Here is a 144,179-nt window from a genome sequence, read left to right as displayed (position 1 = left end):
CTAGAGAACATTATAGTATGAGGCGATAAACAGTCCAGGGAACCAATTGGTAATGAGAGATTCCATTGACTTAAGCATTATCAAATCAACCACGAAACAACCAAGAACAAAGCTCCCAATGATGTCATTTACGAAGGATACAAACACAATTTACAAATTCATGCTTTCTACGTCCACTCGTACATTGTGAACATAATAAGAAGGAGTGCCCAATGCATGAACTGATCCACAGTAAAAAATCCTTGTATGAGCATGCTACTAACCCAAATGCAAGACCCTTGACAGAGAAGAGACTCACAAATATTGAGTTATCTTATTTACAGCAAGGAAACTGTGCATCTCCCGAGTCGATGTTCGTATTAAGCAGAGTTATTATCCAATTTCTGACTTAAGCGAGCGCACTCTTTGACAATAACTATTCTTAATATCACAAGACCAAGGCAAAGCATGTTTCTGCATGTTCAAACAGATTCCGAATGGGTGACCAGATAGTTCGCATGTAATTGTTTCATCACATAATCCATGACACTCACAATGCTCTAGGTTAGAGACTTCAATTTCAATTTTCAAGTGATCTCTCTATTATAACTTCGATCAGTTCAAATCAGAAAGCAATTCATGTGAGCAATGCTCAACCACTGACTTCTATATCTTTGTCGATCCTCCCTTACCTCCTAAAAGAGCTAGAAACACAAATGACTTCTTGTCACAAATTATTTGGCTCTAATAATTCTTTTTAGTTGCACAAAAGTCTTTTTGTGGTTTAGAAATTTCAACTCTTTTTTGGCTTTAGTAATTCTTATTCTATTTTGGCTTTTACCTCATTTTTGGCTTCAGAAATACTTATTCACTCAGATGCTTTGTGATAATAAAGAGGTTTCGTACACATCCCACTTTAATGTAATTTGGTCCCATTTTGGCTATTCATGATTAGGCAAGTCAAATAGAAAGAAGTTAACTTTCACTTTGTTCAACCAACATAAAAATGTATCTACCTTATGGTTCTTCACACAGTTTTTATCAAAACTATGTGATCGTACAAGCAAACAATCTTATAAAATGCTCTCATATTTCACATGGGTAAAAATTTTAGGCTTTTACAACACTAGTTCGACAGTTGACTTAGTGATAAGTGTGTAATTGAATATTTTACCACTATGCAGATTTTTCTTTGAATATACTTCATATTAGAAATTAAAGGCCATACCCCAGTGAGGTCAAAAGTCCCCATATCTTTTCGGACTCCTTCCAACCATGTCCTTTTGGGCCTACCCCTTGCTCTTTTCAATTCTTCCACTTGAACTAACTCACACCTCCTAACATATGTTGTACTGGGTTGGTGCCATACATAGCCAACGCATCTAAGTTTGCTCTCTCTCATCTTATTACCTATTGGTGCCACATCTAAATTTTTCTAAATAGATTAATTTTGAATTCTATCCCTTCTTTTTGCCACTCATCCATCTCAACATCCTCATCTCCGCTACACTCATTCTACGGGTATATTGTTTTTCGTTCGCTCAATATTCCGTCATAGAGAAAAATTGGTCTCACAGCTGTCCTATAGAACTTGAACTTCAGCTTCATTGATATGCGGCGATCACATAAAATTCTATTTGCAAATCTCCACTTCACCCACCCAGCTCCAATTCTGTGTGCAAGGTTCAAAAAAGGCATATTCGAGCGCCTAGGTGTTTTGGGTGTTTGGCGGCCAAGCGCCCTCCTAGGAACAGGGTACCCCCACAATCCTCAAAAAAATTGAAACCCCTCCCCCCCTCCCCTTGACATGAGTTTTAAATGAACATATAAGATTTAAGATGTTACTATGTTAGTTTTACTATAAGACTTTACGCATTAAGATATCATATAATTGAGAATTTAATAATTAAGATATATGACATGATATCATTAAGAAGTTAGTTTCAAAACAATATCACTTAATATTACTTTACAATAAGACTTAAATGAATATGTAAGATCTTAGTTCACTTTAAGAATTAAGACTTAATTCATTAAGATATCACATAAATACATAATCAATTATTTATCAAATAAAAAAACAAAAATAATAGAATAATGAAACATGACACATTGTACAAAAACATAATCAACTATTCATAAAAGAATACAATATATGCTCAATTTCATCGTCTAAATGAGAAAAAAATTAATTAATCACAAAAAATCAATCTTTTTTACCTACAAACATGTAAATATATAGTAAGAGGAAAAAAAAGTAAGAGAAAATATACATTATTCACAACATAATATATTGTAGCAAAATAAAATCCAAACCCTCTTTCAAATATGATAATACTTTAAAGATAAAAAAATCAATTCGATGTCAATGCAAACTTCATCTATTGGGTCACCAAAAGTTCTCAAAATCAACTACTAGAAGCTCTAAATCATCCCACGAACTATTGTCTTTGTTTTGTGAAGAAATCGAAAAAATATAAAAAAATTATCGATCTTTCGTTAAATCACAAAAACGTGGTTTTTGGGGGATTTTCTCACCTTAAAAGCCACGGTATTTGTTTTAGGGGTTTAAACCCCCCCCCCCCCCCCCCCTCAAAAATTCTTTTCCCCCCTAAAAAGTTAAAAAAATTTACCCTCACCAAGGTTTTTTTTTCGCCCGTCCGCAACGTGCCACAGGGCGGTGCCTAGGAGGGCACCCAAACAGTAGTGCCTTGCCCGACTAGGCGGCCTCCTAGAGACAAAGCACATAATGACCCCACCCAGAGATCGAGCGGCCGAATTTTCAAACACTATCTGTGTGCGACATCTTCCTCGATCTCTCCATTTTTCTGAATTATCAACCCACGATATTGAAAGTGTGGTCTTTTTTGTACTTCCTCACCGTCAATCTTAACTACTTTCTCGTCTCTACTCCTATTATTATTAAACTTGCATTCCATATATTTTGTCTCAGTCCGGCTAATTTTAAAACCTTTAGATTCTACAGCATCCCCCTAATGAATTTGTTGATGATACTTTATATTTTTTAAGCTCTTGCAAATAAAATAAGTCAGATCTTCCCATGAAGAGGATGAATTTAAGATGCACTTCACAACCAAACTGAAGCAGATCCCAAAGCAGGCTTCAGAAAATTGACTTAAACATAACAAATCTTCACAGACAACTATCCAGCTCTACTAATACACTGGCTTAAGCAGCATTTGTATTCACTGAAGGTTAAATCCATGCCAAAGTTTATCTAAAACGCCAATGCATAGGATAGAAACACCAGGACATCCATTCCTAGTGACTGCCATATAGAAAATTACTCTAGACAAGCAAAGGCCCCTCGACAAGCAAAGGCTGCTCTTTACAAGCTATGACTCAAAGTTTTGCATAACGTCATGGTTGAAGTACAACTATATCTTATTTTATGACAGAACAGTGCAATCACAGATCATTTTTTAACTTGTTCTTGTTTTTATTAGAATGCTATCAGTTTAATCTGTCCAATTTTTCCAATATTCAGAACTTCTCTCTCTAGCTAGAGATACTACTGCAAACATGAATAAATGAATGAGTTGTGAAGCCTGAGATGTTTTAAAGATTTTTCACCATTTATGATTTATATATCCTCTACCCCATATGATAGGATGAAATCAGATGTATAATTTGTATACTTTGACACTAACAGGTAACAGCGAGAGGCAATCCATTTTATGAAACATGGCATTCCACGTCATTCGCAATGTCCATTCAATAGAACATACAACAATCCATGGATTTGAGACAATTCAAATTTTAATGAAATTCGGATCTGAATTATATTCCCTAATGCATCATACTACATTCTAGTGAAAGGAAACGTTTGCGGTAACTCAAGGATATGGCTGGTGAACCCAACTGAATATTACTAGTAAACATTACATAGAAGAGGCAGGCAAGAAATAATCCAAACCTTTCTACTTCTGAGACTGCAACGGGGTCCCTCTTGCACAATTTTGCTTCCTTCTTGCTGTAGAAGATGAAATGTAAATGAATAAAATCCAACTAAACAAATCACTTAAGAAATGATAAGGCCACTATCCTGAAGTAACAATGACTTCAGCTAATAATTACTTCTAGCAATGGACCATTACAGCATTGCCTTTTACAGTAAAATTTCAAGTCACACTAGGTCCATTTGATCATGCATGCTATCCAATTAGTAGAGGCAGTGACGTAGCATCCCCAACTTACATTGTAAAATTCTTATAAGACTACAGGACATAATAAAAGCTGCCAAAATCATTCTGCTCCAAAACTAACCATTGTATTTTGTTGGAAGTATTGATACATAAATGGGTTGATGAAAACCTCAATCTAGATACATCAACAGGAAGACTATAATATGCACCTTATAGTATTCCGACAAAAAAATGAGTTTTTGACAAATCTGAATAGCTCCTTTAGGAATGAAAATATAACCTTGGAACATTTGTATCATTATAATATAATGTTTTAGTCCTTAAATTTAAATAATAAAGACAGCATGACCCACATGCATCCCCTGAAAGCATGGATATATGCATACATTTGTATATTAATGTGTTCATATATGTATGTTTATATGCACATATTCATATGTATGTTTGTGTGTGTGTGTGTGCGTGTGTTATCTTTACGCCTAGATCCACCACCCATCAAATGGATGGCCAGTGTTCACTAGAAATGGGGGGACTCATTTTGGCCCCCTTTTTGTGCACGAGTTTTTTTTTTTTTTGTTGATCCCCTAGGTGAGATGAGATGAGCATGTATGCAACATCTGGAGTCTAACACATCCCTCTAGCCCCAACAGGCTTATGCTACAGTATAAGATCCTTGGTTTAGGATCTTTTCCCTATATGTATATGTGAGCATGTTTGAAGGACAAAGATTTGGTCTCCTCTAGAGCAGACTGTACAATGTCCACTCTACATCATTTTTGAGAGCTTTGGAGACATTTGTTTAGACTTTTATTTGGCACACACTCTCTTGCATCCGAAAAACCAAGATTATGAAAAGTTGACAGAAACAAAACCATAGAAAATGGTTTTTTGAGGAGAGAGAAACAGTATATAAAAGCCATGCAGTTCAGGTGTTCTAAAATAGTGTTAGATTGAAGCCTTATAGGTTTTTTGAACCCCAAATTTTGTAGACTGCCTCATCATCACCAAATTAATAATTTAGAAAGAAGAAAAAACTGAATTTGAGTTCTCTAAAATGTAGTTTTGACCATCCAAAAAATGGACATTGTGTGCTCGCTGCTGCTGCAGGTAATTTTGGCACTAATGGAGTTTTTTTTTCTCTTTCTTTTTTTAAAAAAAAAAAATATTGTGGCGTGGCCTCTAGGGCAAGTAGGGATTATCTCCCAAAATTTGAGGTCCAGAGGATCCCATTAGCAGAGGCTTTGAGCTAGGTGGAGCAAATATTTGTGTGTGTCTGCACGCATGTGTATGTACATAAGTGTCTATGCATGTATATGGATGCAAATAGAGCTACAAACACATCCATGGACAGACTTTGTACATATATAAATAAAGGCATTCAAAGAATACAACTGCACATGCCAATGCTTACTGTACAATTATCTAACATGCCAGCCATTCAAAATTCAAGTGTGCACACGATTTTTTGGAATGTATATGCACCTTCTCACACATACATATGTGTGTGTATCATTCATCCATATGTATACAATTGTAGAGAAACAGAGAAATCCATACGTAATATACATCCTGGGTGTCTAAAATGTCTACATAAAGATCCACGCCAACATTCATGTCCTCTCAGTTCTTGAAATCTTGGACATACAGAGAGCTATATTGACAGAAAATTAAACAAACAAACCAAAAAAAATCAAATGATACAGTATACTACAATTTAAAATGGACCAAATATTCAAGAAATTACAATCAAATCATACATCAAACAAAATTTATATAAGCCTAATGTTCTTCACAATTACATACTTTCAGTCGTAATTTTAGCTGATCAAATTCAGCATCACTCAAGATTGGCTTTCCAGCAACATAAGCCATTGAAGCTTCCAGAAGCTTCTGCTCATCTGAACCTGGGAAGCGTGCAAAACTTCCAAGGTTAATTAAGACCCAAAAAGAATAATAATGAAGTAATGCTGAAATAGTTTCACAAACTTGCTGGAAGAACAATATAATCTTAACAAATTTTACACAAACATGCGGAAGTTGTACACATACTGAGCATGACAACACTGCTTCCTTCCCACATCAATTCTTCTTTGAGGTTGTCGAATTCCTCATTTGTCATGATTGCCTTTTTATCATAATAGAATGACTGGATTCAAGGGAGTAATGGAGTTATACTTGCTTTCAAAATCCCATGGTCCAACACAATAATAACAAGAATACAAATTTATTACTTGATATGCGTTCAAATATAATATCAAACATTAGTTAAGTATCTTTTACTTGCAGTGCTTGAAGAAATTCGGTTTCAAGTTCCCAAATATAATATCAAACATTAGTTGAGTATCTTTTACTTGCAGTGCTTGAAGAAATTCGCTTTCAAGCTCCCCCAATGTCTTCTTTCTTTTGTTGTCTATGCTGCAATACGGTAAAATATTGTCATCAGAAGCTTCACCTTCTTTGACCTGGCCTGCAAAAAGAACTTAAACCCACCATAAGACATTTATTCATATCATGACCATGTCTAAGTTTCGTAAGGGCAGGCCAATAAGAAAAGCATGCAACTGAAGCTCAAAAGCCAAATATATCTATCAATTATTCTTGTCTAAAGATGTACACACATGAAAAGGCACAGTGCAATACAAGCTAGGTCAAACCAAGGAAGAATTTAAACAAGCAACAGAAGGGATAAAACAATAAAACCCTCTATGCTATGGAATCAACTTCTGAGTCTTAAGTGTTTACAAGGAATGATGGACTCTAACAGTTAAAGCAAAAGTATCAGATGTCATAACTCTTTATTCTCACCGTTATTTCATGTTCTTTTGTATCCTTTGGTTGGTGCCATCCTCTTGTTTTTTTCTTAAATTGTGAGGGCATTTCGATCAAAGTGAAGTTTATACATGGGAGATATTATATTCCGTAGTTTACGGTATTGAGAATGTTTTGAAGATACATATTCTTTGTTCATGCATTCCATGGCTTCTTAATCATTAGCATTGTGACAGAGCATGTTTTGCTCAAAGACTTTGATAATCATATCTGTATACCAATAACACTTTTTAGTGACTGTACCAAATTCTTCGGTAGTACCAATGGAAAAATATTTTACAATTATGAATTCTAAATTGCACCAGGTGTTGTGTTTTCAAATATTTTGTTTTTAAATGTTTGTTTTACCCTATAAGTTTTACCTAGAGTGATATTTAATTTGGATAAGAGTTTTCATTATTATGAATATGAAGTTTTTCCTAATTCCTATAAATCCTGGGGTTTTAGAAGTGTATCAAAAGATGTGCATCTTTGACCAGCTAGGAATCCAGTTATAAAAATAAGCAAGTTAAACATATATAGGTGATTCCGCAAGGAAGACAATTTGCACGAGGTTTCAATGTTCCCCAAGCTATGATGGAACCTGTCATCCAGGGTGACAAGCAATATTCAGGATTCATGTCATGTACTTCATTTTTCTTTCCATCTGAGCTCATGACCAAGTTCCTAAATCATTGAATTGGAGGAATAAACCCTATGACAGGTATCTCAACTAAATTCATCTGTCTCAATCAGGATTTAATTGGAGAAGCTGTTGTTTTGGAGGATGGCTCTTCAAACCATGTTCACAGAAAGAAGACTTTAGGATTTAGACATTTCCAGATATCAGGAAAAAAAAAAAGACGTCCTCATAAGAAAATGATGAGTAAATTTTTTCTGGACGCACATAATTGGAGTTGGTTAGGAACCTCTCTTTTTCTCCCTCTCTGTATCTCTCTGGGCCACAATGCATATAACAAATTCTGGAATTCATGGAAGAACAAAGTACAATGCACAATCCTTCACGAACCTGTTAACACTAACTCATGCAATTAAACTAGAAAATACATGCACAATCATTCACGAACCTGTTAACACTGAATCATGCAATTAAACTAGAAAGTACAGAGTTCACAACGTGCAATCCATGATGATCTACCTTTAGAGATATGAACAGAACACCTCAATTACCAAACCAAGTAACAATCATAGAACCTAAAACACACAATATTTTATTTTTAGCTGCCTACAGTCCGTAACTATTTCGTAGAACTGTAGAAGTGAACATAACACCTCAATTACCTAACTTCCATTCCAGCAAATAAAGGATCAGAAAAAACCATGACAATCAAAGTACTGACCTTCTTTCTGATCAGTGGCTCGTGCAATTATTGATCCTCTCAAGGAGAAGGAAGCAGGATCGCTTCCAATAAATCGAGAAGAGAATCGAAGACGTTCAGGTGAGCGCAAGAAGAGACAGAGGGGAGAGAGGAGATAAGACGATGAAGATGAAGGGAAGGGCCTGCAGAGCGGGGAGCCAGATAGACGAGAGGAAGTAGAACTGGATGCTCGAGACGAAGCCGACGAAGATGAGTGAGGAACAGGGAGAGGAGAAGTGCGAGACAAAAACCCTAATTCCGCCATGGCTGCCATGACTGGGGTTGCAGAGTTGCTGTCCAGTGGGGGGCAAGAGAGAGAGGAAGATAAGACGCGGATAACGTGTGGCGGGAAACTCGTAGTGTGAAATTGAGGCTTACGAATTTGAGGGCGAGATATTTGGCCCGTGTTAGTTTTGCCAACGGTCGACATACGTGACAATAGAGGGCACATTTTGAAACTGTTCATTGTGATACATGTAGCATATCTACATTGTGATACATGTCATCTTCACTGTCATTGCTAGAGATGGAGGGTACAGATAAACATTTTGTTTTGTACAAATTTGGTATTAGTACTGCTGTTGAGGACGAGGCCCCGTCTCAAACCGGATAACAAAGATGAGAATTATGTACCATGAAATTGGTATCATACATTTGTCTATAGAGTACAACTAACTTTTGTTTTTTATTCTTAAACGTTGACACCTGGCTTAGCTCATCTTCTAGATATTTACGGGCTTTCGTTTTGTTCTTTCTTTTTCGACTTTTTTTTTTTTTTTTAACGTGGGCTTCGTACTCTACAAAAATTTTGAAAATTTATGAAAACATGGGTTTAAACAAAGTTGAATTACTTCAGCAAAATAAGTTTCTTAAATTTATTAGTCACCCAAAAATACTTTACTCAATTTTTGCAATTATGATGTCATTTACAATGTTGGTAAGTTTGTACATTAATATTGTAAAGATTTTGTTGATCATTAAAATTTCATGTTTTTATGGTTTTTTAAAAAAAAAAACATGGATTGAGGATTCCTGAAATAACTTGTAAAAGTAAATCATATAATGGCTAGATAAAAAAGGTAGATCGACCATTTAAAAGTGGGTTGCATAAAAGTGGATTACATATAAAAGTGGGTTGCATAAAAGCCAAAGAAACTTAATCCTAATTAAGAAGGTAGATCGACGATCATGTAAATACAATAAGATTATCCCGAGAGTTTGACTATACAACATAGGCTTGTGGTTATGAATGTTTGTATAAAGCGAAAGAAGATAATGGGTGAAATTAATAGGTATCCAATAACTAAGTGGTGTGTGATTTAAAAAATGAGAAAATAGATTTAGGGATAAATTAGTTAAATAAATAAAATAAAACTCTGAACACAATATCAATGTTATTATGTGGAATGAGAAAGTGGAAAAAGAAGTTTTAAGATAAACTAGAGGGGAAAGATATTTCGATAAATAAACTTGGTGGTAGAGTGATGAGGTTCAAAAGGCCCCAAACTAAGAGAACCGCTAAACAAACAACAAATACGGCTAAACTTAAAGCATATGCTAATCAATATAGTAAACTAGGGACCAGAAACATGTATTTAAATTAGTAAAATTGAGAGAGAAAAAGTGTGAGGATCTAGACCATATTAAATGCATTAAGTGTAAGGGTCAAATGATCTTGGTGAAGGGTGAAGATGCCAATGAAAGATGGAGAGTTTATTTTCAAATTTTATTAAATGACGAACTTAATGGGAACCCAATAGTAGAATGAACCGTTGACATAAATAAGGGCAGAAGTCATAGATACAATCATAGTATTAGGATATTAGAAGTGAAAGAAGCTGTGAAGAGCATGAAGATAAAAAATGATTTTGGACCAAATGGTATCCCGATAGATGTTTAGAGTACTTAGGGAAGATTGACATTGAGTACTTGATTAAGATGTTAAACAAGGTGTTGACAACAAAGAAAATACAAGAGAAATAGAGAAAAAGTAATATGCTACCTATTTATAATAAGAAATGACACATACATAATTGTATGAACTATCGAGGGATCAAATTTATTAGCCACAATATGAAGTTGTGGGGAGAGTGATTAAGTAACGACTAAGGCATGAAACGAGTGCATCAGAAGACCAATATTGTGTTATGTCGGGGAGGTCAACAATTATGGCTATTTTCCTACTTAGGCAACTGATTGATAAGTTTAGAGCGAAGGGAAAAGACATCCACATAATCTTTATTAATTTAGAAAAAGATTATAATTGAGTATCGCAATATTTAATTTGGTGGGTAATAAAAAAGAAATGAGTCTCCAATACTATATGAACTTAGTGAGATATATATACAAGGAAGCTAACTAGTGTGCAACTAATGGAGAGACGAGTGGGTTTTCAATGACAATAGGTCAATATCAGGGGTTAGTGTTAAGCCCATACCTCTTTGTATTAATTATGGATAACTTAACTAAGCACTTACAATATGAGGTACCATGATGTATGTTGTTCGTGGACGACATGGGTTTGATCAATGAAACTCGAAGTGGCGTCAATACAAAGTTATGACTTTGAAAAGATGCTCTAGAATCTTAAGATTCTAAAATTAAGTGGGCTAAGATAGAGCATATGGACTACAAAGTAGTAATAATATAGTCCAAAGTAGTAATAATACAAGTAGAATTGAGGAAGTAGTTAAGATTGATGGCCAAATAATACAAAAAAGAACATACTTTTCAGTATCTTAGGTCGATAATCTTGAAAAATAGTGAAAATGAGGAAGATGTAATGCATAAAGTTATAGCTGGGTGGGCGAAGTATAGATGTGCAAACGGAGTTATGTAATTGCTACATACCAATGAAACTGAAGGGGGAGGGGAGTTCTATAGGACAGCTCTGAGACTAACTTTGCTTTTATGGAGTGGAATGTTGGGCGGTCAAGAAACAACAATGTAATTGAGATAATGATACGGATGAGTGACAAAACAAGAACTAATAGAATTGAAAAGAAGGGTTCGAATTCAAAATGAATACATTCTGGATAACTTAGGTGTGACTCCAATAGACGATAAGATGAAAGAAATTATACTTAGATAGCTTGGGCATGTGAAACGCACACCCAGTACAACACCTATTATGAAGTGTGAGTTGGTTCAAGAATAAGGCTAAAAAAGGGTAAAGATAGACTTAAAATGACATGGTTAAAAGTAGTGATAAAAGATACGAGGACTTATGGCTTCACTGAAGGTATGACCCTTGATAGAATAGAATGACGGATCATGATTCGTGTAGACGACCCATAATAATTGAAAAAAAGTTACGATGATGATTATCCCTAGAGAAAAATAATAATAAAAAGAGAGCAACAATATAATTTTTTTAAAATAGCTACTCAAAAGCAAATTATAGTCTTCAAATGAACGAAAGAATAGACATCGATAGAAAGGACAAGCGAAAAAAAAAATTAAATAGCATCTACGAAGAAAATATAATTTCCCAATGAATGAAAGGGGTAAAAAAGGTCATATGTTAGAAATAAAGAATACAAATCTCGTTGTCTTGAAAAGAGAGGTAAACATAAAAAGGTCATTGTGTGTACACAGAGTGACCCTCATTGTAATATGCCCACGCGAAAGTTACTTCCCTGTAAAAAGGGAATTGTTTCATGCGGCGAGGAACGCATTTCTACATTTGTAGTCTTCAAGGTGTAAAGTATCTATTTTAAAGATGAGTGCAAATGGGTGGTCTATTTAAAAATAATTTAAATCAACGGTCCAAATGTTTTTTTAATAAAATTATTATTTTTAATTTTTAAAAATTTATTTATTTATTCATATGCATGATCTCCATGTTAGAGATTACATGTCCTTAAAAATTAGGTCAAAAAATCCATATCAAACATAGATTATTAAGAGGTTATTTATACATGGGACTCATAAAAACCGTGTCCTTATAAATTTTTATAATAATAAGGTGGGTTCCCTGCATGAATCCGATTGTAAAAGAAATTAAAGACTATGTGTCACTTTATTCAATTTTTGCCCAAAGTATATAAAGAGACAATTTAATTTTAACACGAGGAGGTCACAATCATTCTTGTCTATTGAATTTAAAATCAGGTGGTTGTGAACATGTATGTCACTAATTAGACTCAAAGTTCAAGCAAAATTTTTTCAAGCTTTGAAACACATCCCAAGCTATCAAATTTGATGGCAATGGCTAGGAATAATTATGAAAATTAAAATTTGGGTTGGTGCTGGATACTCAAAAGGTACACAAACACCTTTTAATGGTTAAAACATCTTCATCCAAGGGCTAAACATATTTTGCTGTCATTTTTATTTTATTTAAAGTGATATTAATCCAAAATTTGCGTTATAGCCTCGTTTTTACGAGTAGAATTAAATGAAATAATTTAAAAATATTTTAAATAAAATTATTGATCGAAATATATTTACAAATATTTTAGTCATTTTTTATCTAAAATATTTTTAAATTATTTTTATTTATTTCTATTTATAAAAATAAACATACATCTTAAAATTAAAATAAATTATGAAATTAATTTTTGGCTATAAGATATAGCTTTTTTAAATCTCAACCATTGGAAAGGATATTGTGCAATCTTTGACCTGTCCACGTGATGTGAATTAATTCATTTTGTTGGGAGGGAGGGACGTCAATGGAAATCATCTTTTTGAAGAGACAATTTTGAAAAAATAAAAATATGACTTATTGACCAAAGTAATGATCACATGAAATATAAGAAGTCTTATGTGATTGATATGAGTAGATATATCATCCATCTATTACTTAAAAATGATATATAGATGAGCCACTTTTTAAGAAGTTAACCGATATCCTTTTCATATTCATCATTATCCCATTGACCCATTATAAAATGGATCACGTGAGGGGTTTTTGTGTTGTTCCTCGCCTCGTTTTCGGGCTTGCATCTCTCTTTGGTGGGCATACATTGAAAAATATATGATGTTTAGAGAAAAAGTTATTTCATAAAAAAAAAAAAAAAGAGAAAAAAAGAATTATCATTCTCTAAGAAAAAGAGTGAAAAAATTATCATTCTTTTAGAGAAAAGAAAAAAAAAGGGAGTTATTACTCTTTGAGAGAAAATAAGAAAATAGAGTTATATTTCTTCTTAGAGCAAATAAGAAGATGAAAGAGAGTACGTGATCATCTTCTTAAACATTTTCTTTGTATAAAAAGAAAAAAGTGAGAATAAGAGAAAAAAATAGAAAGATATAACATTTTTTTTAAAGAGAGAGAAAACATCTAGAAATAATAAAAGTCTCTAAGAGAGAAAATAATATTAGACAAGAAAACTTAGATAGAAATCTCTAAATCTCTAAATAGAAATCAGCGTACTAAAAAAAGTTTGTTTATTGGAAGACTATTGTAACCATTGAGTTAATAGTGGATTTGTCTCTTTTTCCCGTGGACGTGGCTTGAAAATAAATCAGCGTACCCAAAAAAATTTGTTTATTAGAAGACTATTGTAACCATTGAGTTAATAGTGGATTTGTCTCTTTTTCCCGTGGACGTAGCTTGAAAATATGAACCGTATAAAACTCTCAATCTCGGAGCCAGTAAGTTATTTGCATGTTTTCCCACTCACACACATATATATATATTGATTTTTGGTATAGTTTTTGTATCCCATATATCTGCATTCCGCTGCGTGCATCCGCATTTGTGTGAGAAGACTCTAATTGGGTAAGCCCAATACATATAAAATCAAAATTAGTTAGTTCAAAAACAAAATAATTTTTGCAAAATTGGGTTGTATCCACCACTCTTTGTATTATCATCAATATTTTGTCATTTTCTGTTATGGGATTGTTTACAAAAAGACCATTTATTTTTCGTACGTGGAGGTCAGAATCATTCTCACTCACTATATGTCAAACTGGATGGCTTGGAGTGAGTTACGAACTTCAAAAAAAAATAAAAAAATTAGAACTTTGTGTCTATTCAATAACACTTTTACAACCACCCATTTTTAAAATTTAAGAGACAATAATGATTGTGATCTCTTTTTACAAAAGATAAATAGTCTCTTTGTAGGTATTTTTGGTATATCATATACTAAATGATATTTAAGATGTTTATAATAATTATAAGAGTATTCTAGGGGGGAAAGTGGTTTATATTTATCTATTTGCATCCCCATAGGCTAAACCATCCATCTAAAGATGGATGTAAACGATGGTCCCTCAAAAAAAGCATAAAATCAATGGTTCTTTCCTTCTAAAAACTATAACTTTTAGTTTTAAAATTCTTTGCTTTTACATTTTAATGATGTCCATATGAGGGATTATATATTCCTTAAAAAGAAGGTCAAATTTTATTTCAAAAATAAATTACAAAAAAGTTTGATGTGAGTAGCAGACTTAAGAGCTTGCTGACCCACAAACATCAATCTTTCAAGTTATCTACAACTGCACGTCACGTTATTCCATGCGTACGGTGCAACAAAATCCCAATAAAATACATCTTAGTTTTTTTTTATAGGATTTTAAAGATCATAAATGCCTAGAATTTAGATAAAGAAACTATCTTTAATGTGGATTTTAAAAGGGGTCTGCATGTGTATATATGAGTTAGACAACACGTAGAAACCCGATTCATAAATTATCCGAGGACTCATAAAAATGAAGGAAAATTGTTTCATGCGGGCTGGATTGCATTTTTACTTATGCAGTCCAGAAGTATAAAGCATCCATTTTAAAGATGGGATGCAAATATGTGATTTAGTTTGAAACAATTGAAAGTATTTTTGCAAATGTTTTCTTAATAGAATTATTATTTTTAGTTTTTGAAATTTATTTTTTCATATTCATGATCTCTATGGTAGAGATTATATATCCTTAAAACTTAGAACAATTGTTTCCTGTGGGTTGGACCGCATTTATACAATATGCGGTCCTGAGGTATAAAGCATTAATTTCAAAAATAGATGTAAATAGTTGGTCCATCTAAAACCAATTGTAACTAACACTAATGTTTTTTTAATATAATTATTATTTCTAGTTTTTAATTATTTTTTATGATCTCCATGTTAAAGATTATATATTTTTTTAAAAATTAAAATCAAATTATATTTAAAAAATATATTTATTACAAAAGCTCATATTTCTACATATGTGGGATGGCAGCATGCTACCCGCGTCCTAAAAATTAAGTCCAAAAATCCATTTCAAAAATAAATTTATTAAAGGGCCCGCATTTCCACATTGCGGGCTTGGCCCGCATACTAACCGCGTTGAATTGGGACAGGCCGAGAGGGTAAGAAACGAAAGGTCACCAACGTCTCTCTCCTCCCTCTCTCTCAAACTCAAACCGGTATTCTTCCCTGCATGGCAAAGGAAACTTAGCAACTCATTCTGAGCACCCTCTGGTTTGATCTCCACAAGAAAAAACCAAATGCCATTTATCTTTGGAAGTTCTTTTACAGTTTACTCTCTCTCTTTCTCAACTTTTTCTAGTTTATGTTTAATACCGCTGATAAGCCTCAGTTTCTGCAAATTTTATATCATGTGTTCTCTTTTGAAATCTGAAAAATAATTCTATTGGTTAAAAGATCCCATGGCTCTTCTCTTATGTGAACTTCTTCAATTTCTTCATGAAATCCAACCATGGTAATTCTCTTCTACCTATCTTTGCCATTTATTTCGCATTTTACAGGAGCCCATTCTTTTTACACTCTAAAACACCTAACAAAATTTCATGCCCATCTCTCTAAGTATGAAGCCACCGCAACCATGCACCGGAAGGAGAGAATCCCTTCAAAGAAACATATGGAAAACCCTGCAAATTCCATGGACTTGGATGACGCTTACTATGTTCAACTCATACACCGGCTTTGTATGTCTGGTCGATATCGAGAAGCGCTAGAGTTTGTTCAGTACACAGTATCTATAGGCCACCCACCCAATGTCCCAGCTTGTACCAGGCTCATTCAGGGTCTCTGTAGAACTAAGCAGGTTGATAAGGCGATTAGGGTCATCAAACTCTTACTGGCTCATGGACTTAGGCCTCATCCGTCAGCTTCTTCAGCTATGATTGAGGGGCTCTGTAAAACCCATCAGTTGGAATTGGCTGTGAATATGGCAGAAGATGCAAGCTCCCTTGGTTTTCCCCTTGAATCTGTTACATATGACACAGTAATTAGAACACTTTGTGATAATGACCAAATAGACGAAGCATTACAGGTTCTTAATCAGTTATTGGAGAAAAACATTTGCCCTGAGCCTTTGACTTATAAAATTTTGATTGAAAAGGCTTGCGACGGGAGTGGCGTTGATAAGGCTATGGAGATTCTCCATTTGGTGTTGGCAGAAGGTCATGTCCCTGATCATTTTGTTTATAATTTTATCATTGAAAGGTTGTGCAAAGAGGAGAGGTTTGAGGAAGCAGACCAATTCCTCAAGAACAAGCCTGAATTGGATTCTTATAGTTACTGTATTTTGCTTGGTAGTTACTGTGATCTTCAGAGATGGGAGGATGCGGCAGGGGTTATATTGGAGATGACCCAATCTGGGCTTGATCTCGACTCTCTCACCTGCAACACCGTGATCAAATCATTTTGTAATGTTGGACTTTTGAGCCATTCTATTTTGGTTTTGGAAGAGATGATTGCTAGGGACATTCCTACCAATACAAAAACTTATGACCTGTTGATAAGGGCATTGTATAGAGAAGGCAGGATCGATATGGCCTTGGAATTGCTGGATTGCTTGTTTTCTAAGGATCCCATTTTCATTAGAAAGAGCTATAATTCATTGATATCCTTTCTAAGCAAAACTGGTAAAATTGAACAGGCTTTGGAAATTATTCTTAGACCTCGTAGAGAAGGCACCTGCTCTCCTGATGTTTCCTCTTACAATACTGTGATCACTGCCTTATGCACCGCTTGGAATATGGAGATGGCAGTGGAGCTCATGGATGCCATGACTAGAGAGGGACTTGCTCCTGATGTAGATACCTATAACAACTTGATGAAGGGATTTTGCAGAGATGGGAGGCTAAAAGATGCAATGAGGCTTATCAAGGAAATGGAATATGGGAAGTGTAAACCTATAATTGGGAACTATAATTCTTTGATAATTGCCCTTTGTAAACTACATGATATAGACATGGCCATTGATATCTTGGCTGATATGGTTAATAAGGGGTTTAAGCCCAATGAAACGATATACATGGCCATTATAAAGTGTATAGCTCAAAGTGGGGACAGGGATTTGGCCAAGAACTTGCTTTATGAGCTTGTTGTTAGAGATGCAGTTTCCCCTGGTACTCCGAAATGGTTGGCTTATCTCTTTTGTTCTCCCGGAAAGAGGAACCGGCGATAATGTTAATGGTTTTGTTGTGAGATATATACTGTTTATACTTGCTCTTATGTTTAACATGGTCAGCCATCATGACAGTAATGAAGTTTGAGAATAAGTTGATTTTTTACATGAGCTCGAGTGCTTCTGTGGAAATGGTTATGTGATGTGGGGCAACTACAAACATGCTTTCTCTTCTTGATTTAGGATATGTTATGAATTCCAAACTGTGCTTTCCTTTTGCTTTTTCTTGTTTGGATAATCGTGGGTAGAGAGCTGAAGATTAGTGCACAAACCTGGTAAATTATCGAACTACATTTTCAATGTCATTCTGCCTAGGTATTTAGGAAGGGTTTCTTTGCAAGGTCCTGTGGAAAAGGTTGCAGCTTATGGTTATTTTTAACCGATGCCTATGTCTATTGGCTATTTTCCAATTTGATTCCACAGATTTTTACAATCAAAGTACTTTTAAATCAGGATTCTTGAAAGATAAATGCATACTTTATTGTGTTGGAATTTCACTGTTTCCTTTTTTCCCAGGAATGTGATCATATTGCAGCAAGGACCTCTCTTTTTAGTACTACTTTTTAATAAGGATAATGTGGTTCCTATCATCAGGTGAGTTGTATAATCTCTTTTCATTTTCTTTATTAGTATCTGTTAGATTTTCACAACCTATGGGTCTTTAGTTATTCCATGAACGCTATTGGTTTTCCTCAGATGTTCTCATGCGGCCTCATAGGAAACATGTATTTGTTAGACTATAGAAAGAATATTACATAATAAGAAATTACATGCAATCAAATACTCACGGACATTCCGAGTTTTTAATTTTAACTCGCCCACCTGACCTGGCAAGTTGACTTGGATGAGATTTTCCAACTCAAAAGCTGAAAAGAAATTTTTATTCACTGCAGTGTTCATATGAGGTTTGCATTAGACTGCATAAGAACTCATTAGTTGTTGTCAGTGTACATATTCATGACCAGTTGTGTATATATGCATGCATCGATGTGCACAAATTCGCATTTGGGATGTGGATAACAACTGGATGTATATGGGAGAGCTGGGACGGCAATGTACAAGAGGTTCATGATTTAAAAAACGGATCGGTACCATGGATCGAGCACAAAAACCCATCAGGATCGGTGAATCCTACGTTTCGGATCGGGAATCGGCTGAATCAGTTGAATTCGGCCTTAAAAACAATTCAAAAAAATTATCAAAAATTATTATAAATGTTGTTTTATAGGAATCCAATAAGAAATGAGGGTACTACATTAATAGCTTTTATTTTTTTGCATCAATAAGCGAATATTGAGATATTCTTTCCCTGTATGAAGGTTCTCATCAAACATTTATTAAAACATAACTATATACAATATTATACATTGAAATTAGAATAATTGATTTGTATTTTATTATTTTATCATCATTTTATTATACACATAAAGTAAAATTAGTATCACATCAAAGTATCAAACATTTATTATTTCGTTTTACTCATCCAAAATATTTATAACCTAACTAAGTATAATAGTATATATTGAAATTGAAGTTGTTGGTTTATAACTTTATATTTTGTAATTATTTTATTATACAAATAAAAAAATCTAAAATATTTTATAATATCATCTAATTTAAAAAATCTTATTTACATTTATAAGAAAAAATAATAAATTACAAAATTTATAATATCAATAAATTGGCAAATCAAATACAAGATTTGGTTATCAATGTATAATTGTTAAGTATAATATAATAATAAGCTTGATTAAAAATTATTAGAAAATGCTTCCATATCATATGATTAAAAACAAAATAAAATCCCCTATAAATTTTAATGTGATCATATTCATATGATTATATTGACATAATTTTAACAAGTTATTAAGATAAATAAACAATACGACTTTCAATATAATTATACTAATTTTTTTAAATGAATTAAATAGAATTTCTTTATGTACTTATATGCAATTAAAACTTAACTATATGTACTTTTATTTTTTGTACATTATAAAAAAAGGAATAAATATTATTAAATAATTAAATAGAATTTATTCATTTATAGTATTAGAAATATTTATAATTACACAACAACACCTGGTGAAAACTACGCGTTATTTTGAAGACGCTTGGAGCGCTAAGGGATGGACTACGCGTTATTATACAACAGCACAATGTTTATTATACGCTTGGAGAGCGCTATTGGATGGACTATGCTTGGAGCACCTGGTGAAAACTACGCGTTATTATACAACAGCCGATGGAGCAAGTCCCACATCAGGGAATTTAGGAAGAGCAAGGCTTAATAAAAAGCCTTGGGCTTGCATGGTTGGTTGTCACATGCAACATGTGCTGAGAAAAACCGCTGCAGATGCGTTGTGCCACGTGGTTTGTGGATGAAGGCTGGGCAATTGTACTTTCCTAGCAAAAAGGTGAGGTGCTTGTAATTTTTTTTAAAAAAATGAAACAGAAGTACGAACGTGGCAGTCCATGACGTAAGCAGGAGACCCCGTGATGTCAGCACTCGGTTTAATGCGGAGAATCGGTCGATCCCGTTTTTTCGTTGGATCTGGCACAGGTTGGACGATACATGATCCGGATCGTCCAATTTTGGATCGGGTCACCAATTTTTAAAACACTGATTTCAAGTACCTTGGGAATGGGCATTCAAAATTGACTTTGTGTGTGTGCATATGTGTTTTCGCTTGTGTATTTGTATATGCACGCACCCAAATCCTAGGAACCAAGGCTTATACTTAACAAAATAAACACAAACATGCCTATGGTTCTCAGCACCATGCATTGTACTAATACCAAGGTGCTATGGTTTCCCCATCAACAATAGATTGGATTTCATCAGGTCCAACTTCTTCAAAATTTAGGGCCTTTAGGACCTCAGTTTGATAAGGAACTTAGGAATATCTTCTAGGCTCCGTCGTAGTCCTTCATATTAGGGTGTTGAGATGGCCATCCTTGCCAAAATTGGAGGAGATATTGCACATGTATAGCATTCACGCAAGTACTGTAGAGATTTCTTAGAGTACACCGTTGAACTTAGGGTGACTCGGGCTGACTTGCCCCAGTTCTACCATACTCATACTAGTCCAAGAACAATCATTGTTGCACAAAATGAAAGGGAGACAAAAATCTGCCCCCCTTTTTCATTTTTCTTGAATATGGGAGCCTTAAAACCTCATATTTCATCCCAATTTCAACCTAACTTAGATTTTCACTCGAAAGGTTTCACACAAAGCATTGTGAAGGCGATATAACCTCAAGAACTCAAGAATAAGAGCATTGAAGAAGGTAGAATTTTATGAGAGACATAAGCATGAAGGAAGATGATCAGGGGATGCTTAAGGAGGTTATTTGGCTAGAGAGCTTCCAGGGTTACTAAGTTTTCTAGGTTCTAGGACAAAAGAATAACCTGATATAGTTGGCAAAGTGAGGGTGTGATTTTGTACCAAGGTAGCGATTATTGGGTAGGTGATCCAAAATCAGCCCAGTGATATTTATCTCATTGTCAAGCGCATTTATGGTCATTGTAAAAACCATTTTAAGTGGGGGCATTACAAGTCAGTTTGTAGAGTTAAAAAGTAGATTTTATGAGGGAGAGCTCTTGTTGAGGTTGAGATTATGGGTTTTGGGAAAACCCTAGGTAGGTCAAACACTAGTTACCATTGTGCCCTATTAGGGTACATTTTTCAATGTTGATGAAGCGACAGTGATGGAGTCCACTCTGGAAGTTGGTTCAGTGGTTCTTTTGTGGTAGTGGAAAGGGGAAGCAATGGAGCTTTACCTATTATGGGATAATCTCGTACTTACGCAATCTTGTAAATCCTTTATGATAGTGAAATTATTTATTTGCCGGTTGCCCGTGGATGTAGCCCGATTAGGTGTGTGTGGATTGTAGTTTGTTATAAGTGGGTATGAGTTTTCGTATTTATTTCTCTTGGTTTCATATTATTTTCCCCAAACCTATTACACCATATATTGTTCTTAGGTGCTCGGATTTCTTTAAATTGATTTTGCGAGTGATAAGCAAGTTGGTTTCAAGGTATTAAATTTACTTTATGGAGGTTTCACCACAAGGGATAGTCAGGCAAGTCTCAGTTCCTAACATAATGTTCACATTTTTAAATATATTTTTTATATCTGAAATTGCAGAATCTAAGGTTTCTTTTCGTGATTACATGTGTGAAGTATTGAGCAACCTCAACAAATTTATCTGAAATATGGTATTAGCCCTTATAATCTCATTTCCTAGAGAGAGTGAGAATTTGTATGAAAAACCTTTGATGAAAACTTGGGAGGGATTATCAAGACAATTGAAGTGGAGTTGGCTTGACATCTGGGATTTTGGCATTGGAAAGCTTTCGCAGATATCGGGAGATTTTTAGAAGACTGTAATGATATTCGGATTTGAGGTACTTTTTTGGCTAATCTTTATAAAAATTTAGCCTGTATTGCTGAAAAAAAGATCACAAATAAACTTCTTCGAGTAATTGATAAGATTTTCATGCCTTTGCCCTTCAGATATCTGGATTGCACCTTTAAAGATATTATTGTGTCTTGGGCATTGAAAGAGTGCTTTCAAATGGGTTTATTGTTCAATCGCAAGAGTTTCACTAAATCTAATGTAACCAGTTTTACATCATTGCTTGCTGCACGGATCATGTTTATAATCACACACCATGTGCAAATGATGGAAATAATTGAATGAATTATCTTTATTATCATAATTCTGTAGGCAAATAAATTTTTTTGAATGTAAATACGGCATGAATGTGTCAATAACCTGTGAAATCTACTGTGAACCTGTGCTTAAATTGATAGACTAAGTTTATCATGTTTGCAATAAAAAATAATGAAGCATTGCATCCTCATATGAAAACTGGAGGAAAAACCAACTACAGTTAAACAATTAGCAACGGAATGTTTTTTGCCCCACAAAAACCTATCATTGGTTCCACCCTGGTCCCAGTGTAAGTCAACTATAGTTTTACCTGTTGTTGACTCCTACACAGTACTGTCTCTGTGGCTTCACCCTTTCCTGTTGTCAACTCCTAGACAGCAAGGTGCTCTGTGGAGAGTTAAGAAATGAATTATTCAAATGCACATATAACGAGGACATTAATATTCATTTCTGACACGCATGGATTAGAAAGAAATGAACCTAGAATAGGTCATGAGTACCCTGTTGAGCAGATGAATCTTCAACAAGTTCAAATCTCATATGTCAACCACAAACCAAATCTTCAATTACAAAACAAGCATTTGTAAATCTGCCAAAAGAACGAGAAATAAGCATTTATCAAGAATTTCAATACTGTACTTTATTTTGGCCATGTAAAATTGCACTTTATGGCTTGTCCATGCACGAGTAAGCTTTTCAATTCTACTTTCTCCATATCGATGGTCAACACAAACATAACATACCTACATACAAGTGACATCAAAGACAGTTGCCTCAAACACACAAGTATGGGCCTGCAATATAGAATGGCCAGGTGTTAAAAATCCTAAAATAGCCAGTTGGTGAGCTGCAGACCCAAAGTTCTTTGACATTTGACTTCCATAACCTCGTGAAATCATAAACATTTGGTTAGGAGTGTAGGAATAGACACTGCAACACTTTTTATGTCAGAATGCAGATTTCGGAGGGCAATGAGTTCCTTGGTTGCAGAAAAATACCTTGTGCTCTGTGTGTAAGGTTTTGATGTGAGACTGGTTCAGCCGTCAATGGCTCCTTTGCGTGCATGTATGTGTAAAGTTCAAAATCTTTATTTTTGAATTGTGAATCGCAGGATTGGAATTGGGATGTCCTGCGGCAATGCATCAGCTTAACCAGCCATGCTCAAACCCAAGCTGAAATTTTGTTGGAATATACTAAACCACTGCTACGAATGCATTCTGCTTTGTAATGTGGTGTGAGAAATTTGCCTGCAAGTTAGTTAGATATGAGAGAGAGAGGCTCAGATTTTTCAGAAGTCAAAATGTTAAGCATTAGCAATAGACCTGCAACAATTTAATAGGAACAAGTACTTCCATGTGTTCGGTTCTCTGCTGGACATTACTCTGGTAGAAATAAGAAAAATTAAGATAAAAATTAAAGCAAAATACGTATTCTCATATTTCTTTCTACGGTCAAAATTAATTCTGCAGCAATTTTATTTTGGCTAGGTACCAGGCATCCTTTAGTTCATGCATGCAGGTGAGTGAAATGAGCAAGAGCCTCCCTTAGTGACAGAACAAATAAGAAATGACCAGCATATCATATATGGACTTGAGCTAGTAACTATAAACTATAATTGGTCCTTCGACAAAACAACTCTTAACTTTATATAGCAAAAAGTTCATATAAGCTCTCTCTTGTGAAGTGGCTTAGGTTTTTCTGAGAGATTCAATGTCCATTAATACGTAAATACCTGTCTTTTATAGATATATTACAAATGACAAACATAGAAATAAATCATATATACTTAAGCTATACCCGGACTTACCATAAAATACATGATACTGCACTTACCATTCTCAAGTATATTGATTACAATGTACACCTTTTATATTAACCTCATAGACAATATATACTTTCTTTTCACACTCCTTTTAAACTCAATATGCTATGAGAGAGAGCAGCTGGAGTTTGAATACTAATTGCGAAAACGAGCAGTTGCATCTTTAGGTGTATAGCATGACTAGTAAATATAGTGGTTGTTATGCTTAGATTGCTTGATCAAACAAGGACAGAAAGCAGCAACAGATCAATAAACCTTAAGAACATATGGATTCAGGAACATTAATTGCAGACAATCCCAAAGAGAAAAACATATCAGAGAGTCGAAAACGATTCGGTAGAGAGACATATCCAAGAGTTGAAACACAACTCAACAGAGAAACATATCAGAAAGTTGAAACACGACTCGGCAGAGAGACGTATCAGAGAGCCGAAACACGACTCGGCAGAGAAGGCAGATCAGAGAGTTGAAATACGACTCGGCAGAGAGACGTATCAGAGAGCCGAAACACGACTCGGCAGAGAAGGCAGATCAGAGAGTCGAAACACAACTTAATAGAAGTTGCACTGACTGGATGAGCAACTGACTCGTCTTGTAAATCGGTGACAATGCTTCAGGGACGAGGAATAGACACAATTAAGATGAATCTGGCTTTGATACAATGTGAAGAGTCTTAGGTTTATCTGAAGAGATTAATTGTCCATTAATTATATGAATATACAGACTTGTCTTTTATAGACAGATTACAAATGACAATAATAAAAATAAATCATATACACCTAAACTATACCCAGACTTACCATAAAATGTAGGATGCTGCACCTATCATTCCCAAATATACTTATTACAATATACCCCTTCTATATTAACCTCATAGACAATATATACTTTCCTTTCACATCTCTGGTTCTGTTTCTATGTACCACCACCTCATTATCGCCATCATCATCACCATTGCTCCTGCCACCACCATTGCTACTCCACCACCTGCTCTAACCACCATTATCGTCTAACCGCCGCCACTCTACCACCACCACATTGTCTGCTCCTCCACCACCACCACAGGGCCTCCATTATACAACTACCATTACCACCACCATATCCATGCCACCAGTACAATTGCCTAACAACCACCAGTACTGCCGTTCCACCACCACCTATACTCAGCTTTCACCTCCAGCACTGCTCTTGCACTGCTATTAAACCACCAATAGGACTGTCACTATCATTAAAAAAGAAAAACAAGGTAAGTGAAAGTGGTAAGTCAAGGATTTGGGCCCTACCCTTTTGGTGAGAATGGAGTAAGAGATCTCACCATGGGACTATCACTGTCATCCCCACCATCAAATCGCATAATAAGTTAATGACAAATCACCATTCAAATAAGAGTAATTAAACACCCAAAATAACAAGTGATAATTGATCAAATTACCATTTGACTAACTATTGTTTAAAAAAGAAAAAAGAAACACCATTTGATGAAATCTAAGATCAACGTGTGCCCTCAAGAGAGCTTAGCATCTCAAGCGAAAAGGTACGGAACATGAGAAAATAAAAATGAAGAGTGCAGTTTGGTGACTGCCAATAGAAGAAAAGAGAAGGGTAGGGTTTGTGCAAGGTGACAGTGTTCAGTGCACCTCGAAATCTTGCTAAAAGATGTAGTTTTGGTGCTTGAAACCCTTATGGTGGCCTAAAAATCTATTTTCACATCAAAGCTCCGAAAATGGTATAGATAAAGCAGATCCTTAAATACATGAATTTTTAAATATATGGTCTAGATATTATGTTGTAAGATGCACTAATCTTAAGACTTGAAATCCTTTTCTTTTCATATATATATATATATATATATATATATATATATATATATATATATATATATATATATATATATATTGAGGTTGAGATGATCAATTTTAAGGTTTTTTTATGTCAGAATGGTCTTTTTCGATGGATTTTTGAGGTGCACCTTACTGATATTGTAGAAGGTTGACACCTTATGTAAATTTTGTTCAAACGAGAATAAATGCTAAGGAGCTAAAAGATGCTGAAATAATCATGTAAGATCCATCCCACTAAACCCATGTTTTCATTGTTTTGATTAATCACACAATGTTTCAATTCTTAGTAGGAATGTGGATGAAACTTGATAAATAATTTTTGTTTACATTTAAAAAAAAAAAAAAGTGGATGAAATTATAATATAATATTATCTTGAATTCTAAGATCCAAACAAAGCTCCATTTGGGATAGGCATTAGTGATGGGGTGAAAGGGGTTAATGGCAGTGATTACGAACGATTGAGAAAAAAGGTGCCTCATTTATTTTTGGACAGGAGATGTAAAATGTTGTTTGTTCATGGATGTGAGAAGTATGAACACACAAAATTTGAGCTCAATTAGATTTATAAAAAAAAATAAAATTGAAATACAAGATGTGCTATAAAAAACTAAGACGAATAAAATATAAATATTATGGATGTTTTTAAGTATCAAAAAATATAAGAGATATTTGCATAAAATGTTCCTTAATCTTATTATCTTTTCCATTTTGGAAATTTATCAAAATACTCACCGGAGATTAACATTTAGCATTATATTATTCCGACTCATGATCGTGCGTGTTTTGATGGGTATTTCAAAATTAAATAAAAAAAATATTGATAGAATGCGAAATACTTCATCCCATATGGATATCCAGATAAATTTCCTTTTCCATCTTAAACCCCATCTGTTGCCTGATGTTGTTTTATATTAGCGGCGGTAACCATCGTTACGAATTTACGATAGTGAAATTCCTCTAGCTTTTCCTGAATGCACTCCCAGTGACGAGGAGATACATGGTGCTCTTTATATTGAAGAAAAGCCGTGATAAGGGTATGAAAAATTGCTTGTAAGGTGTGAATTCTAGACATTCTTTTTTAAAATTTATGATACCAAACTATTAAACCCACAATTATATTTTTCTTTGCAATCACCTTCAAAATAAAAAAAAAGTTATTTTTTTACTAAAATACGCCCATTTGAACCTATATTTTCAAAACATGAGCTCACATGAGTAAGTCCGGCACAAAAACGTTTCGGATCGGCTTGTGTCGTCGGCTCGATGCAAAAATGTGTTGGACCAACATAAGACAAAAATGTGTTGGACCAACATAAGAAGAAGAAAAAGACCGGCTCGGCTCAATGCAAAAATGTGTTGGACCAACATAAGAAGAAGACTATCTGTTCTCTCTGATTACAAAGATATCTGTCGTTTTTTTTTTATCCTAAAACCCATCGCAACAATATATATCGGTGTACAGAAGAAGAAGACTATCTGTTCTCTCTGATTACAAAGATATCTGTCGTTTTTTTTTTTATCCTAAAAAAACCCATCGCAACAATATATATTGGTGTACAGATATATATCGAATCCTATATATATCAAATCTCATGTACGGATATCCGAAATTTTCCTCTGGGCCTCAAGTCCTTCGGGCTTTTAACGGTCTTCCGAAGTCGTCATTTTGACTCCACCTTGATAGATCTATTTCCTCAAAATACAAGACATCAATCTTCAATAATATAAATCTATTTCTTCAAATACAATACATCAATCTTCAACAATATAAGGCATCCATGTTTAAGAGAGATACAAATAGGTGTTTCATTTAAAAACAATCGAAATAATGGTCCAAATGTTTTCTTACTAAAATTATTAGTTTTAGTATTTAAAATTTATTTATTTTTTATATTCATGATCTTTATGTTAGAGATTACATGCTTTTAAAAATTAACTCTTAAAATCCATCTCAAAAATATATTTATTAAGAGGTCTGCATTTTCACATATGCAGGTTTGGCCGTATAGAAACTGGGTCCCTTTTAAACATTTCAAATCAACGCTTTTAAGTTTCTCAATTATCCACAGTGCGTGATTTTACAAACCCAACTACTCATCAGCACAAAAAGGACATGACATCAGTTTAGAGGGAGAGACGTAGTTGAGACTCGAGAGGGAGCATGAATAGACTTTCTACTTATGCTAAGACCATTTAACTATTTATTTTTGGTATAAGAGTTTATAATTATTGTCAATGAATGTGAAATCGGGTGGTTGTATATATGTTATTGATTAGACAAAATTTAAAATTAAGTGTTTAAATATCATGACACATTCTATTTGTTATATATTTCACATCTAATTGATGAAAAGAATTAAAAAAAACTATTTTACCAAAAATGAATGCTCATGTTGTGTGCAATCACAAAGAAAAATATGGAATAAGGCTATTTAAATTTGATGCAATTATAAGGAAGTCGCTATTGAGCTTTATATGTGAAAGGGAAATTCATTAGAATACACAAAAAAAATATCTGTTCCAAAATTTAACCATTTGGGGTTATTCCAACTCAATACCGTATCTTATGTTATAGGTATTTTGCATCAAAATATGTGTGAGTGTTAAGTTGTTAAACTCTCATGTGTAATTTGATAAATTTTCCTATGTGAAATTGACGGGTTGTGATAATATTACTAACCAAATTCAATTTGGGATTATATACCATGGACCATTTTACTTTCGATTCGATTCGACCATTTGATGTGAAATCTAACAGCCTGGGTTAGTCATAAAGTTCAAAAAAATTTATTTTGAGCTTTAAGCCTGTTAATAGAGCAACTGCAGCCACCCAATTTTACATCCAAGGGTTAAGATCAATTGCAACCTCTTTGTACCAATTATAAATGGTCTTATTGTCTACTTTTTTAATTCAAAGTTAAAAAAAAATTTGATTTATTTTTCCTTTTGACATGGGGAAGGAGCTTCCAATCAAAACCACAATTAGTGCATTCCATGTGGCTCGTATAATGCACACCATACTGCAACTTGTATGAATAAAATATGGCAAAAGTTTATATAAGGTTACAAGCTTATAACGAAGAACTACGGATGCACCTCAAAAATCTATTGGAAAAAGGTTGTTTTAATGTTGAAAAACCATGTGATTGATCATCTCGACATCGAGATATATGACTACGAAAATTAAAAAGATTTTGAGTCCCATAAATAGTGCATCTTACAACATATTATCTACACCATCCATTTTCAAGATTTTCATATGTTTATAGATTGACTTGATTTTAGCTATTTTTGAAACTTAAAATTTTATAATTGGACATAAAAATAGATTTTGAGATAATCTCAATAACATTTTGCATCAAAATTATATATTATGATAAAATTTGAAAGTGCACCGTAGTGGGATGGTTTACGGTTGCAACCGTATGGGAACCACACCCGTCAAATATTATAGATATATTTGATAATAAACAATCCATCCCTGGTAAATACACAGTGGAGAACTGGAGATGAATGTAGTTGTTAAATTGAGAACGTCTTCTAATGCAGAAGAGCAGCTCCTCCACACCGTGCGTTGACAGTGATTGATGAATGTTACATTGCTCCTCTATGTACCATTTGTGCATGGTACTTCTCCTTTATAATTCGGTGAATGTCCCTTGTGAGAGTATAATGTTTTATATAAATGTAATAGGGGTGCTAACGCTAGATACGATCTCGACCCCACTTAAAAATTAAAATATATATGTATTTAACTATATTTGAATATATTTCATATATTGGGACCTGAAAAACATTACCGGATCTGAATTTGGATTGTAATGGTATTTAGGTCCAAGATTTGGATCCGGACCTGATCCGTCAAGTTCAATTTTTTGATCCATACCCAAACCCGGATCGGGTTTATCCCTTAGGTTCCTTGTCGGGTCCGGGTCCGGGTCCATTGCCACCGCAAAATGTCACGTGTTGTTCTTCAATGATTAATCTATAAAATAGAAGGAAAAGTTATCAAAATATTTATTGATATTGAACATTATGGACGTGAAAAAAAATAGAGGATTCCATGCTTAAAATTAGTATATATTGTAACACATTATCTAGATCATCCAATTTCAAGTGTTCATTGATCTCATATGTCCTAAATTTTAAGTTATAAATCTTATAACTAGTGATAAAAATATAGTTTTTAGAGCTATTGCAATTACAACCCATACACGAAGTATTTTCTAGGGAAAATATATCCTTATACCCCATTTTTAACTTCCATATATGATGAGACCCAAGAATTGAAAATATTATTTGTAAGTAAAATATCTCCATCTTTTCTATTTTACAACCCCCTCGACCCATTTGACCATAAATTTTTTATTGAAACAAACATTAAAATATCACCTTATTCAAATTTCATCTCTCTAAAACTCCATCTCTCTCATTGCTTCTCGATGAGTTTACCAGCAAAGGGGTTTAGCTTGAGCTCGAACACGAGCATACATTTTTATGTGTGAGAGAGATGGAGTTTTAGAGAGAGAGAGATGGAGTTTGGGTTTTAGAGAGAGATGGAATTTTAGAGAGAGAGATGGAGTTTTAGAGAGAGAGAGATGGAGTTTGGGTTTTAGAGAGAGATTGAGTTTTAGAGATAGAGAAGGAGTTTGAGTTTTAAGGAGAGAGATTGAGTTTTGAGATAGAGAGACGACGATGTGAGAAAAAGAGATGGAATTTGGGTTTTAGAGAGATGAAATTTTGAGAGAGAGAAACGATCATATGAGAGAGAAATAGAATTTTAGAGAGAGAGAGATAGAGCCATTTCATAAGTTGTTGAGATTAATAATATGTGATCAAAAAAGTTTAGGGGGTTGGAAGATAAAAAAGATAGAACCATTTTGTTTATAAATAATATTTTTAATTTTTGGATATAATAAAATATAAAAAGTTAAAAATAAAAGATAATAGGATATTTTTCCTATTTTCTAAACGAGGTGAAGCTTTACTTTTTATCGTTAAGCTTGAGTCACATGAAATCGCATCCTTTAATAGTTTACTTATCTACAGCTATTCCAAGTGACCATGTGCAGTTTGATGGGCATTTTGAAATTAAATAAAAATAAATAGGCAGAATCATAAATAGTTAATCGTTTGTTACAATTTAGATAAAGAGATAGGGTGTAGTTTGCCTAAGGTTGCAATCTTACATAATCAATTTAAGGTGCACCCTCAAACTTTGTCATGAAATACAATTTTGGTATCGAACATTTTAGGATAGTGTGAAAATCTATTATTACTGTTAATTATAAATTTAAAATTGTATAAGTACATAAAAATACTGAAAATGAATAGTATGGATAATACGGTGCAAGATGTGCTATTTTTAATATTTAAAATCTCTTTTTGTTTTTTTTTTCTCAACATCTACACGTCTTGATGTCAACTCAATGAATTAGATATTTTTTTAACATGAAAACAACATTTTTCAAAGGATTTAAGAGGGGCATCTTAATTCTACATTTTGGAAGTGTCAACCTCGTATAATAAATCTATACAAATTTTTTTATAAAAAAAAACGGGTTAAGAATAGTTCCGTAATTTAAATTACAAAGGGTAATTTCGTAAATTTTAAGAGTATGGAGGAGAGAGAGAGAGAGAGAGAGAGTGAGGAAAACGAGGGGGTGATTGCGATGTGTTGATGTACTGGTGCGAGTAGAGCAGGCATTTTCAGAGGAGCCCGAGGAGAAGGGAGATGAAAACGAAGAGAGTAAGTAGCCTTGCACCAGCAGTACGGGATAGAGGAGAAAGCCTGGTTTGAAACACTCTCTCTCTCTAGAATCGAGTTGCAATGCGTTTTTCTCTCTCTAACACGCTATGAAGATTCTAGGGTAAAACCTACAAAGGCATGAATCTCAATCCACGATTGCTCCACTCTTCGCCTGCATACTTATTCAGGTTTAGGGGAACGAGATCTCCAAATACGAGTCTCTAAACCCCCAGAGAGAGAGGGAGGGAGAAGCTTCATAAGGGTATCAGAAGGGGTCATGGCCGCTAAAAAGAGCGGCCTCTGTGTCTAGATCTGCAATGCCAGTACAAGAGCTGTCTCCTGCAATACCTTCACTGTGATTTAGGGTTTCAAAGGAGCTTTTCTCGGGTTCTGTGTCTTGCTCTAAAAAATGCCATTAAAGAAGACCAAACCAGGGGGAACTGTGCGCTTCCCCCTCACTGCGATTCTCTTTGTATCTGTGCTCGCGCCGCTTGTTTTCCTGGCGTCTCGAGGAATGCACTCTGCAACTGTTGGTGAGTGAATACTTTCTTCTCTTATCCAATGGTTATGTTTTTTCCTTCTCTTAATCAATGTGATTTCAGTGTAATTTGTAGCATGTAGTTACCTGGATTTTGAACTTTTTTCGTTATCCCTATTTTTTGTTTGTATTATGCATGAAGGTTCCCATTACTGAACTAAATTAGGGTTCAATGCCCATCACCTTTTTAGAAACCTCTTTCCAAGTTTTAATATATTGTAAGAATGCATAGGTCGTTACTATTAAGAGATCGGAGTATGCAAATGGATCTCAAATCTTGCTTTCCTCGACCTATTATTTATTTTTTCCGTTTATTTTTTTAACATGGTCAAATAGTCCTAGTATTTTACAGTTTCTGCATTTGTATGCTTAGTTTCAAGGCAAAATGGTTAATGAAATTTGATACACTCATCAGAAAACAAGTTAGTTAAAAATTGTTATTAGTTGGAATTTTAGTTTCAGACTTAAATATCTCTCCTTAAGATCCTAGGATCTGAAATGTATCCTGTTGGGAGGTTTTCACATGCTTTTATACTACCCATTAATTGAAATAAATTTTTTTTTTTTTTTTTGGGAACTTGGGTGAAAGCTAAGATACTTGTTAGTGGATGACTTAAACAGGTCAGATATTTAACCATAGATATCTCCAGTAAAAGTTTACCCCCTTATTGGAATTGCTTGTGCATCTTTGGCTTATGATTGTGTAACTTCCATGTGATTGTCTTTATGAGTATGTAGGTTTGGATGCGCATGGAGTTAATGGTTGATTGCCTCAGGAGTGTCGTGACGAAAAAAATGGACTGTTAAAATTATAAACTATAGATTTGGGAATCGTTACAAAGTGATTCCTTACCATCAAACGGTAAAAAAAGAAGAAACCTGTGTGAACCAAAACTTGATGTATAAATAGGAAAACATAAATACAGGCGCCCTCTTTTCCTTCCTCCGTCCTTTGAATCGTTTCCATTCCATCATGAAACTTGATACCTGCTCTTTCCAAATTCTTATTAATGTAAATACTTTTAAAACTTGAGACCTATTCTGTCCCATATTACATGCGGAACAGTTTCATATGAGTATGTCCTGTTTATGTCTTGTACATATATTCGTGCATGTATGTATGCGAAATGTCATTAGATCCGGTTGCATTTTGAATAATAGTTTACTTTTGGCTTAGCTGTGGCCTATTTTTGTCTTGGATTCCAGAGAACTGGTTAAAATATTGACTTGATCTAACTGTGGCTGTCCTATGTTTCCTTTTTCCTTTTTCCTTTTTTCCCAACCAAAATAGTTAGCAAAACTCTCAGAGTTTGGTGATATATGGATGTTGGTCATCGGCCAGACTCCAGTTTTCTCTTGTGTACCACATGGCTTAGCTTTGCTGTTATCATGGAAATAATGGAGGCATTTACACCAAAAAATTTAAAGAGATGGGGATATCACAGGATTTATGGGGAGAACATTACCAATGGAACCCCATCTTTTCCTAAACTATGGGCCAAATGGGAGGGAGCAAGTAAAACTGACTATCATGTAACCTGTTAACAGATAGCTGTGATGGATTGGACACACTTACATATAATACATGTACATCTATATTTACATTTATATTTGTCTTTGTGTTTTGGGTTTTTGATGCTTCGTAAAGCATTTGTTTTATGGATGCAGTACTTTAGAGTGCATTACATATAGGGTGAGAGATGAGTGTAAGTTTCAACATGCTTAATGTATGTTGGCGGAGTAGAGTCTTCACAAACTTGGTTTTTGAGTCTGTCCAATCTATCTTCTACGTGGAGATGCTAGTAGTTTACCGTATGGAGTGAAGGGAGGAGTAAACTGACTTGTTGCTGTGCTTTGGAAGAGATTTAGGGGACAAAAATAGAGCATTGGGGTGTTGATTGGATTTTTTTACTGGAGGAAGTTATCCGGCGCAGAGGGCTCGGCAGGAGATTGTGGAAGTGGGACAATTTTAGCTGATCCATGATCAGATCGTCATTAACCTTGAGTATCCTTCAGAGGAAGTGTTTATGGCTTCCCAAGTTGATTTGGGGGTATCCTAATCTGACTTAGGTTACACTTTTGGTATGTTAGCCTACTAGATGAGATCTTTCATCTAGAAATCCTCAGTATTTGGGATGCAAAGTCCAAACACATGTTTATGACAGAGTAAAATATAGGAGACGATCTATATGTTGTTTTGGATTACTATACACAAATTTGGAACTTCTTTTTCGAAAAGTTTGAGATGTGGAGGATGATGCCAATGCTTGTAGGACATAGGATATCTAAGGGCTACAGACCTAGTGCACCGTCTTTTCTCTGGAAGATGCATTTTCTAACAATCTCTTGGGTAAAGGGAGGGAGGGAGGGAGGGAGAAAGGGAAAAAAAAAATGGGGGGGGTGGGGGTGAGGAGGGAGTCTTCCCCACAGTTTCTCAGATCCCATCTAGACTTTCCACTTCTGCTGTATCTGCTTCTTTCCTGGCAGCATGACTCGGGCTTCACATGGCTTCACCTTGCACTCCAATACAATAAGTGCATAAATTTTGTTTATGCATGTGACCTGCATAGGAGTGTGGGTGGCTGGCTGTGATGGACGGTGGAGCTTGTTGGGCTACGCTAGGTGTTACTGATAGAGTTGAAAGAAAATCTTAAGGTGTCTGCGAACTTCACCTAGACATTGTCGTGTTGTAGTTCTTGGGCATGGGTTTGCAATGTTGTTGGTATACAACAGTGCATTGGTTGATAGGCACTGGAGAGATCCCTCTCCTATCCCCTTGAGTTGCTATTGGAATGATTTGATTGACAAATTATTCATGTTTTTCCACTTCCATTCTCTCATTTGACATTATCTATAATAAGCCCTTTCTGAAAACACCTTAAAACTACTAGTAAAATATTAGTCACCTCAATAAAGAACTCAACTCTTCAATTTAAGCAAAGCTTTATTTCCTTAACTGCCCTTCAAAACCAAGGTCTGCATACTGCCATGCACTCTCCATCCTTTATGTACTCAATTCCATGGAGACAAGGGCTAGACTAGCTAGGGAAACGGATGTTAAAAGCCTTCTTCACCCCTAGTATCCATCAATGAAGAAATTCTATTTCCATCTATCTTGAACCTCACCCTCTCTGAACATGTTCTCCTAATGACCATGCCCTCGTCCAAGCCCTCAAAATTCCATCTTGCTTTGGGCCTTTGTCACCATATCCATTTTCTCTTTTCCATTTTTCTTGTTCACAACTTGAATGCAAGGGACCTTTGGCTTGACTCTAAAACCATTGTTGTTGGGAGCAAGAGTTGGATTGAGAGCGGGGGTTTGTTGCTTGAATATTGTTCCTCAGTAGGGAGTGTCATGGGGGCATCCATAAAATATATATTAAAAAACAAATAATTATTTAAAATAAGATAAACTTAAAAAATTTGTTTAAAAAATTTTGATGATCAAGCTCCCTTCCAAATTTGGTATATAGTGAAATTCCCTCCGTGCTTTAATATTCAAAATTTACCTTGTGATGCATTTTTAATTTCCACAATGGAGCCCACTAAAGGTGAAGGGGGACTCTTCCTTGACAATATTAATGGAAAGAGTTCTAGAGAAGACAGGGGACGCACTCCTAAGGGAATGAGAATACATTGAGAATGTCCTGAACTATGGAGATGCCTTCCCAGAGCACGAGGGCCAACTTAGATGGAAGATCCCAATAACTATACCCAAAATGCTAATGTCACTGCACGTTTCCCTTAAGCACTAGAGAGAGGAACATAATAAATGAGAATTTGGCAACAAATAGCCTTAATTAGTTCTCTCCAGTGGGAGAGAGAGAGGCTCTTCAATGGCCGCCAATTTTAAAACTTCAAAATTCTTCAGGGAGGAGTCTGAAATTCTATTTCCTGTATGTTTGCCAGTGATCATGGTGGCCAAATTTAGCAATGACTGGGCTTGGTGATGGGCCAGGCCTGGCCATACTGGCTGTGGCCCGATTTGGAGGCTTGGGGCACTTTCGCTAGCCTGCCCGTTGGCAGGGTTGGTGTTGTAGTTAGTCGTTACATATAGGTTTCTAGAATTAAGAAATTAGGGTAGGTTTGGTCTGTTTTGTTTTTAGAGATTTTTGGGTATTTGTCTTTTGTTGTTGTAGATACCTTAGGGGTCTTTTTGTCATGGCTGGTGTTTGGCAAGATAATGGCTAGGATTTAATAGTGCTTAGGTTTCTTGAGAGTCAGGTTAGCTTTTTTTTTTTTGGCCTTCTGCTTTGTAGAATACAGAGAAGTTGAATTGACTTATTTTGTTCTTGCGAAAAGATTGTTTTGGGTGGACTTCCTTGCAAGCCTAGAAAGAGGGCCAAATCTCTCCACCTTTATGGTGGATTCCCTTGCAGATCCAAATAGATGGTATTTTATCGCATCTTTCTTTATTTTTTGATTTTTCCTTTTTTTTGTCTCTCTTTTTCCTAGTCATTCAGGGCAGGCTGAGCTGGTTCTTTATATTGTTTCTGCTGGGGCCAGCTGGCCAGGCCTGATTTGCCCGTCCTGGAACCTGGGCAAGAAACACCTATCCTGGCCTGGGCTGGGCCTAAATTGCCATGCCGATTTACTGCTGAGCATTTATGCGTTTCATGCTATCATTCTAACAGATTTCTTGACTGTTTGGCACACAAATCCAAATCCAAAGTTGGCACTGTTTTTGAACTGATTCTTGAGCCACAAATTGCCCATAAATATCTCATTAGCCTCTTCAAGCCGTGAATTGTAACTAAAATTACACAGCCATAGTTTACCTAATAGATTTACATTATACATATAAGTGGAACCCATGATTGTTTGAAGCCTGGGTCTTGCTGCTTATTAAGTCCTGACAGTTTTGAGTACACTGAATGAGGCCTATCATATGAGTAACTTATGCAGTCTTTATAAAAAAAATTGATTTTTCTGTTACTACCAAATATTATGCACTGTATTGTATTCGAATGAGTCAAATTGGTCTGGAGAACTGCCTGTTTACCTTGCTTCTTGTGTGAATGCTTTTTATGAGGTTCCTGGTGTTTCTGGAGATGTTTCCTGTTGTTCACCGCATACTGCTTGTCGATCTATTTGTTTTATGAGCAACGTTTATCAATCAGTAAAGATTGCACATACAACTGTTTATAGATACACAGTGTCGTAACCTCCCTTTAACCAGCTTCTATCTAGTCATCTCTTAAAGCGTGTTTGTTTTGTGGAAGCTGCAGTTTCCACGAACTGTAGCACTCTCGCATTTGTCATGCAGGAGTGCAAGAGCAATTTGGATTTTGGAAGCTGTTGCTTCCAGCAGCCTTAAAAAAGATGTCAATGGACGTTTTTTGGAGGCCACCAATTCCAGCTGCCAAGGGGGCTCTGGCAGCCCCCTCTTCCACAAGAGGAACATACCCGAACTGGTTGTCTGTTTTCTCGTACACATCTCTAAGGACATATTTAAACATTAACAACCAACCAATCCCACAAATCCTTAACAACTACATTCCTCCAAAGTACGACTACCTCTTGTAGCTCCCTTCTCACTCTCACTATATTTGATGAATCAACTACTGATTTCTGGGATTGAGCACTGAGTAAGAATCAGTATTGTCAAATCCAAAGAGGCCGAGGCCTTCGGATTTTCGGCATAAACCGAAGCAAAGAGAAAGCTAGTGCTGCCGCTTCGGTCAGATTCGGGCTGCTTTGGTCAGATTTGGGTTTGCTTCAGATTTTCTTCGGCCGAAGCTTCCAGCTGTTTCGGTTAGAAAAGAAATACCTACATAAAAGCAATTTTTTTTTTAATATTTTTCCATTATTTTATATATTTTTTATATAAATATCTAATTTATTTATATCAAATTAGAAAAAAAAAGTCCAAAGTCTTCCCCCTAATCGGTTGAAGCACCGATGTGCTTCATTTTTCTCACCAAACTGAAAAAGAATTGGAAGTGAGTCTTACAACATTGGTATGAATGGTTAGTATTTTGACAATTGGAGCACCGCAGATATATGAATCCATCTACTGCTAATGCCCCCTGCCCCTACGAAAACAAAAAAGAATAAAGAAAAGAAATAAATTTTAGAAAATGTATACAATGAGACCATTTACTATTAATCAATGTTGTCAGATTCGCTTCGGAGTCTTATTCGGTTTGGTGATAAAAGTGAAGCAATTCGGTGCTTCAGCTGATTCGGGAGAAGACGTTGGATTTTTTTTTAAATTTAATATAAATAAATTAGATATTTATATATAAAATATATACAAATAATGGAAAATTTTAAAATAAAAAATAAAAAATAATAAAAAATACTTTTATATAGCTATTTCTTTGCTGGTCGAAGCAGACCCGATTCTGATCGAAGTAGCCTAACGCGGTAGCACCAGGCTTTGCTTCGCTTTGGTTTATGTTTAACATTCGAAGGCTTCAGCCTCTTTGGCCGAAGCGACATGAATTTGATAACATTGCTTTTAATACAAGGAGGTCACAATTATCATGGACCGTTAGATTTAAAATCAAGTGGTTGAGGGTGTGTCATTGTTTGGGCACAAAGTCCAAAATAAAATTTCTTGAATGTTTGACACTTTCGACTATTGGATTTCACATCCAATCGTTAAAAGTGATTGTGACCTCCTTGTACAAAAAATAAATAGTCTCATAGTACACAATCCTTAGATTTTATCATTTTCATGGTAAAGCTTTAGAGGTGGCTTTGTACAATTTTAGAGGTGGCTGAGACATTGATTCGTCGGCTTCTACTTTCTTGTATGGAATTAACGTGCAAATTCAGCCACCTTCCAGATATTTGAAGTTGCCATTCCACGTTCTATTATTATGGGAATTTGGATTTGTTCATTCTTGGCAATTTTACATATTATTTGATATTTGGTTTATTGGTTGGTTATCAATTTTTAATAACTTCATTTGTATATTCTGGGTAGCTTCAATGTGGCTTTCAATTTGGTTGCTACTTATTATCCATTGATTCTAATCACTTTCCCCTATTACAGGCCTGAAGGACATAAAAAATGGTTCTATGGGACAGGTAGCGTGTCTTTTGATTGATTTTATTCTTTTGAAATGATAGTGCTGATTGCATTTGGACAGTGGTGTTGCAATTGCTGCAAATGGAATGACTTGATCATGTCTGAATGCCAGCAGGTTTTAGACTGGAGAAAGCAGCAGGCCATCCAGCAGATGCAATCTCTGCTTTCAAATGAGGCAAGTGCACAAATGATCAAAGACGTAGGATCATAGACTTGAGCTATAATTAAAAGTAGGTCGAACTTGACGTGAGTTGTTGAACTTTCTGTCGAGTATAGGCTACTCAACCTGAGTAGGGGGTAGGCGATTTGAGAACCGGGGAGGTGGAAAGCTGGACTTTTGTGGGACTTTTTATTAATGTTTGTCTTTTTGGTTGGTGATTGTTGGTATTTATACATATGTCTCTAATGTATGAAAGTCATATTTTAAGAAATTTAAATGCAATGAGATATATTTTAAAATTATTAATTTTTCTTTTTTTTCCCAGTTTTGTATTTTTCCAAAAAAAAGTAACAGAAATTGTTCTTGCTTGCCTTACTTTCCATCGTGACTTATTTTTCACAGTCTGACTTTTGACTAACCCCCCCCTTTTTTTATATTTTATTTAAAAAAATAAAGAGGAGTCAACTTTGTCTTCCTGACATGTAAAATATTATGCTTCAGGTCTTGGATATCATCAAGAACAACACAGATGACTCAGGGCCACTTAGTCTTAATCTTGGTGGAAGAACTGATTTGTCTTCTTCCTGGATACTCGACCAACCTGGTGGATCAAGTGAGGTGAATGTTACCTGTTCCAAGTGTTTTTATGCCTTTTCAGTAGTGCTGAGCTCACTTTATATGCTTGAAATAATAAGAATGTGATCTCTCTCTCTCAATTTAAAGAAAAAGGAAAAAGAAATGGAACTGATGGTCTTGCCTTCTGTATTGATTATTATCACTTAAAGCAGAGCCAAACTATGTCGGATGGAAAAGAGGTGACAGCACCAGTAAAGGAAGAAAATGCTATTGGTACTCAACGTGTGAATTCAAAGGATGAAGGGCTTAAAGATGGGGGTGTTCCAGGTAAATTTTGTGGCCCCATGTGTTTTCACTTTTCAAGTTATATCTTGTATGCATACTTTGAGTGCCCACCGAGTGGATTCTAAGATGAAGTGCATGTTGCAGAACACCCTCAAATTCCTGATACACCAACAAAACTTATTCGAAGGGTATATATTCTCCTCAACATTAGATACAACATTTTGATTGCTTAGATGCTTTTATTTCTTGTATTTATATAGAACAAGAAATTGTTACTCTTTTATATCTGAATAAGTAGCACAGAAAAAGAAAATATTATAATCCAAATGACTTCTTAGAGACCATAAGCCTTAGAGTCATCATTGTCTCGTGAAATGATGGGCAGTGATGGAAAGTGGAACCATACTGTCTCCATCGGTGGATGGTGATGAGCCTAAGGATTCTCCACAGTCCTCAGTTTGTTGAGTATTGTGTGTCAAATGGCAAAAATGTGTTTAGTATTGTGCTGGATTTCATATTTCTGATTACCTATAGTTTGTAACTTTTGCTTGTAGCAATTGAGACAAAAGAGACGGGAAAAAAGGGCAATAGAATTGGTCCATCAAGATAATGAAGCAGCTGTCAAACTTGAAAATGCTGCCATTGAACGTTCAAAAGCGGTAGACTCTGCAGTCTTGGGAAAATACAGCATCTGGAGGCGTGAAAATGAGAATGAGAACACTGATTCAACTGTGAGATTGATGAGGGACCAGATGATCATGGCAAGGGTGTATATAAGCATTGCAAAGGAAAAGAACAGGCCTGATCTGTACCACGATTTAGCGGCTCGACTTAAAGAAAGCCAGCGGGCACTGGGAGAGGCTAATGTAGATTCTGATCTGCATCATAGGTGAGGGTGCTTTGCCCCTTCATTTCTCAGAAAAATTGTTCTGCGATGCTTGTTCGTGGAGGTAGTTACTTAGAGATATCTAATGTTCAATTGAAAATTGAAAATTTAAAGGAATTTGAACAAATAAACTCTTTCTCTCTCACTCATTTTCAGCTTGTAAGCTATTTTTTCTGTAACTCCTTATAGTTCTTGTTTTGGTAAATTGGTGGTTTCTTCTTGTAAACATGTATATTTCTTTAGGAAAAAATATTGGTGGTTCCCATCATTTATGCCGTTTTTCCATTCTTCAGTGCTCCTGAGAGAATTAAGGCCATGGGTCAATCTCTAGCAAAAGCAAGAGAAGGGGTGTATGATTGCTTGCTGGTGACCCGGAAGCTCAGGGCAATGCTTCAGTCCGCAGACGAGCAGGTTAGGAGCTTGAAGAAGCAAAGCACATTCTTGAGCCAACTGGCTGCCAAGACAGTTCCTAATGGAATTCATTGCCTGTCCATGCGCTTAACTATTGGCTATTACCTCCTCCCACCTGAGGAAAGGAAATTCCCAAGAAGTGAGAATTTGGAAGACCCAAAGCTTTACCATTATGCACTCTTCTCTGACAATGTTTTGGCTGCATCTGTTGTTGTCAACTCTACAATCATGAATGCCAAGGTCAGGCTAAGGCTTTACTCCTCTGTTATCCTCCCATCTATCCCATTTACATAACTTGTCAAAGAAAATATCATTTATAGTTGATGGAATACTAACTTCTTAAAGTGCCCAGATTTGGACACGGATCAAGGGGGTAGGGATACAACTCAACATTAATGAAATCCAAGTGTTCCATTCGAAAAGCCTATATGTTGTATTCATAATATATGTCCCATTTGGAAAACCTATATGTTGTATTCATAATATATGACAAATTAATTATAGTGATATTGTATAATTTAGAGTTTCCGTGTAGCTTGTAAAGTGCATAAAGTTATGGTAGATATATTGTATATTAATGTTATATTCATGTTGATACTGGATGTGTCATATCATATATTTTATTAGGTTACACAGATAAATCAATTCAAAATTTTATTATATTCATATTATATTTCTGAAGTGATTTTATACTCCTGTGGGAGCAACATAAGCAAAATGTACATTTGCTTCCTCGGGCAAAACCCTAGCTAATAGTGTTTCAAGGTCTGCAAATTTTGGGGTTGGACAAGCTTAACCCAGTTACCAACCTAAAAAAAATGGAAACCCTTCAATATGTGCCTTGGAAGCACATGAAACAAAATCATGCCCTAGGATTGCATACACGTCCAATTTTTGGACCGAACAGTCTAGCTGTTTAGGTACTCAAAAGTACCGCTGGAGCACTGTATACGGTGGGGGATGGCAAAGGGGTGGAGTACTCATCCAGTGATTCAGAAATGGATCCCAAAATTTCAGATCATGAAATCTTTCTAAGTAGGTCATTGCCCAGGGGAGCAGGTATACAATATGCTCCCTCTGGAGCACTGTATACGTGCTCTTTGTAAGTCACGTTGGTATCATTTTATATTTATGTCTCTAGTAGTATCTAGCATCATGTGTTTTTTTTTGAGTGTTAGTATCTAGCATCATATTAACATCGTAACTAAGTTTATAAAGGCATCCATTTTTTTTTCAAAAGATACTGTATAAAAGGTAAACGAAGAAAATATTTCTTTTCAGCTGAGTTGGTTTTGGGTATTGCAGGAACCAGAGAAACACGTCTTTCATTTGGTGACCGACAAGCTCAACTTTGGAGCCATGAATATGTGGTTCTTGCTGAACCCACCTGGCAAAGGCACTATCCATGTTGAAAATGTTGACGAATTCAAGTGGCTCAATTCCTCTTACTGCCCTGTGCTACGCCAACTCGAATCTGCAGCCATGAAAGAGTATTATTTCAAGGCTGATCATCCTACTACTATTTCGGCTGGCTCTTCCAATCTTAAGTATAGAAACCCTAAATATCTATCTATGCTGAACCATTTGAGGTTCTATCTCCCTCAAGTTTATCCTAAGTTGGATAAGATCCTCTTCTTAGACGATGACATTGTGGTACAAAAGGATCTCACAGGATTATGGTTAGTGGATCTCCATGGCAAGGTAAACGGTGCTGTTGAGACATGTGGTGAGAGCTTCCATCGATTCGATAAGTATCTCAATTTCTCGAACCCACGCATATCGAGGAACTTTGATCCTTATGCATGTGGGTGGGCATATGGAATGAATGTCTTTGACCTTATAGCATGGAAGAAGAAGGATATAACTGGGATATATCACAAGTGGCAGAATATGGTGATATATGGCTCTTTTTGTCTGTTATCATTTATTTTGGTTCTCATACGTCTGCTTCTTATTATGAACCCCTCTCTCTCTCTCTCACACACACACACACATACACATCTGGTGATGTGACTGTTTTTTATTCTCATGCTATTGAGTGTCCTACCACCAAATGTCATATTATTGCGACGTTTTAGCTCTCTCTCTCTCTCTCTCTCTCTCTCTCTCTCTTTAACTATTTATTTTAGTTCTCACATTGCTGCCTGCCTTACAACAGAATGAGGATAGAACATTATGGAAGCTGGGGACGCTGCCTCCTGGGCTTATTACGTTTTATGGCTTAACACATCCATTGAACAAATCTTGGCATGTTCTTGGCCTCGGTTATAACCCAAGTGTGGACAAATCGGAGATAGAGAATGCTGCTGTGATCCATTTCAATGGGAACATGAAGCCGTGGTTGGAGCTGGCGATGACAAAGTATAAGCCTTATTGGACCAAGTATATTAAGTATGACCACCCGTACATTACTCGCTGCAATTTGAGTGAATAGGTTAGGTGGTCTCTTGTGGGGTTGATGTGCTTCAATTTTGTAAAGAGAAAGATTGGGTCCCTTTTAACCTTCCCCAATACTGTTATATTGTTTTGATTTACTTGGTAATTCATTTCTATTCATTTTCCCCATTGAATTTGTGCCAAAAAAGTGTTGGCATTTCAATCGTCGTTGTCTTTTTTTTTTGTTCTTGCAAAATATTGAATGCAATGTACAGGATGATTTTGTCCCATACATAGGCCTTTTGATGGGGAAATAACACGACATGCATCACATGTATGCTCGCGGTACGCAGGTTGGGGAATCCTGATGTAAAGAAGTCCATTTTCACAAGTAGGGTTTTGATTCCTATTATAATGGATTGATAGGTATGAAATATCACAAGTTATATGTCAAGGTCAGTGTGGTAATTTGTCCATGGTCAACAATAACATCAGATGGTCGATACCCAATTTTCCTGTACTCAATATGATGGACTTGAATGGGGAAGCAATTCAATTAGCCACTAAGCTGTTGGCGGCGAGCGGCTGATGTCCCCCGTGTTATACTGCGTTATGGTAACTGCTATTGGCAAGAACTCCCCCTTGTCTGCATGTGCTTAAAGATCTGAAAAAAGAGGACATAAGAGTCCGGAGGGCAGCAAAGGACAGTCGAGAAGAACCATTTCTTTTGCGCAACCCTGTTGATGTCTACTAAAGTAGGTGGACAATTCATCCCTGCTGTCTGTTATTGGCAGAGTATGGTGGAGTTATAATAAAAACATTATTTAGTATGATGCAAGTAGCACAGCATACCATCCTTAAAAATTTGGCTCATGCAAGTGCTATGGGCCAAGTCGATCAGGTTTGTTGAGTTTGGCCATGGCAAATATCTACCACAGGGGTAGAGTTAATACAATGATGAACGTAGAATTTGACATTGTGGAGGCTTCTATTTTGGATTAAAACCGAGCTTCAGTTTAGGAAACAAGAGATCATGTTGAAGTAGTGGAGTTTTGTTCTATTAAGAGGAAACAAGAGATCATGTTGAACTAGTGGAGTTTTGTTCTATTAAGTGGAAACAAGAGATCATGTTGAACTAGTGGAGTTTTGTTCTAAAAGAGGTGTTTTATGAGTACGTTGAGAGTTAAGGTCCAATAGTAGTTATAGTAATACTGTTCTGTGATCTTCTGCCCGACGGAGAAAGTATATTGCTCCTGTGGGACAACAGTATATGCGCTCAATATAAAAAACAAAAAGTTGTCTATGGGGCTATTTTTGTCTGGAACTTTTGACCCTACTTTGTTGGGTTCAAAAGGGTCGGAGCCGGACGTAGGGGTGGAAATAGGTCAGTTCAGGTCCGGGTTGACTTGGCACAGACTCAACTCGGGTCTAGGGTTTTGGATCTAAACCTGACCCATTGGGTCCAAAATTTGAACCCAAACTTGAATTGGTTCAAGTTTGAGTCTAGAGCTTAACAAATTTTTTTTCAAAAAATATATTTCAAATATAAACACACTCATACATATACACTCACACACACATACACACATATATATATATATATATATATATATATATATATATATATAAGTAATGACACTATGAGACCCTTCCACACCCATGTGAATAGGATCTCAAAGGATCACCATTAAATTTTGACATAGATCTCTAGAAAAGTTATCACATGGGTGTGAGATTTGAGTGAATGACTTTATTGATAACTTTTCTAAAGATCTGTGTCAACAATTTAATGGTGATTCTTTGGGGTTCTACTGACATGGGTGTGGGAGGGTCTCATAGTATCATTACTATATATAGAAAAGTTATCATATGGGTGTGGAATTTGGATGAATAAGTTTATTGATAATTTTTTTAGAGATTTGTGTCAAAATTTAATGGTGATCCTTTAAGGTCCTATTCACATAGGTGTGGGAGGGTCTCATAGTTTCATATATATATATATATATATATATATATATATATATATATATATATATATATATATATATATATATATATATATATATATATATGAAAAATTTTCCTGTTAGCATTTGGGGCTAACATGAAGATATGACCCTAACGGCCCAGATTGAATCTGGGCCAATTTGACGGTCGTGACCTCATTTTTTGTTTGAGTTTTAATTTTTTTTTTCTATAAATCCAAATCACTTGAAATTTTAGAATTGTGTTCTTCTCATCAAGAAGCACTTAATAAAAATATATAAAAAAATAATTCGTAAAAAATAAATTGATCAAAATACCCCCTAAACTTTATAGGGGTATTTTAGTCTATTTTTTATGTAAAATATTTTTTTGATATTTTTTGAAGATTCACTTATTTTTGATGAACACACACCTAAAATTTTAAGTGATTTGGATTTGTAGAAAAAAAAAAAAATTAAAATTCAAACACTATCGAGCATCTGTGATCGTCAAATCGGCCCATATTCAATCTGGGCCGTTGGGCTCATATCTTCAAAGGCTAACAGTAGCATTATATATATATATATATATATATATATATATATATATATATATATATATATATATATATATATATATATATATATATATATATATATAACTATCAAACACTGACAATAATAATATAGGTGGAATCCAAGCCGTCAGATTTTCATCTGGTTCAAAATACATATTACTATTTGAATTTTTAATTTTTTTTATATTAGATTAAGATTAAATTTTAGGTATAACACTATTGCACACCATATAAAAATATAAAAAAATAACTTTCAAGAATTTAAAATGACCAAATTACAATAATGTTTTAGGGATATTTCAGTTATTTTATGTTTTTCAGAGATATTTTTGGTCATTTTATATTTTAGATTTTTTTATTTTTTTTCTTGTACACCCTATTTTTAGTACACATGCTCAAAATTGTATCATTTTATGATTTATGAAAAAAGATTAAAATTCAGATAGTGATGTTTTTTAATTGTTTGCTACCATTTTACTATATATATATATATATATATATATATATATATATATATATAGAGCAATGATCCAATGCAATGATTGTATCATAGTATAATCAAACGACATTTCTAAAAAATCATGTTAGTGGTATTTGTATAACCTCAAATTTTGCATACACACTCTCTTCATCTCAATAATCAATCTCCAAAAAACAAAATTTTAATTTGAACCCTAGATATGGTCAAAATGACTCCCATCCAAAATCGAATCTAGACCATTCATTTTGTGAATTTCAAGATCTTATCCATTATAAACTCAAAATCATTTTTTCCTTCTTTAACGTTGTTTATCTAACGATAATAAAGCCATCCAAAAAAATTGGAAATAAAAAAATCTTTCTAAGACCTAGATCTAAGCATCTCACCAAAATGAACGGCTTATGTTAATTAGGCTAAAAAAATACTTTTTAAGTTGTGTTTTCAATTTTTTTTTATTTTTTTATGATTGTTCGTTAGAATGAAAAGAATATATATTGCAAAATTTGGATCAAACAAATGACCATAAGATGGTTTTTTAAGGTTGTTGCATCATATTACTATACAACGGTTGCATGAAATCATTGTCTATATATATATATATATATATATATATATATATATATATATATGTATATATATGTATATATGTATGAAAAAAACTTCTGTGAGCCAATGAGCTCACAAAAAAAAATGAGCTCAATGGCTCAAAATGAATCTAGGCCGATCTAACGATCATAGATACCGGATAGTGTTTGAATTTTAATTATTTTTTCTACAAATTCAAATCACTTGAAATTTTAAAAGTGTGTTGATAAAAAATAGGTGAATATTCGAAAAATATTAAAAAAATACTTTACATGAAAAAAATTGACCAAAATACCCTAGTAAATTTTTGGAGGTATTTTAGTCATTTTTAATTTTGAGGATTTTTTTTTTAATATTTTTATTAGGTGTAGCTTGATGAGAATAATATTCACCTAAAATTTTAAGTGATTTGGACTTTTAGAAAAAAAATTAAAATTCAAACACTCTCGACCGTCAGATCGGTTCAGATTCAATCTGGGCCATTGGGCCTTGTACTATTCTGTAAACTAATGGGCTCACCCTAACATCTTCCTATATATATATATATATATATATATACAATATTATTAAGCCAGGGTTAAAGGGTGCACAAGTGTTGCGAAATTAAGAAAAGACCCTAATTCTATAAAAGTTGTAAGACAACTTCTCAATCTCTATAAATCTCTAGGAAGAGAGAGATACATGGAAGAGAGAGATACGTGGGTCTCTATAAATCTCTAGGAAGAGAGAGATACATGGAAGAGAGAGATACGTGGGTGTAATATGTTGAGAGAGAAATATCCAATGTTTTAAAAATTTTTGACTCTAAGGGATATCTTCAACCAGTGTTTAAAAAAACGTCGAGTCGAACCGGACTCGCCCGGTTCGACTCGGGAATCGCCATGGACGGATCGAATCGGTGAAAAAAACGGGAATCGTCCGGTTCTAGAGAGAACCGGACGATTCTGCACAGTGACTCGCCGATTCACTGTACGGAATCGGCGAGTCCGTACAGTGAATCGTCGAGTCCCTTACGGAATTTTTTTTTTTTTTTTTTTTTGTAATCCATGATAGATTTTTTTGTAATACTTGATCGATTTTTTTATAATCCATGATTGAATTGTTTTTTTTTTTTTTTTGTAATCCATGAGCGAATTTTTTTTTTTTTTTTGTAACCCATGATAGAATTTTTTGTAATTCATGATCGAATTTTTTGTAATCCATGATCAAAATGTTTGTTTTTTGTTCTTGTAATCCATGATCAAATTTTTTTTTTTTTTTTGTAACCCATGATAGAATTTTTTGTAATCCATGATTGAATGTTTTGTAATACATGATCGAAATGTTTGTTTTTTTTTTGTAATCCATGATCGAAATGTTTGTTTTTTTTTTTTTGTAATCCATGATCGAATTTTTTGTTTTTTGCTTTTTTTGTAACCCATGATAGAGTTTTTTGTAATCCATGATTGAATTTTTTGTAATCCATGATCGAATTGTTTTTTTCTTTTTTTGTAATCCACGATTGAATTTTTTGTTGTTTTTTGTTTGTTTTTTTTTGTAATCCATGATCGAATTTTATGTAATCCATGATCGATTTTTATGTAATCCATGATCGAATTTTTTGTACTCCATTATTGAATTTTTTGAAAATTGTTGAGTTTTTTTTTTTAATCCATGATCGAATTTTTTTTTGTAATCCATGATAGAATTTTTTGAAAATTTGTGATTTTTTTTTTTTAATCCATGATCGATTTTTTTGAAAATTTGTTTTTTTTTTTTTTTAATCCATATTATTCAAAGAGAAAATGAGAGAGATGATGATTATGAGGCCACCCTATCCCAGCCATATTATTCACATATCGAGTCCCAACAGCAACAGTGTAGGGATGAGCACGACAGTGCAGGTGAGCTTGAAGGATGGACAATCTTCGGGGATTTTAGATTGGGAACACAACAAAACACTAACAATCAGGGATTAGGAAATAGTCAGACGCTTGCTAATATCGATGATTCGTTTTTAGATCGAATCAATGAATTGTTAAACGAATTCAATCAATGGCACCAGCGTGACCAAGAAGAACAATAACGTCGTCTATCATTTTATTTTTAGATCATATGGTACTAATTTTATGCTTTATTGTAGTCCATGTATGTTGATATACTTATTCCATGATAATTATATGTTTATCCTTTTGTGTGATGTAAATTAAATGCTGAATGGGGGTTCATGCAGGGAAAGAACATATCAATATTCGCATATTCATTCAAAAACATGAAAATTCTTAATGGAGTACCCTCATTTCTTATTGAATTCCTAAAAAACAATATTTATAATGAATTTTAATTATTTTTTCGGATTTTATTTAAACTTTATTCTGACCGATTCACCCGATTTCTGATCCGGATAGCCGATTCGCCGATCCAGATCGGTTTTTTGGGAGCTCGATCCGGATCACCGATCCGTTTTTTAAACCATTGTCTTCAACATTCCTAACTCTAATGGATATCTTCAACATTCCTAACATTCCTAACTCTAAGGGATATCTTCTCAATCTCTCGAAATCTTTAGGAAGAGAGAGAGGTACTTGGGTACAATATGTTGAGAGAGAAATATCCAATTTTCTTAAAATTCCTAACTCTAATGGATATCTTCTCAATCTATCTAAATCATTAGGAAGAGAGAGGTACGTGGGTGTAATATGTTGAGAGAGAAAAATCCTAACTTATGATAAAAGAATATAGGAGATATTTAAGGATATCGACTGATGAAAAAATATACAGCAAAAATATATTATAAAAGAGATTTTAAGATAACTAAGAGAGAAAACGATGGTAAAGAAGTAGAGAAACACGTGAAAGAGATGAGAAACACATAAACACGTGAGAGAGATGATTTAGACAGAATATATTTTTGAGATATCCTTCCTAAAAAAGATACATTGATAAAGAAATATATATTAAGACATGATATGGAGAGAGAGGGTTATACGTGAGTATTCTTAACCATATGAAATAGATTGGGCATTTCAAGGTAACCTCATAAAATCAGCGATTTGCTTTCACTTTTTTTTTTTGTTTTTTAAAAAATAAAAATAAATAAATAAATTTATTTTATTGTTCCATTCTTAGTTTTCTTTTTTATTTTATTTTATTAGTATCTATGCTCTTCTCCAAGTTTAGACTCTATTCGTGTGTGAATAATTGCAATTTTTTGGTCTCAAGCGTTCGCTTCCATTGATGCTTCTCAGTTCCAGCTTTCAAGAAAATATCAGTAGAATTTTTTTTATAATATTTCTCAGAACTTTTGCAGTAGAGGTTTCTTTTAATATTTCCTTGAACGAGGTAAGTGTCTCATAAGAGGTTTTCTCTAATCTTCTTCAAACAGTGGTACGTGCTTTGTCTGTCGTGGTTGAGTTGTGCAAAGTATGGGCTCTATGTGTGAGTTCTAATGAATTACTTTAGAATAAATTATCTGCCTTCCTTTTTATTAATTGAATTTTAAGGGAAAAAATTCATAGAATGTAAGCTATGGAAAATAAAATAATGGCATTAGATCAAGGCTCAAAAGTGATATGTTTGAGTTCAAATTTAGCCTAAATTTGATTTTCTTTTAAGATTATAGAATTGAAAGAGCTGCTATTTGCTTTGCTCTATAGAAAGTAAATGGTTATAACCAATGGTTTAAAAAATGGATCGGTGATTCTGATCGGGCTCCCAAAAAATCGATTTGGATCGGTGAATCGGCGATCCGGATCGGGAATCGGGTGAATCGGTCAGAATAAAGTTTAAAAAAAATCCGAAAAAATTATTAAAATTCATTATAAATATTGCTTTTTAGGAATTCAATAAGAAATGAGGGTACTCCATTAAGAATTTTCATGTTTTTGAATGAATATGCGAATATTGATATGTTCTTTCCCTGCATGAACTGCCATTCAGCATTTAATTTACATCACACAAAAGGATAAACATAAAATTATCAGAATAAGTATATCAACATACATGGACTACAATAAAGCATAAAATTAGTAACATATGTTCTAAAAATAAAATGATAGACGACGTTATTGTTCTTCTTGGTCACGCTGGTGCCATTGATTGAATTCGTTTAACAATTCATTGATTCGATCTAAAAACGAATCATCAATATTAGCAGGTGTCTGACTATTCCCAAATCCCTGAGTGTTAGTGTTTTGTTGTGATCCCAATCTAAAATCCCCGAAGATTGTCCATCCTTCATGCTCACCTGCACTGTCATGCTCATCCCTACACTGTTGCTGTTGGGACTCGATATGTGAATAATATGGCTGGGATAGGGTGGCCTCAGAATCATCATCTCTCTCATTTTCTCTTTGAATAATATGGATTAAAAAAAAAAAAAAACAAATTTTCAAAAAAATCGATCATGGATTAAAAAAAAAAAATCACAAATTTTCAAAAAATTCTATCATGGATTACAAAAAAAAATTCGATCATGGATTAAAAAAAAAAAATCACAAATTTTCAAAAAATTCAATCATGGATTACAAAAAATTTGATCATGGATTACATAAAATTCGATCATGGATTACATAAAATTCGATCATGGATTACAAAAAAAACAAACAAAAAATTCAATCGTGGATTACAAAAAAAGAAAAAAACAATTCGATCATGGATTACAAAAAATTTAATCATGGATTAGAAAAAACTCTATCATGGGTTACAAAAAAAACAAAAAACAAAAAATTCGATCATGGATTACAAAAAAAAAAACAAACATTTCGATCATGGATTACAAAAAAAAAACAAACATTTCGATCATGGATTACAAAACATTCGATCATGGATTACAAAAAATTCTATCATGGGTTACAAAAAAAAAAAAAAAACAAAAAATTCGATCATGGATTACAAGCAAAAAAAACAAACATTTCGATCATGGATTACAAAAAAGTCGATCATGGATTACAGAAAATTCTATCATGGATTACAAAAAAAAAAAAAAAAAAAAAACAAAAAATTCGATCGTGGATTACAAAAAAAGAAAAAAACAATTAGATCATGGATTACAAAAAATTCAATATGGATTACAAAAAACTCTATCATGGGTTACATAAAAAACAAAAAACAAAAAATTCGATCATGGATTACAAAAAAAAAACAAACATTTCGATCATGGATTACAAAAAAAAAAAACAAACATTTCGATCATGGATTACAAAACATTCGATCATGGATTACAAAAAATTCTATCATGGGTTACAAAAATAAAAAATAAAAAATAAAATTCGATCATGGATTACAAGAAAAAAAAACAAACATTTCAATCATGGATTACAAAAAATTCGATCATGGATTACAAAAAATTCTATCATGGGTTACAAAAAAAAAAAAAGAACAAAAAATTCGATCATGGATTACAAAAAAAAAAAAAAAAAACAATTTGATCATGGATTACAAAAAAATCGATCAAGTATTACAAAACATTCGATCATGGATTACAAAAAAAAAAAAAAAAAAAAAAAAAAATTGTTCTTCACATAGCCATTTTACATAAGCGATTTTAACTAAAAAATCCACCTCTAAGTGAATAAATTACATCCAATTGAGTATATTTTCTGATAAACAACAATATAAGGAATCAAAACCCTAAATTTTTAACACATTATTTCTAATATATCATGAAAACAAAATCAAAAGGCGGAAAAAAAAAAAAAAAACAGCGGAATTTTGGTTCCGCAAACATCTCAGTGTTCATCTCAAATTTCATGCTGTAATTGACCAGATTATGTAAAATTGAAAATTTTAAATCATACTAGATACAATAAAGATTAAAAGCCCTAATTATTGAACTCATTATGTTCAAAATATGCCGTGAAATAAATCAAATGGCGGAAAAAAAAAAAACCCAAACTTCTTACCTAATTTTGTGAACCGAAGCCTTCAATCTCCAAAAAACTGTGTTTTTCTTAACGATTATCACAAATTAGTAACAAAAGGTTTTGATTCACAGCTTTACGATCAAAATGCCTACAAATTTTGAAAGATTCATGCCCTATTTGGCATGAAATTTTCAGAAAAGGCGGAAACCCTAAAAAAGAAAGTTTCATGATCCAAAAACACCAAATTTTTCAACCATTTAATCCTTGAAAAAGCTGAATAAAGCTGTTTACAGCCTGCAAATTAGATCACATGCCAAAAAAAACAAGAAAAATGATCAAAAAATGACAAATTTCAAAGAATCCCGTGAAAAACACTGTGCAACCCGTATTCTTCACGGACTCGCCGATTCCGCACAGTGACTCGGCGAGTCACTGTGCAGAATCGTCCGGTTCTCTCTAGAGCCGGACGATTTCCGATTTTTTCGCCGATACGATCCCCTTTTTACGATTTCCGAGTCCGGTTCGACTCGACGTGTTTTAAAACACTGGTTATAACTATGTGCGTTGTTTTTTGTTTCCATTTTCGTACCTTAAAAATTATGCTTTCATTTAATTGTCAATGCTCTTAATAGCTTGTGCTTCTTACCACATGCTTTACTTTTTGGTATTGTATATCTGATATGTAATTTTTTAGGTGGTTGAGTCGTCGGATTGGAATCTTTTGGTGTTGTATTGTAGTTTAATTGCCCTAACCCTTGAGTCAGGAGGCCCTTCCACAAAATTAGCTGCAAAATTACAAAATTGGCTCATGCACGTCTTCAACCTGCAATCTTTGTTTGTGACCTTCATATTAGCAATACGACAATAACTAATCGTCCTCATAGGACACAAAATGTTTGATTTGTTCATATGCATCATATAACATCATTCTTAAAACACATGGATCACAAATGTTTGATGTGTTCATTATGCATCATATAACATCTTTCTTAAAACACAAGAATCACAAAATGTTTGATGTGTTCAAATGCATCATATAATATCTTTCTTAAATCACAAGAATGAATATGATGTGAGCCGTCCGACCAATGAACAATTTTGAGAGAAACTTCATGGGTTGTAGTAGACAAACCATTGAAGAGAATTCAATAGGATGATATCCAGGTATGTCACAATGGATAGTTACCATTTTGTTGACTCAAGGGTTCAATAATCTTAATCCTTACTTTCAGGAAAATATTATGTTCTACGTGCAATACATGCAATCCTACTAATATATATAGGGAAGGAAAAAGTTTATATAGAGCATAGGCTCTAAACGATCAAATTGGAACCTACCTCAAAAATTTTACTGGAAGAGGTTGTTTTGAGCCTTAAATATCTTCGAATTGATCATCTCGACATCAAGATGCATGGACACGAGAAAAAATGGATTTAAAAATTGGAAATATTGTATTTTGTAACGTATTTTTGGACCGTCAATTTTCAAAGGTTTCATGCTTTTCTAAATCTGCCGATCTACATTATTTTGAAGCTTTAAATTTTATAAATAAAGATGAAAATATATTTTAATATTATCACAAAGGTTTACGGTATCGAATCCACATTCTTGATACTATTTGAAGGTAGGCTCTAATTTGATTCTTTAAAGCCTAGGCTCTATAGAAACCACACCCTATAGGAAAAGCTTTCTATGTCCTCCTACAACATAGAAGTTCTATCCTCCCCCTACCATCGAGGCATCCAATTTTTATCAAGAGAGCCACTCACCGTTTGATCTTAGATCTGACGTCTCAAAGTATTTTATTTTAGTTTTTTTAATACAATTTTTCTGAATATGAAATTTGGTACGTGCCATTTTCTCATTGGGGTGCACCTATAAAAAATATTAACAATAATTTTCGGGTAAAATATAATAACCAAAATACCCTTTAAATCTTTCAGAGGTATTTTGGTCATTTTATTTTATTGCAAATATTTTTTTTATAGGTTTCGTTAGTGCAAGTTTAATAGAGGAATAGATCTCCAAAATTTGGTTTCAAAATAGTTTATAGAAAAAAATTCAAAAATAAAATAGTGTAGAAACGTGATATTGTGATTGGGGCAATCTTAGCTCTATATTAAAAAATGGACGAATGGATAAAAGGGAGGATAGAACTTTTATGTTGTAGGGTACATAACAAGTATTCTCCCAAATATATATATATATATATATATATATATATATATATATATATATATATATATATATATGGGTTGGGTTTGGATTGGGTTGACTGAGACCCAAATGCGACCTAGATTTGACTTGGGTTAAGGTTTTGGATAGGGACCCAGCCCACTGAATCCAAAACTTGTACCCGGACCAGAACCGGACACGAACCATTCGTCACCCCACATACACCCATGGAAGGGTGTGTACACCACAAGAGTGGGATTCTACAAGCGTGCGGGTCGCTGAGATCAATAACTGTCCTGTTTATTCTCGTTGAGTGTTGACACGTGCTCCATTGCTAATGCTTCTTGTTAAACTGCTGTGTGAATGTGTACTTACCGTATTTTTTCTCCCTAAAATGTTGCTTTTTTCGTCCTCCATGTGATCAGAGCTAGGGTCCCTCAGAAAGAACAAAAAGAGGGTAAAGAAAATTTTTTTCAGGTAACTCACCTGTCCCAAGTTAACATTAACATTAAAAAAGAAGAAGAAGAATGAATTATTTGATCTGTTTAACTTTAATTGTTAAAAAAAGAAACAAAAGAAAGAAGAAAGGTAAAAAAAGAGGTCAGCTTGTTTGGTTTTTTATGTGAAATCCAGAAAAGGGACACACTAGCGCACTTTAGCTACAAGTACACGTACTTAGCTTGATGTTTGTTATACATATATATATATACAAAACTTTTATTAATATAACAGAAGATAACTACCATCCAATCATAATAAAGAAGTTACATTGTCAAAACAACAAAAGAAAAAAAAGAGAGTAAAGCGCCCCTCTAATCAGCCATTTTGTTTGCTTCTATATAGACATAACCATTTTGTTTGCTTCCCTATAAACATGATGCTTCTATATAGAGATAACCATTTTGTTTGCTTCTCTATAAAAAGAGATTCTCAACACAATTGCCATGACACATGCTGCACCTTACACCAATTAGTTCTATTTAAGGAATCACCTTTTACACCACCACATAACTGAGCCAGTAATCTTTCCTTAACAAATCTCAATCCTTTCAAAAGAGAAGCCATTGTAGCACTACTATTTCCGCAAGGGCCAACATAATAGAAAATAACAGTTCATTCCAATCTCTCACTATTCCCCTCACTCTTGCGGCACCTGAATTACCATAAAAACAACCATCAAATTTCAGCTTATAACCTCAATATAAGAGAGGTTCTCATTTAAATTTTGGCCTGCATCTCACCACTCCCAACTTAAACAGATTTAATTGATTCAATAAATTGTCAATTTGGGCCAGCCAGCCTTCTTTCGAGATAGACAACCAACGCCATAATATGTTCTTAATGTTGAACAAAACCCCCTCAAAGGGATTTGAAGACCCATCAAAAGTCCTACAATTTAATTCCTTCCAAATCTCCCTATAGCAGCTCATCTAAAAATTATCCAAATCTTCTTATCCACCTCATGCAAACGTATAACTAATAACTGTGTAAAAATGCCTATCATTTCATAAGGTAATACCCATGCTATACTGAAAGTGCCATCCCCACACTCTAGAAAAAAAATGAGGTCCTATTTCCCTATCCGTTTTACACATCAAATACACCTTGGGAACTATTTACCCCCTTTCGATAAGATTATCAACAATCAATATTTTCTCTTGAGTAGCCAACCAAACAAAGGGTTTGGACTTTATAGGGACATGGCTACTTCCAAAGTTTAGATAAGTGCAGATATGACCATCTCCAACATTGATTGATGTATATATATTGGAAAACTCTTTCCAATGTTTATAGGAAAAAATAAACAGTGATTTCGTCTACCCTCATCACCATCCAAACTTCATCTCATGGTCACAGTTATCCAGTAGTATTTCAATTTTTATTTTTTTCTACAAATTCAACTTATTTGAAATTTGAAGCATGTGTACATCATAGTGAGGCGTACCTAATAAAAATATGAAAAAAATAATTCATAAAATATAAATTGATCAAAATACCTCTGAAAATTTTTAGGGGTATTTTGGTCAATTTATATTATACGAATTACTTTTTTCATATTTGTATTAGGTGCGCCTCACTAAGATGTACAAACGTTCCAAATTATAGATCATTCCGATTAGTAAAAAAAAAAGAAAAAGAAAAAGAAAAATGAAACACTACCGGACAACTGTGACCGTGCGATGAAGTTTGAATGGTTTGATGCCCACCTCAAAACTTTCACTAGAACATGTTGTTTTGATGCCCAAATATCACAAAATTGATCATCTCGACATCAAGATGAATGGACATGAGAAAAAAATGGTTTTCAAGTTTTGAAAATAGTACATCTTGTAACACATTTTTAGACCGTCAATTTTCAAGATTTTCAAGTTTTCAAAGATCTGCTCGTGCGTATATATATATATATATATATATATATATATATGGAAAAGTTTTCCTAACACCTATAGGCGAAAATGAACTTATGCTCATAACCGTCCAAAGTTCATCGCACGATCACGATTGTTTGATAATTTTTCAATTTTCATTTTTGTTTTATAAGTCATAATGATATAAATTTTGGAGCATGTATACGTATTTGAGAGGCCACCTAATAAAAATATGAATAAAATATTTTACAAAAATATAAATTGACCAAAATACCCCCATAAATTTTTAGGGGTATTTTGGTCAATTTATATTTTTTGAATTATTATTTTTATATTTTTATTAGATTCTCCTATTTTTGATGAATACACACTCTAAATTTCAGATCATTATAATTTGTAGAAAAAAAATGAAAATTAAAACACTACCGAAAAACTGTGACCGTGCGATGAACTTTGAACGGTGATAAGCATATGCGAAATCACTGTTTATTTTTGCTTATAGGTATTACGTAGTATTTATATATATATATATATATATATAGGTTTTTTCTAACATTAATACCCTATAGAATCCTATATGTTATGTTTAGAAAGAGGTGTGAATAGTTAAAATTATCATAGTTGTCATTTTAATTATTAAATATATTTCAAATAAATAAAGGTACTTTATCATGAGAGAAGGTATTGTTGATATCTTTACTACAAAAGAAAGATAATTATGGAACAAAGTTTGATATGCTTTGTTATACAAATGTTGTTGTCTTTTAGTGAATAATTTAAATATGCCTTTATGGAGATGGCAAATGTACTTTTTGTAATTTAATGCAAATATCATCATTATTTTTTCTAATGACAAAACCACCCCTATTTATTTTATGAGATTGTGCACAATGCGACCATTTATCTTTGGTACAGGAAGGTCACAATTACTTGCAACCTTCTAATGCGAAGTTTGATAGCTTGGGTATGTGACAAAGTTTGAAAAAATTTCTCTTAAACTTTGAGCTTGGTCAATGAAATAAATGCAACCACCCAATTTTACATCTAATGTTCAATATTAATTGCGATAACCTTGTACCAAAGGTAAATGGTTTCATTATATATGTTCTATTATTTTATAGAAATAGGATTAAAAAAGAGGCAACTAGACTTCACACCTTTCTATATATAACTTAGAGCAATGATTTCATGCAATTGTTGTATAGTAATATGATGCAACAACCTTAAAAAGCCATCTTATGACCATTTGTTTTATCCAAAAATTAAAATATACACTCTTTTCATTCTAATGAACAATCACAAAAAAAGAAAAACATTAAAAACACAACCTAGCAAGTGTTTTTTTAGTCCAATTAACATAGACCATTCATTTTGGTGAGATGCTTAGATCTGAGCCTTGGAAGGATTTTTTTTATTTCCAATTTTTTTGGATGACTTTATTATCATTAGATGAACATTGTTGAAACAGAAAAAAAAATGATTTTGAGTTTATAAAGGCTAATATCTTAAAATTCAAAAAATGAAAGGTCTAGATTCATTTTAGGAGGGGGACTCATTTTGACCATATCTAGGGTTCAAATTGAATTTTTTTTTTTTTTTGAGATTGATTATTGAGATGAAGAGAGAGTGTGTGAAAAATTTGAGATCATACAAATACCACAAACATAGTTTTTTAGAAGTGTCGTTGCATTATACCATGATACAACTGTTGCATTGGATCATTGCTCTATAGGATGTCATGAGGTGTTATCGTTAGAAAAATCATATATATATATATATATATATATATATATATATATATATATATATATATATATATATATATATATATATATATATATATATATGAAAAGTCTTCTTAATGCCTATATGTGAAAATGAATAGTGATTTCACCTATGCTCATAACCGTCCAAAGTTCATGGCACGATCATGATTGTCCGGTAGTGTTTTATTTTTCATTTTTTTCTATAAATTGGAATGATCTAAAATTTGGAGTGTGTGTACATCTTAGTGAGGCGTACCTAATAAAAATATGAAAAAAATATTTGGTAAATATAAATTAACCAAAATACCCCTATAAATTTTCAAGGGTATTTCGATCAATTTATATTTTAGGAATTATTTTTGTATTTTTTTATTAGATTTTCCTATTTTTGATGAATGCACGCTTCAAATTTAAGCTCATTTTGATTTGTAGAAAAAAAAATGAAAATTGAAACATTACCAGACAATTGTGACCTTTCGATAAACTTTGGACGGTGATCGTAGTTTTATATATATATATATATATATTCAAATTCCATTATTTGTGATGAGAAAATGCCGAGTATATTCTTGCGAAATTTAAGTGTGGAAGGCCCACGTTATTTTGTAAGTTATTTTTGTGAAGGGAAGTTACTATACACCCCCACCCTTATATATTTTACATACATCTCTCATCTCCGTTTGGTGAGATATGGGCCGTTTGATATAGATATTGTTGGATTATTAGGGAAGAGATGTGACCCTCTCAAGATTACTAACAGCGTTGTGAGACTGAGAATCGCAGAGTGAAGGATTTCTTAAAACAATGAGAACTTTCTGTGTGTTACCTCTCCATGGCCATGAAAGACTTAGTCATAGAGGATGGAGGAAGCCGTTTTCTAACGTTCGACTTTCTCTTTAAAACTTTGATAAACGTGACCCTGTAATCTTGAGATGTGGGTGGTTATTTTCTGCCCGTTGGATAATGAAACTTTCTCTCTCTAAGAAGGGCCATTATTTAGTGATAAACATAATATTTATGATAAAGATTAAAGAGAGAAAAAATAGCAAGTATGAGGACCTGATGACCACCCATATGTTCAAACATCTCCCACTTGGCCATGAGGGCCAGATATATTGATATAATATTACTTAATAAGCATATCCTTGTTCTGAGGCCTTTCACGCTTGTACGACAATACATCTCATAACAAAAAATATTTAAAGTCATGTCATGGGTTTTTCACGCTGATGGGACTTTTCCTCTCATGACCAAAACATAAAAAAATATCCTATTTGAGAGTTCCTGACTTAAATATTTCTAAGTTCCATCAAAGCTACATGCTTTGATAATATTTCTGCACTCAATCCCTTTGTTAAAGGGTTTGCAATCATATATGAAGATGACAAATAACTTACAATTATTTCATTCTTTTCAATAATATCATAAATGTAATGATAATTAATTTCAATGTGCTTACCTTTGGAACTATAAACTCAATTTCTAATTGATGAGATAGCAGTCTGATTATCATAAAAAATTTTAATAGGTCCGTAGGTCCGTCGGCTATATCCAGTTCAAATCATTTATGAAGTGTTTAATCCAGACGGCATAAGTTGTAGCAATGCTACAAGCAATATACTCGGCTTCTATAGTATACTGAGTTACACAACCTTGTTTATTGCTTGACCAAAAAACACATCCACCTCCAAAGAGAAATACAGATCCTGAGGCTGATTTTCTATCATTTGGGTACAAAGTCTGTATCAGAGTACTTAGTAACCTTTAAGTTGTCAGCTTGGAAACATAATTTGGAATTTTTTAGTTTCCTCAATATATTTGAGTATCCTTTTTACGGCTTGCTAATGAGCCATCGCAGAATTACTCTGAAATCTACTTACAAGACCATATGCATGACTCTAATCAGGTCTTGTACACAACATGACATAATTTATGCATCTTACAGCTTGAGCATATAGAATTCTTTCTATTTCATCATGGTCACTATCATTTAATAGACACATTTTCTTTGACAATTTTAAGCCTTTACAAACTGGTGTATCTATGTGCTTGTAATTTTCCATCTTAAATCTCTTTAAAATACTTTTTAAATAATTTTCTTGAGATAAACATAGAAATCTTGAACTTCTATCTCTTGTTATTTTAATGGCTAACATATATGAGACTTCTCTTATATCTTTCATCTCAAAATGGGAACTTAGCCATGATTTGGTATAGTTAATCATACCAATATCATTATCAGCTATCAAAATATCATCTACATACAGTGATAATATAACAAAATTGCTCCCACTATTTCAAGCATATACACAATGGCTACATAACCAATTTTAGTGATTGCATTATGAAAGTAAAATACCATTGCTTAGAAGATTGTTTTAGACCATAAAGATTTCTTCAGCTTTTATACTTTGTCTTCTTAGCCTTTAATTAAATATCTTTCTGGTTGTTTCATGTATATGTCTTCTTTTAATTCTCTATTTAAAAAAGCTGTTTTGACATCCATTTGAAATAATTCTAGATCATAATATGCAACTAATGCTAGGATGATTCTAATAGATGAAAATTTTGCTACAAGAGAATAAGACTCTACATAATCTATACCCTTCTTTTGGATAAATCCTTTAGCTACCAACTTAGTTTTATATTTATCAATGAATCCATTTGCATTAAGCTTTTTCTTTAGGACCCATTTGCAACCAATGGATTTTCTATCTTTAGGGATGTCAACCAACTCCCAAACTTGATTTCTTTAATAGAATCAAGTTCATCATTCATGGATTGAGTCTACTTAACTGAGTCATGTGAGCTAATAGCTTCACTGTAGTTTTGAGGTTCATCTATTGTATCATCACTCATTGAAGAATAATTATCTTCATTCATTAATACATAAAATTCTTTTAAAGTCATAGGTGAGGCTCTAGTTCTTTTAGGCCTGTCTGGTATACTTGATTCAATTGAATCATTATCACCAAATGTATAGGGAGTCTGAGAAACAGGGTCTTCCAGACCCTTATCTTTATCAATTTCACGTAAGTCAATAGGCTTATTTAAAATACTTTCATCATCTATATTTTTTAAGAAATGAGCATCACAACTCTACACCCTTCAGAATTTTTGGAATAATCTATAAAAGAGAATTTTATAGTTTTACTTTGTAATTTATCTCTATTTTGTAGTGGTATAAGCATATGTGTCCAAAAACCCCAAACTTTCAATATACTAAGGTGAGGGTTTTCTACCTGTCCATAATTCATATGGGGTCAAGTCGATAGATTTAGTTGAGATACGATTAATAATATATATTGCAGTGTTGAGAGCCTCACCCCAAAAATGAGGTGATAAATTTGAATGGCTCATCATAGACCTAACCATGTCCATTAGAGTTCTATTTCTTCTTTCAGCTACACCATTTTGTTGTAGTGTATATGACATGGTTGTTTGGTGAATTATACCATGCTACTTACAAAATTCGGTAAATACAACGGAACAATATGTACAACCCCTATCTGTTCGAAGAATTTTAATATGTCTACCTAACTGATTTTCTACCTCAGCTTTATATTATTTAAAAGTTTCTAATGCATCTGAAAAATCATCTATAAATGTTATGAAGTATTCTATACCTCTATGTGTTTTTACATTTAATGAGCTACATATATCAGAGTGAACAATACTAAGTAGTTCATTAGACCTTTTTTTTTTAGGGAAATGCTTCTTACTTAATTTACTAGAAATACATGGCTTGCATGTTTTGAACACAATTTCTCCTAAATTGGGGAGTAAGCCTCTTTTAACCATTTGATTCATTTTATCTTTATTGATATGTCATAATCTTAAGTGCCATAAATATGAATCATCTATATAAGTAAAAGCATCAAAAGAGGCATCAGAATAACCAGAAAAAGATGAACTTTCATTAATAGTCAGTTGGTACAAATTGTCAACTTTAGTACCGTACACCAATGTTTTAGAATGCTTCCTAATGGTGTCTCGACCAGACCTGAACTATATTTTATAACCCTTGTCGTCTAGCCTAGGGACAAAAATCAAATTGCACCTCATATTGGGTGCATAGAATGTATTAGTCAATAATATATTTGTTCCTCCTGATAAACACAGTTTAAAAGTACTGACACCTAATACATCACAGTAGGTGTCATTTCCCATGTAAATCCACTGGTTACCGGCTGCAATCTCCTTCAATTCTATTAGTCCATCATTGGTCATCGAGACATGTCGAGTGGAGGCTAAGTCGACCCACCAATTTCTCAGGTCATGGTCCCCAACTATTTATTCTAGGACTACGCAGATCAAGTCTTTTCTTTTATTTTGATTATTTCAAACATAGTTGTTTTTTTGGTTCCTATTTTTATTTTTCATCTTTGGACAATTAAATTTAATGTGCCCAATTTCCTTACAATAAAAACAAGTCTTCTCAACCTTATTCTTTTGATTTTTAAAATTTCTCCCTTTTCTCTTATACCTATTATTTTTCTGATTATTGAAAGGTTTTTTAGAGATCTGAAGATGAACTTTGGGCAAAGTGGAGCTCATTTGACTTTTTCCTCATTATTATCTCAGCTTCAATACTGAGATTTAACATGGTTATCCCTTGTGCAGAATGGTTCAATGCAATTATAACAAACTCTCGAGATGGAGGGAGACTGTTAAAGACAATTGACACTTGCATGCGATCGGGGACTAGATTCCCGACTGCAGCAAGGTCCTTTGCGAGCACTGTCATTTTATTGACATGCTCGGTCACTGAGTTTGATTATTTCATTCTACAAGAATTTTATCTTTCTAACAACAATTTCACATAGGTATCAAAAGTGGTCTCATACCTTTTAGATATGGCACCCATCATACTTTGAGCTGTGGTGTGATCTTCAAAGATTCTAATTAAATAATCTTCCATAAAGCTTAACATAGTAGTCCTAGCTACTTTATCATCTTCTAACCCTTTGTCAAGTTGCCTTCTGGCTTGACCATTGGCATTAGGCTCTAAGACAGGTGATTTTGTTTATAGAACATAATCTACCCTATATTGTAAAAGAATATATCCAATTTTTTTTTTCCACATAGAAAAATTGGTCCCATTGAGTTTTTCAAGTTTGGATAGTTTTGACATGACTAGCCTAGATGCTATTTTGAATTTTTAGATAATACCTAAAGAGTTCAAAAAATTTAATTGTGTTTAAGAAAGGGTTGTCTGCTAGTTAAATCAATAGGTTTGCCGATTGTCAGTGAGCTGCAACCTCTAAGAAAAAGTTTTCTAGAACAATTTATGTTCGCATTGCTGTGATGCAACAAAAGATTAATAAAGTAAGGCAACACTACTTTATAAGAATAATTTTCATAAATATATGAATATGTCTTAGCACACGAACAAGAGAGTCTACAATGATATTTGATATTTTTCAACAAAAATATGGCATTGCATAATCATAAAAAGAATAAATTCACAAAACTAGATCATGAAAATTTCTTACTTAAAAAGAACAAAGCATAGAATAATCAAGGTAGTGACAATTATGATGCAAATAAAATATGTAAAAAATCCCTAAATTATAAGCCAAAAAAAAAATGTATGTAATTGATATGTCAACCTTTACTCGAATAGTTGTTGAGTGCATAACAATTTTCAATAGTCCAATAAAATATGTACTAATTTTCAGTAACAAAATATGGAATGAAAAAAAAGAAAGAAAAGAAGATGCAAGCCAACTTATTTTCAGCTGTTCATGATCAATAAAGAGTATATAACAATACGCAAATTTAGATTCTCACTACCCAAAAAACAAAACAAGTATTGGTGCTCAGCTACTGTACACAGAGTAGATGAAATTTTTTTTTTTTGGGCAGCCTCTACAAATTACTAATATTGTTATTATTAATTTTATTAGAAAATAGAGGGAAGAATTATTTGCTAACTACACAATTTGTTCCTAATCTAGAGAGAGAATCTAATATTGAGGCGTAGAGAGAGCGTATGCATCTAATATTGAGGCGTATGCTAAGTCAAGATAACTCTTTTGTAACAACTTTAAACTTATTTTCTCTCTCTTCCTATTCTTTTGATGATTCTTTTAACGTCTCTCTTTAACTTTTCTCTACAAACTACTTTGAATCATGTAAGCCAAATGCAATCTAGAGAGAGAAAATATGGCAAAAGGAATTTAGAGAGAGAAAATATTCCAGAACCAACAATACTAGTAACAACAAACACTGAATCGCAAATGAGGAGTAGTACATTAAGAGAGTGAAATTCATTAAAAAAAAAATCAGACCATTAAATTTAAGGATAGAAAAAATTTACAGCAAGATATACGTGAATGACAAAGCACAATATCAAAGTTACTGTAAATTAAACTAAAAAAAATAAGATATAAAATACCAATAAAAAAAACTTGAGACATGTAGGTTATGAGCCCACTACGCTTCCACAACCTCGCTTTGATACCAATGTTGGATTATTAGGGAAGAGATGGAACCCTCTCCCAGGATTACTGGCAGCATCGTGAGACTGAGGATCTCAGAGTGAAGGGTTTCTCTCCATGGCCATGAAAGGCCTAGTTATAGAGGATGGAGGAGGACGTTCTCCAACGTTCGGCTTTCTCTTTAAAACTTAGAGAAACGTAAAAAGCCCTTATTTAGTGATAAACATAATATTTATGATAAAGATTAAAGAGAGAAAAAATAGCAAGTATGAGGGCCCATGGCCACCCATACGTACCAACATATATGAGGTTTGGGAGTATTTTATTTTTAATTGTTTCTAGAAAGGGAGAAGTTTATATAGAGCGGAAGCTCTAAACAATCACTTTCGAGCCTACCTCAAAAACTTCACTAGACGAGATTGTTTTGATGCTAAAAAATCTTCAAATTGATCATCATGACATCAATATGCATGGACATAAGGAAAAAAATAATTTCAAGTTTTGGAAATAGTGTATTTTGTAATGTATTTTTTGACCGTCAATTTTCAAGATTTTCAAGTTTTCATGTATATGTCGATCTACACTATTTTGAAGCTTTAAACTTTATAAATAAAGATGAAAATATATTTTAAGGCTATCACAAAGATTTCCTGTATTGAAATCACATTTCTCGACACTATTTAAAGGTATGCTCTAATTTGATTGTTTAGAACCTAGGCTCTATACAAAGCACACCCTTCTACAATTGATATAAATGTGAAATTTTGTGCATGTTATTATCTCAATGGGATGCACTTAAAAAAATATAAAGAATATTTGAAAAAAATAAAGCCAAACTTCCTTTTAGAACTTTTAGGGGGTATTTTGATTAATTTATTTTATTAAAAATAATTCTTTTATATTTTTTGTAGGTGTCTCTTTAAAAGAGGATTGGACACCCCAAATTTGGAGTCAATATCATCTTTCGAAAAAAATAAAAATAAAACAATGATTAGGTGTGATGTTACGATTGGGGCCATCTCAGCCATCCATTTAGATTAGACGATTGGAAGATGAGAGATGTAGGTAAAATATATATTGTTGGGGATGTATAGTAAGCTAGCCCTTTTGCAAAACGAACAACTAAAGTTTAACCAAAAGATTTCATCTTACCCAAAAAAGTAAAGATGGTTGTAGAAGTTTTTAACATTGCAGTAATCAGTCTGGTGGCTCGACCCTAAAAAAGTAGGGTTTAGGCCCCAAAATGTGGCTCGAGGGCTAGGCTAGGGCTAATGTCAGCTTGGCTCTCTTTTTCTTCTCATTCATTTATTTTTATTAATTTATTTTTGGCCCAGCACGTTGCCACCATTGTAGAAGCCATGAATTGCTCCCTTCAATATTGCATGGAACAACCCAAAAAGGAAGCCAAAATTCAAATCGTATGGCCACACAATTTTGCTTCCAAGAACAAAACTATGACTAAAAAAGTTGAAGTTGAAATTTACCAATAACAAACTCTAATGATCCAGTTCTTGTGTAGTTTGGGATCTAAATTGGCCAACATATTAATGGGTCCAATCTTTAGCTTGGAATTATGATCTTATATTCTAAAATTCATGAAAGTATTATGGTTAAAATGATTGTTTTTCAATTTTTTTCTTATGAGAATTTGTGCATCTTATTGTTTGAAAACGAGGAAAATCATTTATTCCAGAAGACTTGATATTTGCAGTTTCTTTCGAACATGGACGTGGGAACTTGAACTTTTCTCAAAACATGGACCATGTCTTATAGAGGATATTTTCAGTTTTTTTTTCCAAGTTTTATCCCAATAATTTGGGGTCGGTTACATAAATCTTGGTTCTCTATTATTCTCTATCAAGGACCATATCCTCGGAAAGACCAAAAGTCACATATTTTCTTGCTACTTTTGTCCATGTTCTTTTAGGCAGTCCCCTTGTTCTTTTAGAGTTTTCCACTTGAACCAAATGAATACCTCGTAACCACAACAATCTCTGTTTAAAATATGTTTTTTAAATAAATATCCAATTTTTGAAAATCCTTTGAGAACTCAGAGTTTTTCAAAAAATCTTTAAAAATCACGCTTTTTCATGGAATTAATATAAATATGCATTTTATCTTTTTTCAAAAAACCTTCTTCCCTACAACTTTGTCTCTTTGTCGACAATATTTTTGAATTTTAGAGTATAAATAAGAAACATAATTGTTTGAGTTAATTAAGAATATTGTTTTAACAAAAAATTCAAACAAATTTTTTTACCAAGATTGTTCCCTTGAAAGAAAGTGCCATATCTTCTCCAAAAAATAATAGATCAAAACAACCATATATCTTAAAATAATAGTTAGATTTAAAGGAAGACTAACCTAATAAAAAATCGCTTTTGTTTTTAAGCACAAGGTCGTTTTAAAGAGTAGTAACAACTAAAGATTTAAGCAACTAGGAAAATTCAGAGTGAGCATAGAAAATTTGAATTTGCATAAGCATTTTGTTGCTTTGTTTCACGATACAGAAGTTTAATTAGTTCGAATTTTTTTGCTTTTTTTATTTTTTTTATTTCTCTAATGTATACAATATACCAATTTGGATCGAGTACAATTTTACATTATTGGGTTTTGTGTTACTTATCTGCAATCCTTTACTAAGGGTCAGTTTTTTTTCTTCAACAATAATCCTACACCTTGGGTTACTGCTATTGTTGTTCACTATAAAGTTCTTGTGTTTAGTATTTGTAGGGTTCTCGAGACCCCCTAGCTTGCGGAACCGGGATCCCACCCCAAGTCATGTACATGATTGGTTAAATGCGAAGCAAATGAATATAATTATAAATCGGGTGCAAGTAATAAAGGAAACATAAAAATCACATTACAACAACACATGATTTATATGGTTCACCCTATAGTACTACATCCATGTCCTCGGCAAGTTGAAATCCACTATCTCAATGAATATTATAAATTTGGATTACAAGAGTGTTTACGATGAAAATCTGACCGATCTTTCGATGAATATCTCTCGAATTTTAACACCTTAAACTAATTAAAAAGATGTAAATAAAGTGGTAGAGAAAGTGGGACAAATCGAATTCAGATCTGAGGCTAGATTTGCCCAGAAACAAGCAGATCTACTCTCAGATTTGTGGTAGAGCCAATATGATCCACATCATTAAAATACGATTTTTAAGACAAGTTAACATATCAAAAATAAATAAAAGAAGCAAAACAGTAAAAAGAACAAGAAAGAGAGAGGAATAAATAATATCAAATCGGGCCGGATGGCCCGGGATTCTCGAGCCTTCAAGGGTTCGCCCGTATCAGAACCGGTCCTCTTTGTATCTCTACTTCGGATGTTGACCAGCAGATCTCTGGTGTAAAGGTTGTTGTGCTCTAATTCTAGTTTTGATCTAGGGTTTTTATGCCCTAGGTCTAGGTTTTCTTAGTCTTGGGGGTTAGGACTTCAGGAGGTTAGGGTTTCTATATTCTCTAGGGTTTTCAATCTATAGATTTTTCTAAAGCTGTTGGTCTTTCTCGGGGTCTGAAGGAGAATTTCTTTAGTTTTTTAAGGGTTTTGTGATCTCCAGAAGTTGAATATGAATTATGAGATTTTCTCTATTTTTTTTGGAATTTTTCTTAAATTTTTAGGAATTTTGTAAGGTTTTTCCTATTTTTGGTATTTTGGGTAATTTTCTTAATTTCAAGAATTTCTAAGGTGTTTTGGTCTCTTTTTCTCTCTCCTTTTGGGTTCGGGAGAGGGGATATTTATAAAATTTAATTAGTGATTTTTACTAACTTTTTTGGAGTTTTTCAGAATTTTTTGGATTTTTTTTGAAGTTTTAGCCTTATATAATTAAAAAAAACGTGTTTATTATGTCATCAAATGCATTGACTACATCATCATCCCGCGTCTGGGCCCTGTCGGGCCCGTTACAACCCTGCCCATGGCCCAACAGTTGGGTCTCACAGGGACTAAATTGTTATTTATTATATCTTTTTATCCATAGGTCCGATTCAGGTGATTCTGAGACCGTTGGAAAGCTCTTGGACTCTAATTAAAATTAAGATAGGATTTTGGTAGTTTTGGGATAATTAAATTGGGTATAATAGGATAATATAGTCCTAAGGGTTAGAAAACGATAAAATTTGTCAGATTTAAAATGGGGTGTCTACAGTTCCCCTTTTTGGCATTCTTTGTCCTTCAAGGGATATGTCAGTCGTAAAGAAGTAGACACTTCGTCATTTTCTATCCTTCGAGGGGTAGGTGAACGTCAAAGATAAAACATACATTTTAAATTTCTTCCTGAGGTTACGTGGTCAGGAGGTATACCAACTATCCCTCCAAGTCTTTGTGCTCACCGAGCTCACCCACCTAGGGCATTTTTCCTCTTAGGATTTTTGGCTTGAGATGTCGATGAGTTACACAATCTTGAAACTCGAGTTGGATTTTCTAGCCATGCCACTTAACTTCAGGGGTTTTTGTAGTTTGAATTTTTAACCCTGGCATTTTCTTGGATCCCCTTAGGGTTTCCTAAGGCTGTCTATATGAAAAGGATTTCTATAGGAAGAGACTTGTCTGGCCGAATCCAAAGTGAGAGACAAAGCAACAACGTGGCAATCGTGGTAATCATCATATACGAGTGTCCAAGCTTTTTTGCTTTTTTAAAACTTTTTTAGAATTTTTTTGAAAGTAGGGGGAGATTTGAAATAGAACTCAGAGCAAGGACAAGTTATGATTTTAATAAAAAAATTAAAGTTTTTGAAAAACACAAGACATATAGTGAAAATTTTGAAAAGAGAAAGATATTTCGAAAAACAAGGTTGGTTAGCAGTTTTAACTCCTGCAACCATAGAGCACTCTAAGCAGTTTAGCGTCATGCAGCGATGGACCATACACCCGACCATTTTACGTCAATACGGGGATAGACGAAATCCATCAAACATGGTGGTTGTGCCCTGAATACACCCGACCTTTTTATGTCATACGGGGCTAGACAGTACCGGCCTCAGCTCTTTTACGTCGCAACGAGTTTGACGTTTTTTCATTGAAACATGGTAGTTGTACCCAGGATACACCCGACCTTGTACGTCATACGGGGCTAGACGATACTTGTCTCGGCTCTTTTATGTCGCACGAGTTTGATGCTTTTCTATTGAAACAGAGTGGTTGTGCCCTGGATACACCCGATTTTTCAGATCATATGAGAATAGTTGTACCTATCTCGGCTTTTTTACGTCGCATGAGTTTGACGTCTTTCCATTAAACATTATGTTTGTGCTTTGAATATACCCGACCTTTCAACATTATGTTTGTGCTTTGAATATACCCGACCTTTCACGTCATACAGGGATAGATGGTACTTGCCTTGGATCTTTTACGTGGCATGATTTTGACGTCTTTTCATTAAAACAGGGTGGTTGTGTCCTGAATACACCCGACCTTTCACGTCATACGAAGGTAGACGATATTTGCCTCGACTCTTTTATGTCACATGAGTTTGATGTCTTTCCTATCTCGGCTTTTTAACGTCGCACGAGTTTGACGTTTTTTTTGTCTTGGCTCTTTAACGTCGCACGAGTTTGACATTTTTTCTGTTTCGGCTATTTAACATCGCACGAGTTTGACATTTTTTTTTCATGTCTCTGCTCTTTTAACGTCGCACGAGTTTGACATTTTTTTCCTGTCTTGTCTCTTTAACGTAGCACGGGTTTGACGTTGTTTTTCATGTCTTGTCTCTTTAACGTAGCATGGGTTTGAGGCTTATCTTGTCTTGGCTCTTTTACATTGCACGAGTATGATGTTTATCCTGTATCGGCTCTTTTACGTCGCACGAGTTTGACGTTTTTCTGAATTGGACTTTGGGACATCATATGCACACACAGGGATAAGCTTGTCTCATTTTGCCTCAGGGGATCTAGTCGAGAGAAAAACGTTCCCAGACTAGCTAATATCGTCATTGGCGAGGTTCATCAATCTCCGATATGTGGTAGTTGGTAGTTATACTCATACAACCATGGAGTGCCTGGCTAGTTTTAAACCTTCATAACAGGTGTAGGAAGTTGGCTTCGAGAACGAGGCCAGATCGACTAACAGTTTAACCTTTTGTTGTGATGGAGGAAGTCCTTTATAAAAGGGTTTTTTGAAATGGATGGTTTTAACAATTAGATTGAAAAAACGCTTTTAAAAGGGACATGCCTTACAGTTTTGCCACCTGTGGCCCCTTTGGTGGTTATTTTCTTTATTATATTTTACCTAAAGATGATAAAAGGATTTCCTTGTGGGATCGTGAGAACTCAAAAGTCTCGAAGTTGTCTTTTTACCTTTGGAGCTTTCATCATGTGCTTCGCGGGTCCATGAAGAGTTCTCTGAATTCTTGCTGAGCTTTCATCTTGGAGAGGTCCCGATGTTCTTCTAGGATTCGTCGAAGTCACTTCGGTTTTCCATTCATATCACGCTCCCGCATCTTTCTGAGTTGGTTATGTTGGGAACCTATAGGGTTTAGGAGGAGTCTTCGTCCTCATGGTCTTCTTGTGCCATATTGTTGGAACTTGCAAGTACTTGAGTGTTTTTGAATCAGAAGCTCTTTCTTGGAGATTTTTTTTTTTTTTTACCCGTGATACCCTTTCAGGTTTTCACCACGTCTATTTTTTTTTTATGCCTTTTCAGATTTTCACCACTCTTTTGAGCCAGTTACGGGTAGTATTTCTTGAGATACATCGCATTGATGGGGTCGTTGAGCTCGCACCCCTCCTGATTCATGATCTTGTAAGAATTGTTTGCGTGCACTTGGGTGACCACGAATGACCCCTCCCAATTAGGTTTGAACTTGCCTAAAGGGTGTGGGTTTGCAAGAGTGTGGAAGATTTTTTTGAGTACCATGTCCCTTTCCCTAAACTGTTGAGAAACAACGTTACTTTGGTATGCCCTCAAGATTCTATGCTGATAAGCAACAATATTTTGTGTTGCTCGTAGTCGTCTTTCATCCAAATTAACAAGGGCAGCAATTCGTGTTTCGATCTTTTGTTCCTCATCTGAATCTTTATGAATAAGCACTCGAAGAGACGGTATCTCAACTTCAATGGGTAACACTTCTTCTATACCATACACCAATGAGTATGGGGTCATGCCAGTAGGAGTCTTCTCAGTTGTCCGGTAGGCCCATAGCGCGTCATTTTGCTTTTCATGCCAATCTTTGCCACCTTCTATTATTCTGTCTATAATTCTGAGAAGTCCTTTGTTTGTAGCATCTGCTTGTCCATTTCCTTGAGGGTAGTAAGGTGTGGAGAATTTCTGCGTTATCCTAAACTTTTTACACACCTTAGAGACCTTTTCATTTTTGAGATTGGATCCATTGTCATTAATGATTGACTCAGGAACACCGAACCTGAATACAATATTGTTCTTTGTGAAATGGGCAACATGTTGTCCCTCAATTTTGACAAATGATGCTGCCTCTACCTATTTGGTGAAGTACTTTATAGCCGTTAATATAAAATGATGGCCATTTGAGGCTTTCAGTGAGATCATTCCAATGATATCAAGACCCCATATGACAAAGGGCCATATAGGCGGTGTTGAGTTGAGTGGTACGGACGGTGCATGGATAAGGTCTCCATAAAAATGACATTTGAGACACCTCTTTACGAACTTCCAACAATCTTCAGCCATGGTGGTCCAATAATAGCCTTGGCGCTAGATTTTCTGATCTAAGGCGACTGCGTTAGAATGACCTCCTTCATTGTGTAACTCTATCAATACTTGGTCGATTTCGGGCTGATCAAGACACCGTAGAATGAGGACATCGAAGGACTTTTTGAACATGAGATCACCTCTTACTAAGAATCCCACAGAAAACCTTTGAAGGGCTTCTTTGTCCTTTTGGGTGGGTCTTTTAGGGTATAACCCATCTTTCAGCAAGGACAGAACATAGTGGAACCATTGTTTTGCCTTAACTAGCGCATATGAAGCCACGAGAGACACCTCCCCAATCATTCTCATTTTCTTGCTCTATTTCTTCTTCAATCTTTGGTGGGGAAGAAATACGTTTGTTCTTGATATAGAATGACATCGTGGTGATTTCTGGAGGAATATCAACCATTGAAGCAAGGGTCGCAAGGGCGTAGGCGAATCGATTATTTTCCCTAGTTACATGCTGAAAGGCGATTTTCTTGAAATATGTGATCATCTTTTCCACCTTTTCTTGATAGGGCTTGAGCTTTTCTTTTTTCACCTTCCAAGTCCCTTAAACTTGGTTTATGACGAGTAAGGAGTCACCAATCACTCGTATTTTTTGAATTTCGTTCCTATAGCATTCTCTAGCTCGGCTATCAAAGCGTCTTATTCAGCAACGTTATTGGTACGCGAAAATTCAATCTAATGGTTGTTGACATTAAAATTTCTCGTGTGAGCATAACATGACTCCTATACTTGACCCGTATTCATTCATTGCACCATCAAAGTATAGCTCCCAAATTGATTCCTCAATTGTGAAGAGGTTCTCATCAGGGAGATCCGTGTTGACATGAGTATTATCTGGCAGTGCTTGTTCAGCTAAGTGGTCAGCAATGGCTTGTCTTTTGATCGATTTTTAAGTAACATATTCGATCTCGAACTCGCTCAATAACATTCTTCACTCGCCAAACGTCCGTTCAAGACTGACCTCTCCAATAGGTACTTGAGTGGGATATGAGCTTGACTGAATGAGATAAGAAATAGGGTCTTTACTTATGCATGGCCCACACAAGCGTCAAGCAATACTTCTCCACATCCGTGTATCTTGCCTCATTGTCCACCATAGTCTTGCTGATGTAGTATATCTTTTGTTCTTTACTATTGTTAGTGTATTATCCTAACATTGCCCCCATGGTCTTGTTTCTCACTGACATGTATATGAACAATGGTTTATTTGAACTTGGAGGGTTACTGATGGGAGGTTTGGTGAGGTACTCATTGATTTGATCAAATGCTTCTTGGCACTCATTATCCCATATGAATGGGGTATCTTTCTTGAGTAGTCTATTAAATGGCATGCACTTGTTTGTTAGTTGTGAGATGAAATGCCTTATGACTTGTATGCGACCTTGCAGCCCACAAATTTTTCTGATGTTCCGGGGAGAGGGCATTTCAGTGATGGCTTGTATTTTGGACGGGTCCACCTCAGTGCCTCTTTGGCTTACTATAAAGTGTAGTAATTTGCCGGATTCAACCCCAAAGGCACATTTTTGCGGATTGAGTTTGAGTTGATGTTTCTGGAGCCTTTCAAAAATGATTCTCAGGTTGGTGAAATGATTAGGCCTGGGCTTCAACTTGACCAGAATGTCGTCGACATAGTCTTCCATGATGGTGTGCATTAAGTCATGGAAGATGCTAGTTATTGCCCACTGATAAGTTGCCTCTGCATTTTTGAGGCCGAAGGGCATGACTTTGTAGCAATAAGTTCCCCATTGCGTTATGAACGAAGTCTTGGTCTGGTCTTCTTCTGCCATGAAGATATGGTTGCAACCTGAGAAGACGTCCATGAATGAACACATCTCGTGCCCTGCAGTGTTGTCGACCATGACATCTATGTTTGGTAATGAAAAATTGTCCTTTGAGCATGCCTTGTTGAGGTTTCTGTAGTCAACACACACTCGGATCCTCCCGTCTTTCTTGGGTATGACTACTATGTTGGCCAACCATTCTGAGTAATCGATGGTGGGTAATGAACTTCGCTTTGAGCAGCTTGTTGATTTCTTTTTTAATTTTGAGCTCAAGGTGGGGCTTCTGACGTCGGAGTTTTTGCATTATAGGCTTGCCCCTTCGTTGAATATGAGGTGATGTTGCACCAATGTGGGATCTAGACCTGGCATATCATCGTATGACTAGGTGAAGACATCGCGATATTCCTTGAGAAAGGAAATCATATTTTCTCGCTCCTCAGGAGATATGAATGTTTTTTATCTTGGTTAACCATGGGTCCTTCTCAGTTCCTAGGTTTATGTCGATCGTCTCTTCCATGATAGCCTTTGGGTCACCATCGAACCTATTCTTGAATTGCACAACATGGGAAGTGTTCTTTAGATTGAGGGATTTCTTCAGACTCTTGGCTCTCTTGATCTTCGTCTTGGTCATCCAATTCATCATCTTGGGTATTGTGCACTGTTATCGCTATCTTGAGTGTTCACCGTTTTTTAAAATTCTTTTTCATTATTATCAGTTTTATCATGTTTTGATTTTTCAACGGTTTTTGAAATAACATAAGAGATGTCCTTTATGGGACTCACGAGAGAAATGTTGAGGACTGGACGCACAAGGTGGTTAGATGGCCACCCTGCGCTTATCCATTTTTTGACACTAAGACTTGAAGGTGCCGTTGGTACGCTTCAAGCGATTCTTGCGATAAGGGAGTGATCGACCAATTCCGTTCTTGGGTTTGAATCGGTGGATGAGCACACTTGGCTGTGTTAGAGCCAATTGTGCATACCTTCAAATCCAAGTCAGCAAAAAGGTCTTCAATTCCCAGTTCTTGTGTGTGCTGAGATGTGGAAGAATAGTTATTCCCCATTGGGGATTCAAGGATCACCTTAGGCCATTTTGAAGGACGGGCATCGAGAGGATCGAGGCCTTGAATGCCTCCAGATACAAAGCCCGGATAGCTTGAAGGCTTCATCCAGCTTTGCAATAAGGTGAGAGAACACCCGAGATCTCTTCGATCTCCGTTTTCAGTTTTGGCTTCGAATGATTAAATAATTGTCTCCGTTACGCCTTGCCTTTGACTACCCAAGCCTTGGCCTGGTTGGAAGCCTTGGGAGAAGAGCATGTCTTTTGGTTCCGTCATATACAATGATAGTTAGTTGATATGGCTCGAAGTCATATGGGTTTTTGCATATCTACTTCACTGTTTTCATTGGGCGTATGTTTAAGGATGCCTTATTATCAACAAGCACTTTTCGTATCTCATATCCTTGTATGAAGACGATGATGTGCAGAGGTTGGACGTGAAATCAGTTGAAGCTGGCTGGGATGCCATCATCTGTGAACATGATTGGTGTTGGTGCCATCAGCTGGTTGATCACTCCGCATAACTCATATGACTATGTGTTGCTCGGGATGTGTGGCAATGACCTTCTCGATCTGGGCTCTATGTGCTGGTGAATTGGCGAGTAGATCCAAGATGGAGATTTGAGCTCGGATCTTCCCGAGATAAGCTCGTAGATCGTAGGTGCTTGCAGATCCTTGAATTTCCTTGTTTGGCTCGTGATCTACGACCCTCGCTGGTTGTTTGGTTTTTGAGGTATTTCCCATTCTTTCATCAAGAGTATCAGCCATCAATTGAAAGAATTTGAACACTTGGCCTTTTCGAGTTAAGGAGTCGACCTCGCAGGCCTAAAGCTCGATAGGGTTAGCTCTAGCAAGTTTAATGTGAGACTTTGGGGTGTTGGCCCCTTGTTTGGAAGATTATGCATTTTCATTGGTCCTGACCATATTAATCTCTAGTGTGTCATCTTCATCATATTGGTTCCATTTGGGAAGGTTATCGAGGTTTGGAGATGAAGGCTTTCTCTTTGGAGGCTCAAAAGATCTTCCTCGGGATCTTGAAAGTGATGATCACAAGCCAATATGAACTGATTGGGATCCTCTTATTCGTCTCCACACTCAATCATGTGAATGGCAACATTATCTTTCGAGTTGTTTTGAGCTCTCGACTTTTCGGTGTTGCGACCATATTTTTAGGGAAAGGATTTGTGAAGATACCCATCTTTTGATTAGGCTCTGCGACAGGTTGATTTCTAGGTGCGACAGTGATGTCCCCCCTATTGATTAACTATTGAATCACCCGTTTCAAATATATGCAGTTTTCAGTATCATGAGCATGGTTTTGATGGCATTTGCACCACCTGCTCTTATCTATGACTTGAAATGGTGTTTCAGATGGTGGCGAGAGATAAATCATATTCTTAGCCAAGAGTAATTCCAACACATTTTCTAATGGGTCTTTGAGAGGGGGTGAAATTATCCTCTCACCTTTGGTCATTATTTTGAGCGTTGGCTTTAGGCTGACCCCTTCGACTTTGATTCTGATTGTTGCATTGAGCAGTTAACCTTGGGCCGATCCATTAACGACGATCTCATTAACCTGACCGGAAGCATTCCCCTTGTTTTTGTTCTTATTTTGGGGAGCTGTTATAGGCTTGTTGTCGGGCTTGGTGCTGAGGGGTGTCCCTCTGGCTCTTTCATGTCGCGTCACCCTCTCTATCATGGAGTCGAAAGAGTGGGAGATAAGACATTGGCTGAAGAAAGTCTTGTACTCAGGAGCAGCATACTCTAAGACTATGGAGATCTTGGCTGGGTCTGTAAATGGACATTCTATGACCTGCATTGCTGCCTTGCGGAATCGACCGATGAAATCCTCGAAGGATTCTCATGGGTTTTGTTTTGTTGCATTGAGTTCGCCCAAGAAAAGAGGTCTTGGTGTCGACCTGCAGTAGTGAGAGATGAATAGGTTGAGCATTTTGTCTAGAGTGATGTGTGGTCGAGCAGACATTGTTCTCCGATGCCAGTTCAAGGCCTCACTGGTTAATGTTTGTGAAAAGAAGACGTTCAGTTGGTTAGGCCTATCTCGCAAAGCTCGAACGGAGAGGAGGTACACGTTGACATGAGTATCTGGATCGCTCTTCCCATTGAATTTATTTCTAAATTCTGGGACGACAAATCCTAGGGGAAGGTCTTCCATGCCTCTAAGGGTCTCATGAACATAGGCCTTTGGGGGTAGAATTTCATGCATGCCCATTCTTACAAGCATATCCTGCATTGCTTTTAAGGTGTCTTCTTATTGAGTATTTGGCATAGCAGTAGGCCCACTGGTTGGTGGGTTCCCTAGCGTAAACTGATAAGTTGAAACTTGGGGTATATGTTGGCCTCCATGGGCTTGGGATTGATGAGCCACAGTCATTGGGGCGGTTTGATACATTGGTGCCTAAGGGGCATATTGACTCATAGGTGTCACCACCGGTTGTGAAAATTACACAGTTTGTTGGACCGGACGAACCAGAGGGACAGATTGAAGAATCGGCTGACTCGATTGTGCTAAAGGTTGACCTATACCACTAACTTGGTTTGGGATCGACCCGTAACCTGGGGCATGAACAGTGTAACCTAGGTCAACTAGACTTTTGAGGGCAGCTTGGATGCCTATCTCGCCTAAGGGTCGGTTTGAGTCGACACCTCTACTTCGTACAGTGTTCAAGACATCATGAGCTGTACTATGGTGACTCATGGTTGGGTTAGATCCCCTAGACCTAGGTGGGTCTTGGTTTTGAGATTGCTGCACTTCAGAGTTATCTTGGTTCGACTTATGGTAATTGACTTTAGATGTTGCATGAATTTCTTCCCTCACTCGACTTCTACTTTGGTTGCCTAAAATCCCCTATAGGACGACACCTGGTCGGACTCCCTGACTATTCAAGGTTTTTCGGGAGGAGCCTGCTTTTTGGGCTACACAGATCTCAGGATTAGGAGTGGATGCTTGGGACTCTACCTTTAATTGAAGACTTGAGCATTGGATAATGGATTGTCCTGAGGTCTGTCGATAACTCCAAGGGATTGCAGCATACTGGTCCATAGGTTTGGGCAAGTTAGGCTTAGAGTTGGTCGTGGAGCAGTCATCATGGTCTCCTTGAGTGACTAACATGGTAATTGCTTTTGGTTGGGTTCTAAAATCTAGAATTAGGTAAGATCTAAACTCGATGACTTAGAGCAAACCTAGCCTAACACTAGGGGCAAAAACCTTAGCTAAGACCTAGGCTAAGACTAGACTGGAACTTAGACTTACTAGACTCAATGGATTTTGGTTAAGACCCTGAACTAGGGTAAGCCTAGTCTAGCTCTAGAGGGAACTCTTAAGCTTAGACCAATGCTAAAACCTAGACTAAGATCTAGACTAGATGGTGCACGAGTCTCGGCTTGGACCAAGAGTGGGTCTAGATTTGGAGGGGTAAGCAACCCTAATGTATTTTATTTTTTTATTTTTTTAATTTTGATGAAACACAGTTAAATAAGCATAGTGAGAGCAGAGAAAATATGATTTTAGTCAAACTTAACAAACTAAAATAAAATCAAAAGGGCAGAAACATAACAGATCTATCTGAAGCAAAATAATTTTTTTGTTATATTTTTTAAATTTTTATTTTAGGTAAAAAATTGGTCAATAGGGAACCAAAAGTCACTAGAATGGTCTTGTGGGGCCCTAGAATTTTTCTGGAACACTTGCAGTTGGGCGACACCGGTGGTGTCGCCCATGCGGCACTACTGGCCCTTGCAAGGTGGGCGAAATGGCTGGTGTCATCCAAATATATATATATATATATCTTGTTAATCTTGATGAAATAAGACTACTTTAAACTTTGAAGAAGCAGGAAATAAAAATATTTATGATGAAATAAATTAAAATAAGGTAAAAAAGAAAAGCTTAGATTGAACTGAAAAATATTGTTTTTGTATTTTTAAAAACTTTATTTTGATATGAATTTTTTTGTGTAGTTACAAAGGAATCCCTAGAACAGATCCACAAAGTTCTAGAGGTTTTTGAGACCTTTGAATTTGGGGGACATTGGGAGTGTTGCCCAAGAAAAGCAGCGTTTCGGAGCACCGAAACCTTGGATTCTGGTCACAGCTAACTTTTGGGACCTTTTGTGATTGAAAACAGTGAAAAAAAGTGAATAAAAATCGTATTTAGAAGCTTGGATCAAGTCGAAATAGCTCCACGGTGGGCGCCAAACTATTTACGATGAAATCTGACAGATCTTCCGATGAAGATCTCTCGAATTTAATACCTTAAACTAATTAAAAAGATGTAGAGAAAGTGAGACAGATCGAATTCAGATATGAGGCCAGATCTGCTCGGAAACGAGCAGATCTACTCTCAGATCTATAGTAGAGTCAGCATGTTCTAGAGCATTAAAATACGATTTTTAAGACAAGTTAATAGATCAAAAATAAATAAAAGAAGCAAAACAATAAAAAAAAGAAGAAATAGAGAGGAAGAAATAATACCAAACAGGGCTGGATGGCCAGAGATTCCCGAGACTTTGAGGGTTCGCCCGTATCAGAACCGGTCCTCTTTGTATCTATGATTCGGATGTTGACCAACAGATCTCTGGTGTAAAAAATTAGATCTAGGGTTGTTGTGCTCTAATTCTAGTTTTGATTTAGAGTTTTTGTACCCTAGGTCTAGGTTTTCTCAGTCTTGAGGGTTAGGACTTCAGGAGGCTAGTGTTTCTATCTTCTCTAGGGTTTTCAATCAAGAGATTTTTCTAAAGCTATCGGTGTTTCTCGGGGTCTGGAGGAGAATTTCCTTAATTTTTTTCTAAGGGTTTTGTGATTTCCAGACGTAGAATATGAATTCTGAGATTTTTTTTAATTTTTTTGGGATTTTTCCTATTTTTTAAAGAATTTTTTAAGGTTTTTTCTATTTTTGGTATTTTTGGATAATTTTCTTAATTTCAAGAATTTATAAGGTTTTTTGGTCTCTTTTTCTCTCTCCTTTTGGGTTAGGGAGAGGGGGTATTTATAAGATTCAATTGGTGATTTTTCCTAAATTTTTTGGAATTTTTTGAAATTTATTTTGATTTATCTTGAAGTTTTAGCCTTATCTAATTAAAGAAAACTTATTTACTGCATCATCAGATTCGTTGATTGCATCAGTAGCCCTCGTATGGGCTTATCGGGCCTATTACAGTCCGGCCTGCAGCGCGACAATTGGGTCTCACAGGGATTAAATTGTTATTTATTATATCTTTTTATCCGTAGGTTTGATTCAGGCAATTATTGGACCGTTGGAAAACTCTAGGGCTCTACTAGAAATTATGATAGGATTTAGGTAGTTTTGAGATAATTAAATTGGGTCTAACAGGATAATGTGGTCTAAGGGTTCAAAAACTATAGAATTTGCCAGATTTAAAATAGAGTGTCTACAAAGAGATATTGCCTTCTAAAGTCATCAACAATCTTCCCTTCTAAACTTGCCCTCCCGACCAAACAACGCTGCCGATGAACATCTTGCCCACCACTACTGCTATAGAAAGGCTAACCTTGAGAGTAACCAAGATATTTTTTCTTTCTAGAATCCCATAGTGCTACATCTACGGCCTCGGTAAGTAGAAATCTATTATCTCAATGAAGACTACGAATTTGAGTTACAAGAGATATTACTTCTCTAAACATCAGCAAAAATTCATCACCGATCTTCCATTCTAAACATACCCTCCTGACCAAACAATATTGTCGATGAACATCTTGCCCACCGCTATACCGCTATCGGAAAGGTAACCTTGAGAGTAACCGAGAAATTTTCTCTTTCTAGCAGTGGAAGCCTTACCAACTTAAAACTCATGTGAATGCCATCTATCTCTTGGAGGACATATCTCTCACCACCTTTTTCTCGGAGGCCATGTTTCTCTTAGAGACCAATCTCCATTTTTGGAGATCCATTCCCATAACTCCCATGGGAGTAACTCTCAAAAGGATAGGTATTATGTCTTCATAGACTCTCTTATGTAGATATCATTTTTTTGTTTCCCAAGAAAGTCCATTTTCTTTTTACCGTAATATCTTTAATCTTAAGAAAAAAATATGGGTATAGTAATTTGACTATCATCAAAGCCAACAATCTCTACCTTCATAGCAAAATCACCATAATTACCTTGGCGAGGATTCCTTGATTTCTCCTTACTTGCCTCTATTGTGGAATTTTCACAAACACTTTGCCTTCATATTTCTCTACCTCAAACCGTGTATCCATCAAACTCCATCATATATTATTTTATTAAGGCAAGCCTTAGCCCCGTATACACCTTGTGCTTTGATACTAATTGCAGGGTTCTCGAGAACTCCTAGCTTGTGGAACCGGGATCCCATCCAAGATCATGTACATGATTGGTTAAATGTGAAGTAAATGAATATAACTATAAATCAAGTGCCAAAAATAAATCAAACATAAAAATCACACCACAATAACACACAATTTATGTGGTTCACCCCATAGGGCTACATCCACAATCTCGATAAGTAGAAATCTACTATCTCAATGAAGGTTACAATCTTAGGTTATAAGAGATATTACCTCTCTAAACATCGACAAAAAACCATTACCAATCTTCCCTTCTAAACATGCCCTCCTGACCAAACAACAACGATGATGAACATCTTGGTCACCGCTATATCGCTATCAGAAAGATAACATTGAGAGCAATTGAGAGATTTTTTTCTCTAGAAGTGGAATCCGTACAAATCCAAAACTCATGGGAATACCGCCTTTCTCTCAAAAGCCATGTCTGTCACCACTTTTCTTTCGGAGGCCATGTCTCTCTTTTTTGGGAGATTATTCTCTCTCTAGAAATGACAAAATGAAGGTTGGAAGTGATGTGTATATGGGATCCCAAGCTTTCCAAGGGTAATAGTTGATATTTTCATCAAAATTGACCCCAATAAATTGCATTTTTAGAAAGTGATGGGACAAAAAAGTTGATTTTTCACTTGTGTAGATCTTAAAATTTGATTATCCTCCCATCTTTTATTCCATTTCTACAAAAGGCCCAAACCTAGGTCATTTGAAAGATTGGAGGTTTGAGAATCGAAACTTGAGAGAGATGCTTAGATACTGGTCAATGTTCGGAAAATTGTATCGGAACGGTTAACCAGACATGGGTCTGGAGGCGGTTTAACCGGCCTAATTGGTAAACCGGCCGATTCAACCGTGCTAACTTGATAAGTCCCAGACGGTCAAAAAAGTGTTGAAAAATAAAATAAATCTACTAAAATACAAAAAACATATAAAGAATGATTAAAACAAAACATATTCAAATGAAGTTGAAAATTAATGAAAAAAAGGGATTTTAACTCATTTTATATTTTCCAAGGGCTATTTTTAAAATTTTCTAAAAAAGATGGAAAAATATAAAAGTGAGTATTAATGACTAAAACAATTTTTAATCTTCACCATAATGTAAAGAATATTTAAAAATGCATTACAAATCAAATTCCTTACTTTTGAGAATTTATATATATTTTTTAAATTTTTTTTAAAAATACTGATTGATCACCCTAAGCGCCCAAAATCGAAACCGGCCAGATCTAACCGGATAGTTAGCGGTTAGATCGGGTAATTTTGTGAACAATGATGTTGATAGAAAGCAAGCTAGAGAGAACTTTCCTTTTAGAGGGAGAAAACTTTTGCCTCTAGGCCTCCCATTCCAAAGCATACAAAAGTCGGGAAAGCTTTCTATGTTCCCCCTACAATATAGAAGTTCTATCATTCACTTTATCCAACCGTTCATTTTTATTTTTGAATGGAGGGCTAAGATTGCTCCAATCACAATGTCATATGTCTATACTGTTTTATTTTTAATTTTTTTTCTATAGACTTTTTTGATACCAAATTTAGATGTTCATTTCTCGATTAAACTCGCACAAATGAAAAATATAAAAAAAAATATTTTCAATAAAATAAAATGATCAAAATACCCCTAAAAGATTTAAGGGGTATTTTGATTATTATTTTTTATCGAAAATTATTGTTCATATTTTTTATAGGTGCGCCCCAATGAGAAGATGACACATACCAAATTTCATATTCAGAAAATTTGTATTAAAAAAACTAAAAATAAAATACTTTGAGACGTCGGATCTAAGATCAAACAGTGAGTGGCTCTCTTGATAAAAAATGTACGGCTGGATGGTAGGGGGAGGATAGAACTTCTATGTTGAAGGGGGAACATAGAAAGCTTTCCCTAAAAAGTCAAAAGTAAAAGAAAGTATTGATAGTTTTTAAATTTGAAACACATATTCAACCATTACCATGCTCCTAACTCCAAAGGTATTAAAAATTTAAATTTAAAAGTGATAGTATTAAAACAATATTTCAACCATTTTTTTATTATTGAGTATAGTAATAAATTTATATATAATTAAACAAAATTTTTTAGATCAAAATTACATATTATGATAAAATTTGAAGGTGCGCCTTAATTGGATTGTTTAAGGTTGCAACCTTATAGAAACCACACCCTTTGAAAAAAAAATACTCTACTATCAATACATTTTTTATAGAAAAAAACTCCTTTTTTTTTCTTCTTGAGGACATAGACTTAAAAAAAATAAAAAGAAATAAATAAAAAAAAAAAAAATAAAAAAAAAAAAAAATAAAAAAAAAAAAAAAAAAAAAAAAAAAAAAATATATATATATATATATATATATATATATATATATATATATATATATATATATATATATATATATATATATATATATATATATATATATATATATATATATATATATATGAAGAGAGAGATCATACTCTTTAAAAAAACAAAAAACAAAAAACAAAAAACAAAAAACAAAAAACAAAACAAAAAAAAGTTTGGGCCAGCGTGGGCCTGGCCTGGTGGCAGCCCTAAAGGGCCTGTTAACTTAAGAATATTGTATACGGTCAAATAGCAAGGAGGAGCCTAAACACAATAGAATCCTTAAGCATGTCCCCACGCCATGGGACCTGTAAGGGACTGTTAACCTAGGAATGTAGAATTCTTAGACGACCTTTTCTTTGAGGACACTAGCCAGTTTGTTTTGTCTACTTGACATGGCCATAATGGAGCCAATAGAGAAAGGTAATAAATTGAATTCGTATCGGACCGGGGAACGAAGTATGTTGGTACAGGAGAAGGGCCGGTTGGCTCAGTAAAGATAATTCTTAGTTTCATTGGGTGAATGGTACTTCGGCTCGGTTGAGTAAACTCTCCCGAGAATTCCCTCAACTTAGAGAATTCCCTGAACTTAGAGGAACATGTATTTGGTATATGTACGACTCATTTAAATCATAAACTAGAACAAACTAGATGATTTTCCAATACCAAAATATAGAATGGAAGAATTCCATTTACTACTGAAAAAGATCCATCATATACCTTTATGTTTCATGAAATTTTATGGTTTTTATTAGTGCAAATCTTTATCACCTCAATGTGAGCTGAACAACAATTCTTCATCGCCAAAGAGGTGTCCATTAAATAGGGGATATGGTATTAAAAGCATAAAGAATACACTCTTAATGGTTGTAAAAGCAAACCGGGTAAACTACCTAGCCAACCTCGAAAGTCCCAGGCAGGCCTGACAACTGTTCAAGCCCAATACACCTATCCTGAACCCGACCCTTAACCCGGAGGCTTGGAGACCGTTCTGGCTTAGGTGGAAGTTCTAGTCTCTCTAGAGAGAGCAATAAAACTTGGGTCTAGAGAGATAAAGGGATTGAGCAATAGCACGGATGTAGAGAGAGAAAGAGAGAGGGAAGTATCTCATCTAGAATGCAATCAAATGTGGGTGGCACGCCGGTGGTCTATAAGCACCCGGTTTTCGTCCCAAAAACAAGGTAGATAGGACCCCTCCCTCCTACTCACGAGCTAACGGCCAGTCCAACTCTCAAAATAAAGCAAAAAGTACGGATTTTTTTTGGATCTCTCAGGCAAAACACATGCGAGGGATTTTTTTGGTCACAAATTTTGAGATGTAATCTTTACCATCCATAGAATAAGGAGAAAAAAAAAATAATATTCTAAAACGAACTTATGTAATGGAAAAAGAAAAAAAAAAATATCCTTCAAGATTGAACAGTGTCCATCCAATTTTCATGTATACAAAACTCAAAATTCGAAATTTTTTATTTTAAAAATAATCATCTAGTATTTTTTATATGGTTCTGAAAATATTTTAGATTTAAAGAATTTATTTATATAAGTGTTTTGAGCGAGGTAGTAGAGTAACAGTATGCTCCCGTGAACGTAAGAAACAAGAAAAAAAAAAAAAAAAATGAGAGAAGAGGTAGCTGAAGACTGTATCACGTGAGTAGGAAGAACAACTACCCCACTCTATATAACCACTTCCCGTGCATGTGTTGTATCCCAAATGAAGAAATCACGAGATTGTGTAGCACTTAGAGAGACAGAGAGTTTGTAATCTAGAGTACATTAAGAGGCAGACCCTGCAATCTAGAGAGAGAGAGAGAGAGAGAGAGAGATGGCAGCATCGAGAGTCGAAAGCCTGGCGAGCAGCGGCCTCCTGGCGATCCCGATGGAGTATGTGAGGCCGGCGGAGGAGAGAGAGAGCATGTGTGATGTGTTCAAGTTGGAAAAAGCGGTGGAAGGTCCTCAAATCCCTGTAATTGACATGAAGGGTTTGTGGTGTGGAAACAATGAAGAGAGAGAAAAGGTTGAGAGAGAAATAAGTGAGGCTGCAAGAGAGTGGGGAGTGATGCAAGTGCTCAACCATGGCATCCCTGAGGAGTTCATAGAGAAGCTCAAGGCAGCTGGTAAGACCTTCTTTGACCTCCCCATTGAAGAAAAGGAATTGTATGCCAATGATCAAGCCTCTGGTAAAATTGATGGCTATGGGAGCAAACTAGCCAACAATAAGAGTGGGCAGCTTGAGTGGGAGGACTATTTTTTCCACTTGCTTTATCCTGAGAGCAAGAGAAACATGTCTATTTGGCCCAAGAACCCAACCGACTATGTGTAAGCTTCTCTTCACTCATTTTTTCATTGCTATTTCTATGTTTTTCATTTTTTTTAAGGTATATTTGGTACATGTGAAAGTATTTTCATACGAAAAAACTCCATTTTATGATTTGGTGTAGGAGTTTTTTCATGTTAAATGCTGTCAATTGGTCTGAAAAATACATTCGACCAATTTGTGCAAAAAAAAAAAAAAAAAAAACCTCCCAAACCTAATCACATGGAGTTCTTTTAACATGAAAGTACTCTCACCGGAGTATTTCAATGCCTATCAAATCGTACCTTTAAAGTTAGTAAGTTTGGTTATACATAACATATCGACTTTAATGCTTGAGCGTGTTCCTTGACCATAAGATTGGTTCGTTCTTTTATTCCTTTTGCTTCTTTCTTTTTGTTTTGCATAGCGGTGAAGTTGCGTTAGATAAATGAGCGTTTGATCTCATGAAAATATTGTGAGGTTTCTTTTATGTTATTAAATTTTTTCTAATATATTTTTTGTTTCAAAAAAGAGTTCTTTAAATATGAATGTAAGTATTTTGAAAAGGATGGGGTTTCTACGACTCAAATGTACGCTTGCAGTTCCCTCTAAAATTAACTTTAAAGATATATTCATCATCAAAGCCAAATTGATAAAAAATATGGATTCTTTTTTTTACTCTAAAATGTGTTCTTTTGGCAATGTTTTTTTGACCATTCCTATATAATTTGACCCGTGTTTTCACAACCGTCCAAATGGACGATTGAAGAGTCAGGAGGCTCTTGCACCTCACTCATAAAACACTTTCTCTTTTGAAAAGGACGAAGTTTCTATAAGGCTTAGGCTTAATGAAAATAAAATAAAGCCTCAGCTCAAATCCTCCCAAAAGCACTTTCGACAACCAAAATATCTATGATGGCTTTAAAGTCAATTTTCAACAATGATAATAAAATTTAAAACTTAAAAAATGGTACAGATCTTACGGATCTATGGATACTTATTTTTAAAGTTAAATGAACGATTTAAATAATTTGTTACAATATACACTTGAAATACTAATTTTTTTCACAACCATAACTTTCAAGCCAAAATGAATGTAAAGGAATTGCAATAGCTTTACTTATTTTGATAGGGCTCGAGCCCTGTCAAACCATTTTCCTTTCCTCTTGAAATGTGGTCTCTCTAGAGAGAAAAAGAGAGTTTTCTATTCTCCTACTCTTTCATTAGCAAAAATGACTAAAATCATCTCTCACACACACAGGGAGGTGACCGACGCCTATGGCAAGGAGCTGCGCAAGGTGGTGACCACCATCCTCGCCATCCTATCGGTCGGCCTCGGCGTGGAGCCAGACCGCCTCGACCGCGAGCTCGGTGGTCTCGACGACCTCCTCATGCAGCTGAAAATCAACTACTACCCAAAATGCCCACAACCCGACCTGGCCCTGGGCGTAGAGGCCCACACTGACATAAGCGCCCTAACTCTCCTCCTCCACAACATGGTCCCCGGACTCCAGCTGTGGTACAAGGGCAAATGGGTGACTGCAAAATGCATCCCTGGCGCTCTCATTGTTCACATTGGGGATTCATTGGAGATATTGAGCAATGGGAGGTATCAGAGTGGGCTTCACAGGGGCCTGGTGAACAAGGAGAAGGTCAGGATTTCCTGGGCGGTGTTTTGCGAGCCCCCGAAGGAGCAGCTGCTGCAGCCGCTCAAAGAGTTGGTGAGCGAGACCGAGCCCGCCAAGTTCCCGCCGCGCACCTTTGCCCAGCACATTCAGTATAAGCTCTTCAGGAAGACGCAGGAGAAGGCCGCCGCCGCTGAGGCCAATGGCAAAAATTGAGAAGAGAGATGATGTACCTCTTTCTCTCTCCACACTCTTTCTCCACCCCCCACATGATCTAAACCAACAACTGCAGCAAGTCCGTCCCTCCCCTCCCATCTCTCTCTTGGGCATCTCCTCTAGGAGTCTTATTTGTGTTGTTTGTTTATGATTAACAAGCATGTCGTTTGTTTTAAATATGGTGTCTTATCTGCCTGTTGGCCCTTGAGTTGGAAAGTCTCATTCTGTCCATCCTCTTTTTAATAATAAAATATAGAATTGCATATTTTTAGATCATTAGACCTTATTACATCGAGGTCTAAATGACTTTGCCCTCGAACCTAGCCCTGGGCAGGGCTGAGTCCAAGTAACTCGGGACAAGTTGGGTAGGTCCTGATCAGGTCAAGAAGAGTTAAAAAAATAAAAAGTTCAAAAAATCCCGAAACATATGATAAATAAGTTTGAACCTCAATTTTCATAGATATGTCCATCTACACTACTTTTTACTGGATTTTAAGTGCACCTTACTTCTATATTCTAAGGTACCTTATATAACCTTTTTCCTTGCTTGAAAGGGGGCTCTTTCCTTGCCAATGCCATTGAACACCACTACTCTACTTCAATCGGTGAAAAAACCACTTTCCTGTGATGAACATTGGCAATGTCGTCACTGCTGATTCAAGGATTCATATTTCAATTACTGCTTTAAAGCACAGATTTGGGTTTGGAAGTGCCTGCCCACTATACCGATCCACATAGGCTGAATCTGTGGGAAACCAGTTAAAAAATAGAAAAAAAACTTAGCAGGATCCCCGGGTTCTAAAACCCTGGCAATATTATACTATGGGTTCTAGTGTTTTGAGAGCCACAATATAAGGTCCAACTAGAAAAGATGCCAGTTGATTTCCCAGTCAAAGGTGGAGCTGTCAGCAAAATCCATTGCAAAAAAAGGTAGACAATGGAAGTTAATGAACAAGTTTCCCAATTCAACAGGCCAGCTCAAACAGGTTCTTTCTATTCCCAATGACCTGGTTTTTATATATCTGGACAAATTTTTGATCCAGTTCTTGATCCATCCACAATTTTCATATACATGTTCATTGGCTGAGGCGAGTTACTCTGGCAAGTCCGTGTAACTCATCCGAGTCCAGCTCATTCTTTTTTAAAAAAAAAAAAAAAAAAAAAAAACTTATGTATACATAATATGAGTGTCACCTTTATTAATCATGTAGTGAGTGGCGTGCTGGTTAGGCTGTCCCACATCAATGTACCTCTCTACAAGAGGTTTTGAGTTCCATTAAGTTCCGTTCTTGTGTGTATGTGTGTGTTGGGGGGGGGGGGAATACCAATTTAGGGGTGGTAATGGGCTCGGACTCGACCAAGGACCCAAGGGGTTGATCCGATCCGGATCCGTGTATGGATTCACAAATTGGATCCGACGGTCAGGTCCAAATCCAAATCTTGGACCAGTGGGTTTGGTCAAGATTGAAATCTTGGACCCGACCACTATTCGAGTCCTAGTTGGGTAATATTTTTTGGATCCAATATATAAAATATATTTAAATATAATTCAATACATATATATTTAATAAATTTAATTTTTAGGTACAATGGAGTCCGAGTCCCATACTATATTTTCTGGTCTAGGTCCCATATCATTTTTTCAGGTCCTGTACCTGGACTTGGACCCGGTCCGACCTGTTGCCACCGCTACTGTACCATGGAAGACAAGCTAATCTGACCAAGAAAGATATTGTGGCCGTGCCAAGCTTGTAAAGGGCACCTTAAGATGCAATTCTAATTTTCACAGTTCAGGCTCTTTTATCAGCGTATGTGAACAAGTAATCGCTGCAACAAATTTTATATTTCAGGTATGAAAATTGTCGTTCTCTGCTTACATGGGTTGAATGAGGTAGACTGGAGCCTAGTAGAAGACGAATGTTTATACTAATGCATCTATGAAAACATGTTGCACAAGCTAATCCGTCATAATTAAAAGAGATACAAGAAACAAAAATATCATTTGATTCATGGATCCTTAATAGAAATAAACAAAACTCCATCATTGGCCATTAGCAACTGACAAAGCCTTGTTTCCAAAGGAAAAAAAAGGATAGAGAAAAAGAGAACACCTTAGTTAACAATCCATTCTTATACAATATGCGCAAGTGGGCAAAGCTGAGATTGGAATTGAGATGATGCTAATTTAGAGATTCTCTACACCCATCAAACGTTACGAGGCATGCCAAATGACTCATATGAAAGTTAAAAAATGAGTAATATTGAGATAAATACTTTCCCGGAACTTTACAAAGGGATTTATTATAATGATTTAGGAACAAAAAATTAAGCAATAATAAGTTATGTGATGACTGTTGGCTTTTCGCGACCGGCGAAGTCCTTCAACTTTGAAACTGATAGTGCCACATCTAAACAAAAGAAAACCATTCGTTAGTCAGCTCATTCAGAAAAACGGTAGACTGTGAAGCATTTAGTCTTCAGGTTCCTATCCTAGCTTCCCCTATTAAAATTGAAGCAAAATGCTTTGATCAGTTATTGTAAGAAGAGGTTAACCTATTAAGGGCTTCAGGGCTTCTTGGGCATCCATATCATGCTTAGAAACATCTGGTTCAAACTGTTCGATGTAAATTCTAATTGTTGCACCGGCGGAACCAGTCCCCTACAAAATATAACAAACAAATAATAAATAAAATAAAGCATCTTGTTTATGAAGAAATTGACAAGATGACGGTGAAAATAGTAATTAATGAAGAAAAAGGAATGATATGTCAGAAACATTCCATGCATAACTTTAGTAGTACTAACCAAGACTGCAAAAAAATACATGACAAAAAACAAAACTATTTCATGCATAACTTAGTGGCACCAAGAACAGTAGGGGTGGAATCATACCGATAAACGAAATATTATCCTTGACCCATCTGTGAAAACAAATCGAACACCTTGCTTGGATGCCACACTGCCATCCACCTGCTCAGCCAGGACAATGTGAGCTGGGGATAGTATGGCTAAACAACAAACGGAAGAAAAAGTATACTATGACCCTATAGAATATGGTATATGACATTCCAAAGTATGGTATATGAGAACCCAAAGGAGCATCTACCATTCGTTCCAAATGATAAATGTTTGGGATAAACTGTGTACCACATTGAATGTACCCATGGCCCACACTTATGGTTAATCTCGACCTTCTGTAAGTATAAGCAGAATATGGTTGCATTTTAGTGGGCCAGGGCCATGGCCATACTAGATTGGATTATGGTTGACCTTAATAAAACTGAATAGGGTTGGTCCACTTACCGGATCCGTGTACATGAAATCATCTGCAAACTGAAGGGTATAGCTTCCTGTATCAGCAATAATATTGAGTCGCAAGAAATTTATGCATGATTAAGCTACATAAATTCATCATATTGAGAATGGAACCGATGCAACAGAGGCCTAAAGAAGTGCAGTGTCATACCATACTTGTCACCTGATTTGCTCTTTGAGATTAAATCTCGAAGGTAATCTACCATTTTGTTGGCTCCTTCAGATTCACATTCCTTGCGAGTTGTGATAGAATAGTAAATGTTAGGCTCAAGAACATGGAAAATCACTAGGATTGAACCATCTAGAGCAAGACTACCTCACCTCGTAGTCATATCTAGAGAAGAAGTTTCTGCCATAGGTTGCCCAATGTTCTTTCACCACATCTTCAACTGAAATCAATTTCTCCGCAACTTTCTTATCCTTGTTCCGGTAAGCAATGATAGAAAGCCAAGCCAATACAGCCCTGTGATTACATCAGGGTCAGCATGCTATGCACTGTAGCAAAATATTTTTTAAATAAATAAAGAAGAATTTATTTTGGCAGTCAGTTTTACTACACGCAAACATAATGAGGAATACTAGTGATAGGGAGGCAAAGCCCTGCTCATGTTTCAGTGGTAAAGAGGCAGCCAGACTTAGTCTAGTTGGGGTGCAAAATTAGAATGGAGTCGATCAGATTAATGTCTCCCTCAGAAATAAAAATAAAAGAAGAAATCTCAAAGCCACATTTTAAAAACTAGCAGAATATTTTCATCAAATGTTGATGTTTCAATAGAGAAGAGAATTAACCTCCTCTTCCATTCTTCATTAACTTTTTTGGTTCTATGCTTTCAGTTCAACTATCATGCAGTGGCAGGCTAGTCCAGCAGAGAGGTCATTTTGTTAACAATTCGGATCAATTTTGATTTGAGATGGCCCGCCGCCATATAAGGATTTGCCAATCCAAACTAAACCAAAATGTGAATTAAAATGCTATACAGTTAAACTGTTTCAGCCTAGTCGGTGGACCAAGATCCCACTTATTTTGACCTATTTCATTTCCTATAGTAGCATACCATATGCCATCCTTCTCACGGATATGGTCAGAGCCAGTTCCAAAGCTTTCTTCTCCACAAATTGATAATTTTCCAGCATCCATAAGATTCCCAAAAAATTTCCATCCAGTGGGAACCTACATGTAAAGAACACCTTTGGTCAGAAAGCCATTCTCATGATGTTATAGCCAGGCAAGATAGAATGAATTTTGTATGTTAACAACACAATCAAGGCTTCAACTTATTGGCATATAACTCGCAAGATACTAACCTCGAAAAAGGGAAGGTTTAGCTTGTCAGCGACGAGATCAAGGGCCCCACTTGTTGGCATAGACCTTGCTAGACCCTATGATGGAGAAGGTAGATATATATTAAAAAAGAAAATAAATTATAATTCTTGCCTTGCAAAGGAATGAAAAATACATTGTCAAAAAAAAAGGAATGAAAAATACAATTGACATAATAACTAGGCATACCTTTGGCCCATTCTTGAAGTACGGGATTGCTGCTTGTGCATTGGCCGCAATAATAGCCACAGAATCTGAAGGAGTGACAAAAAAGCCTTTTCCAAGAATCATATTCCTATCGCCGTCTCCTGAATTACAATAGAAATGCATGCCATCATATCAAAGAGAAGATATTTTGAACATGTCCATGATACTACAATTTGAAATCTTAAAATCATCCTTCAGAGCTTGAAGACTTATATGCTCCTGCAGGGCAATTGCTCCCTTGGACAAAGCCCTAGCTAAGATAATTTTTAGGACCGAAATTTTGGGGACAGGACCTACGCAGCCGAGTGATCAAACTCAAAATAATAATAATTATAAAAAATAAATAATTAAAAGAATATGCAGCCTGGAAAAAAAATCATGTCTTAGAATTAAACAATGACCGACCAATTTTTGGACAGCCAGATCTAGGTGTTTAGGAACTCCGAATCCTTTTTTTTTCTTTTTTTTGGGAAAATTATCATCTAGTGATTTGAAAGTCGATCCCAAAATTGCAGATCATAAAAATTCACCAAAGTGCGTCTTTTGCCTGATGGAGCAAGTGTATATTTTGCTCCCACAGGAGCACAATAGACAGACGTTTCAGGTTTTACATTCTTGTATCTAACCATCACTTGCTGCTCCAAAATCTGGTGCATTTTCTCCATACATGATGTCAACCAGCTCCTTGGCATATCTGTTTTAATGGCAAAGGCAAAAGTCAGTCAATGGACATGTAACAGAGGACCTTTCCAAATTCCGTTTACAAAAACCCAATCAAGCAGCCAATTTGATCAGACCTGGCCCTAACAATTATTTGTCTGAGTTAACGACTGGATTTGACATGAAACAAAATAAAACAACTGAAGCCCACCACTTATGAGCTTGAATCAGGAACATTGGAGTACTTTCTATCCTCATCAATGTTTTTTGTTTATTTCGAATGCAAGTCAATGTATGTTTTGCTATCCAGTATTTTCCCCATTTTACCTAATCCAAAATTTATCTTAAACTTGGCTTTTACATTCTAATGCAACCAGTCAGTAGTTGCTCCAAACAATTGTTCCATGGTACTTATTAGTTTTATACGAGGTTTTGATTATCTTACGTGAGATTGGGGTCTGGATGTCCCTGTCCAAAATCTTCTGAAGGCACAGCATTAATAATAGAACCCTGCATGATTTAGTGTAATTGAAACGAGTCTCACACTCACACCAAATAGCTCATCTTACCAGAAAACATTTGGGGTGTAAGAACATGTAGGGCATACCGGATCGGCACCAAGCCTTTTGACAAAGATTGGATTTGCATAAGCACCAGTAACTGCATGCATTGCGTCGAATATAAACCTGGAAGGTTGGATATGGGATTGAATCATTCCATTAATTAAACTATAATCATGTTAAATAAGGGGGAAAAAAAGTAGTACAACCCATTTTCTAATTATTAAGATATGGTATTTGGAAAAGATGCTTAAAGTTAAAGCTGCAATCTCTTTTGACGTCTCCTCTTAGTACATATCTCTAAACATTCAGATGAGTAGAACATGGAAAAGATGCTTATCTAAAGTTTGATGTGGCTACTTTAAAAATAACAAAGAATAAAAAAGTTTTGTGAGAAAGTGATTTTTTTTTTTTTGCAAATGTATGACTTAACACAACCATCAAGGTGCTTCATGTAATCCATAGATCAAAGGAAGCAAATCTATGTTGGACAGTCCACAGAAATGATCATATTACCAGGATTCAATTCGTTTGCCTGTTAATTTTCTTAGAATTTTTCCTCTTCCAAAAATGGAGTTAGCATGTACCTGAAATCTGATCGCAACAGGTCTTTGATGAGGTTAAAGTCAAATACAGTCTGCAAGGCAACAATATGCTCATTAACCAGCCAAATACTTGAATAAATTGAAAGAATCACTACAATATATCAATATCTATATACAAATATATATATATATATATATATATTATACAAAAATGGTATGTTCAAATAATTATCATAGTTGCAGAAGATTATAGATTCCAAACATCAGCCTTCATAGATTCAGGTGCTGATCTAAATTGTATCAATGAAGGATTGGTACCAACAAAATATTTTGATAAAACAACACAAATCCTAAATACTGCTGATGGCAGAGAACTCTTTATAAACTATAAATTATCAAATGCTTTTGTTTGTAATAATCACAAATGTATCCAAACACCATTTATTATGGTCAAAGGACTCAGTCAAGCAGTTATCCTTGGAGTCCCATTCGTAACATTATTATATCCATTATCCATAGACCATACAAGTATAACATCTACATAATCAAATGTCCCTATACATTTTGAATTCATTCATAAACCAAAACTCAAAGAAATAAATGGTGTTAAAAGCCAATTACAAAATAAAGAAAAATTTCTCTGTACTTTAAACAAGAAATTAAATATAAACATGTCGAAGAACAATTACAAAATCTTCTGATACTACAAAAAATTCAACAACTATCACAACAGATTGAAAGCTCTATCTGTAGTGAACATCCCAATGCTTTTTTGGAAAGGAAAAAACATAGTATCAGTCGACCATATGAACCAGGAATTGATGAAAATCCGCCTTTCGCCACCCTTTCACCTTCCATTTCTCCTATCCACCAAATAACTTATTCGGAAGCTAATACGTCCACTCCAGCCCAATCTAGGCCGACCCAAAGGTCTAATATTCCTCGGTCTGCATTCATTGAAAGAGCCTATCTCATGGACATTACAATAGAGGACCACCATACCAGTATGGATCCCATCAAACTTGCCCCTTTATATTTTATAAACGATTTGAACCCTACCAATGGGGTAAAAACTCGTGAATACTATGAGGCCATTCTTATGGAGACAGGGTCCATCTCTGTTGTCCATTACTACCAACAAAATGCAAGAGTCATTGCATACTCCAAAATGCAAATCAAGAAGTTGCTTTCTTATGAGGAGTGGGGTTGTAATCCCACTCAGGGAAAAAAAATTAAACAATACTGATTTTTCGTATAAATATTATAAATATGCCGAGTACATAGAAGCCTGGCATAAAGTATTTTACTATCAAAACCCAAATAATACTCATAGCTGGTATATTCAATTTCGGTTACCAATTTTCGAAAGATTCCCAACATGGTTTAAAAATTGGTTTTTAGTATGGGGATCAACTACTGCAATTTTACCTCCTGCTTTTCAAAAAGCGTAAGAACAGTTCTCTCTCTTCAATAATATTGATATAAATATAGACCCTCACCTTTACTTTGTTGCACTATACCAACTCCTATGGATTATGAAATGGGAATATTCAATCTTTGTCAATAATACTGCCGACCATACTTACATTCCACGTCTTGGAAAAACCATTTCAGTTAAATGGTGGGATATCTTCAATATGGATCCCACAACCATAGTATCCAAACGAATACCTCCACAAAAACCTATATATAATCTCAGTCCAAGTGGATATAATACTGCTAATACCTCTTTTGATTTCCCCATATACTTGAGAAATATGTTGCAAACAAACCCTAATGCTTCCAAAGAAACCCTTGAACAACAAATGAGGGAGATTTTTGCAGAAGCAGGAAGAAAGACGGTCTCATCAGATGAGACCGTACAGTCATCACCAGCTCATACCAATAAATACTTTCCACTTGAAGAAACTGATCCTGAAGAAGAAGAAGAAGATCCGGATGAATGCAGCCAAAGACCATGACTTGTTGCTGCCAAGATCTCACCAACATACCACTCACAAAAATACTATTCCAGGATGCCTTCACTATTTCCACTGACATAAAATACAAGAGAGTTACTATTCCCAGATGTTGTTACTGTTCCCACAGACATAAACGACAAGTCACCGACACTGTAGCCACAGGAAAAGACAAAGTTGCCGACACGTGACGACAAAAGGACCACTATTCTCAGATACCCTTTTTGTCCTTACCTCCGACCAAAGGAATCTGCTTTTCTTCTACTTTTGTCTCATCATCCTACTTTATGTCTCGTTCTTTTTGTGCTTTATGCTTTATGTCTTGTCCCTTATCCCTTCCTTCGGGCCGAAGGCACCTCCTTTCTTCTATATAAGGTGCTCTCCTTCTTCAAACGAGCAAGGTCGCTCGGAGCTTCTCTCTAACTTCTTCGCGCTCTCTCTCTCTGAGCCTTTAGCTCTCTCTACTCTTTTCAACTCCAAGCTCCCTCTCTCTCTGCTCTCTAATTCTGAGCTTTCAGCTCCCTCTCACTTTGTTCACTCTACGCTCCATCATCACAGTTGTTCCGACCTTACAGCCCATGCCTTTCAGGTCTCTGTCTCCAATCTTACTTCATTAAGACCCAGGTTCTATCTTATCCTTTCTGAATATTTCTAATATGTACGATTGCAATCTTTCTTCACTTTCCTCACACTGTCCTCAGCACTGGAAACTCTTTTCCAGTTATTGTATTCGCACCTTGTAAGTGTATTTTCTATAAGCGTATGTTTATTTTCTGTACAAAGTCTGTAACAACACTTTATATTTGCTTTCATACATGTCTGTATAAATGTCTATTGAATACAGTCCAAGTTATTAATAGATACAGTCTTGATGGTTTGATTATTATGCAATTTAAACTTGTGTTTAGCATAAAAATAGGAAATCATAACCACACATAGTGGTTAGTAATAGATATATCAGTCATACCCTTCATCTGCATACTTCTATTTTGTTTGAACTATTATCGCAAATTACCAAGCGTAAAGAACTTGGTGATTTTTGTGAACAATTTGGCTATCATCTCGATAGAAAAAATAAACCTGAAAGATTATATAAGAAAAAGAAAAAATATAAGAAAGACAAATATAGACCAGACAAAATACATAACAAGTATAAAAAGTCTAAACAAAAATTTATGAAAAAGTTTTTTCCAAATACTAAACATAAAAAGAAACTACCAATATGTTATAAATGTGGAAAAATTGGACATTATACACCAATGTAAAGTAAAAAAGAAAATTGATGCTTTACAATTAGATGAGTCAGTAAAATCAAAATTATATAATATTATAAATTATGACACATCCTCCTCTACAACAGATTCTACCAATACCCTTATAAGAAATATTCATGATGATGATTTCATATGGACAGAGTCATCAGACTCTTCAGAATCTTCTACCGATACAGAATCATCTCATCAAATGGACGAATCTACTTGTACTTGTCCTATTCCCTCACATAATCTTCATACTCTCACACAAGAAGATAATTTAATCTTAGATCTCATAGAGAAAACTACAGATCTAGATGAAAAAAGATCTGTAATCACCAAATTTATCAATTTAGCTAAAACAAAAGCAAAAACACCTCCTATTAGTAAAACACCTGATGAATATAATTTTGCCTCTATTATGAAAAGAGTTAGTAACCAACACCTCACTAAGAAAAAAGAACCTTCTATCTCATACCTCAAATAAGAGATAAATGGGGCCAGGATCTACAGTGAATTCTTTCGATGATTTTTTAGAATAGGTATGTAAATATTAAGCTATTATACTTGACTATTTCTTGTAAAATGCGATAATAGTTCAAACAGAATAGAAGTATGCAGATGAAGGGTATGACTGATATATCTATTACTAACCACTGTAAGTGGTTATGATTTCTTATTTTTATGCTAAACACAAGTTTAAATTGCATAATAATCAAACCATCAAGACTGTATCTATTAATAACTTGGATTGTATTCTATAGACATTTATATAGACATGTATGAAAGCAAATATAAAGTGCTGTTACACACTTTGTACAGAAAATAAACACACGCTTATAGAAAATACACTTACAAGGTGCGAATACAATAACTGAAAAAGAGTTTCCAGTGCTGAGAACAGTGTGAGGGAAGTGAAGAAAGATTGCAATCGCACATATTAGAAATATTCAGAAAGGAGAAGATAGAACCTGGGTCTTAATGAAGTAAGATTGGAGACAGAGACCTGAAAGGCATGGGCTGTAAGGTCAGAACAACAACTGTGATGATGGAGCGTAGAGTGAACAGAGTGAGAGGGAGCTGAAAGCTCAGAATAAGAGAGCAGGGAGAGAGGGAGCTTGGAGTTGAAGAGAGTAGAGACAGCTAAAGGCTCAGAGAGAGAGAGCACGAAGAAGTTAGAGAGAAGCTCCGAGCGACCTTGCTCGTTTGGAGAAGGAGAGCACCTTATATAAAAGAAAGGAGGTGCCATAGTCCCGAAGGAAGGGATAAGGGACAAGACATAAAGCATAAAGCAAAAAAGGGACGAGACATAAAGTAGGATGATAAGACAAAAGTAAAAGAAAAAGAAGAAAAGCAGATTCCTTTGGTCGGAGGTAAGGACAAAAAGGGTATCTGAGAATAGTGGTCCTTTTGTCGTCACGTGTCGGCAACTTTTGCCTTTTCCTGTGGCTACAGTGTCGGTGACTTGACGTTTATGTCGGTGGGAACAGTAACAGCATCTGGGAATAGTAACTCTCTTGTATTTTATGTCGGTGGAAATAGTGATGGCATCCTGGAATAGTATTTTTGCGAGTGGTCTGTTGGTGAGATCTTGGCAGCAACAAGTCATGGTCTTTGGCTGCATTCATCCGGATCTTCTTCTTCTTCTTCAGGATCAGTTTATTCAAGTAGAAAGTATTTATTGGTATGAGCTGGTGATGACTGTACGGTCTCATCTGATGAGACCGGCTTTCTTCCTGCTTCTGCAAAAATCTCCCTCATTTGTTGTTTAAGGGTTTCTTTGGAAGCATTAGAATTTGTTTGCAACATATTTCTCAAGTATGTGGGGAAATCAAAAGAGGTATTAGCAGTATTATATCCACTTGGACTGAGATTATATATAGGTTTTTGTGGAGGTATTCGTTTGGATACTATGGTTGTGGGATCCATATTGAAGATATCCCACCATTTAACTGAAATGGTTTTTCCAAGACGTGGAATGTAAGTATGGTAGTATTATTGACAAAGATTGAATATTCCCATTTCATAATCCATGGGAGTTGGTATAGTGCAACAAAGTAAAGGTGAGGGTCTGTATTTATATCAATATTATTGAAGAGAGAGAACTGTTCCTAATATCAATATTATTGAAGAGAGAGAACTGTTCCTACGCTTTTTGAAAAGCAGGAAGTAAAATTGCAGTAGTTGATCCCCATACTAAAAACCAGTTTTTAAACCATGTTGGGAATCTTTCGAAAATTGGTAACCGAAATTGAATATACCAGCTATGAGTATTATTTGGGTTTTGATAGTAAAATACTTTATGCCAGGCTTCTATGTACTCGGCATATTTATAATATTTATACGAAAAATCAGTATTGTTTAATTTTTTTCCCTGAGTGGGATTGCAACCCCACTCCTCATAAGAAAGCAACTTCTTGATTTGCATTTTGGAGTATGCAATGACTCTTGTATTTTGTTGGTAGTAATGGACAACAGAGATGGATCCTGTCTCCATAAGAATGGCCTCATAGTATTCACGAGTTTTTACCCCATTGGTAGGGTTCAAATCGTTTATAAGATATAAGGGGGCAAGTTTGATGGGATCCATACTGGTATGGTAGTCCTCTATTGTAATGTCCATGAGATAGGCTCTTTCAATGAATGCAGACCGAGGAATATTAGACCTTTGGGTCGGCCTAGATTGGGCTGGAGTATAGGCTGAAGTGGACGTATTAGCTTCCGGATAAGTTATTTGGTGGATAGGAGAAATGGAAGGTGAAAGGGTGGCGAAAGGGTGGCGAAAGACGGATTTTCACCTTCAAAAGGTATTATTTCCAGAGGGCGTTTCTCATTGCGGGATTAATTGTACTGCTTGAGTATGCATATCTGTCCATGGTGGTGGATTCTTTTTTAATCTATCATGGAGAGGCTTCGCATCGATGGCGAGGTCTTGATAAAAATCAATAACATAATTCAGACATCCTAAGAACTTTTGGAGTTCTTTTTTATCTAAAATTTGATCAGGAAATTTATCAGCAAATTATATTGATCTGTCTATAGGAATAATGGTGCCTTGATGAATATTGTGTCCTAGAAATCTAATTGTATATATGTATATATATATATATATATATATATATATATATATATATATATATATATATATATATATTAAAAGAATCACTATAGTGAAAAAGAAAAGTCACATTTTTGTCCATTTCTGTACCTCCATTAGCTCCAAGTAATCAGAAACAGGGTCAACTACTTCCACGCTAAAGCTTCCATATTTTGTAACTCCTAGTTTAGACAGATCGACATCAGGAATGTCTGCCATCTTTACTTCAGAAATCTGCATTTAGGTTTCCATTACCAAAAATCATTGAGGATGCTGAAAATTTTATGCATGATACAGAAATTTGTATTAATTATTTGGAACAACACTAATATTTGGAATTTCAAAATGGCTTGTACACTATGTAAGTTGAGTATAAAGCAAATCAAAATTATTCACAGTAAATTACTACTTCCTATCGATCTTATATTTGAAAACAGTGGTAACACCGTTCCTGCTGACACTTTGACTTTATTTCTGAAAATAATCTTAGGGCAGTTGTTTTAGCCTATGTAAAGTCCAGATTTCTAATTGATAGAGATAAGTTAATAAAACAAAATACAAGAACTATTAAACCAACCAGATTATCTAGAATCTTCATGCCAATAAGTCACCAGTAAATTCATTAGCAAAAACAGCTGTAACGTCGACCGATTACTATGTTATCAATCAAAGTTATCAATCAAAGTTGGCAGTAAAGAAATTTTTAAAATCAATATCACTGATTGTTTACATACTTAGTATGCAAGAAAGGATACATCCAGCACAAATGGATGCCACTAATTCTAAGCTTGAAACATAAAAGAAAGTTGTGATAGAGAACATGCTGCCATCAGGACTAGAGCATTCAATTTCATGAATTTAGCATCTTTTAAATCTTTTTTTTGAAACCTCTAGACATTCTGAAAACTAAGTAGTTTTTGTTCAAAGAACATACAGAAAGGGTATTCCCATATATCTTGTCAGTGATGGACTCTGGTGCAGGCTGTCCACTGCTGTAGTTGAACTTCCAATGCCCCAAAAAAAAAAGGAGATGTCACCATGCATGCACTGGCAAAAGCAAACACAAACGCGCTGAAACAACTTAATAATGATACCACAAACACCTTACCTTGATACCCCAGTCATTTTCTGGTCCTCCAGGATTATGGCTAGCGCTCATTATGAAGCCTCCATTAGCCTGTCAAAAATAATTGAAAAGAAACAAATACAGTCAAATTTAGGTTATATTGAAAACATGAAAATAGAGCATAAGAGAAACACTCAAATTGCAAGACATAGGATATGTGCAAGCCTTTTGCTTCCGAATTACAGCAGAAACAGCTGGTGTTGACATGATACCATCTCTGCCAAGAAACGCATTTCATAGAAGGTCATACTTTACATATAATTCTAAAGATAAAAGTTTTTAAGAATTTAAGGAAGAAAGATACAACAAACTATTGAAGAAATTCTCATGGTGCAATATTCATGTAAAGACACATAAGTGTAATAAAAATTTACAATAATAGAAGCACAGAAAATGAGATGCAGAAACAATTCATCACTCTTTTTTACAGAGGTTTCAACTAATACGTTCAACAGTTATTTTCTACAATCATATACGTAGAGAAGAACCATGACATAAGTGGCTGCTACAGCATATCTAAATAAATAAAATAAATGACCCGCTTAGTCAGGTATTTAACATATAGTCCATATGTCCTTCCTCACAACAATATTAAACAACAAAATTATCACCAAAGGGATTTCTACTACCGTGCCATGGTCATAGAAACAGATACACTAAGTTCATAATTCCATAACAAGGACTGCTGGTTTGTGCATATGCGTATTAAATTTTGGAGGATGTTCACCTACATGCACTGGGGTGTTGTGCTGGGGAATGGGAGTGTGTTACGATAAGGCATGAGAGGTTTTAGTGTAGGGTTCCTTTTAGAGTGGAGCATTGTAGGACTAAAACTTTGAGCCTTGTCTTTCAGCAACAATTCTCCTATATGCTTCAAAAGTACTAGGTTGATTCTGTGCAAGAGAAACCGCTTTTTTTTTTTTTTTTAAACATCTTAATATCATTAAAAGAATGAAAGAAAATGCAAACATGGAAAAGAAATGACACTTGGGACTGGGAAAATCTTCCTAATCAAGAAAAGTAAAAAGAGTACTAGCAGGACTTCACTACCAAACACAGAGTCCGGGCTTTGGTCGTACAAGACAAAGCAAATTGGTAATCAAATGACTCATTCAAAAGTATGGCATGGATTAGGATTCTCAATATGTCATTCTGCAAGCCTACAAGGAAAAAATGTAGTGCAGTAACAATTGAAAGAAGAAACAACTTATTTGTGTTTATTTGGCATCTCTTTTGTGTTTACTTTGTTATAGAAATTTTTACACAAATAATTTCGAAATCCACCCACAAAATTTCTCGAAGGGATTAAGAATGTCAACAATCTGTCTCTTGTGTATGCACAAAAGTGTTCTGGCTTAAATCAATCAAAGGCTAAAATATCAGTCAATGGGAATGGCAAACAACTAAAATTTTAGCATAAACAAAAAGAACTGAGAGGTCTCACATTTTATTTTTTTAAAAAAAAGGACTTTGAAATAAAACCACCAGTCCTTTGAAGACAATTATAATGTTTCTCAGATTTAGATTAGGAAAACAGGAGAACAGAAAGAAAATAATGTTCCTTAAAATTTATTAATATGGACAAAGAAGAAAGCAACTTTTACATGAATTACCTGCCAACAAGGATTTTTCCAACACCATTCCCTGCAGCTATTTTGATAATTATCTGCAGGTAGTTACCAGAAACAAAGGCGAAAAAAGAATTAAAATAAGCACTACCAAAATGATTCAAAGAGTGAAGATAAGATCACAGAAGAACAGAGTATGGATCTTATACGTGAGCGGCTTCACGGTTAAAGTAACGACCATCACCACCCAGCACCAATAGACCACCTTTGTAGTCCTCAGGTGCTAACGAGTTAAATAAGGCCTGTTATTCAAACGAATCAATGACATTAGATAAAGAAAGTGACTTTATAAGTCACAAAATTTAAACAGACAAATTTTCTTCATTTAAGCAATGCAAACTGTAGCTATTGGGCAGAAAACCCAAAAAAATCTTAGCAAAACACAGATGAGGAATGTAATGTCAATAATAAAACTTACCTGAATCCAGTTTGCAAGGTAGTTCTCTTGAGTGAAAACTTTAACCTGAGACAATGGAAAAAAAGATCAACCAGAATTCCAAATTGATCAAATTATGAGAAAGGAAACAACTAAATTAACGGAAAACAAAGATCAACACAATCAAACAGAAACCAAAACTGATCAAATCATGCGACTACAAAGATCAATTAAAAAGAAGCAATTTTACTTTCTTGCGCAGTCCACTGGTTCCTGTCTTCTGGCCTTCAACAGGCTTTGTTGGAACTACAGTTACCTATCAACAAAAAGGAAAAAATTCAAAAAAAATAAAAATCCAACAATAAAATACTTACAAAGAGTAATAAAGTGGACATAAAGCAAGAGAAGAGAACATGCTTGAATAAAATTTTTTTTTACTCCTTTAATCTCATTAAAGCGGAAAAACCCAAGCATACTTTGAAGAAGTGATTTTCAGTCATACCTTGAGTCCTCCGGGCTCGGCAACTGTAGTTGCAGAAGAAGCAGAAGCTCTTATCGGATCGATAGCCCTTCGAAGAGAAGGGCGAGGAGAGAGAGAGGAAGGAAGGCGATTTAGAGAGAGAGAACGGAGAGAGAGAGAGGAAGGAAGGCGATTTAGAGAGAGAAAAGAAGAAGTTGAAGAATGAATGGGAGGGGAGAGAATGGAAGTCGATGGTTTGCTGGAGAGAAGAGAGCTCGCCACCGTTATGGCCGCCATTGCTGCTTCCACACCTGTTCTCTGATTGTGCGAGGGGAAAGAAACTTGAAGCCTGAGAGATATCGAAAGAGAAAGAGGGCTGGTTCGCTGCCACGTGGCAAAGGTGGGGTGCCAAGGCTCCTGGACGTAGGGTCTCGGGCCCTGCAACCTTTACCTCACCCTATCTCGAATTCCCACTTTCCTATTTTCTTTCCATTTTTGAATCTTGATTCGTTATATTTTTGGCATGCGTGTTAGGTTTCATTTATTTTGTTGCGATTGGTCCCTATTCCGTTCGTAGCCTAGATTTTGGCAGAGCGAGTAGATTGATAACCCAATTTATTCGGTTTTTTAAACACTTTCTATGCTTCCCCGCATAAAATTTGATAGTAATGTTCACGTGAAACGCACGTGATATTTAATATTATATTTATTATTGAAACAATTCAATAATACATGATATATTAAAGAAAGAGAACTTAATGCATTTATTTTCGAATATTTTATTAATTAATAATAAATATGATACTAAAAATTTATTGTTAATTAACATGGATCCATTTAACATACAATTAAAACAATAAAGGTGAGTTAAATAAATAATTTAAATTAAATAAATAAAACTAATAAATAAATTTATGCACGGTCTTATTAATGCTAATATCCAATACAGTAGTTTAAGACATTAGATCTTATTAATATCTATATCTAATATATTACTCCCCTAAGGCATACTCAAGCATTAACTTATTATAAACAAAAGAGTGACAAGACTTTATATATATATATATATATATATATATATATATATATATATTGATCAAACGTAAGAGAGGGGAGAGAGATTTAAGGAAAAAGAGACCGCCAGAGATAAAGAAAGAAAGAGTGTATGAGAGATTTAGGAGAGAGCAGTGAGATTAACCAATATTTCTTCTCTTAACCCACATGTTTCCCATTAAAAATAGACATGAAAAATATTAACTTGAGTGAGAGAAGTAAATTATCATAAATAAAAATATTTATGTTTTTTATTGGGTTGGGGCTTTTTGTTGAGCTTGGGAAATAATGACTTGAATGTGAGAGAGATAAATTATGCTTAATAAAAAATGAATGCTCATTAATGAGGGATGACCATTTTCAATAAGTTGTGTATTTTCTATTGAATTAACTTAAGAAGTATAAAATTTATTTAAAAAGCATAAATAGAGGAAATAATTCAGATATAATATTTGTCATAAACAAGACTAAATGAGACCAAAATATTTTCAATATTATTTTAAATAGAATAATCAAAAGGGATATAGTGCAAATGAAAAATAGTAAGAAAAAATTAGAGGAGATGGAATCACAATATATCAGTTATGAATAATTTTTAATAATTCAACATTTATAATTAAAATATAAAAGATATTCAAGTATCTCAAACAACAAAGAATTAAATTTCATATATGCTGAATCACATTGAAAAAAAAAAAAAAAAATATTGTCATTAAAAAAACGAATGTAATGTTAAAATAGTCAAAAAAAATTTTAAAATATAAAAATTATAGTTAAAATACGCAAAGGCCAACATTGAGATAGAACCAAAATTATTATTTTATTTTGTTTCTATCATTAATATTAATATTAGAGTAATGATCCTATGAGACCCTCCCACACCCATATGTGTAGGTCCCAAAAGATCGCTATTCAATTTGGCACAGATCTCTAGAAAAGTTATCACATGGGTATGAGACTTGAATTTTCTAGATATCTGTGCCAAATTGAATGGTGATCCTTTGAGATCCTATACACATGGGTGTGGTCATTTCTCTAATATATTAATATTAATATAAAATAAAAAAAATAAAAAATGAAATTATAAAAATTATTATTTTATTTTTATTAAAATAAAATAATAAAAAAATGAAATTATAAAAATTATTATTTTATTTTTATTAAAATAAAATAATAAGACTACATTATTATTATTATTATTATATTTTTATCTTATAAGGTAATGCCCATTGATCTTGAATACTAAGGAAAAATGATTATTTTTCTTTTTGATTCTTATGTTAGATGATAAATCGACTTTGTTTCCATCTCAATTTTTCTTTTTAATTTTGTTTCATAATAAAGAGTTCAAGAAAAGGGCAATAATACACTTAGAAAATCTCAAGAGAAAGCTATTACCGTCATAAAAAAACTATTGTAATTTTAAAATATTCATAAAACACTAAAATATAGCAAAATGTACTTAAAATCATAAATGGTTAAATTGAGATAGAAACAAAATTGATATAATCTAACATAATAATCAAGAAGGAAAAAGAATCATTTTTTCCATTAACATTTAAGATCCATGGGCTTTATCTTATACCATAAAAATAACTTCTAAATTAAAAATTCAAATATTATTTCATAATAGAGACATAATAGAACTAAAAAATAGCAAGATAAAGCTAGAAGGGACAATAACATAAATAAATAACTTATAGACAATCAAAAAATAATAATAACAAAAAAATAACAATATTATTAATAATATCAATAATAAGTAATAATAAGTATTATTTTATTACTCTGTTCAAATTTATAATAAAAAAAAATTGAACTATTCAAGAATCTAAATCCTTAGTTTTTTTAATCTAATTGAGTTTCACAACCAGTGTGAGAGAGATCAAACAACTTATTTTCTACCTGTAAAAAAATCATATTGCAATTTGAAAAATAGACCACTATTTTATTACTATGTTCACGCTTATAATAAAAAAATTTAAAACTATTCAGGAATCTAAATCGTTAATTTTTGTTATTCTAATTGAGTTTCACAACTTGTGAAAGAGAGAATAAACCACATATTTTCTATATGTACAAAATTCATATTACAATTTGAAAAATATCCTATATAGAAATAGAGACAAACATCGTATCTTCTACTTTTCTCTTAAGAAAATATTTTCGAGCTAACAACTCATGGTGAGAGATCAATAAAAAAATGAACTTGAGAGAGAGATAAGGTGGGACGTGATAGGCTTTTGGGCTGGTCCTGAGGGTTTATGGTGAGAGAGGATGGATGAGGTTTTTCCTAAAAAGATATTTTATGAAGGTGAGATTGAGAGACGGATATAAAGGAGAAAGAGAGTGAAATAGGACAAATACTATATAAGAGAGGTTTAAGATGGGAGTTATCACATAGATGAATTAATTGTAATGAATTGCAAGTAGTGCAAGTTAGAGAAAATAAAAAATAGTAGCACGTAAAAAATGAGCTAACGCAGTAGGATGGGGAAATAATGAGTTTCTTTATTATAAGGAGCTACGATAGAGAGATATAAATAAGAGAACGATAAAGAGAGAATTTAGAAAGATATAAGAGATTTTTTAAGGAAAGTTGTAAGAGGGAAAGAGAGAAAAAAGAAAAAATAGTCCGGGGTTGGCGGTGGGGGGAGGGATGATTTATTAGAAAGAAGGAAAGATGAAACACAAGAAAAAATAGTCCGGGGTGGGGGGGGGGTGGTTTATTAGAAAGAAGGAAAGATGAGACAATGGGCACACACGTCACAAAAATTGGGGGGGGGATATAAAGGGGAGAGAGAGGGAGGGAGAGGGAGAAAATCATTAGGAGGGTGGCGGTGGGGTTGGAGGCGGTGATTTATTAGGAAAGAGGAAATATGGGGCACAAAATAGAAAAATATATTTAAAGAAATGATTTCTTAGGAACGAAGAAATATGAAGCACAAAACATGGGAAGATATTTAAAGAAATGTGTAATAGAGAGAGAGAGAAGAGAGAAAATAGTGTGGTATGGGAGGATTTATTAAGGAATAAAAAAAAAAAGGGACACCTGACACAAAAATAAGGGGAGATATAAGAGAAAAAGAGGGAGAAAATCTTAAGGGGTGGGGGTGGAGCTGGAGGCCGTGAATGTGACTCAAAACATGGAGAAAATATTTAAAAAAATGTGTAATAGGGAGAGGGTGAAGAGCGAAAATCATGTGGGTGGGGGGAGAGATTTATTAAAGAAGAGAAAAAATGGGACAAGTGACAAAAATAAAAGGGGAGCGAGAAGATAAAATCTTGTAGGTAAAGAGAGAGATTTATTAAGGAAGAGGAAAAATAGGACATGTGGGACAAAATAAAAGGGGTATTCCTTACGCTTAATAAATAAAATATATATACTCATCCATATCCAACCGCCTATTGTGAATGAACGCTGAGATGACCCAATCATAATTTTATGTCTCTACACTATTTTATTTTTCATTTTTTCTACAAAATATTTTGATAAACAAATTTTGGGTATACACTCCTCTCTTAAACTCCCACTTGTAAAAAATATAAAAAAAATATTTTTAATAAAATAAAATGAACAAAATACCCCTTAAAAATTCAAGAGATACTTTGGTTATTATATTTTATTGAAAAATTCTTTTTAACATTTTTTTAGGTGCGCACTATTGAGAAGATTACACATACCAAGTTTCATATTCATACAATTTGTAGAAAAAAATTAAAAATAAAAACTTTGAGGCGTCAGATCTAGCTCACTTGATCTAAATTAGACGGCTGCATGAAAGGGGCAGTATATAACTTCTATGATGTGAGGGAAGTATAGAAACCTCTCTCTAAACACTTAGGGGCCGTTTGGGTACCTAGAAATCTATTACGTGACAATAGATTACACGGAAATATGATATTTTCACTGTTTGAATATACTTAATAATAAAGAAATGGAGAGCAATTAGGCCAGATTTCTTAAAAATCAGTATCTTATAAAAACAAAAATAATAAAAATAAAAATCAGTAATCAATAATAAATTATACAACATAATTATAATAAAAAATTTCACACAACATAATCCTCATAAGAGATTACTAAAATCTCAATTGAAATAACATACCTCTTTAGTCCCCTCCAATACCACAACATTTTATATTGCAAGTACCAAACCTTCTAGTTTACTAATCAAACTTCTTTCTATTTTTTAACTCGTACCCTACAGATTTTGAATTTAGTATCATAAATTTATTGTTTATTTAAAATTATATAGAGAGACATTTGAAAGACTTCTATAAAAAATAAATAAAAATAAGGCTTATACTAATAAAATCATGTTATTCCAATCATATTGTTCTAATGATTTATCATGTTGAAACCAATGTCATGTTATAAAACATATGATTGCATATAAGTGCTAAAGGCACTTAAAATAAGTAGAAAATAGTGTCATGACTGTAAAATGGTATAAGTTATTATTAAAAAATCCTTTTGGAATAGTGATAATGTTATCATTAGATATCTTTTTGGAATGGTGTGATGATGATTTTAATTCAATATTTTAGTGGAATTTTGTGACAAAAAAGAAGGAAATGATAGTTTTGTATTTTAGTGGAATTTTGTGACAAAAATGAAAGAAATTATAGTTTATAGGCACGTGCTGGTAAAATGTTCGTACTTCCTATATTTATGCCAGACATAGCCAAACAATAACAATGTATTTTCCAGGTTGCTTCTAAATACTACCCAAACAATAACAATCCATTTACAGGTAATGTATTATGCCAGTAATATATTTCACAGATAATATATTTCCAGGTATCCAAACGACCCCTTAGATTTGGTATTCAAAAATAAAAAAAGTTTATATAAGGTTGCTGCTGTAAAATATAGAATTAAAGTGCACCTCAAATATCCATCATAGAAGGTTGTTATGATGTTGAAAAACCCTCTAATTGATATTTCGACATCAAAATATATGAATATAAAAAATAGAAAAGAAAAAGATTTTGAATCCAAAAAATAATTTATCATGCAACAAATTATCTAGATTGTCTATTTTCAATATTTTGAAGTGTTTGTAGATCTACTTGATTTGAACTATTTTGGAGTTTAAGATTTTATATTTAGTGATGAAAATAGATTCTCAAGCCATCCTAAGAATTTTTGAAACTAAAATTAAATTTATAATAAAATTTGGAGGTGCGTCTTAATTTCATTGTTTAAGGTTACCGCCTTATATAGACCACACCCTCCTTAGCACATTATACTTTTGGTACAATTACTGAGTGCATTAATTTTAGGATGAAGTTTCTATATGGCCTAGGCTTTATGAAGACAAAATAAAGTCTCATTTCAAATCCTCATTCGAAAGTACTTCGGGCATAAAAAAATCTTCATGATGGCTTTAAAATCAATTTTTAATACCGACAATAAAATTTGAAATAAAGAGAATGATACAAATATGTAGATATGTGAACACTTATTTTTAGGGTGAAATGGATGGTCTAGATGATTTGTTGAAATATACACTATTTTTAAAACTTGAAATCCTAATATTTTTTCAGAACCATAATGTCCAAGCTGAGATGATCCATTTAAAGGTTTTTCAATAATTAAATTGCAATTTTTGATAAGTTAAAAGGGAATGCTTGACTTATTTTGATAGGGCTGCATACCTATCAAACCATTTCCCTTAATTTTATGCTTGTCACATGTCAATTGCTAGGCACAGATATGATGAACTTTTTGTTGCTAGTTTGAGGAGGTGGCTTTTAAAAATTTGGGTCCCATAAATACCCTTAGGTAGGGTTTCAAGGGGAGTGAATGCAGTGATATGCGCAAGTGAAGCATTAAAATTTGTAGCAAGATTATAGCTGTTTGGTAAACAAAGTGTATAGCTTTCTCATGTGGGATCACACTATGTACATACTCTACCAGGCAGAGGTCCTTTCTAGGAAATTTTTTGATCCACCTCATAATAATCACATGAGTATTTTTGGGGAAAAAGCATTAGATTTTGAGTTTCTAGGTGGTTACATCAGCCATCCTAAAATTGAATAGCCTCCATCCAACTAGCAGGCCTATTTTTGCATGCATACATATTGGGAATTGTTAAGTGTATTTGGGGATGCAGAAATAGATTTAATCCCTCGACATCTCCAATGTTCATTTACAATAGACAGTGTAGACATAGACATGAATCTCGATATTTGTATATGATCTACACTGCCCACTGTAAATATATCGTGACTTATGTTTAGTTGCCAAGTCCAGACAATTACATCCCAAATTTGAGGCTCCTAAATAGTTTTCTAGATAACATTTTACCCCAGGGAGTCTAGGAAAAAAAACTTGAAATTAGTTAAGAGGAAACTGAAAGTGTTGCAACATAATACCTTAGGGCGGAATGCCAATAACAAAATTAACTTATTTTGGGGGTTACCACATTAGTTAAATTTTGTACAGAAGGAAAACTATGGTCTTACATAGCCACAAAAAAACAAAAAGGGCAGAGGACTTAAGTCTTCTTTACAGGACTATATTCAAAAGGAAGAAATATATCAAAACATGTTCACAAAGCTCCAGTGCAAGGGAAATATAAGTTCAGGCCATGAATTCCGCTCTCATAGCACTTGTAAGTAAGAAATACACTATGGTAAACTATGAGTTATTCTGAGCTACTTATATCTCATACTCAATCGACATTCTTTAAAAGTGATATAGATAAAGGACAATATTCCAGCAACCCAAGACTGCATCCATTTAAGGAAGGAGGTAAATCTCGGTATTATATGAAAAATTGACTTTAAAAAAGCTTATAACTGTGTAGATTAACGATTTCGGTCAATCATTTGGGGTCAAATGGGCTTGGATTGATGGACGCTTATCTTCTCATGTTTTTCAACCCTTATAATGTTAAAACTATAGGTTATGTTGAAGCCACAAGGGCTACAAGACAAGGTGCCCTCTCTTTATTAAATAGCATGTCTCCCAGTCGAAGGATCCATACATCGCCATACCTTCATCTGATTTTTTGCGGGTTCGGTACCATAGTATAACAGATACACTCGAAAGCCTTGAAATGACTCTATCTATCTTTCTCCTTCTGTGAGCTTCTCATGGGGGCCATGTGCCCCAACCGTGATTACGATGGGCAATTGATCACATGAGCTATAGTGTGACTGCCCTCTGCCCAATATTGAAGCTCTGTATTTCTTCCATTTATTATAGCCAAAAGATATTCTACTCCCTCGGGAGTATTCTGTCTATTTACTTTCTCGGAAAAAACCCATGTAGAAATGGTTTTTGGACCCCAAATTTTGGGAATATAATCTTTTAATTGAATTCAATTAAAAAAGTTCATAATTGCACCCTTTAATCTCTTGAAAAAATCCAACAAGGAGGTCATAATCACTATTGTCCGTCCGATTTTTAAATCGGGTGGTTACTCGTTGACTCAGCTCAAAGTTCCAAAAAAAAAAGATTTGATTAAACTTTGTGACACCCCAAGCCATCCAATTTGACATTTAATGACTAAGAGCAATTGTGACTCCTTGTAACGAAGATAAATTGTCTCATAATATGTAATCCCTTCACAGATACCCCAAAACCAAAGTAACATTGCTCCTCCTCGCCATTTCATAAAAATTCTCGCATGAGGAATGAGCTCAAAGTTAGGCGGTGGAGTGCCGAGTTCAATTCTAGGTAAAAGACTACTTCCCTACTGAACTACCCAAATATATACAAGGGAATAGTTTATATACAACCCAGGCTCTAAACAATCAAATTAGAGCCTACCTCAAAAATTTCACTAGAATAGGTTTTTTTTGATGTCCAAATACCCTTTTATCGATCATCTTGACATCAAGATGCATGGACATGAGAAAAAAATGAATTCCAAGTTTTGAAAATAGTGTGTTTTGTAACGCATTTTTGGACCATCAATTTTCAAGTTTTTCAAGTTTTCATAGATCTGTCGATCTACACTATTTTTGAAGCTTTATACTTTATAAATAAAGATGAAAATATATTTTAAGGCTATCACAAAGATTTTCAGTATTGAAATCACATTTCTCGACACTATTTGAAGGTAGGCTCTAATTTGATTGTTTAGAGCTTAGGCTCTATACAAATCGCACCCTATATGTAAGGACGGTATACTGTGAGACCATTTATTTTAAAGGAGTGTATACTATGGGACCATTTACTTTTTGGTATAAAGACGTCACAATCATTTTTAGCCATTGAATATTAAATCAATAGATTAAAATGTATCACAGTATTTGAGAAAGTTTATTGTGAACTTTGTGCTCAATTAATTACACATCCTCAATCACCCAATTTCCCATCTAATACTCAGTTATGATTGTGACCTTATTGTATCAAAAGTAAATGGTCTCATTTTATATGTTTCCTTTTAAATGTTAAAAAAAGAAAGGGAAAATTATAAATTCCCCCTAAAATGTACTTTGTAAACATCCAATCCCTAAATATTTTTCATATCACACCCTTAACCCAATTACTGCTTTTCCTTGCTTTTACTCATAAATAAAAAAGTTATAATTTTTTTGACAAAACTACTATTTTTAGTACTTGTACCCTCACATTTCCACTAACTCATGTGGCACACCGCTCAAAGAAAAAATGGGTATCGGTCTAGCACAAAATTTATCAGAATAACAAAATTTGCCCAAAAAAATGTTGTCCAACATAGGCAAAGCAAAATAAGTGCCGGATCGGAAGAATATGCCAAAAAATTCGGTCTGGCAGAAACGTGTGCCAGACCATTCATCAAAAGCTACAAGTCAGTCCGACACATTTTTTGCTAGACCGCATTTTTGTCATGTTTTTCTAATCCGACGCATTTCTTTCTGGACTGTGGCAAAAAAAAAATAAAAAATACAAGAATTTGAAGCTTGAAGCAGGTTTGACACACTTTTGTGCCAAACTAAAAGATGCTCTAGCGGTCTGACACAAAAGTGTGTCGGATCGAAATTTGGTTTCAAATTCAAGAAGCCTCACTGTTAGTCCAGTAAACTTTTGTGTTGGACCGCACTTTCTCATTTTGTGTTAGGCAGAGAGAGAGAGAGAGAGAGAGTTTTAATGGGTAAGGGAAGATTGAAAGGGCGGTTTAGTATTTATCGTATTAACTTTTTAACTGGAGTAAAAGCAAAGAAAAATAACAATTCGATTAGGGATTGTCTACAAAGAAACCATTTATCTTTTGTAAATGGAGGTCAAATCATTCCCTTTCATTAGATAAAATATTGGATGGCTTGGGGTGAATCATGAAGTCCGAGAATTTTTTTTTTGGAACTTGTGTTTATTCAATGACACTTTTACAATTACCCATTTTGAAATTTAAGAGACAAGAATGATTGTGACCTCCATGTATAAAAGATAAATGATCTCTTTATAAACAATCCCATTGGATTAAGGGTGTGATATGAAAAATATCGAAGGGTTAGATGTTTGTACATTTATGGATGGGGATTACATGAGTCGGTCGACTCATATATACATATGCGGGCCACCCACAAAATTTTTTTTAGATGTTATTATTATTTTTTTCTAATTTTTTTTTGTAGATTTATTATCTAGGCCAAGATGATCATAGATACGAAAAGAAAAATAAAATTTTAAAATTAAAAATATAATTTTTAGTATTTTTTATGGACGATTTATATCTTATTTATGGACAATACACTTCAGATAACGTCCATCTTTAGGATGGACGTTTGTAAGTAAACAGGCACAACTCAGGAAACAATTTTCCTTCTAGAGTGATTTATCATACGGACCCTAAAAATATTCCTAAATACTACCTTCTTATTAATTCATAACATAATTAACTTAACAGAAAAAATAATGTAATATAATAAGGACCCGGTTTCTATGTGGCCAAGCCCGCATATGTAGAAATGCGGGTGTCTTAATAAATCTATTTTTGAGATGGATTTTAAAACTTAATTTGTAAGGACACGTAATCTCTAACATGGAGATCATGAATATGAAAAAATAAATAAATTTTAAAAACTTAAAATAATAATTTTATTAAGAAAACATTTGGACCGTTAGTTTCTATTATTTTTAAATGAAACACCTACTTGCATCCATCTTTAAAATAGTGTTGGGAGAGGTGTTGGAGAACCTAAAATACCTCATGATGATACCCATATTGTGTGTTTTAAGTGCCAACAATCTGGGTATAGGTCATACAATTGCACCTCGTGTCAATTCACTGTCAAAGTTAACTTAGTAGCACAAAATTATGAAGTAAAAGTCCATGAAGGGTACACCTATGAAGGCCAAGGTGATATTGGGGTGAGCAAATTTTATGAAGGGACTGAGCCTTTCACAAGTAACATCGAGGGCTGGTATGATGATATAGGGGGTGAAGCCTTAGTTGTCTAGCAAACCATATTATCAACCTCAAGACCTTGTGATAAAGAGAAGTGGTTGCGACACAATATCTTTCGAACAACATGCACATCAAAAGGCAAGTTATGCACAATACTAATCGATAATGGGAGCAGTGAAAATATTGTGTCTAAAGAGATGGTGGATAAACTTAAATTGAAAGAAAATAAACACCCCCGCCCATATCACATCCAGTGGTTCAAGAAATGAGGTGAGATACCAGTTCTCACTCGATGTTTAATATATTTTTCTATTGGTGCTAATTACTAAGATGAAGTGTGATGCGATGTAGCACTTATAGATGCATGTCATATATTATTTGGTAGACCATGGCTTTATGATCATGAGATGATGCATAAAACTAGACTAAATACTTTACCTGATGGTCTTCATCCAATGAGAAATATTCAACATCACATTGACTTGGTGTTTGACTCTAGCCTACCAAATTTGATCCATTATCGAATGAACCCCATGGAACATGAAGAGTTGCGCAGACAAGTTGTTGATTTATTTAAGAAATGATTGATTCGAAAAAGCATATCACCATGTGCTGTCCCTGCATTACTGACTCCAAAAAAAGATGGGTCATGGAGGATGTGCATGGACAGTCGAGCAATCGATAAAAACAATCAAGTACCGATTTCCCATGCCCAGGCTCGATGATATGTTAGATATGCTTCATGGAGCCAAGGTTTTCTCAAATATTGATTTAAGGAGTGGGTACTATCAAATTCAGATTTGTCCTGGTGATGAATAGAAGACCGTATTCAGAATGAATGACTTGTATTGCCATTCAGGCTTTCTAATGCACCAAGCACATTCATGCGCCTAATGACTGAGGTGCTTCATTCTTTTATTGGTAAATTTGTTGTGGTTTATTTTGATGGTATATTTGTTTTTAGTGCTAATCCATAAGATCATCTTAACCAATTGGAACAAGTTTTTGATGTACTAAGGAAGGAATTACTTATTGTGAATTTAAAAAAATGTTCATTTATGACGGACAATATCATCTTTTTGGGGTATGTTGTTTCATCTGAGGGAATTAAGGTGGATCAAGAAAAGGTGAAGGCCATTACTGAGTGGCCGGTGCCAAAGTCACTCACTGAGGTGCGTTCTTTTCATGGTCTAACAACTTTTTATCACCGTTTTATAAAAAAAATTCAGCACTAGTGACCAATTCTATGAGGGCATGAAAGTATTTATGGAGTCTCACTGCTGAAAAGAGCTTCACTCTAATTAAATAAAAGATGATGCAAGCACCAGTACTTGCCTTACTAGATTTTTCTAAGGTGTTTGAGGTTGAAACCGATGCATCAAATATTAGCATGTGGGAAGTTCTAAGTCAAGAGGTGGGATTAATGACTTTTTTTAGTGAGAAGTTAAATGAAGCACGTAAAAAGTATGGGGTCTATGACCTCGAGTTTTATGCAGTGGTGCAAGCCTTGCACTACTAGTGCACTACCTAATTCATAGGGCGTTTGTTCTTTATTCAGATTATGATACACTCCTGTATTTGAATTCCCAGAAGAAGTTGAATGTGCGACATGCTAAGTGGATGACCTTTCTTCAAGAATACACCTTCCTATTAAAGCACAAGGCTGGAACCCAAAATAAGGTAGCTGATACTTTAAGTAGAATGGTATTGTTGCTTGAAGCTTTGTCTATGGAAGTGTTGGTATTTGAAGTGATAAAAGATCAATATAAAGTTGACCCAAGTTTCAGTAAGGTCTTTGAAAGGTGTGTTGGGGTTTGAAGTGATAAAAGACCAATATAAAGTTGACCCAATTTTCAGTAAGGTCCTTGAAAGGTGTGTTGATGGGCGAGACCCTATAGGTGAGTATCTCATGCATGATGATTATTTATTTAAAGGTGTGCGGTTATGTATACGTCATGGCTCCATAAGGGAGAAGATAATCATGGAGCTTCATGGTAGAGGCTTATGTGAGCACTTTGAGAAGGACTTTTCTATGGTTATAGTTAGAGAAGAGTAATTTTGGCCACGTATGCGAAGGGATGTTGATCGATTTGTGACCTGATGTCAAACTTGCCAAGTATCTAAAGGTCACACACAAAATACAGGTCTTTATACTCCTATTTTTGTTCCAGATGCCACATAGGTTGATATCTCTATGGTCTTTGTACTTGGATTTGTGACCTGATGTTGAACTTGCCAAGTATCTAAAGGTCACACATAAAATACATGTCTTTATACTCCTATTTTTGTTCTAGATGCCACATAGGTTGATATCTCTTTGTACTTGGACTTCCACATACCACATGAAGTATGGACTCTATTTTTGTTGTTACTGATCAATTTTCCAAATTGACACATTTTATTCTTTGTAGGAGAACTATGGATTCTACACATGTTGCCAATATCTTTGTCAAAGATATTGTAACGCTACATGGTGTTCCTAAGTCTATTACATCTGATTGAGATATTAAATTTGTAAGTGACGCACTTTGTGGCAGCGCATGAGAACCAAACTTCAATTTTCTAGTGCTTATCTTCTTCAAACAGATGGGCAGACCAAAGTAGTGAATCAGAGCCTGTTAACCTCTTGAGGAGTATTATTGGTGATAACATATCTCAGTGGGACCTCGCTTTGCCCTAGGTTGAGTTTACTTAAACAATTCAGTGAATCGGTCTACAGGAAAATCACCATTTGAGATTGTTAATGAGCGGACTCCTAATCATGTGCTGGACCTAGTGCCATTACCCATGCCAGACAAGATAAGTGATGATGCCAATGCTTTTACTGAGCATATTTGAGATTTACAAGCTCAAATCAAAAAGAAAATTGAGAAAAGCAATGCAAAGTATCAAAAAGCCTCAAATGAATATAGAATAGAGAAGATTTTCAAGGAGGCTGACTTAGTAATGGTGTATTTGCGAAAGGAAATGGTTTTATTAGGAACCTATAATAAACTCAAGTCCAAGAAGGTGGGCCCTTGCCGCATTTTGAAGAAATATGGAAACAATGTATCTGTGGTGGAATTACCAAAGGGATTGGATATTTCCTTGATATTTAATGTTGCTAACTTATTTGAGTTTCATGGAGTCCCTCTAAAAGTCGAAGAAGAAGAAGTTGATATGATGAAGCAATTATCGAGAAAGAAAGAGAAGGAAATTAAGCAAGTTATGAAGACTTGAAAGCTTTCAAACTTGAAAGGGTTACTATTGCCAATATCTAGTCAAATGGAAGGGCATGTCATACTCTGATAGCACGTGGATTTTTGAACAAGAGTTCAAAAATAGATCCAGACTTATACTGCATCCATATTAAAGCCAACTCGTCGGAATCGAATTCCTTTTAATTAGGGGGAGAAGAATGCAACCATGCCCCAGCCAATAGTTCTTGGCTGGGCCAAGAAGGGTTGTAGGACCCAAGGGGGAAAAAGGGGTACTGATGGAATAAGGGGCATTATTTGGGTTTATTTTAATTGTTATTTCTTTAGGGGCAAATTTAGTCAATTATTTTAAGTTAATAATGTGTGACTATGATTAAATAGGATGGATGACTAGGATTTCGTATGAACTTTTTAGGATTATGAGTTATTTAAATACTTGTTATTGAAGGGTTTAGGGAATTACATTGTTATTTTTGCAGAGAACTTTTGGTGCATAAACTTTGGGAGGTGGATTCCTCTTGGTTTGTGATATTTTTTTTTTTTTTTTCTACTCTTATTCTCTTTAATGCTTGTTCTCTAGAGAACAAAATTAGCACCATTATTTGCAGAGAGATCTCTAGAGAACAAAATCAACACCTTAAAAAGTTCTATACAAAAATAACAATCTAACTCCCTAAACTCTTCACTAACAAGTATTTAAATAACTCATAACTCTAAAAAGTTTCTACCAATTCCTAGCCATCCATCCTATTTAATGATAGCTACCCATTATTAACTTAAAATAAATAACTAAACTTGCCCCTAAAGAAATACAGAAATAACAATTAAAATAAATCCAAATAATTCCCCTTATTATATCATTATATCATTACCCATTTATTTTCCCCTTGGATCGTACCACTCTTCTCGGCCCAGCCACGAACTATCGCCTGGGATTTTAAAAATTATAATTAACATGGATTCCTTAAATCAGTATCACAACTCGTGCTGACTTGAACAACGAATGGGCACAATATGTGCATCCTGGTGGATGGAATGGTAGGTCCATATCTTCTCGAAATATACGGTTTCCTCTCTCTATATGTATCTATCTATTAGTCTAATTATCTAGTAATCTAGGTAGGTGGATCTATATGCTTCAGTTATGATGTATCCTAATTAGAATTTCCTGTTCATTTCAGATCCTGATATATTAGAAATAGGAAATGGATTGATTCCAGGTGAATCTAGAGCCCATTTCAGCCTCTGGGCTCTGATGAAGGTGAGACTTCCTTGTTTCCTGCTCCTCCACTTTTGATATAAGCTTCTTATCAACTTTCTTCCTATACTGAGTCTTCTTATGCCTTTCTGATCATAGTAATTATTTTTACCTCTTCTTTACCTGTCAATGAAATGTTATTGCAAATTATGCAGGGTCCTCTTTTGATTGGCTATGATGTAAGGACCAAGGACGAAGTAACCTATGGGATCCCGACCAATAAAGAGATAATCGTTGTAAATCAAGGTAAATGAGCTACCAGTTTAAGCATTTCTAGATCTGTCTTAATTTCAATTTGCATTTTGGGTGTTGCTAACATAAACTAAGGTTGATGTGTAAAAATCAAGTTTGTCGGTTTTATCTCACTAAATCCTTTGAATTTTTTGATATGTACTTTAGATAAGCTTGGTGTTTGTTTGATATGTACTTAGATAAGCTTGGTATTCAAGGACACAAAGTAATGCGAGTAGGAGATTTTGAGGTTAGTGCACCTAGCTTCCAAGTATTTACATACAATGACTTATATCGAATTCTCGTGTGCCACTGAATCACAAAATAAATCATTTTGTACCCTATACCAGTACTAAAACAATTCACAACCCATCTCACCAAGGGCCTTAATGTTATACACTTCCCCCTTCTCCAAATTCCTCCTAAATCCTATGTAATGACCCTAAGGTTATACGCTTCCCCTTCCCCCTTCAAAATCCTAAATCCTATATATAATGAAAAGAACCAGATAAAATAACAAATTATACCAATTATTTTGATGCTGCTGTTATCGAGTCTCGCTCTCTCTTCTCCAGGTATATACATTGAATAATTCTGCTGGTAACCGTAAAAACTGTTGAATTTTTGCAGGTTTGGGTAGGCCCACTATCTTACTCCCGTGTCGATGTATTGATGTTGAACAAAGGCAACACCACCACCAACATAACAACCAATTACATAGATGTTGGTCTTAACCTATTCAAACCAGTTTACGTCCGTGATCTTTGGAAGGTAAGTATCGTTTTCTTTAAATCTTTTGTTCTTAAGAATATTTTTATGTAACATGACTAACAAATGTTCTCCCCTATGCTGAACTCGTTCTTTTTTTTGCAGCACAATTATTTGCCATCAATATACAGAGGGAGTCTAACTGCAGAGGTCAAACCCCACGATTGTAGGGTTTTCGTGCTTGCTTGAGTTAGGAAACTGGGATTGTGATATCTATGCAACTGCATGCCTTAATTGAGAGTCAAAGATTTAAAACATTGTTAACAGTTTTGATATTAACATTGGATATTCCTAAATTTCTATATTTGTTAATAGTCAAAGATTTAAAACATTGTTTTTGATATCTTGCCTTAATGTTTAGGTCTTTCATTTGATTGGATGATCCGAGAGGATGTTGAGAGTTAGATAAGCCAAGTTTTTGTCTCCCTGTCTTTTTGCTTACACTTTATGGTTTGAGGTTTTGAGCTATGAAATCATTATTAGAAGTGATACATCTCAAGTTCAATTCCTACAGCTGCACTACTAAAAGAGAAAGTTTTGAGAATGGGGTTTGGGTTAAGTGGTAGCACCACTTGAGCCTCACCTAATGGTCTAGGCTTCTATTCCCATTGACATTAAAAAAACAATGGCTCTCCTCAATCATCGATAATAATCTTTTTTAGAAATCGAATGGATTCGGTATTATACATACGTGAGGAATGTAAAAAAAGAAAAATAAGAACTCGTCTTCTTTCTTTTATCACTTAGGAGCCGAATGAAATGAAAGTCTCATACACAGTTTTGAATGAGAAAAATAAGTGAGGAATCTTCTTTTCTGAATTAGCACTTGTATGGCTTAAAACTTTAAATCTTACTGTCAACTGATAGTAGTTATTGGAAGTGGCAAATTCCCTATACTAAAGAATAAAAAAAATCTGACTCTACCTTTAAGAAAACACCTTATCTATTTAATTAAAATTATGAATAAATTTTGAAATGTACATTCATATAAAGACATTTTCTCGAACTTTGCATCACACCCAAACTATCAGATTTTACATTGGATAGTTGTAAGTAATTGTGACCTCTCTGTACTACAGGTAAATGGTCTTATTGTATATAACTCCAGGGAAAGTATATAATACGACCATTTACCTTTCATACACAGTGGTCACAATTAATCTTGATCATTGAATATAAAATTAGATGGATGCATTTATTCTATTGACCAAGCTCAAACTTCAAAAGAATTTTTCTCGAACTTTGTGTTACACCTAATATATATATATATATATATATATAGAGAGAGAGAGAGAGAGAGAGAGAGAGAGAGAGAGCAAGATACTACAAAACACCTATAGGCGAGAATGAACAGTGATTTCGCCATTCCGCATCACCGTCCAAAGTTCATCGCACGGTCATGATTGTTTGATAGTATTTTATTTTTCATTTTTTTTTACAAATAAGAATGACCTGAAATTTAGAGCGTGTGTTCATAAAAAATAAGTGAATCTACGAAAAATGTAAAAAAAATATTTTACATGAAAAAAGATTGACCAAACTACCTTCAAAACTTTCAGGGGTATTTGGTCATTTTTTATCTGTGAATTAATTTTTTATATTTTTATTTGGTGCGCCTCACTAAGATGTACACATGTTCCAAATTTTAGGCCATTCTGATTTGTGAAAAAAAAAGTGAAAAATAAAACACTATCAGACAATCATGACCGTGCGACAAACTTTGGACGGTGATGAAGGTAGGTAAAATCACTGTTCACTTTCACCTATAGGCATTGGGTAGACTTTTCCACACATATATATATATATATATATATATATATATATATATATATATATATATATATATATATATATATATATGACACATTTATTTTTAGTACAAGGAGGTCACAATTAATCATGACCATTGGATGTCAAATTAGATGGATACATTTATTCCATTTGCCAAGCTCAAATTTCAAAGAAATTTTTTCTAATTTCGTGATACACCCAAGCTATCAGATTTCACATTAGATGGTTGTAAGTAATTGTAACCTCCTTGCATCAAAGATAAATGGTCTCATTGTATATAATCCCTTTTCTACAATTATTTAGAATGATACAAGATTTCCGATTCGCATTAAAAGAAGTTTATTTATGAATGCCTTTCAATAAACATAGTAGAATTTTCCAAGGAAAAGTATTTGATAAGTTGACCAACTTATGCACCAGCTTTGGTTTTTCAAGGGATTTAAGGTTTTCAAGGGATGTAGGATCCTAGATACATTTGAGTCACTATAAACATATTTTGACTTCAAATCCATTTGGAGCTCCATACCCTCTGAAGAATTAAAATGCATGATCCAAAAAAAAACCACAAAAAAAAACCACAAAATAGATAGTATTTGACACTCAAAGTTCATTTTCTTTTTCATATTCATGATTATATGGTTTAGATGATTCATAATCATTTGGTTTAGATGATAGATCTAAGATCCATTTCCAAAATTAAGAAGGCGCCCTTATTGTAAGCTTGCTGATAGGAAGGCCTTTCTAAATTATGAAACAACAGGAACATACTATACCCTTCTTTTTCCTCTTTTAAATAAAGAAAATCATAGAGGATTTTATTGCCCAGAGACTAAATTTTGTCACGTACACATAAAGAAGATATAAGAGAGAAACACTATATAATTAAGATATAAACATCAATGCTAAACACTATATAATCAAGGTATAAACATTAATGCTTATTGAAATCAACATTTTAAAATTTGTTGATTTGAATTGAGAATTGATGATCTGAATCAGGATTTGTCAGCGGAGATAATAAAATATAGAAAAGTATATAAAGAAACCATTTACTTTTAATATAAAGAGGTCACAATTGTTGATATTCGTTAAATTTCAAATCATGTGGTTGTGAGTGTCATTGTCTTTTATTAGACGCCAAGTTCCAATTTTTTTTTTCAAACTTTGTACTACACAATGCTATCCAATTTGACATTTAATGGCTAGGAAAAATTGTGACTTTATTGTAACAAAAATAAATCGTTTCATAATATACAATCCCATAAATTAATTTTTCACGAGCACTCTAGAGGTATTAGTGTGAGGATATAATCCAACACGAATAAGTGGATGGACGATCCTCCCCACAAAAAAAACTAATTGAAACTGGCTTGACTATGGCATTCTTTAGTCTCAATATTTCTCTCCTACTTTACCTCTCACCAGTTTTGGTACACCTCTGATTCAACGACCACTCTAAATAACTTCAAATTCCTAAGATGTGAGTCGTCATGCAAGTTAGGTTTTTTTTTTTTTTTCAAATTAACCACGAATTGCATTACTTCAAAAGGGGATAAAAAGGAAAGTTACAAGAAGGATGAGATCACCAACGATGATCGGTGCATTGCCCTTTTTGCTAGAACATCAGCTTCATCATTACCCTCTCTATATCAATGCACAAGATCAAATGAAGAAAGAAGCAAACGAAAATGAATTTCATCGAACATACTCTTTAGTCTCCACGGCGGTTTCACCTCTCCTCTTGTCCAAGCAATAATATTGGAGGAGTTCCCTTCAATTGTCTTATGCCTTCCAACTAAGATTTTAGACCCTCCAAAGTCCTCTCGATTCAGCCTCATTAACAGTTGTATTACCACATGTGCCTGAGAAGATCTTTAATACACGAGCATTGTGATCTCGAATGATTCTTCTAAAACCAGCCGATCCTGGGTTGCCCAAAAAACTATCATAAAAAATAAGTTTCAAACCATTCAAAGGTGGTGGTTTCCAAATAGTCCAAATCCTATTGAAATTTTGACTTAGTTTTGCCACCTCGAGCAGGTTCTGAAAACCTTGACTTTTGGGTATACCAATACAATCCTTATGCACTGAGAACCAATCCACTACCATTGCAAAAGTATTTGATTTGAGAATATTGAGATCTAGACACACCTTCAAAAGCCCTCCTATTGCGTTCTCTCTAGATATTCCACATTATACTAGTCCATAAAGATCGCCATAGTATCATGCCAATATTTAGAAGACCTGGCTGCATCCATTGTTGAAGGATAGCATTCATTGATTGATGAATTTGAATGTGAAGTTGAATCATTTGTCGACCCTAGTTCCAAAGATTTTGGGAGAAAGGGTAATGCATCAAAAAGTGATCTACTGTTTCATCATGTTGCAAACATGATAAGCAACCATTTGTTAAAGTAAATCCCCTCCTCCGAAGATTATCTATAGTGTGAATTTTTTTTTGGCACGAAATCCCCAAAAATAATTTAACTTTCAGCGGAATATGAAGACTACAATTTTGTTTTAGATTTGGGCTTATATCCCGAAACCTATCATCATAAAGGAGACGATAAAATGACTTCACCGAGAAGTCGCCATAAGGCTTTAGATCCAAACAAGAGTATCTTTTCTATTTAAAAAAAGTTTTCTAAGAGATCCATCAAGTTTTGAAATTCATCCACAAAGGCATCTGACGTCCTTCTGTACTTAGGCACAGTAGACCACGAAAGATTAGAAGCATCATCCTCTCTCAACTCCTTTACTGAGGCTAGTGGGTTTAGCATTTTAGAAACCTCAAGAAACAAGTATCTAAGGGGATGGTTTCCCAACCACTTATCAAACCAAAAGAGAGTTTGATCTCCCTTTCCCACCAACTTTCTACAGTGGCAAATATATAAAGGTCTACAAAAGTCGATCCCTCTCAAGATACTAGACATTGATGCTTGGATCTTGGGCTTTTAATAACTCCATAACGAGCATCCATTTCATATTTTCCTTTGAGCACATTACCCCACAATGAATTCTGCTGTAATTGGAACCGCCACAGCAACTTTGTGAGAAGGCCGTATTCATCAACTTTATCCTTTTGATACCCAACCCCCCATCCTTAATTGAAGCACACACCTTATCCCATCTTAACAACTGCAGTTTTTTTCTCTCTCCCGTATCACCCCACAAAAAAGCTCGCATAATATCTTCTAAACATTTTACCGTTGCCTTGGGCATGCGAAAGATGGACATAAGGTAGATAGGAAAGTTAGAGAAGCTTGACTTGATCAAAGTGGTTAACTTTTATCTTTATATTTTTAAAGTCAATTATCTTTCTGAATAATAATTAAGTCATTTGTTCCCTAAATCCATTAGGTTCATCAATATTCCAAAACTCATGAATCATAGGTGTTGGTTTTTAGGGTCTCCTTAAACCAAAACCGATAACCCAAAATACTGAAAGAGATGTTCTTTAATCTGGATCAAACTTATGTTTGATGACCCAGATCTAGAAAGAGAGGCAATCACATGAAAAACAAGATTGAATGGCTCCAATAACATGGCTCAAACTTAGACGCATGATATGAACTCACTCGCATTCTTCGAAATGTTTAATGCCCATGACTTAGAAAAACCAATATGCACCGAAAGTCAGCCTAGCATACTCCCATGATACAATCCAGCTTGGGGAAGCACTATTTATTTTTTTGAGTTTCACTCTCGAGAAACTCCCCAAAAAAAATCCCAGTTACTTATCTGATTTGACTTCAAATTGGTTTGGTATGGGCAAACTTTGGTTTGGAATAGTTGCGCTAAAAATGATTGAGAAAAAGCTTAATTTGTAGCAAGTTTCATGTAAATCATGAAGAAAAATTGTCAGACCCCTGTCCAAATTGAAGAAAGATAAATTGACTTTAAAAATATAAAATAAAAGGTTTGAAAACTCCTGACTATTGGGTTTGTCTAGATTTAAAAACCCCTCAAAATACAAGTATTAATATTAGAATGAGTTATGATGAGTGTATTTATTCAAAATTATTTTTATTTCAAAATTATTTTAATAAGTAAGTTGATCATTAAGTAATGATAAATTTGAAATTTTTACAAAAATACAATAGAATTTTGGAAATTAGTGCTTTGAAACTTTATTTATAGAATACCAATGCCTTTTAATGGCTCATTTGTTTCGCGTGAACCTGTTTTCTCGCAAACATTTTCATATGAAATTTTTTCTCATATGGTTAAGTGTGAGAATATTTTCATACTAATTAGTCTTAGCACAACTTTTCACAGCAATTGACAACTAATTAATAGAAAAATATTCCCATACTTAATCCCATAAGATAATATTTTTCATATGAAAATGTTTTTCAAAAAACTATTTCACGAGAACCAAACGTGTTAGTCTTTCACCCCTTGTTTTCTAGTTGTAAAATACTATAAAATCCAACTTAAAAAAAAAGAAGAAAAAATCACATAGTTTGTAAATCCGCCATTCACAACTCATTACAACATTAACTTTTGTATTTAGAAGAGTTCTGAATTGTAGATTGTCCCTAATTTGAAAAGGTATATATATATATATATATATATATATGGGTTTGTCTAGAGTTAACAACCCCTCAAAATACAAAGGTTAAGTTAGAAAGTGTTGTGATGGATGTATTTATCAAAACAATCATTATTTTTTTATTAAAAAAATTATTTAAATAGGTAACTTTATCATTAAGGAAGAGCAAATTTGAAACTTTCACAAAAGTACAATAGTATTTTGGAAGTTAGTACCTTTAAACTTTATTTGTAGAGTGCCCTTATCTTTTAGTTAAAATTTCAATTTTATCCTTTATGGAGATGACAAAATATCTTTTATCTTGTAGTATATTTACAAATTTGCCCCACAAAAGTAACTTTTTTAAAAAAATAGACAGCAAAATTAATAAATCTACCGTTCACAACTTTTTCTATCTTGAACCTTTGTAATTTGAAAGGTTGTAAACTTTAATATATATATATATATATATATATATATATATATATATATATATATATATATATATATATAAAAGTGCTAGGGAGAACCACAATCAACCTTTGTAACACGTTTAAGACTAAAAGTAATATGGTACATCATGCATATCTGAGATCCCACTCATCACTGTGGATTATCTCTAACAGGTATTTTGCAATGGTGGAAGGATAGGCAAATGGATGTTTTGCGGTAAAAAGCATACATGTTTTCACAAATGTGATTCCCATCAAATAGAATTACGAACATCTCAGTAATTAACTTCTTCTAATAATATTATTTAGGTAGGAAGATTGCAATATCTCATTCTAAATGTCATTGGATGAAACCCTCTTACTAGAGAGGGTAAGTACATATCTAGAACAAATAAAGAATCGACTTTTCAACAACAATAATTCTCCTATTTTCCTTTGATAGGATTTCAAATTTCTTTCATGAAAGACATCATGAAAAATGTGATCTACCGACTATCTATGGGCATGATACTTTTTTTGAGTTGTGGAACATATAGGACATTGAATTGATGCTTGATGCTTCCATTAGGCTCTTGAAGGGTAATATTTCCTCAACTTTCCATTTTTGATAATGATATCGTTTGTTGTTTTTAAGAGAAAATATCTCCATACCCCTCATTTTTAAGTTTTATATCTTAATAGACTTAAGGTTTCAAAACATATCTTGGATCATAAAAATTTTAAGTTTAGTATCTTTTAACCCTCTAAGCTAACTTTATCTCCGTTTAACATAATTTTTTGCCCCAAACAAATATAAAAAAGATATATCTTTTTTAAACATATCTTTTCTCTCTTTTCAAGTGATTTTCTCTTAAATCTTTCTTTGTACTTATTTCCCATACTCTCTCTCCCCCGTTAGAGAGACAAAGAGAGTGAATGTTAGAGAGAGAGAGAAATTTGATAGAATATATCACATAAAGAGATGAAGGATTTAGAATGAGCATATTTTTTTTATATTTGTTAAGGCTAAAAAATTAGTTAAAAATAAATAAAGTTAATCAAGGGGTTAAAAGATATATTTTGATTTTATGAATCTATTGAGATATGAGAACTAAAATTAGGGAGTACAAAAATATTTCCCCTATTTTTAATATGTTGAATTTATGAATCACATCATTTGCTTTCATATACATCAGGCCCCATTGGCTTTCTTCTCCAACCTTTTTTACTCATTTTGCTTTCCCTTGGCAACATAATTTCTCTGGTTTTGGGAAATTGTTTGGCATAATGCCCGATTTTTGCTTTAATTATAACATGACTACATTGTCCATCTAGTGGCTTTAGGATATTATCTTCCTCATTGCTGTTGGGATGTAGTCAGGATTCTTGGTTAGTTTGAGGCTTTCTGAAACACGATATCTTCTTCTACCATGAAACCTTAGACTTAGTAAACAAAGCCTCATTGTGGTTGGAATCCGATTTTCTTCGATTTTCTTCTTTCAAGAAGTGCTTCCCTTTGAAGCAAAAGACTCGTTGGCTCCTCCATGGGTGACTTGGATTTTGAAATCGACGACCTCATGGCAACATATCCCGTTTTTGGGATTCTTCCAAATGATGAAAATTTATGTGTCATTTACCAGCTTAATGCGATCCTTTCTAATTAATGTCACAAATCTTTTAGTTTTCAGAAACATCAGTAATGGAGTCATTGCCTTGCTTAAATGCCTTTAGCTCTGGTTCCAAGAATCCCTTCTCACGTATTCATCCACAGTAGTCGATTCCTAGGCTTATTTTGCCATTTCTAATCTTTTACAGAAGATAGCTCTTTTAGTCCTGATGGAATTTAGATTGGGGATGGCAATGGACCTAGACCCGATTCGGGACTTGAGGGGGAGACTCAATCCGGGTCGGGTTGTGGGTCCAAAAATTGGACCCGGTGGGTCGGGTCTGAGTTAAGGTATGGTGATATTTTTTGGATTATGAAATATATTTGGGTGCAGTTTGTATAGAGCCTAGGCTTTAAACAATCAAATTAGAGCCTACCTTCAAATAGTATCGAGAAATGTGGTTTCAAACCTGGAAATCTTTGTAATAACCTTGAAATATATTTTCATCTTTATTTAAAAATTTTAAAGCATAAAAAATAGTGTAGATCGACAGATCTATGACAACTTGAAAATCTTGAAAATTGACAATCCAAACGTTACAAAAATACACTATTTCCAAAACCTGAAACCCATTTTTTTCTCATGTTATGTCGAGATGATCAATTTGAGGTTATTTGAGCATCAAAACAACCACATCTGGTAAAATTTTTGAGGTAGGCTCTAATTTGATTATTTTGAGCTTCGGTTCTATATAAACTTTTCCCAATATATTTAAATATAATTAATATATTTTAATTTTTAAGTCAGATCCGAGTCCCATATCCTTTTTTGGGGGTCTAGGTCCTATTAGGCCCGGACCCGAGTCGACCCGACCCATTGCCACTCCTAATTCAGATCGCATGTAGGCCACTATTATTACACTTTTTTTATGTCACAATATTGTCATGGGCAGTTGGTCTATATTTAGTTCCATCGACTACATACCATAGATCTTATCTTATCAAGTAATATTTCAATCACGACTTTTAGTTCCTCTAGTTCTTATCAGTAAGAACTTCGGGGGGAAATGGCATTTTATGTTGACATGGCTGAGTTTCGTAGCTCTTTGGAAGAAATCAGGTACAGAAAGATCACAAAATAAGAAGCAACAATTTCCCTCGTATTGATGACTCTCTAATCTCAATACTCCGACTCTTATGACATCTTAAAAATCACAAAGGCTTTGATTATTTATGGATTTCAATTTGTCACGTGCACACACATAGATGGAGGTACGGCCGTTATCGTGCTGGGTTTGGGCTGGGCTTGAACATTCCCCAACCTACCCGAAATCATGTAAGGTAGGCTCAGCTTGTCCCCGCACAAAAAATTAAATTTGATCTTGCCTATAGGCCCGAAAATTGGCCTAGCCCAAGCCAGGCCAGGCCTTTTATAAAAGGCAAGGGCCAGGCCAGGCCTTTTATAAAAGGCAAGGGCCAGGCCAGGCTTGAGAATACACCAGGCCTACCAAAGCCCGGCCCAAACTGGTCCCTGGACCTTAGAGCTTGCCGGCTGGGCCGGCCCATTATTGCCCTTAGTTAAAGGAGAGAAAACAGGAGGTGTAATTCGGACTCAAACACGAATATTTATTCAAACTATCTTGGCTGGCTTCTTTACACGCACTCTTGTGGGATGCCTTTGGAACTCTCTCTAAACAATAGATTTTGGCAATGTAATATTTAGCAGGCACATTTGATCAAGTCCTAAGGGACCCCGACATGGAAGCCTCTAGGGGTATTAGACAAGAGGACCCTCTATCTCCCCGCCCTGATTGTGGAGAGATTTAATATGATAAAATATAGAAAGTAAAGGTTGTGTGACGGGCTTTCCTGTGTCGTATAGTGGGCCTATTATCTGCCACTTACAATTTGCTAATAACACTCTAATATTCTGTCATGCAGATTCGAGACAAATAAAAAATGTTAGGACTTTCTTTTTTGTTGTTAGGCCGCCCTTCGCTTTGTTGGTTAGTGTCTCTTGCAGTCGAGAACTTGTCGAGCCTCTTGCTCTTTTTCTTGATTGATAAGCTTTTTCTAAAGTATTTGGGGGTCTCCATTTCAAATTCCAATCTCACCCGAGCAGTTTGGGATCCGCTAATTCATAGATATAAAGTTAATCTCGATCTGTGGAAAATAAGAACCGTCTTTGGCATGTTGTATAACCTTTGTCAAATCTACTTATGCTAACTTACCTATTTACGTGATGGCTATTCTTCAGATGCCTGGTAACGTGATTAAGATTATTGAGCGGTATATGTGCAAACTTTGTCTGGGGTTCTGTTGATGAGAATCATAGGAAATATCACTTGGTTGACTGGGATAAGGTGTGTACACGGATTACAATGGGTATTTGAAAATTGAGATTGATGAATTGAGCTCTCCTTTCTAAGTGGTCATGGAGAATTATTAAGGGCCCAAATCATATATGAAAAGAAGTCTAAGCAGCAAAATATGGGTTCGATCACATTTCGCATTTGAAAAAAAAAGGGTGTGGTGGTGAATTTTATTCGTAGATCTGGAAAGGTATTTTCAGTTGCAAAAATGTGGTTATTAGCAATATCCGTTGGCTGGTTGGTAACAGGGATGATATTTTTTTTGGTTCAACGAGTGGATTGGGAACAACCCACTCTCTTACCTATTTCCATATGTCTTTGCTAGAGTATCACTTTCAGCAGCTAAACTTATTGACCTTTTTCTCTTCTTCTCCATCGGGCTTAATATGGGACATTTGGTTTAATTATAAAAAGCAGTCGGACAATGTTATTTTGCAATTACAGAATTACTAGAGCTTCTACAAGATGTCTATTTGTCTACTGTTGGTTTAGATGAGATTGTTTGGTAAAGTGAAAATGAAGGGCTTTTCTTAGTTGGGTGCTTACAGGTTACTCTTCCATGATTGAGTGAACAATTGATAATCTCCATGTAAGGGGCATAATCTTATCAAATATTTGTCTTATATGCAAAACTTATGAGAAATCTGGTAACCACCTATTTCTGCATTGTCCTTTTGCCATTATTATTTAGCATTGGGCTTTCAGATTTTTGGGTTCTTCTATTTTGCTTCCTGAACCTAATTAACATCATTCATCATCTCAGTCCTGCTTGCCTGCCTTCTAAAGGTCTTTGAAGTTGGAAAATTTATAGGAATGCTATCATTTGGTAGATTTGGTTCGAGCGTAATAGGAGAACATTTGAGGGGATTTCTCTTAATATTGAAAGAGTTAAAGATCTTATTTTGCAGTCTCTATGGGATTGGTTCTCCTCAACCATTGAAGGTCATGGAGTTTCTTGGATTAACATCCTTGTTAATCGAAAGAAATATTGTCTTCTCATTCACTCCCAATAGTCTTCCTCACTCTGTCAGGAAACCTCTTTCAGATGGCTCTTTCAAACTCACTTTTGATGGAAGCTCCACAGGCAATCCGGGTCCTACTGGTATTAGAGGCTTGCTAAGAGGGATCGGTTATCTTTTCTTATATAGGAACTTGCGGGAATATTACGGCTAACCAGGGTGATTTTTTCTCTTTTGTAAGGGTTGGAAGTTATTGTGAGTAAAGATATCTCAAGAGTTGTTCTTATTGAAGGAGATTTCCTCAATGTCATCAAATGGTGCAACCAGGAGTAAAGAATTCTTTGGTCTCTTCATGTTTTCGGGTTGAAAATTTGCGATCTTTGTAATAACGTGTATACAAAAATAAAATGTATAATTTTCAATTGTTTTTTATTGTCATTGTATATTTGTGTAGGGATAATGTGGCCTACACTAAATTTATATTTGTATATAAACTCTTTTAGGGGTTTCATTTCTCGTCAATGAGAATTAATCGATATTGTTTCTCTGTCTAGGCTGTTCCTCAGCTTTTCATCTTCTCTAAATCCGATACTTTTCTCTACACTCGGCCTTTAGATTTATCTCCCATGCCTACCATGGGGCCAATGGGGCACTTGATTGCTTAGCAAAAGATGGCATCTCTTGACCCTCTTTGCCTATTTCTTATACTTTAATTTCTGTTTTGTAATCTGGTGCTGATTCAGCAAGTCTTCAATAAAGGTTTCCATTATTGTCAAAAAAAAATAAAAATAAATAAATAAATAAATCCTAAGGGACATACTTGAGGGAGATCTACTTGTAGGACTTTGATTTTATTTTATTTTTCGGATCGTTGACGGTAATTCCATTAATTAAATGAAAAAAACTCTAGACGTTGCAAGACTTTCATATCACTTCTGATTTTGCTTACATGTTGATGACTTTTTACCGCATTCTCAACTTGCTTGACTTTGAGGCACCGGAATGTCAACTCAAAGGTTGTATGATTCCATTCCATAGTCTATGTCGCACTCCTTACTTTACTTTTTCACCAATCCGGCATCTATCAGTGTATAGTAGTACTAATCTTTAACTTTGGCCGTGACTTATGTAAGGTGTGACCTTAAACATTCAAGCTAACCTCTAAAACTCTTGTAGCTCCGGCATTTTAGTTGACAATAAAATTTGATAATATTTTTTTTAAAAAAAATATATATATAGCTCGGGTTTTAGAAACTTATAATAATTTGAAAATCCTATTTTTACTTTTAATTATGAAATTTAAAGTTCCAAAAAATGGAGCAGATCTATGCATACTTGAAAATGCCAAATAATCTATTACAAGATGCATTATATTATGAGTAAAGATCCTATGAGACCCTCCCATTTCTATGTGTGTAGGACCCCAAAGGATTATCATTAAATTTGACATAGATCTCTAAAAAAATCAAGTCTCACACCCATGTGATAACTTTTTTAGATATCTATGCCAAATTTAATGGTGATCCTTTGAAATCCTGCACACATGGGTGTGAGAGGGTCTCATAGGATCATTACTCTCATATTAGTACATCATTCTTTTTTTTTTATTTTTTTTCCCTTTATCTTTTAACTTTTTTTTTTTTTCCCTTTATCTTTTACCGATAAAATCACAAGGTCAAAATGATGTACTTGACGTCTCAAAACAACCTTTTCTAGTCGTTTAGTGAGACGAGTTTTGCTCTATATGCCTTATATCTCTTTTGGAACACGGTTATAATGCGCCCAGCTTTCATATTGTAGAAATGCGGGCTTAGCAATAATATATTTTTCAAATATAATTTGATCTTAATTTTTAGATAATATAAAATCTTTAACATGGAGATTATGAATATGAAAAAAATTATAAAAATTAAAAATAATAATTATATTAAAAAATATTTTGACTTTAGTTACCCTTGTTTTTAAATGGACCACCTATTTACATCCATCTTTAAAATGAATGCTTTATACATTTGGACCGTGTATTGTAAAAATGCGGTCCAGCCCGCATCAAACAATTTTCCATGACCTTTTGCCTTTCACTTTTGCCTTTTAACGTACTTGGATGCCCTTTTATGATTTTAACCCGCAATCATCATTTTCAGGAAGACTATTTTCACGCATTACAATACTGTTCACTTGCTCTTACGTGTAAAATAGCATTTTAATGCAATTTGTCTGCCTCTGAGGAGTCGTTGTCAACCAAAAATATGGCTGTCATAACTAGGAACTTCCAAACTCCTAATTTCTAGTTTGGTATCTCATATTGCTACAATGTAAACTAGGGATCGGACTCTCGGAATTCCAATTTTCTTGAACTGAAGATTTCCATCCCACATGGAGTGCCAAATTTGAGGAACCTGGAATTCTTATTTTTTGAGTATTTAGTCATTTTGAAACTATTAGATTTATTTTAATTTATTTTAATTTATTTTAATTTTTGTCAAATTCTGATCAAGAAAAAACTTGGAGAATTTGTACACATCCATAAAATAATACGAAGATAATTTGAATAAATAAATAACCAAAATACCTCTAAGGGACTTGAGAAGTATGATGCTCAAAATTTTAGCTAAATACGAGGGTTCAGCACGGGCTCATCTAGACTCAGAAGCGGTTGGGTAAGACCTAATATATTGGAAAAAAACAAAAAAACAAAAAGGGTAAACATAGAGTAGGGCCAACCGTATTGTGGCTCTGCCTTAGGTTTGGCCTAGTCCTGCCCTCAGGGCACATTTTGCGGCCCAAGACCTAGTTTTTTAGGGTCTGGGCTGCCAACCATACTGAATATGATGCATAGAAAAAATAAAGTTGAAACTCAAGTTTGCTTGCATTTTATTAGTGAACTATATTATTATTTATATAATCTAGAGTGTCGATTTCAATAGGCTATAATTATAAATCTCATCTATTTAACAAATATCACTCTCTGGTCAAATAAAACTTGAATGAATGGTTAAATTTTGGTTATTTTTACATCTTCAAGTTTTTAAAATCCCACGCTAAACTAAATATGGTTTTCCAATATCCCTAGAACTCCGGAGCGAGTAACCAAACATAATATTTTGGGCTTTTTAAGACAAAAGCCTAACAAGATTCTTCTTTTAAGGAACAAGACCTCATGAGATTTTGTTTTTTACTTGGGCCCTCCCACTTTTTATAAAAAAGTAAATAGACCCATTTGTCCCCTCTTTTAAAAACAAAAATCTTAAAGCTTCTCATCTCTCACTTTTTTTCTCATGGTTTCTTCCCTCCTCTCACATCCACTATTTGAAAAACCAATGCACTCTTCCCTTCAGAATGTGAGAGAGAAGAGCTTTAAAAATTAGGTTTTTAGAGAGATGGACAAAGGGTTGGGAAGAAACTATGGGAAAAAATTGAGCAAGATGAGAAAAAATGTGACAAGGAATTTATTTTTAAAAAGGCTGGAAAATAGTCCATTTGCCAAAGTAAAAAAGAAAAAGTTTCCAATAAATCCAATGTTTTGAAAATAGAATCTACTTAGGTTTTTTATGAAATAAAGCCTAGTATTTTTCATTACTAAGTACCCAAACTTCCAGCCTCCAGATTTGAAAAATAGAACTCTTACTTCTTCCAGCCTCCAGATTTGAAAAATAGAACTCTTACTTCTGGCTCTAGATTCCGATTACCAAATAAACCCCTAAAGGCTCGAATTATTTTCGATTTGAAAATGAATGCCCCAGTCCAATATTGACACTTCACCGTCCATTTGAAAGACGCTCCATTGAAGTCCAACTATTGTAGGGTGTGGTTTGTATAAGGCTGAAGCCCTAAACAATCAATGTAAGGTGCGTCTTCAAATTGTACCAAAATATATTGTTTTAGTATCGAAAATCTTTATGATGCCATGTAAATTTATTTTCATCTCTAATTATAAAATTTAAAGATTAAAAAGTGGTGGGTGTAGATTGAGCATATCTATCAATACTTAAAAATCTTGGCAAATGACGGTCTAGATAACATTACAAGATACAATATTTTTAATACTTGACTTCTATTTTTTTCTCATGTACATACAGATCAAGATAATCGAATTGAGGGTTTTTCAACATCAAAACAAACATACGCTAGTGATCTTTTCCCCTTAATTTGATTATTTAGGGCCTCACCCTTATATAAACGTTTTTCTTCTCTAAAATGTTCACAAAGTTAATAGGAATGATTACTTAACGCGTTTTTGGTAGGAAAGTACAGTCTAAAAAAAAACGAGGATGTAATTTCTATAAAGCCTAGACTTTATTCTCACATTTAATCCTTGTCTTGAAAGCATTTTGGGCATATGAAATATCTGTGATGGCTCCAAAATCAGTTTTCAACACTAACTATGAAATTTGAATTTAAATAAATGGTACAAATCTTGCGAATTTGTGAACACTAATTTTGCAGGAGAAATGAATGGTTTAGATATTATATTACAATATACACTATTTTTAGGACTTAAAATCCTAAGTTTTTTACAACCATACAGATCAAAACTAAGATGATAAATTTGAAGGTTTCTTGATGCCATAAGTGCAATTATCTTCCGAAAAAATTTCCGACGGAAGCACCACACGATACACCCTTTTCCGGTTTCATTCTTTTTCACTTTTCCTAACCCTTCAATTTTTGTCCTCGAAGGTGATTTAACTTTCGTTTACTAAGGGAGACCCAAAATGAACTTCGTGGTTTTTGTCAAGGGTGCGGTTCGTATAGAGCTAAGGCTCAAAACAATTAAAGTAAAGCGCACCTTCAAATAGTGTTGAGAAATGTTATTTCAATACTAAAAATTTTTGTGATAGCTTTTAAATATATTTTTATTTTTAATTATAAAATTTAAAGCTTTCAAAAATAGTTTTTTTGATCGAGTAGATCTATGAAAAGTTGAAAATATTGAAAATTGACAATCCAAAAATATTTTAGAAAATGCATCATTTCCAAAACTTGAAATAAGAGCCTACCTCAAAAATTTCACTAGAAGAGGTTGTTTTTATGCCCAAATATCCTCAAATTGATCATCTTGACATCAAGATGCATGGACATGAGAAAAGAATAGATTTCAAGTTTTGGAAATAGTGTATTTTGTAATGCATTTTTGGACCGTCAGTTTTCAAGATTTTCAAGCTTTCATAGATCTGTCGATCTACACTATTTTTGAAGCTTTAAACTTTATAAATAAAGATGAAAATATATTTTAAGGCTATCACAAAGATTTTCAATGTCGAAACCACATTTCTCGACACCATTTGAAGGTAGGCTTTAATTTGATTGTTTAGAGCCTAGGGTCTATACAAACCGCACCATTTGTCAATATGTGCATCTTTTTTTTTTTATTAACCATGTAGCTCATTTAAAAGGAAACTAAACAATCAAATAAGAGCCCACATCAAAAATTTCACTAGAAGAGGTTGTTTGATGCCCAAATATTATCAAATTGATCATCTCTACATCAAGATGTATGAACATGAGAAAAACACGGATTTCATGTTTTGGAAATAGTGCATCTTAAAACGTAATTTTGGACCGTCAATTTTCAAGATTTTCAAGTTTTCATATATCTGCTCGATCCGCACTATTTTTAAAGCTTTAAATTCTATAATTAAATATGAAAATATATTTTAAGGCTATCACAAATATTTCCAGCATTGAAACCGCATTTCTCGACACTACTTGAAGGTGCGCTCTACTTTGATTGTTTAGAGCCTCAGCTCTATACAAACCGCACCCCACTTAAAATGTCTTGGCTTATTTCATCATTTCATCGAAGGAAAAATATCATTTGTTTCACTATTTTACAAAGAGAAAGTATCATTTTTGCAAAGGGTAAAAAAAATATCATTTTTCTTTAGACGGTTCCACTTATTAACCTCTTCAAAAAGTATTTTAAAATATCCAAATTGTTGCTTTTCTAAGTTGAGAATCCTCTATTTAGTAATTGACTCACCAATGAAACCCCAGTCAAAATGGCCGGAGTAAAAAATACTTTCCAAAGAACTAAAATTCTCATGCTTGCTTTTTCAAGGTTCCCAACTCTGAATAGTAGTTGAGGCAATTTTAAAGTCATTTTCGGAGGGGTATCGTAGTTAAATGAAAATTTAAAAATAGATCATGGAATGTTATTGGCGATTTTTTACCCACACAACGAAATTTTAACGGGTTTTGACCCCTTTGATAACCTTGTTTACAAAGAAGTGCATGTACCATAGATTGTGGGCCATAAATGCCATTTTTTTTCTCATCCTCGTGCTCGAAGAAACATAGGTTACATAGACTAGGGACTTGTCGTAAGTCCCATGGATAAAAATTCCAAGTTTCAATACTTTGAATATGAAACACTCTTCAGTCGGAGGATGTAAGCTGACTTACAAGCTCTCAATGATTTTCTATCCATTTCCTGGCTAGCTTTCCCTATGTCTCCTACTTGTGCCCCCATTGTGCAAGAGGGTTCACACTCAAGAGAGACAGAGATAAGGGTGGCAACGGCCTGGGGCTGGGACAGGCCAGCCTTGACCGGGGGCCGGCCCATGCCAAACGGGGCTGGTCTGAGAACAAATAAAAGAATGAGTGATTTCTTTACAAACCCTTTCTAAAATGCAAAGTGCTATGTTTATTGCCAAAAATTACAAAGAAAGTCGGTTAACTTGTTTTTTATTTTATTTTATTCCAAAATTAACATTTGTTTTGAGGATGGAATCTTTGGTTCGAAATTTATTTTATTTTATTTTTTAGCTTTTTAGTTATTAGTGCCTCAAACTTTAGGGCAGTGCCCTACTAACGAAAAAATTAAATAAATAATAATAAAAATAATCGGTCTCGGACCAAGAGGCAATTTTAAAAAAATATAAAAGCTTTCTTTGTAATTTCCACCTATAAATGGAGCATTTCGTATTTTAAAAAAATTTTAAGATCGTGCATGAATTATTAAAAAAAATAATAATAATAATAAAAAAAATGAGAGTTGGGACAACACTGGTCCTAGAGCTACAGTTTGTGGCCCAGGCCATATTTTTTTAGGCCAGGCAGGGCCGGGCCAAGCCGGGCCACCGGGCCCATTGCCTGCCCTGGAGAGAGATATCGGTGTAAGACAGAGAGAGAGAGATAGGCATATGCAAAAAGAGGGAGTGAGTGGGCATTACACGAGTAGCACATGCTTGGTGGACTTCCCATATGTGGGTTTGTCTACCCAAAAAGGACAAAAGAAAAAAAAATGGAAGAAGAAGTGGCTTCTCATGTGAGAAGCAGTATGGACAATGTCTCGTGGAGTTGTTCCCTTTCATCAGCATGCAAGGGAGTCGTGTTCATATGCATCCATGTGTATGTGTAGTATATCGACATTCAATAAAATATCACCTTTCATTTCGAGATTACACTCACTTCTCTCATTTTCTATTCATCCTTAAAAACGACAAGGGATTTTTCGATAATCCCTCTCTCTCTCTCTCTCTCTCTCTCTCTCTCTCTCATGTTTTTGCCTTTCTACTCATAATGTGCACGTCTTTTCATTTCGTAGATATTTTTCCCTAGAATTATCGAATAACACTTATCAGACTACAGTAACATGATATGAATGCCTACAAAGTATAGTAACATGATACGATACATTCCAATATTTAATATGACAACAGTCTATTCAAGTGGATGAAATATTATCAATATATCAAATCAAATAGTAAAACTTCAAATCTTGGTCCCAATATATTTCAACAATAGGAAAATGATGGTCATGGGATCTTCAAGACAAGAATTTCATCAAAAATAAAACTTCATTCTTGGCCAATTCCATTACGGACGTAATCCTGGCATGGACCTGCACCGTTGAAGGAAAAATCGGGCGCTCTAACCGGTAACCGCGGCGGTTTTGGTTTTGGCCGTTTTTGGTAATTGGCTAGATATTAACAAAAATAAAAAATTGTATAAATATTTAAAACTAAGGAATTTTGTTTGTAATGCATTTTTTTAATGTTTTTCATCATTATGGCAAAGATTGAAAATTGTTTTGACCATTAATACTTATTTTTATATTTTTCATCTTTTTTAAAAAATTACAAAAATACCTCTAAGCACAAATCCATATTTTTCATTAATTTTCAACTTTGGATATGCTTTGTTTAATCATTCTTTAAATATATTTTTAATATTTTATTAGATTTTTATTTTTAAATTTTTTTTTTACTGTCAGGACTTTATCGAGTAGAACGATTGAACCATTACCGATTGGGCCAGTTGAACCGCTGCCAGGCCCATATCTCGTTAACCTTCCAATTCGATTTTTCCTATTAATGATGGCAACGGGTCAAGCGTTGGGCTGGCCCTCATCGCCATAAGGTTCGGCCATGCTAGGCCCTTGTGGCCTAGCCCTACTTTTTTATGGAGGCGGCTCATTGCCATCCCTCTACCCGGTCCATTGACATCCATATCCACCACATTTCATGTTGAGTGTCTTAACATAAAATGCTACACTTATAGGTAGAAATTACAAAGAAGGTTGGTCAACCCACTTTTATTTAAATTGCCCCTCAGTCAACCCGAATTTTGATTATTTTTTTTTAGTATTTTTATTAGCAGGGCTGTGCCCCAAGCTTTAAGGCATTGCCCAACTAACTAAAAAAAAAAAAAAAATCAAATTTCCGGTTGATTGAAGATTAATTTTGAAAAAAAAAAAAACATGAATTCACCGACTTTCTTAGTAATTTTCTCCTATAAATAGAGCATTATTCATTTTACCTAAAATTTTAGGATCTGTACGTAGATTACTCTTTCATGTTTCACACAAGGCTCCTTCCCATTTAGAAAGCACTTGGCTCCTCACTACCTTAAAGGGTCTCTTTCCTGGCTTCCATGGAACAAAGTGTTTATTGGAGGACGCAGGCGCCGCCCACTAGGGCCAAGGATGGTCCTGACCACCACTTGAGATGCACCTTCATGGACCATGCTAGGACATCAATTATTAGATCCTCCCATAAAAGATCAAAAAACTTTAGAGAAGAAAGAACATCATCTTTCTCAAGTTGAGGATATGTCCAAAATTTAATTGGGGCCTACATTTTTTCTTCACCCTCTTAAGTAGAAGTGAACATATTGGTCCTACGACTCAATGTTCCCTTGCCCCTAAAGAGCCAGCATGTGTGCACACGTGGGGAAGTCAAGCTTTTAGGGATCCATCCCATGCTTTTATAGGTCAAGCTGCAGTGGTGGACCCTAAACCCTAGATTACTGTCCTCACAAGAAGCCATTATGTTCTTGACAATGGGGTGTAGGGGTGGATCAACTAGGGAGACAAAACACTTGCACCTAAAAAAGTAGGAAAAGGGGTGATAAAATGTTTGTGAAAGGTGATGGTGATAGAAGTGGTACAATTTGAATGAGATTTAGCATGAGAAGATATCCAAATATTAGAAATCAAAACAAGCACTATTGGATTTGGTCTCCAAAATGAAATAAAATCCAAACCATAATTGAGTGTTGCAATT

The 144,179-nt window shown here is 34.6% G+C and overlaps 6 protein-coding genes across 16 annotated transcripts in view; 4 read left to right on the top strand and 2 right to left on the bottom strand.

The window, feature by feature from the left end:
* LOC18424245 (PGR5-like protein 1A, chloroplastic) overlaps positions 1–8,631 on the bottom strand; it is a 19,013-nt gene extending 10,382 nt beyond the window's left edge. Inside the window, exons 1-5 of one of the 3 annotated variants that reach the window (XM_020661493.2) lie at positions 8,315–8,631; positions 6,497–6,624; positions 6,195–6,291; positions 5,949–6,049; positions 3,917–3,973 (exon numbers count right to left, since the gene is read on the bottom strand). In XM_020661493.2, coding sequence (XP_020517152.1) covers positions 3,917–3,973; positions 5,949–6,049; positions 6,195–6,291; positions 6,497–6,624; positions 8,315–8,606 — 675 coding nt within the window. In that variant the 5' untranslated portion in view covers positions 8,607–8,631. Of the gene's footprint in view, positions 1–3,916; positions 3,974–5,948; positions 6,050–6,194; positions 6,292–6,425; positions 6,625–8,314 lie in introns of all 3 variants that reach the window. The other 2 variants (XM_088845739.1, XM_006828835.4) reach the window with 2 other exon arrangements.
* Positions 8,632–15,629: 6,998 nt separating this feature from the next.
* LOC18424244 (uncharacterized) lies at positions 15,630–17,801 on the top strand. The gene has a single exon (XM_006828834.4). The coding sequence runs from the start codon at positions 15,980–15,982 to the stop codon at positions 17,693–17,695; it is 1,716 nt and encodes a 571-aa protein (XP_006828897.2). The 5' UTR covers positions 15,630–15,979; the 3' UTR covers positions 17,696–17,801.
* Positions 17,802–31,751: 13,950 nt separating this feature from the next.
* Positions 31,752–44,249, top strand: GAUT1 (galacturonosyltransferase 1). Of its 4 annotated transcripts, none has more exons than XM_011630636.3 (10): positions 31,752–32,322; positions 39,331–39,365; positions 39,482–39,541; positions 40,028–40,144; positions 40,315–40,429; positions 40,532–40,575; positions 40,942–41,276; positions 41,567–41,924; positions 42,990–43,577; positions 43,843–44,249. In XM_011630636.3, exons 1-10 carry the CDS (start codon positions 32,199–32,201, stop codon positions 44,116–44,118), a joined length of 2,052 nt encoding a protein of 683 aa, XP_011628938.1. In that variant the 5' UTR covers positions 31,752–32,198; the 3' UTR covers positions 44,119–44,249. The 4 variants fall into 4 exon arrangements, with proteins under 4 accessions (XP_011628938.1, XP_020517269.1, XP_020517268.1 ...); XM_020661610.2 differs by having other exon boundaries at positions 40,312–40,429; XM_020661609.2 differs by having other exon boundaries at positions 39,479–39,541.
* Positions 44,250–87,190: 42,941 nt separating this feature from the next.
* On the top strand, positions 87,191–89,880 carry LOC18424242 (leucoanthocyanidin dioxygenase). The gene is made up of 2 exons (XM_006828832.4): positions 87,191–87,797; positions 89,036–89,880. Exons 1-2 carry the CDS (start codon positions 87,304–87,306, stop codon positions 89,613–89,615), a joined length of 1,074 nt encoding a protein of 357 aa, XP_006828895.2. The 5' UTR covers positions 87,191–87,303; the 3' UTR covers positions 89,616–89,880.
* A 1,883-nt stretch (positions 89,881–91,763) lies between these two features.
* On the bottom strand, positions 91,764–106,449 carry PGM (phosphoglucomutase). Of its 5 annotated transcripts, none has more exons than XR_016039952.1 (22): positions 106,164–106,449; positions 105,912–105,977; positions 105,704–105,748; positions 105,435–105,527; positions 105,271–105,323; positions 103,823–103,874; positions 103,640–103,708; positions 103,466–103,534; positions 102,643–102,765; positions 96,266–96,315; positions 95,726–95,804; positions 95,564–95,628; positions 95,070–95,152; positions 94,441–94,559; positions 94,236–94,310; positions 93,986–94,101; positions 93,252–93,393; positions 93,082–93,163; positions 92,919–92,965; positions 92,508–92,585; positions 92,169–92,274; positions 91,764–92,023 (listed from the first exon to the last, which is right to left on the bottom strand). XR_016039952.1 is itself a non-coding variant. In XM_006828831.4 (22 exons), the coding sequence occupies exons 1-22, from the start codon at positions 106,416–106,418 to the stop codon at positions 91,956–91,958; spliced, it is 1,920 nt and encodes a 639-aa protein (XP_006828894.1). In that variant the 5' UTR covers positions 106,419–106,449; the 3' UTR covers positions 91,764–91,955. The 5 variants fall into 5 exon arrangements, 3 of the variants coding, with proteins under 3 accessions (XP_006828894.1, XP_011628936.1, XP_088701864.1); XM_006828831.4 differs by having other exon boundaries at positions 95,085–95,152; XR_016039953.1 differs by lacking the exon at positions 102,643–102,765.
* A 14,835-nt stretch (positions 106,450–121,284) lies between these two features.
* Positions 121,285–123,318, top strand: LOC148780361 (alpha-galactosidase 2-like). Of its 2 annotated transcripts, XM_088845737.1 has the most exons (5): positions 121,285–121,981; positions 122,134–122,224; positions 122,410–122,459; positions 122,840–122,980; positions 123,083–123,318. In XM_088845737.1, the coding sequence occupies exons 1-5, from the start codon at positions 121,976–121,978 to the stop codon at positions 123,164–123,166; spliced, it is 372 nt and encodes a 123-aa protein (XP_088701863.1). In that variant the 5' UTR covers positions 121,285–121,975; the 3' UTR covers positions 123,167–123,318. The 2 variants fall into 2 exon arrangements, 1 of the variants encoding a protein (XP_088701863.1); XR_016039951.1 differs by lacking the exon at positions 122,410–122,459.
* The last annotated feature ends 20,861 nt before the right edge of the window (positions 123,319–144,179 follow it).

The sequence above is a fragment of the Amborella trichopoda genome, chromosome 9, assembly GCF_054954075.1.
Source record: "Amborella trichopoda isolate Santa Cruz 75 chromosome 9, AtrichopodaSantaCruz75HAP2 v2.0, whole genome shotgun sequence".
Lineage (NCBI taxonomy): Eukaryota > Viridiplantae > Streptophyta > Magnoliopsida > Amborellales > Amborellaceae > Amborella > Amborella trichopoda.
Note: the sequence above shows the minus strand (reverse complement) of the source record. Positions and strands in the feature narration are given on the sequence as shown.

Bases quoted from the DNA above. Each gene is read 5' to 3' on its own strand.
- LOC18424244 (XM_006828834.4), top strand. From the start codon at position 15,980: ATGGTAATTCTCTTCTACCTATCTTTGCCATTTATTTCGCATTTTACA.
- PGM (XM_006828831.4), bottom strand. From the start codon at position 106,418: ATGGCGGCCATAACGGTGGCGAGCTCTCTTCTCTCCAGCAAACCATCG. The intron at 96,316-102,642 runs GTACAGAAATGG...GTTGCCTTGCAG, and splicing joins ATTACTTGGAGCTAATGGAG to ACTGTATTTGACTTTAACCT. The intron at 94,560-95,084 runs GTTAGATACAAG...ATTGTAATTCAG, and splicing joins TTTTGGAGCAGCAAGTGATG to GAGACGGCGATAGGAATATG.
- LOC18424242 (XM_006828832.4), top strand. From the start codon at position 87,304: ATGGCAGCATCGAGAGTCGAAAGCCTGGCGAGCAGCGGCCTCCTGGCG. The intron at 87,798-89,035 runs GTAAGCTTCTCT...TCACACACACAG, and splicing joins AAGAACCCAACCGACTATGT to GGAGGTGACCGACGCCTATG.
- GAUT1 (XM_020661608.2), top strand. From the start codon at position 32,199: ATGCCATTAAAGAAGACCAAACCAGGGGGAACTGTGCGCTTCCCCCTC. The intron at 32,323-39,330 runs GTGAGTGAATAC...CCCCTATTACAG, and splicing joins AATGCACTCTGCAACTGTTG to GCCTGAAGGACATAAAAAAT. The intron at 40,576-40,941 runs GTATATATTCTC...TTTTGCTTGTAG, and splicing joins CAACAAAACTTATTCGAAGG to CAATTGAGACAAAAGAGACG.
- LOC148780361 (XM_088845737.1), top strand. The intron at 122,460-122,839 runs GTTAGTGCACCT...GAATTTTTGCAG, and splicing joins TGCGAGTAGGAGATTTTGAG to GTTTGGGTAGGCCCACTATC. The intron at 122,981-123,082 runs GTAAGTATCGTT...TTTTTTTTGCAG, and splicing joins ACGTCCGTGATCTTTGGAAG to CACAATTATTTGCCATCAAT.